We start from the raw sequence: 141,955 nt of genomic DNA, 5'->3' as shown, positions 1-141,955 counted from the left end.
TGAGAGCAAACCCTGTAGCCAGGGAAAGCGGCAGGCTGTGCTGGCTCTCTGCCTGACCCTCTTCATGGGATACAGAATTAGCTGAGGGCAAAAATACTTTGAAGTCAGGTACTTCAGTTAAGTGCCGACAAGCAGGAGGGATGCGTCTGGGATTCTGGGGTATGTAAAGCCTGGAAGAAGGGTTTTTTTTTTTTTTTTTTTTTTTTTTTAGGCTAAGATGATCCCTGAGGGATTCTCTGGAGAGATCACGAGGGCTATGCAGCTGCTGTCTCAGTCCAGAAGGTTTTATGAGGTTGGGGCAGCACCGTATGTTCATTGTTGCCTATTGTCTAAGCCAAGCTAGCCCCACACAAGGTTTTTTGGCTCATACTGGGTACACATTCCTTGCCCCAAATCACCCCTTCACTTTCCCCAGGTGAGACTCAAGGGCTGAGGATGTCAATAGTAATATTCCTTTTCCACACACCTGCCTCCTCCATGGTCACAAAGCACCCCTGAGAAGGCGAAGTAACTTGCTAGTCATTGGTTTAAGCCATCCCATGAGATCTTTCCTCATGCCACTGAGGAAATGGTGACAGCGTTTTGCTTGCAGGGATGCGGGAGGATGATGTGGGAGGGGAGAAAAGAGGCAAAGCACCAGGATCCATTTTTGGGGCAGGCAGGGAGTCATGGCTGATGTAGGTTATCTGCCGAGGAGAATGATGTGAACTTGGGGCCCATCACCAGAACAAAACCAGCAGTGTCTGAGTGCTCTGGGTGAGACCAGAGCCCCATAGCTATCCCTGTGGAGGGTCCCTTGAGCTCAAGGATGTCCATGTGCACAGAGGAGGAGACGAGTCCTGTTAAAACTCTTCAAACCACCATATAACAAACATTTTCTGTGGCCTTGTTGATATGGTCATCCACCAAAGGACTTACAGGCAAAGGAGAATTAGGCAGAGGAGGTCTTGCCTGGAGCTTACACAAAAGGGAGAAACGAATCCCCTTTTTATGCCTTGGGCTGGTGCTTTATTGCTTTAACAAGATTAGCGTATTTCTGCATTGCTGACTCAGAATTTCCAACACTCAAATTTGAAGGGCTGTAAGCCCTTGTTAAAAATAGCTCTACAAGTGGATGATGAAACGACTGTCAAAAGGGCCAAACTCAGCATGGTCGTTCCTGAGACTTATCAGTGGTCTTATGACATCACTGATTTATGAAAGCAGAAGAAGGGCTCCATCCTGGCCAGAGCCCTCCTTCCAATGGTGGCCCTGAGCATGCTCTTTCAATGGGAAAATTAAGGAGAGGATCAATGTGTGATACCTCTTTTAACAATCCCCTGGGCTCCAGCTGGTCTTAGCTCAGGGGATTTCCAGAGCTTGTTGTCACTTGTCTATTCAGTAACATTCCGTATATCTCTTTTCCAAGAATGTGCGTTCCAAGAATGTGTGCAGCCTCCTCTGGAAACCATTAACTGAATCCAGAGCATCCCCTGATAAGCAGTCCCACAGCTCTACGATATGATAAGTGAGGAACATCTGTCTTTTATTCAAGCATCAGCTCCTAGATTCTGTTTCTAGGTAAAATTTTAAAAACTATTATTATTTTAATATATTTAAATATTTTAAATATTCTAATGGTCTAGACCTAATGGTCTAATGGACCTAATTGTGAACAAACGCGTTAAAATACAGATCTTACAGACTCAAAGACGAGTAATCAACGAAAAAAAGAACTCAACATTTTTTCCGTTTGGAAAATGTTGTGATTTTTTAGGTAGATTCATGATTTGGAGGACTCATTCACTGATTTTGGGGGCTGTTGGTGGGGTTGTCAGGACTGCAGAAGGCTGCATGGAGATGCTCCAGCTTCATCCCAAACTGCCAGAGTTTACAGACACATCAAACTGGCTAAATGCAGAGGGAGACACGATGAACATCGTGGGATGGATTTCCGTCTTGGATGGCCTTATGTTCCTGTCTAAGGTATAGATGAGAATACAGAATGCTTCAAGGAAGCCTCTTGCCTTTGGTATAACATATTGCTTGTTTTTTTTCTTCTAACACAGCTTCTTGGGCTGGCATGAAATGTCTGTGCAAAACCTGAGCTTAAATAAGCTTGGCCCAAATCTCTGTGCAAACCTGAGCTTCAGTAACTTGCCCAGTATCAAAGAAAGGGTTTGTGGCAGAGGAGAAAAAAGACCCCAGCTGTCTGAATGTTGGTCTTTTGCAGACCAAGATCCTTCCCAAAGTGTCCTGCCTCCGTTTTTGTTTTGATTTGCTTTTTTTTTTTTTTTTACACAGTGAACAGTGGGTGGGGGCATTGCCCTGTGGAACTGGGCAGCCAAACTCCTGCTTTGTACAGGTATAAATAGCTGCGTGCATGGCAGCAGGAAATCGGGACTCCAAGGGAAGCGTGGAGACAGGCTGTCGTTCCACAGAGAGTTCAAAAGCACCTTGTTCTGGTAAAAAAAAATGCATAGTTTGTGCTTTCTCACTTTTCCAAGATAAATTTCAATTCTCTTCCCTCTGTTCAGGTGTTTTCTTATTGCCTAAGCTGGACCTAAGTCCCTTGGATCGACAGTACAAGTCTTATCAGATCTGGACAAACACAGCGCTGGAAGTTACAGAGGTGCAACAAATTATCAGACCTGGTTTGTTAGTATATTAGCTGCCTTAGTAAATCCACAAGCTTTCTCTCACAGCTTTCCCCCAGCATCTGTCAAGCTCACCCTCTGGACTGATGGCAATTCCGATGGCTTCTCCTGTTTGCTCTGCCCATCATAGAATCATAGAATGGTTAGAGTTGGAAGGGACCTCAAAGACCATCTAGTTCCAACCCTCCTGACATGGGCAGGGACACCCTTCACTACACCAGGTTGCCCAAAGCCTCATCCAACCTGGCCTGGAACACTTCCAGGGATGGGGCATCTACAACTTCTCTGGGCAATTTTCTCCCCCTTCATGTTGCTTGTCCTCCTCCCTTGCCTTTTAGCTGGTTCATTACCTCCAACAGGCCAGAGGGACATTCTGGGTGGTTTTTCGACAGCAGCAAAATTCCCAAGATACTGGTTATTCCCAAGTTCATCTCCTTGCGGGTAGACCATCAATTTCAGCAGCAGAGACTTCAGGGGCTCACACACCCACGTGCCCACACGAACACACGCTCGAACCTTCAAGCTGCTGCAATTAACAGGACAGCTTTTAATTGGCAATTACAATTCCATTAAGCTGGGTCTGGCAGATCATTTGCTCTGTCAGGAAAGCCCTGAGGCAGGGAAGATTAGTGGCTGGCAGGATCCGGGCTCCTGCACCAGAAAAGACGACAGGTAACAGCTGTGCTTTCTCAGCTGGGAAAGGTAGGAGGGAGAATTACACTTGCTTGAAACCCACTTGTCTGCCCCACCCAGAGGGGCTGTATCCCACCAGAGCCCTCAGGAGGAAAGCTCAGCACCACCAGGGATGGGGGAGGCAGTGATCAGACCAGGGTTCATGAAGCAGAATGAATTTCAACCTTGGTAGTGCCTGTGAAACAAAGCCTGGAGCTTCTGGTTGGAAGGGGAAAGCACGTGTGACTGGCTGCAGCACTGTGGCTCCAAGGGAACTCCATTACTTGAAGGTTTGTGAGGTCTAGATATAACATCTGGGCACTGCTGTACCATGGGCACCTTCAGGCCATGGAGAACTAATTGAAGAAGGTTGTTGGGGAGCTTCCCAAGGTCTGTTCCTGGCTCTTCAGTGGACCATGGGTATAGAGTTTAATCTCTCTATACAGACACCTACACTGATGGGAATTTCATCCTCAGCTTTGCAGAGTGTCCTGGGATCTCAGTGTGTCACGGTTCCCAAACCAGAGTTTGCACACCCATCTTTGGTTTGCAGGACTTTGACACCAATCCTGCCATGCTCCATAGATCTCTCTGAGCCCTTTGCCACGTGGACTTTTACCTTCTGGCACTCTCCTGGCTCTCCCTCACCAGCTGACCCAGCATGGTAGAACCATGCTAGCTGTGTCACTGGCAGAAGTCAACTCTTGTGTGAGGCATGATGGTCTCTGGGTTGACTTGGTATCTGGTTCAAAATCCTCTGGTATTTATCTTTAAAGAAAAATATTCTTACTCGTATATCTACGTACTGTCAAGATTTCCTTGGTTAAGAGATTTTTTTCCTACTGATTGCCTGTGAAAACCCAGCTCTGATGACTTTGTAGCAGACCAGATGGATACTGCCCTTGCAACCATCACCAGGGTCTGGGGGGAGGTCGGAGGACAATCCCAATCCAAACATACCTTCTCAGGCAGAGCCTTGATTTAAAAGAAAGGTCAGGAAGCTGAACGGTACTTAAAGCCAGGCGTCAGGGCTTTCAGGATAAAGGTCATCTTAGTGTGGTGACTCAAGAGGGTTCATGGCACTGCTGGAAGGTGGGAGCAGTTTTGGTCCCAGCAGAGGTTGTAGAATCAGAGAATGGTTTGGGTTGGAGGGACCTTAAAGATCATCTAGTTCCAACCCCCCTGCCATGGGCAGGGACACCCTCCACTACACCAGGTTGCTCAAAGCCTCATCCAGCCTGGCCTTGAACACTTGCAGCAACAGGGCAGCCACAACTTCTCTGGGCAACCTGTGCCAGTGCCTCACCACCCTCTGAGGGAAGAATTTCTTCCTTAGATCCCATTGAAATCTCCCTCTTTCAGTTTAAAGCCATTACCTTTTGTCGTCTCACTACATGCTCTTGTCAAAAGTCCCTCTCCAGCTTTCTTGGAGACCCTTTAAGTACTGGAAGGCTTCTAGAAGGTCTCCCCAGAACCTTCTCTTCTCCAGGCTGAATAGCCCCAACTCTCTCAGCCTATCTTCAGAGGAGAGGTGCTCCAGCTCTCAGGTCATCTTCATGGCCTCCTCTGAACTCACTCCAGCAGCTCCATATCCTTCTCCTGTTGGGGGCCCCAGAGCTGAAGGCAGCACTGCAGGGGGGTCTCACAAGAGCAGAGTAGAGGGGCAGAATCCCCTCCTTCAACCTGCTGCCCACACTGCTTTTGAAGCACTGCCAGTTTGTAAGAGGCAGACAGGAACCTGTCATTTGTGAGTGTTTGTCTGTCTGCTGGCTGTCCCCAGCCCCTGTAAGCTCTGAATTCCCAGGCCAACTTTGATCAGGTTTGACAGGAAAAGAGGGCTGTTAAATAATTCATTTCCTGAAAAATTTGTGAAAACATGTAGCTGAGTAAAAGAGTTCATGGTGCCTCCATGGAGGTGAAGGCTGCACAGACTCCACACAAAGAGGAGGTGGAAAGGATGGGACTGGAAAGCTGAGGGACACATGGCATGCATGGACATATGGATCTTTCAGACTCCAAAGAATCCCAGCAGAAGGCAAGAGACCAGAGGAAACATTGGCCACACTGTTGGGTGATCAACCATCAGCCAGTGACTGCTCCACAAAGGCAACTTAGTCCTGGAGCCTCTGGGCACAGTTTGCTAGTTTGTATGCAGTATTTCTTTGGCAGATTGGGGATCCATTTAGTGCATCAGCTACTTGTTTTCTCTGTCTGATTTCTCAGCAGTCTGTCTCCATCCTGCCTCTCATCTCTCATTCACAGCCAGAAGACCGGTTCATCTCCGATCAACCCAAGAGTGCAGATGCTATTGCTCCCTTAGCAGATTTTCATGCAGACAGATTGATGCTTTCCCTGACTTGGAAGAAACTTCCCATGAACTTTTGCAGAGTGACCCTTTCGTTTTCTTTAGTGGTAGGACAAGGAACAATGGATTTGCACTGAAGAGGGTTGATTTAGTTTAGATGTAAGGAAGAAATTCTTCCCTCTGAGAGTGGTAAGGCACTGGAACAGGTTGCCCAAAGAAGTTGTGAATACCCCATCCCTGGAAATGTTCAAGGTCAGGTTGGATGGGGCTTTGAGCAACACAATCTAGTGGAAGGTGTCTCTGCCCATGGCAGGGGATTTGGAACTATAGATGATCTTTAAGGTCCATTCCAACCCAAACCATTCTATGATTCCACGACTATTTTCAGTCCCAGCATAAAATTCTCCTTTGATGAGATATTTAGAGACTACTTTGATTACTTTTGAGATATATAATTTCCACGCTCTTCACTTTTATGCCTTTTCTTTGAACTGCTCTGCCCGTCCATACTCACTGGAAGCTTTTTAGGGCCAGGACCTACTATCCTCCTTTCTTATTTGTTCTCAGTATGAGTGTCTCTCTGTGATGCTCACATGCTTAAATACAAATAAATAACGTAATCAACGATTTTCTCTACTGCTGGCAGATCTAACTCTATGGATGGATGGGAAGGAGAGCTATTGAACAAGAATTCCATTTTAAAACCTCATTCAATAGTTCTGGGTGTCTCCCATGCTTCCTCACCTCTCAGACATACAATTGTATGTTACCAACCCTCTGACAATATAAGAATATGCAGATACTTGACTTCTGCTACGGTCAGTTTCAAGATTTATTGACCTGAGAAAGGAATATTGACCTGAGATGAAACTGAGGTCAATGTGTGGATCTCAGGGGAGTATAAATTTCAAAATTGACCCACCAAACAGTAGTCGATAAATGAATGGTTAATATAAACATTGTCTTACAAAAATTAATTCTCGGTGACATGGGTTCACATGCAATTTTTATTGTGAAATATGGAAGGCGATATTGGTTGCTGTGTCTGAAGAATGTGAGTCAGTGTCTGATTATGGAGAGTAATGAAACTGCTGGGAATGGGGGGAAAGGAATTGGATGTGATTATAATTTAATCTCCAGTCAGTAACGGAGCAATGTCTTGTTAGCTGGAGTGGGGTTATGAAGATAAATGTGATGGGCAGGATAACATTTAAACCTCAGGGGGAAAGTTTACAGAAGGTGGTAGCTCACAACACTGGTTCTTCAGTGTTGGGGCTCTTCACGAAGCTAATGGAGGATTCTTCATTTCTTTCAGTGAACTGAGACTGAGATCCTCATTTGCAATCTGGTGTTTGTCAATTTAAACAGTCTTCAGTCAAGGTGGGCTACAGGGAAAAAGTGTGTTTCAGGTCTTTTGATGCAATTTGTGATGTGTGGGGACACGTGGAATGAAGGTGCTGGGACTTGCAGGACTTTACAGCCTCATGCACACTCTTGCAGTCCTTTGTTTCTAACCATAACTCCCCTACACATACGAATACACCATGTTTTAATCTATTTCCACATGGGATTTCCATGTGAGCATTTCCCGTGGCTTTTTTTGTTGTTCACAAATGACTTGCAAATTTTGGAAGTCTTTAAAAACTTCTGTAGTGGGAGAACTACAGACTTTATTTCTTCATCTTCTTCTTCCACTTTATCGTGGCATGGTCTCATACCTTTGTCTGTGACTCTGCAGTTCTTCCGAGAACAAAATGCTATTTCAGTTTGGAAACTCATCACCTGTGTAACCACGTTTTTGAGTTCTTGAATGTTGATAGATAGATTTGATCACAAAGGACAACTTTCAGAGCATTTGAAAAAGACGTGAGAGATGGGACATTAGTTTTTTGTGGTCCTCTTTCTTTGTCTTTCATTAGGGTGATCACCTCATTGCTATTTATAGCCTGGTACCGTCTACAACAACAGATTTGATATTTCATTGTACTGGGGCTGTATTCTTCTCAGATCAAAAATAAGACTAGTAGGAACAAACAGTAATGTGTAGAAACTAGCAGAGATCAAAATCTGGGGCAATTTCTATGAAGGTTAGGTCTAGTGGGAGAGAAAGCAATGGTAATACTGATCTGCTCTGGTAGTGAGGATGGGGTTCATCTGACCAGTCTAGATACCTACAGCGTAGGTATCTCAGGCATTTCCCTCAAAACTAATTTGACTCATTTCTCTTTATAGTTAATGGAGAGAAAACTAGCACTTTGATTGGGTGGCTCATCCCACTTGAATGATCAATTAAATTATAACTGAGATGTGCCTGTTTCTGAACCACTGAAGCCATTCCGGTTTACAAAACCACAAGGTCATTTTTCATAGCAGAGAAAGCTGAGGGTTAGTCGGAGAACACTGCCATTTGAATCCGAATCTTGTTATCATCAGAGGTGTCTCTCCATGAACAGATTTTAGGTCAGACAGCAACTGAAACTATAGTAATCCTAGCACCTTCTAATTTCTCCTTCTCCTAATCTGGAGTCATCCTGGCAATCTCTTTGCATCCCACTCCACGCTTGGCCATCCACCTAATCACTGTTTCATACAGACCTCTCTGGAGACTCTCAGTGCAAAGTGATGTCAGGTCCGCGGCCTTCCAGGTCCTGTGCCAGTCTGCAGCGCACAGCCAAATTGAACTCATCTGTCTTGGCTTTAAATCACTGTCCAGATTGAACTTCTTTCAAATGTTTAAACCACTCCAAGGATTTGAATTGCAGGGCATATTTAAGAGTAAGTTAAATTATTAAAGCCCTTAATGTTTAGGGTTTTTTTTAAGATGCATTTTGGATCTGTCAAGCGAACAATCTTAAATGACAGATTGATGAATTCATTGTCCCTTACCACATCTCCAGGAGGAGAGAGGAATATGGCTCCCAGTGAAACCAGCTTTGCTAACAGAGATACAACTTGCTTCCTACTTCTCAGCCTTTTGGGTCATTAGCACCCTTCTGCTGCATGCATAGGCAACATCGCAGAGTCTATGTCAGTCGTTGACTCTCTAACTCAACCTGCTACTGCTGAGGATTGATTCTGGGTAAGGCTCATTTTCTGATAATAGGGACAGTGCTTCATAGATCAGGTCTTCGTTCAGACAGGGAATGCCTGTTCTGCCAGGCAAACAGCTCTGCTCCATCACTGTAAACCCAAGTTTGGATCCACACACAAACGTCATATCCTCATACCTTGTCTTGACCATCATGGACTGCTCCTCCTGCATGAAAGAAACTGGTTGTATACTAGAAGGATTGGTGCAAACAATCTGAAGGAGTGATGTGGGATCTGTAGATATAAAAATTGTTCCTCTGGCTTGCAGTTCAATTGCTGTTTGAGTTCAGCCTGTTCTTTGGGGTCTCACAGCTAGGGCAGGACATTTTCTCCCATGAGTGAATTGCAATATATTGGTAATATTCCTCATTCTTCTTTGCATGGATGGAAAGTAGGAGAGACAAAGTCACTGGGACCACTGTGATACTAGTAAACTTAAGAGTGCCAGAGAGTGTTTCCAGCATTGGGACCCAACTGTTAAAGTGGTTAGAACAGTTCTGGACAAATTAATGACTTAGGATAATTAGCCCTTTTCAAACGTTTCCCAGGAATCAGGAATCATGACCAGCCACCGACCATTATCACCATGCAGTTGTGGACATCTTGTTTGAAGGGTAAGGGATTTTAATAGTAGGGCTGTGGGCTGTGGATAGTTGCTGACTATCCTCAGGGTCAGGGGACAGTCCAGGCACATTTAATGTATAAGAATAGTCTTAAAGTCTGGGCAAGGCCCCTGTTTGTTTGGGTTTTTTTTGCAAATCTCAGCTCCCAGTCAAGAAGCCACTTCATGAGCAGAGCCGCCTTCTGCAGCCTTCTGGAAATAACGAACAGCAGAAAGATCAAAAATCCCGGAGGGATGGTGAAGCTTCAACGTTAATGTATATGGAAAGTTGTGCTCATTTCTGGGCTTCTTCTTACCAGACAGATATTGTCAAATTGCAGGGAGTTCATATAAGAACAACCGACAAATGACTGAGTTCTGGAAGGATTGATTTACAAGGGCAAGAGGAAAAGAGCTGAATCAGTACAGTAGTGATCAAGACGTGATGTGACATCTCCCTAAGTATCTGAAGGGCGTAAACACCGAGAAGCAGTGTCTTTGTGGGAAATGTCTTGTGTCTGCTTAACAGCCTGCTTCATTGAGATGTAGCAGGCTACTTACTGTCTATTAAAGAAGTGCCACTTGATCATTATCAGTGTATTTATGGAGGGTCTAATGGCTTTAATAAAGTGCGAATTGCAAAGGTAAAGAGCAAAAGAATCAAAGCCATGTCCCTCCCAGGTGAAAGAAACACAGCACCTTTTTTTTTTCCACAGATCTGTACTCTGGGATGAAGCCATATGCCTGCAAGCAAGTTAGTTAACAGAGAACTGAAGAGAAGCTGCCTCGTGTGTGGTATGCCCTGCATGAAGTTCTTCATTCTTCTAGTTATCTGTAATGTAAATGTCAAATTTTACTATTTGTACTCCAAATTCATGATAAAGCTGGGACTTGCTAGATCTCAGCTGAGATGTCTTTCCCTTCTAGCTGGGGTGAAGAGGGGAGTTGCAGGGATGGAGTTAACCTCTCCTAATTTTAGGTGCTCATCAATCCATTAACATGTCCTTGGTTTGGATTTCCAGTGGACATCAGGGTGTGACTTGTCTCATCCTAGAGCAGATGCCTACTTGGGTCAGAAGAGCCCTGACCGTATTTCACTGACTGTCTGGGAGTTCAGACAACTAGCTTGCACGTAGGCACTTATATCTCTTAAAAGTAGGAAAGGCTAACTCTACCCTCACCAACTGGTCCACACATGAAGAGAACAGATTTTTTCCAACAAACAAATTCCCTCCTTTATCTGGATCACATGGCTTTTGCTGGTGAAATCCTTGATTCAAACCTCTCTTTAGTGAGGAAGACCTCGGTCTTCCCCTGTGGTACGAGGAACTGGTTAAGACCAGCAACGGGAGCTGGCCGCTGTGAGAAGGGGTGGTGCTGGGGTTGTGCTGTCTGACGTGCCCACGGACTGCACTGGATCCTTTAATAGCATGAAGAGGGTGCTAATTCCCTCTGGAGGTGAAGCTCATCTCTTTATTTTTCCTCCTCTATCCTTAGCTCGCCCCTGGGCTTTAAAGAGAAACCACCTGGCTGTGCTCCTCTCTTGCACCTGCTTTCCCCTGGATTACATATCGGCCGGAGCCGAGACACGGGTAACTTAAGAATGTTCCCTGATGGAGACTGTGCTGCCCTTATCTCCTCGCGACAGAGGCAGGCGAGTGTGTGAAATGTAACCCCCTGCTCGCCGCCAGCACGGGCGGACCCTTCGTGCCTGGTGTCGGGGCGGCCAGAAGGAGACTGCTGACAGACACAAGAGCCAAGGGCATCCCGATTTGGAGCTGTCTCCAGCTTTTAAAGGACTAGAATGGACAGCAGCACCCTCAGGCTCGTATCGCAGAGAGATGAAGGCTCCTGTTACTTCTGCCCTGAGCCATGTTCCAACCTGCGAGCTCTCCTAGAGGACACCCAGCTCGTTGCTGAGATAATTCATTGCTGTTGCAGGGCCAGCTGGATGCAAACTCAGAGAACTTGTAGGCTCGGGATCTCATACACCCTGATCTACTTTGTGAGAAAGTCTAGAGAGTTTGCGGAGTAGCGACTTGTCTTGATTGTCCACCTTCCCAAATGCCAAAACACTTTGGAGCAAAAGTCTCTTCACTTAGTTCTGAGACAGTAGGAACTACTGTTCTGAAAGAAGAACAGGAGTCCAGAGACTTGAGTTTTCTGCGGTTGTACTCATATGTGTCCTCAGGCATATCATCTCTCTTGCCTATACCTCAATTTTTTGGTGATGTGGGGAATTGTCCCTTGAACGCTTGGATTACACCTATTCCCACAGAAACATAAAGAACAGTTCATTCCTCAACTATGACTTACTTTCAAAAAAACCTGTAGGTCCATTCACTGAAAAGCTGGTCTCAAGATCACTAAAAATGGCTGAACTGGGCTTTGAATCAAGCCTTGGGAAAGGCAACTTGGCCTTCTCCAAACCTATAACTGAAAAGCAGATGAACTGAACTCACTTGGTGAGATCCCTGCTCCCCAGCTCCCTGCTACCAAGCACACGATGAGATTGGAACTAGATGATCTTTAAAGCCCCTTCCAACCCAACCCATCTATGATTCCATGATTCTATTACTTCTGTTTACATTCCCACAGTGAAGCCCAGAGATTCTGGACTCTAGAGATGCAGTGAGAGCTCTGAAAATTCACATAGAAGAGTGGTCTGTTTGCAGCCTGACACTTTAGAGTCGACTTCTCTGCTGTTTTCTCAACCACTCTGTTGGACAGCTAAGCTAAACTTGACAGCTCCAGTGGCAGCTGCCTTTCCCTGAACAAACCATTGCCGTCTCCGACGCTGACCAGACCTCCTTCTTACCATGGCTTGGCGTAGAGACTGTCATCTGGAAGCTTAGGGAGATGAGATGTCTTCTCCTAAACCTGTACACACTGTAATGCTTTGATCCATTCGAACCCAGGGTCCAGATGTGGATCTAGAGAGATGGACCCCCCGAAGGGGGCTGGGGAGCAGAGCCTGTGGGGAGCACTCAGCACCACGGGCAGAGGCAGGAGCAGACCCGAGGGGCAAAGCCAAGCCTAGGGGTGGGGGTGGCAGCAGACACTGAACAACTTCTGAGTTGCAAAGGGTGCTAGCAAGAAGCACCTGAACCTTGAAATGCAGCCAGGGTGGGCAATCACCCTCCCTTCCTCATCGACAGTTTCCTCTGGGACTTTGAAGGAGTGAGTAAGTGGGAAGTCTGTGTGACCACCAAGAGAGAGGTTCAACTCAGAGCAGCTCGTATGTTTAAGAGAAAGGAGGAGGCTTCATGTTTAAACCTCACTGTGATTCTGCCTGTCCATCCTCCTCCCTCCATCCATCCCATCCATCCCATCCATCATCCATCCTGTAGATCACCTAAAGTTTCTCTATCCATTCCTTATTAACTCATGAGCTTGTCTTTGCAGAAGATGCTTTTAGGGCTGGACTCAGCCTCAGTAGAGTCTAGGACTATAACACAAACCGTACACAAAAGTCATATTCTTCCTGGACCCATCCCACTAGTCTCCTGCCTGTCTGATGCAGCGCAGAACCTTTCATGTTTCCACCTAATCAGTCCTGTTCTAGCCCGTTTCTGCCCACCCCTCAAGCTCAGTCAGTGGGACTGCAGAAAGAGACCTTGCTGCTGTGCTGAGGCCTGTGTCTTCTTCTACCAGTGCTGTTTCATTTCCCCCTCATCTTAGTCCAACCTTATAGTCCACCAAAACCTCCTTTCCCCCTTTTCTTCCTTCCATCACTCATCTCTCCCTTTCCCATGCTGTCCATAGGGGCAGCTGAGGGTGAGAAGCACAAGAGATGCTGAGGAAGAGCAGGAGAAGGCAGAAACGCTCAGTTTCTCCACACACCAAAGCTCCTTGGAATCACTTTGCTGACCTCGATAACCAGATTTCTCCCATCAATTTCGCCGCGAGCCGGGTGGCTGCAGCCCCTGTTCATGTGAGTGGAATTTGCATCGCCAGCACCTGTCGAACACCAGCCTAGCACTGGTATATAATTTAATGGTCAGTACGGGGAGAAAGGTACAGGCTCCCCCTCCCTGCCCCCTTTTTCCTTTAACGGAACATTATCTAAACAAACGCACTCCAAAACTGCTGAAGCGCAGGCAAATAATGACACGGGAGCAGGAGCCAGGCATTAAAAATTCATGTCGGCGAATATTAAAACTTTTTACTTCATCATGTCAAGGCACCAGGCAAATGCAAACAAATGAGACCCACTGAGCGCCGCCTGCATGGGCCAAGACAGAGACGAGCTGCTCGCGCTGCTGGGGAGGGACCTGCATTGCGGTCCCTGTCTCTCCCGAGATGTCAGGCTCAGAGGGGGACGGGGGAGCCGACGGGGTCGTTAATTGCTCGGTGTCTCTAAATGAGCTCTAAACTGACAGCTCCGAGGAAGGCAGCTCGTTGTGTGAGCTGTGGGGTGGGGACGTGGTGGCCGGGAGCAGCCCCATCCCTTCCCACACGCTGTGCTGTCAAGGCTCCTGAATAGGGAGAACGTCTGGCAGGGGGAAAGACTCCAACCCCCTTGTTTATTTGGTCCCGTCTTTGCTAATTAAGGCACCAGCCCCTGTCTGCTGCTTGCTGTGCTGTTGACAGCAGGCTTGTTCACCAGGGGTTGGGTTATGATGATACCCAGCAAAGTCAAATCACGGAGCTCTTCCCACCACCCTGGAGGAGATGACTCTGTGGGTTGGTGTTTGCAGGCAGGGTGGACCACCATGGGAACAGTTTGCATCCCCTCCTGGAGGGGATTCTGTTGAAGAGGGAGAGGTTCCTCAGGAGGGTGAGCACAAATGACCACTCCTCTCCTTAAAATTAGTCCCGAGGATCTGAGCTCTCAGGTGCCCGCTGCAGACGTCAGAGCCCCGTTCAGCCCTCCATCCTCTGCTATTTATGGCCCAGCACATTTCTGCAGAGCTGAAGATCTGTGCCTGGGTCCCTTGAGGAGCTGATGGAAGGACAGTCCAACTCCAAACTGCGGTTACCCCTGCATCATTTAGACAGAGAATGAACATGAAAGCAACCTTACTCAAGCCATACAGTGATTTCACATTTTCAAGTCAAGGCATGAATCAGACTGAGTAAAGTTGGTGGAAAGAGCTCTTCAATTAATCTGTTCCAGCACCATCTATCACTAATTAGGCAATTTTCCCTGTTATGCTGCACACACTTTTAATGCACCCTGTTTACTTAACGACTCCTGTGATCCCCTTAACACAATTACTGGTAATAAGCAACTGATGAAGAAAAGGATTAGACCAGTAATCTCTTGCTGGATGATGCTTTATTGGAAGTGCACCGAGCATCACGTTTTGATTTTTAATAGATAACTTCTCTAAGTAATTGATTAATCATAAACTCACAGACTGCAAGAGCCAGAGATAATTTTATGGCACCTAAAAAAGGGAAAGGATCTAGATGATGTAATAACTAGCAATCTAGAGGCAAATAAAGGAGGGGAATGTTTGATTAAACATTCAATATATTTTTATCGCTCTGTGTTATGGAACTGCCTTCATTGGTTTATTGTGTGGAAAGAAACATCATAATAACAGCCAAGGCAGGTGTTCACGGAGCCAGATGCACCCTTCTTTGAGGGGTGCAAGGCTAGTGAGGTGGTCAGAGGAGCGATTATGAGGATTATTTTAAATCACTCTGCCTCTGTAGCCTAGAGGAGCTGTGGAAAACGCAGCCTATAGCAGGATGTGATGCTGCGTCACACCACAGGTAACATTTCAATGCCTGGCTTCTAACGGTGGTGTCCCAAGCTCAGAGCTAGGCAGGTAGGTGCCCTGCAAACCATCCGAACCAAGGTTTCCTGAGTATTAGACAATGAGTATTCAATGGAGGTAAAGTGGCCATGTTTCAACAAGCAACATTAAATGGTGACAGATGTGACAGAAGTGTTTGGACCTCTTCAGCACAGGCTGGTCAAGGCTGAAGGACTCCTGGACCTGTCCAGAAGCATGTTGTGAACTGTTTGGAGAACATCAGTACTGGAAATCACGGAGTCTCCAGGAAATAGGTTTCTTCTAGGCCAGGCAGGTTTGCAGCTGGGCTTTGGAGACTACAGATGTAGTTTCTCCCATGGTCTAACTCAAACCTTTGAAGCAGTAGAGAATCTCCCATTGGCTTCAACAGGCCATAGGTGAACCCCTCTCCATAATTATATAAATGTCCCACAAAAACAACAACAACAACAAAGACATTACAGAGTTATTTGGTGAAGGGTAGTGCTAGAAATGAAAGAGGTTGCAACTATGAGCTCTGATACGAAACAACTTGCTGCACATCAGTCCTGGTAATTGGTCATGGACATACTGTTAGCTCATGTAAATAAGTTTTAATATTTTAAAACCAAGCTGCACAAGACATGGAAATGTGTTCTTTGGGCAAAGGCCCTGCCCCTCACCTCTGCCAGCTTCTGCTTTCTTGGACCACAGGTCCTCAGTGACCACAGCTGGAGAAAGAAAGGAGCAGCTTTGGTTAGGGTGATGATGATGGAAATGAGGAAGCCCTAAAGATACTATTTCACTCCTTCTTTTCAGTGTTGTCAAATCCCATGCACAGGACAGGGCAGTTCCAGTCTGAGCGGGCTTTCAACCCAAATCCCTTATCATGAGAGCAGAGGGGCAGAATCACCCTCAGCTTCTCTCCTGAACAGGCTCAGCTATTCCCCAAGACCAGCTGCCTCAAAAGGTCCCACCTCAGCTCTTTTTACAGAAATACAGCATAAACAGAAAATGAACAAATACCAGATAAAATACCTACTGCATCTTCTCACGCCATCAAAGGCGAGTGGTTTCAAGGTGATAGAAGTCATTAGTTCAGGCAAGAATTGGGGAAGTCCTCTCCTGGTTGTGCATGCAGGTAGGCATGAATCTGATTAGTACAGTGCAACTTCTGTAGTGGCACATGGACTTTTACTCTTTTTGTACCAAACTTTCCTCCAAACCTTTCTTGGAGACTGCTCCATACATGGAAAAGCACTTCAGAGCCAGGCTTGAGGACTGGACATAAAACAAGTCCCATGATCTGCAATCTCACTTCCCTAACCTTGCACTGGGGCTGACATGTGTCGTGGGTACCATCTGCTTTTCTTTAGCCTTGGGAGCCTAATTCAGCCCTAGACAAAAGCCAAGGCTGATAAAGAGTCCAAAAATCTACAAGGCTCTGAGGGATACAGGTAGGAAAACAACCTGAGGCAGAGGAAGAAGAGTTAATGATTAAGGTGCGGAGAGAGAAGAAGGTGCTTGGATTACAACACAAATAATAGATAAATCAAGCAGCAGGAGACAGTTTCTTCAGCGCCAGTTTATTTATCATTGTTTTCTCTGGGCACTGACAGGCTGAGGAAGATGAGGTGGGCAAACAACATCATCTGGCTTGATGGATGAGGCGTGGAGAGGGAAGGAGCCTCTGCCAGGCCTTGGAGAGAAGGGAAGCAGGAGGCAGCCTGGGAGGGGTGCAGTGATGCAGCGGGGAGTGCAGTGTGGTTGGCATTGGGTGGCCATTCTCCTTCCCAGCCTTGACCACCTCCTCAGAGAAGGGACCAGCTGGTACAACAGGCAACAAACCGAGACCAGGTATCAGATATTCATCATTTCTGGAGATCTCTTGCAGAGACAGGTCTGAGATGGACGCATCCCTAGTGCCAGGAACAGTATCCTCAATCCCTGCTGCCAGGGAGCTGGGCTTTACTTAACATCTTTGCTGGACCCTAGAACTCTTTAGCCACTACAATTTCTGTCTAATATATTATTTTGATATTCCCAGGAAAAAAAAATGTGCTGTATTCAGTCTTCTGGGTGTGTGTGCTCTGGGGCAAAACCAAGACCCCAGATCCTGAAAGTCCTTAAGACCCCTGTGCCCTTTGTGGATTCTTCCTATTCAGGCTTTTCCAGAGCAGATGCTCAGCTGCCATTTGGCCCCAGAAATGCTCCAATACCCAGACATCCAACATGTCCTTTTGCTTCTGAGCTGCTTAGAGCCCTGGCTCACCTAAAAACTTTGGAGATCCAAATCTGCATAGTCTAGGGATGGGGCACGGCATCATGTGAAGGGCTTAAAACTGGACCTGTTCTCCAGTGAAGAGACTCACCCAGAAAGGCAGACATGGGAGCAGGGACTGAATGAAGATAGGAGGAAGATGAAAAGGCACATGGCTATCGTTGCAAAGGTCCTGGCTACTTAATTGTTTGGCCCAGGAGAAAGGTTTGGGATGCATATAGGTCTGTCCAAAAGATTGTGGGGATTTCACCCATCACCTACTGATGCCTTGAGTGTGGAGTTAACGCTGATATAACAAACCCACAAGATTGTGGCTGTTACTTCAGCACAACTCTTACTTGGTCGATGTTACTGTTGGCTTTCTTCTCTGTCAGGCATTTGTATTTTCTCCTTTGACCCTTCTGCTTGGTGCTTGAGTGCTGGCTGGTTTAGCTGGCCACCTTCCAGAAGCCCCTCGCCAAGGATGAGCATCCTGAGCAGGAGGCATTTAATGGCTTCTCATTGCTGTGTCAAACAAAGCAAGAAGTCAATGTAGCTCTGTTGGCCATGCTCCAGTCCCCATGGATGAGATGTTTAAAACTTGCCTGTCTTGGTTTCAGCTGATGCTCAGGACTCTCAGACTCTGCTTGGGATATCTATTAAGAAGAGGCTGTGTTTTATCTATTTGTGCCTATGATCATCTCCCCAGACTTTCCTGGGGCAAATATATCCAAGCTCTTTTCCTCGAGCCATTGAGCTCTGGATCTTGGGGTTCTCTGATAAAGGGATTCCCTTGAGGGAAACATCTACGAGAAGGCCTTGCAAGTCAGGCAGGGTAGCTTCGTCCTCTACTGACAAACTGAGTCCCATCTAGGCTTCTCAAGGCAAGAAAAAAAACAATGTAAAGAAGATTCATCTGAGAATGCAACAGAAACGTGAGTCCTTGCAAAGGTGCTGCTCCCTTCTGAGAGAACCTGGGTTGCTCCCTCATCTACATTAAAGGAAAGCGAAATGGGTGTAGCAAGATGAGTATCTTGCTGAAATGTTAGCTAATGAACACCAAGTAGGGCCTCTTTCTGCTCACTGTGGACCAGGCTGGATCTACCCCCCTAAACACAGAGGTAACAAGCCACGGCTGTGGCCACAGTTCCCAATCTTCACGATAATTCCCAATGGGCTCGCAGATCCCTGCGTCAGCTTGGCTAAGCAATGACTCTGTCACCTTATAAACAAAAACAATTTTGGTTCAGTTTCTGGGATTTTGTCACTTTTGGCTGTTTCTGTTATCAGAACCTATAAAACAAAACTAATCCCTGTAAGGGATAAGGGGAAGGTGTGGGGTGGGGGTTGTAGCAGTCTTATTGTCAAGATTCCAGGCTCCTCCACGGCTGTGGGGGACTCTTTTTATTTAGAGAAATTCCCTTCCCCCATAGCAGCATTTTTCCAGTGCAGACCCCTGCTATGCATCGCTTGGCTGTATTCACCTTTCCCCATCACTGGGAACCAACAGAATTAATGCAGTCCTTTGGCAGAATTAAAAATAAAGGAGAACTTTCTTTTAACGTCCCATTAAAGACCAAGGCAACACTGCCTGGCTTGCTCCTTTTTTTTCTAATTTTTTTTTTTTTTTCTTTTTGGTCGGCTGCGGGAAGCTTTCGGAGCAAAGAGGGATTTCAATAATTACCTTCTGATTCTGCCTCCGATACGGTACCCTATCCCCAAAGCGCAAGCCCTGCACGCCTGCCCTTCATCTGAAACTCCAAGGGAAGCAGTTTAACATGAAGCCACATTGATATTCAAATAGATTATCATGCAGGCAAATGGAGGTAGCATTCCAGCCAGCAGCGTGTGAAAGAGCAACTAATGGATTAGTATTTATGGTCGAGTGTAATCCACGTTTTAGGATACTGCATCTGGAAGGGACATATAATGAACTTCATTTTTTCCACCCCCCGCTCCTCCATCCTCGCCTCACTCACCCTGTCTCTCCTCTTCTCCGCATCTCCTCCTCCTCTCCGGGCAGGATACAGCAGCCTCCTGGCACCGCTGAGCTTGGCAAAATTGATGACAGGACTTTAGGATCCATTAGAAAAACAAATTCTTAAACAGTGTCTTCTAAAATCAATCACTTTTACCTTTAGTGGGATTTATCGTTAGCCTGCCTGCCCCTTACTGCAAAGATTCATGTCTCCCAAGAAGAAAAAATGACCGAGTGGCTAAACTCAAGGGTGGAGGCACTGGCCTCTCCTCTTCTCCCAGTGGATGCATGCAAGGGGGATGTCTGGGCTTGCACGGGCTAGCAGTGGAGGCCAGTAGATCCGGCTTGTGTGGGGCCTGATCCAGCACAGACCTCCTAATGGAGACGTGGCACATCCCTCAGCTATGCTCTCCGGTCCAGAGCTGGTGACCAGCAGTGCTCAGGAACGGGGAGAAAGGTGCTGCAAAGGTAATCAAAATAGAGAGATGGGAACATAACTACTGAAAGCTATGGTGGGTTGATTAGGAGCATTTCTTCCAACCTAATGGGTTTCCTGAATTAATCCCTGCTGGTACCAGGGAATTTATTTTATATCAATCATCTCTTGATGCGAAATTTGTAAGGGATGCACAACACAGGCTGGAGAAGAGAAGGCTCTGGAGACACCTTATTGCAGCTTTTCAGTACTTAAGGAGGGCCTGTAAGAAAGAGGGGAACTAACTTTTTAGCAGGTCCTGTTGCGACAGGACAAGGGTAAAACAGGGTAGATTCAGACCAGATCTAAGGAAGAATTTTTTACAATGAGAGTGATGAAACACTGGACCAGGTTGCCCAGAGAGGTGGTAGATGCCTCATCCCTGGAAACAGTCAAAGTCAGGCTGGACGGGGCTCTGAGCAACCTGATCTAGTGGAAGGTGTCCCTGCCCATGGCAAGGGGGTTGGAACTGGATGACCTTTAAGGGTCCCTTCTAAGCCAAACCATTCTATGATTCTATGAACTCCATGAGGAAGAAAACCAACCAGTTAACCAGAGTAGGAAGGGTTATAGCAGCAAGAAGAGGCTTCATGGCACTGGGTGCCACATGGAGCTGTATGTGCACATAGTGGAACACTTTCCAAATACAGAGAGACAAACAGGAGGGGAATAATCTCCTCAGGGATGGACTTCAGCAGCACAGGAAACAGACCTAGGGAGATTTTAGGCTGCAACTGAAGAGCTGATCATGCCTTGTACCTCATGTGTGGGTAGATTTCTCTAGGTTTTGGCTCTTATTTCACATCTATGTGGGCTGTACTTGCAGTGGTGTGTCTGGAGATCTTCTGGAAGAAAGGGAACTGAGGCCACCTAACACCAAAGCAACCAAGTCAGCATGAAAAACATCTTTTGAATTCTCCTTCCAGCTAAATATTGCAAAAAGTTCAAGATTTCATATCCCTGGGGAGAGAGAAAATCTTGTTGGAGATATTATCATGGCTTTTCCCCCCAGACTGTTTCATTTAGTGATCAGGGAAGCACGGACAATGTCTCTTTCCAAGGACCTAATTTTATGAAAAATGGAAAATTTAGCAAAAGTATGACCTATTCTTGCAAATTTGAATGGAATCATCTGGCTCCAGGGGCCCAGGGTTTAGTTTTGCATTGGACTCACTGGCAAGAGAAATGATAGGGAAAACTCTCAGGCGCCTTTTTCCTAGGTAAGTCCTGCCTCCAGGCGTCTAACCCAAGATGCTATAGGTGAGAGGCAAAAACCAGCCCTTGTTTTTAACCTCATGATGCTTCTCAGGGGTCTTTTCTTCTCGGCTTCCTCTGGTCCAGCCCAACACAAGCAGGCTGGGCATGTTGGGTGACTTCAAAGTCAAGGAGGTAGAAGAGGTATAAACAGAAGAAGGAGGGTAGTGATATGAGAGGCAAGTCAGAGCTTCTTCAGCCCCGGGGCTCTGAGCATCTTCCCTGTCTTAGCTTCAGGGATGAGAGAGGATGATGCCAGAGCATTAGTAAATTCAGAGAGAAGCTCATAATTCCTATCGATTCTCAACCAGCCAGTGCGAGGTGTATAAAAATGCTTGTTCTATCATTTAGAAAATGGCGATGTTATGATAGAACTGATTGATTTTCCTCTTTAGGAATATTCATAAACACTGGTTCCAAGAACTGATAAATCTCCTTTCCCCTGCGCAGAGTAAATCACTCCCCAGTGCTTCCCTGAGCGCTGGGGGCAAGGGAGGTTGCTTTCTAATTCCTTTCAAAGGAGCTGTAAATGGGGAGAGTCGGGGGTACAGGGGCTTGGTTACCAGATCCCCCACAGCCTGTCAATGCCAGACCTTCTTTCTAAGGGGACTTCAAAAGCCCATCTCTGCCAAAGGGAGCCTACAAGAAAGCTGGAGAGGACTTTTGACAAGGACGTGTAGTTATAGGACAAGGGGCAATGGATTTAAACTGAAAGACGGGAGATTTTGATTAGATCTAAGGAAGAAATTTTTCACTCTGAGGGTGGTGAAGCACTGGCACAGGTTGCCCAGAGAAGTTGTGGCTGCCCCATCCCTGGAAGTGTTCAAGGCCAGGTTGGATGAGGCTTCGAGCAACCTGGTGTAGTGGAAGGTGTCCCTCCCCATGGCAGGGAGTTTGGAACTAGATGATCTTTAAAGTCCCTTCCAATCCAAACTGTTCAATGATTCTATGATTATGTCCCTGGCTTGGAAGGCTGGTGAAAGAGGTTGAAGAGCTTTTTCTCTGTCCTCCAGCTGGGAAGTACCTCTCGCTCACACTTAATTAGTTGCATGCAATTTTGTTCTGGCTGAAAATTTAAACTCCAGCTAGGATGTAAATCCTCCTTTCTCAAGGAGCCTGCCCCAGGGAGCATACCATCTCATTGTGGTCTTCATTCCTCCAGGCACAGGACGGTTAGCCATTCTCGGAGAGAGGACCATTGCCTGCATGCCTGGTTTGAGCCACCCTGGCAATCCCTATCTCCTGCTCACAAAGGGTAGATAATAATTCTCCTTTCCAGGAAGATCTCCTTGAGCCCATCAGAGGACCCTGAGCACACCGGTTTCCACCTCCCCACTCCCTGCTCGGGTTTAAGGTTGGGACACTTTTCTGCTCCATGGATCTACAGGCCACCTGCAGGCAGCTGCTTCCATCCAAGACCCAGCACAGGACCCCTGGGGTGGAAAAGACATGGTGGAACCACACTGCAGGTGCATTCCCAGCTGACTCTCCTCACCTTTTAAGGGAGTGTTGTCTAGGAGTCCACCAAGAAGAATTTATCCCATCCTAATCCTGTAAGTGCCTGGTCCCTGCTGGACAAAGTCTGGTGGGCTAAATAAAATGCCTCCAACCACGTTAGCCTGCTGCAGTTGAGGGAGAGCTTGTCCATCCTCTTCCCTGGACTTGTGGTGGCATTGACCAGGCTTGCTGATATTTTCGGCTTCTACTGGCTCAAGTGTCTCTGGAAGAGATGGCTGTGCACACAGGCAGCCCTTTCAGGCTGGCAGGAGATCACATGCCAACACAAGTCACCACCTCACTTTTCTGGTGGAGCACCTGTGGTTGTGAGTCACCAAGCAATGCTCCTTGCATGCCCTGGAGGTAACCCCACAGGACATGTTTCTTATGGGAAAAAAAAGAAAAAGACAATGGGGAAAATTAAAAATTCTTGCACCTCTTTCATCACGGTGAATATTTAGAGAGGTAATAGCTTTTATAGGGCTACTTGATATGATTAGAAAAAAATAGGAACATTTTCAGGTTCATGAAGTCTTTCCCTAGAAACCCAATCTTGCTTATAAGCTTTAGCTCATCTCGGCTGCAGTCACATCACTACATCGCCTGTATAAATTACTAAAACTGCAAAGAAGTAAAAGTAAATGCATTCCCACTTGTCCGGGTCACTACTAACATCTTGCCTAGAGAGTAATTCTGAAAATGTGGATTTTCAGCGGCAGGAAGGATATTTGATATCTAAAGAGGAGCTTTTTCCACTGAGGTACAGAGGGAAAAAAAAAAAAAAAAAAAGAAATACATGTGTGTCCCAGTAAAAAATATTGGCAATTTTTATTACCTTTTAGATTTTACTTCTGCAGTAATCTATTTTAATGAGGTCAGCCTGCCTGGCACCAGGTGCCCAGTCTAAGTGGAGTAGTTTAATGTCAGGATCAGGGAGGAGAGGAGCACCGAGGAGGGGGGGTCTGGCCGTCTGAGACACAAGGGCCCTATATCACACAAACTTACGGTGTAAAAATTGACTCGGTTTGCACATTTTTAACTGTATTTGAAATCGACAAAAAGTGTAATTATAAAAAGGAATATATCTGCTGGGATAGGTGAGGAATTTGATGAAGCCACTTTGAAAGCACTGGCTTTTCTGCAGGAAAAAGGTGCTTATTAGCACACGGCGAAGATTTATTAGATTATATGATTATTATTAGATTATATGTTGTGGAAAAGGGACCATATTATCTATACATTTCCTGTATTATAGCTATAGATAGTCAATATAATATTGCCTGCAACTTAAGATTAGATTTTAGAGAGCCACTTTTACCTATGTCCTTTAGGGAGTAGTAACATGAATTGCAGTCAAAGATGGGAACATAAGGACACTCTTCCTCTCCATCTGCGAAACTGTAAATTTACACCAAAAGAATCTCTCCTGCTGGAGACAAGGCTTGGGTCTGAGATGCAAAGGTGTTCACCGTGAGACCTCACCTGGAGTACTGCGTCCAGTTCTGGAGCCCCCACACTAAGAAGGACATGGACCAGTTGGAGAGGGTCCAGAGGAGGCCACGAAGATGATAAGAGGGCTGGAGCACCTTTCCTATGAGGACAGGCTGAAAGAATTGGGGCTGTTCAGCCTGGAGAAGAGGAGGCTCCGGGGTGACCTGATAGCGGTCTTCCAGTACCTCAAGTGGGCCTACAGGAAAGATGGGGAGAGGCTGTTCAGGAGGGCCTGTTGTGATAGGACAAGGGGTAATGGTTTTAAAATAGAGGGAGGTAGATTCAGGTTGGATATTAGGAAAAAATTTTTACCATGAGAGTTGTAGAACACTGGAACAGGTTGCCAGAGAGGTGGTGATGCTCCATCCCTGAAGACGTTCAAGGCCAGGTTTGACGAGGCCCTGAGCAACCTGATCTAGTTGGAGATATCCCTGTTCCTTGCAGGGGGTTTGGACTAGATGACCTTTGAAGGTCCCTTCCAGCCCTAACCATTCTATGATGATTCTATGAGATGTACAGGGTCCAGCTTTCTCCAACCTCTCTTCTGATCTTGGTCATGAAAAATGATTCATGCCTACAGTGTCTGGACACATCCTGCACCTCCCCTGTTGTAACCTTTCAAGTAGATGTGACGGACCTTGAACTTGCAATGTGGAAGGGGCAGGCAGATCCAGCTAGGACGCATTTGCCAGCATGCTGCCTTTCATGGTCAACTGAAAAGGGACAGCCCCTTGAGGGGTGTTTCTGCTACTCCTTCCTCCCCTTTTGCTCCCAGTTGTTGGCAATACAACTGCTAGATGCACGCTTGGCCCTGCTGTCTTGGGCTTTGGGATCTACCTGGGACTTTTCAAGCAGTGTGTGCAGACCACGTGGGGACAGAAAGAGGCTTTATTGCCATTATCATATGATATTGTATGATATTGGACTGTTCCTTACCATTGTATGTCTGTTGGTGTTGTGTGCCTCAGGGACAGGTAGAAGGGCGGGAGACTGACAGACATAAAATTTGATAGAGAAATTGATAGACATCTATAGTGGAGATGAGCAAATGGACCGGAGGGAGATTTGAGAATAGATAAATATGCTTGGAGATAGGTACGGATGGATGCTATCTGTCTCGGATAGAGATCGATATATCTATAGCTCTTTACACCCATCGGTTTGCTATCAGTGGCTACTCCAACTTATTTTATCTTTCTGGTTTTCAGGCTGAAGAATGTTTTATCTGAATCCACACACACGCAAAGGAAAGTGAAAGCATCAAGACATCCAAGAGACAGATGTTACAGACGTCCTAAGCTACGCATTCATCCTCTCTCCTGCTTGCTCTGCTTCCCGTCACTCTTTGCTGCCAACTTGGTCTTGAACATCCATGAAGTCCCATCGACAGAGAGGTGCCCAGATCCTGCGACATCAAGTTTGAGGAGGTGGGATCCGTCTGTGCAGCAGTATTTTATCCAGGACTCTCGCCCTGGCAGCACCAAGTCTTGCTGTTACTGTAAAGTCCCAAGTAATAAGCCCCTGGGAATCATGCAACAAATTGCTTAACTTGCTGTTTCCACTCCATCTTCTCCCCCCGCATTTCTCCCACCCCCAGCCCCATATACATGAACCTCCCCCTGGGCTTGGCTACTTATCGCTGGTGGAATCGATTACGGAGCAAACCCTTTGGGATGGTTTCCTCCCCCTTCCCTCCGTCCCCATCTCATGCCCTCTCTTCTCACTCTCATCATCTCTTCCAGCCCTCGTCAACACCCCCCCCTCCCGCCCTTCCTCCCTCCCCACCTTCCTCCAGCTCTGGTGAGCCCGGTCAATTCATCACCCTGTCAGACCTGTGTGACAGCCCTTCATAATGCACCACAATGAGCCGAAATAAGCGACGGAGCAGCCCTCAGCCCAGCCAATTTAGCAAAGCAGGCAACATCTGAGAAGCTGAGTCCCAGCGTGCCGGAGATTGAAATTGGGAAATTGGTTCTACTCCTCTTCTGCAGCGCATTTTTTTTTTTTTTTTAAGTATACCTATATATTCTCTCCCTATATAGATATATATTTAAGGTAATTCTCTCCCACTTAAATCTCCAGTGCTTATTACACGCAGACACGGCGGCCCAGTTGCTCTCTCTCCCTTCCCTGAACAGTGGTAGATTATGAGAGGGTTTTATTGGTAAACTTGCTTAGTCTGCAGAAACCTGCTGGCTTCAGCAGATTGAGTCTGTAAGCAGGGCTGGGCTCCTGGCTGCCATGCTGAGCTCCCCCCAGCCGTCTCAGGTGGCAGGGAGGCAGGTTGCTGGTCTCTGCTCCTGGATGCTTGCTATCATGCAAGGTTACATCTCCCAGTGCTGCTGAGCCTTGCAGGAAAGGCCCATGTGGGGTCTGAGCACTTATTCCCACCCAGAGGGTAGAGGATGGAGCTAATGCACATCCTCTAGCCATCTGCAATGGAGGCACGGATATCTGACCTCACTCTGGGACCACTTTGTAGTCAAAGGGCAGCGGCTCAGTGGAGATCATGTCGTCCTGAAGCATGACGTCTGCACCGCCCAGATGAATGATGACCTGAGCCCCATTGACTTGATCGCCATCAACCATAATGGGTTCAAAGATAACTGGCATGGATGGTCATACCCCTTCTGTAGGCACTTAGGGGAGATGAATCCCACATGCAGTTTGAGCTGAGAGCTTTTCAAAGCAGAGATGACCTTGTCAGAGTGTGTTTCTGCAGTGCTTGGCAGGAGGGGACTCTTGATGTTGCCTTCTGGTAGCTTGCTGATGGGTGAACTGAGGTGATGGGTTTCATAGTAGCTAGATCCATGCTGGTAAATGTACCTTGGACGAGATGCAGACATTTGTTCTGAGTTAGCAGAAAGATGAGATGGCAAAGGAGATCTCACATGTTCTGATGCCAGTTTTGGAGACTCAAGATTAACCATGGACAGCTGCCCATGGCCTCTTCCAGTGGACGGTCTGTGAGACATTGCATGAAATTAGGAGATGGCAGGGTTGAAACACAACAGAAAAGCAGTGGTTGTACTTCAGACAGCACACTGTTGAGCCGTGGAAGTACTTGTGACAGGATGTAGTGGGTGCTACACCTTCACAAGGGTTAAAAACATAGCAAAAAATAAAAACTGGATAGACTAAGCAGGAAAAATGTGTGAAGGGCTGTGAAATACGAGACCACCTCTGGCTCAGGAGTTGCAAGCTGTACATTTTTGACAGCTCAGATGTTATTCTGGGGAGTTTTCACTAGGATCAGCTTATGCTTATGCTCTCTGTGTGGTCGTACTGGGGAGATGAGCTTCTTAGTCTGAGCTGGTATGGCCTTTCTTATGAGATAGCTTGAATGCCATGAGACGCCTGCCACATTTAACGTGAGCTCACCTGAAAGGAGGCCACTATTATTAATTCCTTATGATGTGAATCCTGACAATGTCACCTCAAAGGTCATCTAGTTCCAACCCTCCTGCCATGTGCAGGGACACCCTCCATTACGCCAGGTTGGATGAGGCTTTGGGCAACCTGGTGTAGTGGAGAGTGTCCCAGCCCATGGCAGAGGGGCTGGAACTAGATGATCTTTGAGGTCCTTTCCAACCCAAACCATTCTATGATTCTATGATTCTACATCAGATGTGTGCAAATCTCCTCTTCGGCACTCAAATAATGCTAGGTGGCTACTTCCCAGCCAGACAGGGTGCAGGGCACCATTGACTTGTGTTCAAAACAGGAGTTCATGTGCATGGAAAAGGCTCCACCCAGCCAGCTCTCCTCCCAGGTGCCTGGCACCAACTAAAACCAAAACCATTGACTTGTAAGTCATCACGTGGTGCTGACCGCCCACCAGTGGGGAGCAAAAACTTGGATCTCACTAGGTCCTGGCTGACGCCTACATACAGATTTCCAGACTATGCATCTATATGTGACATGGGTGGTTTTCAAAGCATACAATGATCTGAGTCTGTTGCTACCAGAGCAGTGTCATGCAAGGAAGCTCCTCACCAAAACTGCAGAATGTGCTTCGTTCACCTCTTGCCATTGCATCCATTAGACTATCAGCTTCCCTAAGAGCCCAACGGCCTCTCCCTGGTGATCATTCATTCCCAGCAAATTGTTAAGAGGCAGATAATTAATTGTTGCGAGTCACTAAAAAAATGATCATTCTTTTCAGAAAATTACCATGATGTTCTGCAGAAATGTTAACGCTTGCAGCCATAAAATGAATGGTGAGCTACAGCACCAGCTGCCAGGAGAGCTGTGAGTTATAATCCCACAATTGAATGCAAAGAGGCAGAGCTTCCAGACGTTTCCGAAGAGAGGAAATGCATATTCACTGGATAGCAGTTTAGTTTTATGATTATTTTTTTCTGCCCCAGAGTCTGCAATAGACTATTAATGACTAAACCAGGGATAAGAACTGTTTTGCTGATACCAGGTTGGCATGAAGGTAGTCTTCCTATTATTTTCCATTTGACTATTGGGATTTTTCTCCAAACAGTTGGAAAAGAGGACTTGGAAAGTCATGGCAATGCTAGTCAGACTGTCAGGGCTGTATTACTCTGCCTTCTGGGGCTAACTAACTAAGAGTTTAAGAACATCAGGGAGAGAAATTTAGAATTAACAGGTCTAAGATTTAATTGCTGAGAGTTAACAACTCTTTGTATACCCTCTGACTAAAGTCTAGTTGAGGCGGGAAGGTGATCTGAACATAGTCCTTGTCCTCATATTCCAATAAATCCAACGCAGTGAGGCTGAGGAAGCGAACCTGGTAGGTCTCCAAGGATTTGGCTTTGGAGTCAGGATGACTCCTGAGTTTGCATCGAGCAGAGTTCTCGTCATTCAGAATGCTAATGCTGCTTACTCAAGAGCCCAGCTGAAGTAGGCAGGTGTAAAGAAGGACGCGGGGTGGTTTTGGAAGGCATTTCTCTCATCCCTCTGCTAGACAAGACCTGACATATTTATTGATTTCCATTTCTTATGGACTAGCATTTGCATCACTTAGTCTTACTCCACAAACAGAATAAGGAGATGACTCAGGTCACAGCTGTTTTCCCAGATATGGTTGGTTGTTTTTTTTTTTTAAGAAATGTGCCATTTCCGAATGTCTAGCTCTTGCCTTCTCTTCCATGCTTGTATTCCAGTGACTTCACCTGTGAGCAATGGAGTGGGTTTCAGGGTTTTGTTTCCCTTGTTTTCACACAGCTGGTTTTGAATCTACCTGTGGACAGCAGATCCAGGCTAGAAAGAAGTGAACTATCCAACCCCAGTCTTGCAGCAGGAGTCCAAGACCCAACATATGCCAAGGAAAGCCACTAATTGGGATATTGTTCAGCCTGGAGAAGAGAAGCCTCAAAGGAGACCTCCTTGCAGCCTTCCAGTACCTAGAGGGGACCTACAAGAAAGCTGAAGAGGGAATTTTGACAAGGGCGTGTAATGACAGAACATGGGGCAATGGCTTGAAACTGAAAGAGGGGAGATTTTGATGGGATCTAAGGAAGAAATTCTTCTCTCTGAGGGTGGTGAGGCACCGGGCCAGGTTGCCCAGAGAAGTTGTAGATGCCCCATCCCTGGAAGTGTTCAAGACCAGGTTGGATGAGGCTTTGAGCAACCTGATCTAGGGGAAGGTGTCCCTGGCGATGACAGGGGGATTGGAACTAGACGATCTTTCAGGTTCCTTCCAATCCAAACCATTCTACGATTTTATGATTCTACAACATGTTGGTTTGATGAAATTTGCTGAATGGAGGTTGAAATGGCCCATTTACGCCTGGGGTAAGAAAAGTACAAACAGCAGTAATGTTTCTGCTTTAGACGAACATTTCCACATGAGTTTAGCTCCCTCACACCAGCACCAGCCTCCCCATCTCCAGTATCAATGGACATCTTTCTGACAATATGGGTACACCTGTAGAAAATGCCCAGCTGCTGAGGATATTGGTGGAGCCTCCAGTTTGGGGCCAAGGTGGTGAGTTCAGAGGCAAGTGGCTGGGATGATCAGGGAGCTGCAGGGCAGGAACTACAGGAAAAGACTGAAAGAATCAGGGCTGTTTCTCATTAAGAGAAAGACTGCTTTCAAATCAAATAAACAAAGCAGCAAGAGGGAGGGAATAGAATCATAGAATGGTTTGGGTTGGAAAGGACCTCAAAGATCATCTAGTTCCAAGCCCCCTGCCATGGGGAAGGAAACCCTCCACTACACCAGGTTGCCCAAAGCCTCATCCAACCTGGCCTTGAACACTTCCAGGGATGGGGCAGCCACAGCTTCTCTGGGCAACTTGTGCCAGTGCCTCACCACCCTCTGAGTGAAAAATTTCTTCCTTATATCTAATCTAAATCTCCCCTCTTTCAGTTAAATCCATTGCCCCTTGTCCTATCACTACAAGCCCTTGTAAAAAGTCCCTCTCCAGCTTTCCTGTAGGCCCCCTTTAAGTACTGGAAGGTGCTATAAGATCTGCCCAGAGCCTTCTCTTCTCCAGGCTGAACAACCCTAACTCTCTCAGCCTGTCTCCATAGCAGAGGTGTTCCAGCCCTCACATCATCTCTGTGGCCTCCTCTGGACCCGCTCCAGCAGCTCCATGTCCTTCTTGTGTTGGGGACTCCAGAGCTGAACGCAGTATTCCAGGAATGGTTTATGTCCTTGGTGAGCAGGTTTAGAACATGATGCAGCAAGAAAGATTTAGGATAGACATTAGGCAAAGCTCCCTAAATGGAATGAGGGAAGCAATGTCTGGGGAGGAGGAGGATCTCAAAGACCAAAAAAGTTCAAGACCAGATCAGGTGAAACACTTCTCAAGAGCAATATGGGTCTTGCTGCTCCTACCCTGAGGAGAAGGAATGACTATGTGACCCTAGAGTGCCCATCCCAACCTCTACCCTGAGGAGAAGGAATGACTATGTGACCCTAGAGTGCCCATCCCAACCTTCTTTTCCAGGGATTACAGGCTATATTTCCAAGCAACTAGAAAACAACCTTCACGCAATCAGACCTTTGGTTTCTACTGATCAAAGTCAGCCTCAGAGGACTGATTGAGAGCTTACTGACACCAGGGCTGATCACTCTTCAATGCTTTCAGCTTTAATGAGCTGTCTGCAAGGAGGAAAGGGAGACATGAAGGTGCTCTGCCATATGGAGGTGACACAAACATGTCACTGATGCCTCCTTTGATGGCCTCTTACTTGGAGGATGTGCTGCAGGGAAGCCCAGCTTGTTTGGGGTTTTATTTTCTGTCCTTCATCGTTATCAGTCTTTGACATGTGACAGCAAGAGGTATCACCCTACAGAAACAGAAATCATGCAAAGCTGCACCAGCAAAGAAGCAAGGATACACGCAGAAGGAAGCCCACACAAGAAGGCCTTGTCTGCAACCCATCCACCTCCGTCCAGTGCAGGCAGGTGGCACTGAAGATGAATGGCAATGGCAGGGCTGGCAGAGCTTGCAGAAATGCTCAAAGACAGTGACATCAACCGTCACAGCCAATTATAGCAGAACTACCGAAAAGGAGCTTCTCTACTTACGCTGGTCTTCTCCAGATGGGGCAGCCTGCAGGTCTCAAGACTGTCTCCTCCACAAAGTGTCTAGATCTCTGATGTGGCGACAGTCTGTGCAGATGTCATATTCCTCTCTATGTGCACAGATCCATCAATATTTTCAGTCATTTCCAGTCCAGGACCCAGAATCCCTGCTCCATGCAGCCTAAGGAAGGGCAGGGATACATCTGGGAGTTGAGGTCATGTCTTCCATTAAGTCCAGAAGAGACATCACTCCCAGAAACCCACCCAGGCTATACCACATGAAACCCCACCTATACACCTAAAGCATATGGAGATCAACTACGCTCCAGCCAGAATCCTGGAAGAGCTGAAAATAGGAAGCAGCACAAACTGAGTAGCAGGATTGTGAGCCTGAGTGGAACCATTTGATTGGAGACTGGCAGATGTAGTTGCTGGCTTAAGAATACACTAAATTGGGCAATTAGAGGGCTGTTAGCCTGGTCTCAGGGGCATGCAAAGAGCCACTTATTGAAGACTTGAAGCAAACAATAAATGAAAGGAAATACATCTATTAAAGATAGGTAGTGTCCTTCTCTCTTGAGATCTTCCTTGGATAACAGATTTTCCAGGAAAAGTAAAATGCGGTAGGTCTCCTCTGTCTGGATTTAGCAAAGCAGGTGATGTGGCACCTCATGGATAATTAGAGATGAAGCTGGAGAAGATAGGATCTGTGTGAGAACCGTGACACGGGTAAAAAGACTTGCAGACAGTGAGAGAACAGTGGCTGAGAATGGAAATATCAGGCTGAAAAGAAGTGAACTAGTGAGTTCCTTAAAGATTTCTGTGGAACCACTTTGATTTTGTAATTTCAAGCATGACCACGTTTCAAAGAGGAGGAGTCCATTGATGAAATCTGCTGATGATACGAGTTTAGGAGGCAAAACCCATGTCCAGGAAAGTGCTGGATGACCTTGAGAAATTGTAAAAGGAGAAATGGGATGAAATGTAGTTATACAAACCACGAGATGATGCATATATGGACTTACAACCAGATTCTCTGTTATAACCTGGGGAAAAAAAAAATAAAAGAAGAAGAGAAAGATGAAGCTAGTCACTGACTTAATGCTATGAGGTGGCGCTATATGCGACCATGAAAAAAGGTGAATGTGACTGTAAAATATACTAAGGCAGGGATTTTTCTTAGAATTGGTCAAGAAAGTTTGTTTTTTGCATGAGGTCACTATGGCAGAGCTGATATTGAACTGGGACAGAAGGATGAGGTAGGGCTAGGGGAACGAACAACACAGCTTTAAAGAGTAAGCAAGAAGATTTTGGCTTGTTTAGCCAGCAAAGGGTGATCTGAGAGAAGTTATTGTTGATTTCTATAAATGTGCTGGAAATTATGGTTTGGACTGAACACTAAGTAACATAAGGAAATGAATATAAACTGTCCAGAGAGGTTGCAGAGAAGTTGGATTCAGATTCTTCTTGGAGATACACAGCGATAGAAGGAGAAGCAACAAATGGACATGACAGTAGAGGAAATTTTAACTTGATACTAAGCTAAAAATTTGCTCATGAAGGTGATCTGATGTTAGACTAGGGACTCAGAGAAGACATGGGATCTTCATCCTTGGAAATATCCACACTTCAGATGGAGAAGACCCCGAGCATTCTGCTCTAACTTTGAAATTGAATCTATCTTCAATGTTGATATGCTTTAAGCAGAGGTTTGGACAGGAGGTTACCAGAGGTCTCTTCCAGCTCCCACTGCCTTTGGATTCTGTGATTAAAAAAAAAAAAAGCCTGAAAACTCAAAGTTGGCTTTTAACTGTCAGGTTGTCAGATTAATGAAAATGTTGAGTACTGGGCCTTCATGGATATCCTGCCTACCCCAGGTTAAAACACGTTTCCAAAACGCCTGCCCACCAAAACGTGTGATTCTGCTAATCAGTTTGCATTTCCTCAGGATGCAATCACATCTTATTAATTTAAATTGCACGGATAGTCATTACCCTGGTAATTGTCTGCTTAGTAAATACACTGATCCCCAAGGGCTGATTGAGGCTTATCTATTCCTAGGTGACCTGCGTGGGTATCGATTATTTGCTCGTTAGTCTTCATTAACTATGGTTTTTAATAAACAATTGGAAGATAATCAAGAAGTGAACAAAAGCTTTTCTTGGGAAACATTGCACACCTACTTCAGATGGGCGATCTGAATAAACAATCACGTTCATTTGCAGTTCTTTGAGGGAGAAGAACTGAATCTTGGATTTTTATTTCCTGACTTGGGCTTATTTCTGCTTAATGGTGTCCTCCAACAATGTCCCCCAATCCATATAACATCCTCGGAAGTGGTACCTGAGTCACAGAGTTTGCAGCCTCTTAGAAAATTCAACTCACTTTCAGTGAGATCCGTGGCCTCACCAGGCTGGATGTGACCAAAAGTCCGTGACACTCTGTGTATAACAAGTTCTGCTCCAGGATTAAGGCAGTACTGGTGTTAATAAAGCCTTTTTTTTCCAAGGATGTTGTTGTAAGAATAGTGGATGTGGAAAAACCTCTGCCCTGGGAGAACAAGTGGACTCCTGTCCCTTGGTTTGGTCACCATATAATAGAATGATATTATGGTTTGGGTTGGAAGAGATTTCAAAGATCATCTAGTTCCAACCCCCCTGCCATGGGCAGGGACACCCTCCACTACACCAGGTGCTCAAAGCCTCATCCAGCCTGGCCTTGAACACTTCCAGAGATGGGGCATGTTCAAGATGTCCTCTTCTGTCCCTTGGCTTGGTCACCATATGATGGGACTGGACTAGCAATCTCTGAGTCTGCCGGACACAGAGGCAATGATGGTGCTGGATGTGACTTGGGAGAGGTGAACTCAGCTCCTGCCTCTGGCTTTCCTCCCCAGAGCACCTCTCTCTCCTTTTCTGCCCAGGTTTTTTGTGTCATGGGCTTAGTTTAGAAACATGGGGCATCATGTTCCATCTGAGTAGCCTCAAGGTATATGGGACATCCTCCTGAGGCTGGCAGATCTTTTAGAGGACTTACAAGGAACCCTCTTGACTCTGGATCAGAAGCTGGAGGTCAAGTTGGAGAATGGAAATGCCTAGACAATTGGGAGTCCCATCGCTCCTATCCCTTCTCCTCTTGCCTCTCTCCTTATGAAGTGCTCCTACAGGCCAGCCTGCCATAAATGCACCCCACCTCTCTGGGAGAGAGTTTGCATTTGGGGTGCACTTAGCTTGTGAAAGCGTGAGGGGTGCAGGATACGTGCACAAGCCTTTTGAAGACACATGGGTTGGGCAAAACAGGTGACAGGACTGGAAATGAGTGCGTGCACGTGGGTGAGGGCTGGCAGGGTGCACGTGGGCAGGAGTAGAGGTGTCTGGGCATCTGCTGATGGACCCACGTTGTGAAAGAGGCAGGAAAAGGACACAATACTGCTGCACGTGGAGCTGTGGCCTCTCATCAGAACGTTGCAAGGTTTCCTGCCTACAAGAGGCAAGGGGGGATTTCTGAAAGCAAGTTTTCCACCTCTTCCTTCTCAATGGCATTGGGAAAGCACTGTGTGGCCTTACTGTCCAGGGGTGCATTAAAAGACAGAATTATGAAGGGGTAGAGGAGGAAGAAAGATTTCACTTTTTTCTTTTTTTTTTTTGGGCCAAAATTAATGAAAAATCAATCCGGCCTCAAAAATCCATTAATGGTGATAATGCACTGGTTACGTCGCAGGAGCGGAGTTGCAGCGAAATCCAATAGCATGAGTTAAAGTGGGCCTCTCACACCTTCCTGCAGTTAGGGTAATTTGTGGGGGATCGTGGAAGGGGCAGCAGATTCAGAAGAAGACAGCAGCTGCTTCACCTCTTTCGAAGATGTCCTGGCTTACCGCTGTGGTCATGCACGAGCCTCCCGTGCCAGGTCCCTGCTTGCCCAGAGCATGATGCTGTTGTGCACGTGCATTTGGGGGAGAAGAGTCCACATGCGAGTCCATGTAATGTTGATGCAAGTGATGTCCCCGAGCAGAGGCAGGGCTAGGACTCCCGTCCCCAAATCAGCTGCAAAAATTCCCTCACTCTTTGCTCAGCAGAGATTATTTACTCAATCCTTACTTCCTCCTTACTCCTTCTCATGATGACTGTTTCTGGACAAGCAGAAACACTTTGATGACCAGTTAATGTTCACAAGCAGGTTAATCTCTGCCCCGTTGCCCTTTCTGATTGTGCAGAGAGGAGATCTTCGCTTAACTGAGTGAAGATCCCTCAGGGGTGTTTGCTCTGCAAGGCTTAGTTCCTCTAACCCAACAGCCAAGTGGTCCATGGGTCACTAAAGTGACGATGCGATTTTTACAAGGGCGTGTAGTGACAGGACACGGGGCAATGGCTTTAAACTCGAAGAGGGGAGATTTAGATTAGATCTAAGGAAGAAATTTTTTACAATGAGGCTGGTGAAACACTGGACCAGGTTGCCCAGAGCAGTTATGGATGCCCCATCCCTTGAGGTGTTCAAGGCCAGGTTGGATGAGGCTTTGAGCAATCTTATCTAGTGGAAGATGTCCCTGCCCATGGCAGGAGGGTTGGAACTAGATGATCTTTACTGTCCCTTCCAACTCAAACCATTCTATGATTCTATGATTCTGTGATTTTCTAGAGACTGCCTCTTCCTGGGTGTGCCAGGACAGAGATAAATTCATCCTACTGTCAGTTTGGAGCACCCTGGAATCTTCACAGGCTGGATCCAGGCTGTCCCAGAGTCCTAGGTTGTCCCAGACACCCTCAGGGAAACAGGTCGTGGTCAGCTGCTTCTTCTCTGCTTGGCTGACCTCCTCGGGGATAGGATACAACTTTTGGAAGGAATGAACCTTGGATGAGGGTCGCCATTCTGCAAAACATTTGAGACCTTACTGGGAAAAGTCATGAATCCTTGATCCTCAGCCATGTAGAGCCTTTAACCAGGATGCCCTGGGCTAAGCACAATGTAGTGCCATGAGCTTTCACTCCTGTGCGGAACCTTCCATAGGGTGCAAAGTTTTGGGACAATGTGGATCACACTCACCAGCTGAGGCACATGGGGTCCTTGAGTATGTCCTGGTGTATCACAGCACTGGTCTACATACAGACATACCAGATCAAAGCTTGGGGAGACAAGGTGGTCTCTGAAGCCCACGTTTAGATGATCACTAGCCCCCACAAACTTGCCTGTAAACACCTCCCCCCTCTCCATCCTCACTCCATTACTGATGGACCTTTCTGATTCCACATGTGATGAAAGCTGTCTGGCAGCTCCGTGCAGACCCACGGAGGTTCCCACTTTCCCCCCTCCTTCCCCCAGCCCAGTCTGCTCCCCCACACCCCACCTCACCAGATCGCTGAGATTTATGAGCCAGACTTGCATTATGAGGTGAGTGACTTATCGGTCTGTCAGGGGGAGCGTTTTAAGACAGAATTATATGGGAGAGGGAAAAGATTTTTACCAAATTAATGAAAAATCAATCCAGCCTCAAAAATCCATTAATGGTCATAATGCACTGGTTACAGATAGAGAGATACCGCAGAATCCAATAGTGCCTGTTAAATACCTCTCCTGGAATGGAGCGTCTGGGATATAACTCATTCATTAGGCTGCCTATGTTTACTTTTTAAAGTGACACCAATCTCTGTCCCTGCAGGACTCCATGCAGCATTTATAAGCCACGTTCCCTCAGTGCCCATCTCTGGGGCCTCTGTGCTGGAGGAATTGATCCTCCATTCCCTTTTCTCCCCCTCCCCAGGACAATCCCTGCTGAGGTAGTGCTGGGCTGACTCCCTTCCTACAGCTGATGGTTTCCTTTCTTCCCCAAGCTCTGGCTTTCACCCCAAAAAGCTCTCTTGAGGTCCGACCTGCAGCTGAGCGTGTCCCCTTTCCACTTTCCAGGTCTTAGCTTAGTGCTTGACTTTTAATGTCTCCCTCCAGCTTTGCAGCAGTAGCGATACTGCTCATCCTGGGGATTGGCCCAACATCATCCAGTTATGGAGAGTGGTGATGGCTCTGGGGATGTGCAGTTATCTCCTGTCTGTGAACTGTTGCTGGTCCTCCCCCACCCCTCATCTCTCTGAGATAGGTGCTTTGAGCCTCTCAGCTCTCAGCCAGACGAACAACTTGACATCTGGTTTGAAGGGTGAACATCAACCACCTCATCTCTTGCCCCTTCTGCCCTTCCTTCAGCATTTAGGAGCTGTTGTGTGCTCTTCGCTCTGCTCTTCCCCACACTTCAGACATCTATCTACCCTAGTTGTTCCAGCCCTTATGGGGCTGGTAGGCCTGGCTGCCCAACACTCCCTGAGCTGGGAGCCCAAACCTCACCACCAGGTGGATCTCAAGTGGCTTCTGGTGGGATTCACCCTCTCCATGTCTGTCCAGTTGCTGTCACTCACTGCCTGGTGGAAATTTGAGCAGAGGCAAAATACACAACAAGCCAGGGCCACCATCAAATTAGGAATTACAGATGTCTGGAGGACATTAAAACCTCTGTCATAAATTCCATCTGCAGTGGTGAAGCTATGCGTCTGAGAGACATGTCATGGTAGGTAGCTTCAGGATGTTGAACAGTCTCAGAGATGGAAGAGAAGATGTCTTCCTTCTGGAGAGTGTCTAATCTCCCAAGCAGACAACTTGTCTAAGAAGCTCATTGCTCAGCCTGAGGGCGGTTGGATGGAACACTCCCAGCATGTCCTGTCTACAGGCTGGAATAGGGTGTGAATTCTGCTCTTCCCATCGAAGCTGAACCACAGTGCAGCTCAGGATGGAAGTGTTAGGCCAACCGAAGTCAGACAAGGAGGACTATAGCCTCGAAATGAAGATTTTTATAGACCCTTGAGGGGGGTCTCAGTTGTATCTTGCCTTTTGCTCACGTTCTGAGGATCCTTAGATGTCACTGGATCAAACTCATCCAGCTCCAGTTGTGCGCTGACGTATCAGAGCGCAGCTCTGTGCCTCGGATGTCTACCAGATGCGCGTTGCTATTCTTTATCAGGCCTGGAAAGCATCTCTTCTTCTCATTGTCATGGAAAAGTGCAGAACATTGAATCTTGGCTTCTCTACGAGCCGGAGGTGAGTTGTATGTTCGGTGCTACTCTGATCTCACCTCCCTTTGCTTTGCAGCCCTGGGATTCCTGCACCTGCCACTGATCCACTCCTGATTTATGCCGGGCTGAGCAAGGGTGAGATCAGGACCCAGCATGTTTCGGTGCGATGCCTGGATAGAGTCAGATACACATATCGACCCTGCTAAATGTCATAATGCACCAGGGTTTTGTTTCCTTTAAATCTTTTAAAAAGCAATAAAAGGACCCAGAATACTCGCAGCACCAAGCATCTAGCAAAGTGACAGGCTGTCAAAGCTGCCTCACCGAGAAACCCTGGGCCCAGCAACTTTTAAGCAGGAAAATTTATTCCCGTGTCGCTCATCTCTCCGAGTGAAAAATGGCCAGGGCTCCTCTTTTGCATGAAGTCTTGAAACCACCACGGTGCTCAAACAAGCGGATCGGCCTGAAACAGAACCATTCATCATCTGGAACAGGCAGCCGCGACAAACGCCACCACCAAAAAGAGAAAAAAAAAAAAAAAAAAAATTAAGTTGTGGGTTTTATCCAAGCTTAAATGATCCTGCCCATTAATATGACACGACAGGCTGCAGAACATGCTTCCTTGGCTTGGCTGGTGAACAGCTTCACTGATAACTAACAGAGGTCTCCAGGAGAGTGGCTCTATTAGCTGGTCACCTTTGCTGCCATGTACCTCTGCATGGGGTTTCCCAGTTCCAGCCCCCCCCAACTAGGGAATTTTTCTAGGGGATTTGATGACAGATGTCTGCTGCCCAATTTCTAACCTGAGTTTGTGTTGTGTTGGTTTTCGGGCTCAGAGCATGAGGGCAGGACAAGGAGTGGAGAAAAAGAAGATGTGGAGGGAGCACTTTCTGAGCAGAGCTTTCTGCTCTTGGGAGATGGGTTGGGAATGTTTTTTGCTGGAGATGGTTTTGAGTAAGCACGTTGACTCCAGACTGGCTATAATTTCTTTGCACTGCCTGTGTCACACTTCCAGCTTGACTTTTGTTGGACTGCTTGCACTTTTGGATGGACTACTCTTGAGCTTGGAGGAGATGACCCTTGTAAAGCAGCTAGCTCTCCTGAATCCCTCTTCTTTCCAAGACTGTATCCCATGGGATTCTTCCAAACAGTCCTAGGTCTTCTCTCCAGATGTCCAGGGCTGTGATCCTGCTTTTTGTCTTGTTCTCTTCCCTCAAGATCCTGAACTTCTTTTCATGGTCACTGCAGCCAAAGGAAATGCACTCTCCAATTCCCTCAAGAGAAAACCCATTTACTCAGAGGCTGCTTGTGGCTTGTCCAACCACCAGATCCAAAGCTTAGTCTTAGTTCAGGAAGGTGGACACCAAACAAAACAGCTTTTGTTTCATGTTCAGACTCCAGATGTCCTCTCAAGGCACAGAAGAAAGCCATATCATTTGCATGCTCTTGGTCTATGGCCACAGCATCGCTGGTGGCAATGCCTGAGCTAAGCACACCGTTCCCTGGATACCAGTCAGTGACACCAGCCTGATTAATGAAGCCTTAGCTGCCAACTGAAATGCTGAACTGGTGATACAGTACCTTGTCCATCTAATCTCCACCCCTAAGCCCAGCTGAAGGTTGCAAAGCAGTGTCTGAGGTGGGGACACCAGACTTGGGACTTGCACAAGGTTCCTGTCTATTCTATCTTCTTCATTCTGAGGGTGGTGAGGCACTGGAACAGGTTGCCCAGAGAAGTTGTGGATTACCCGTCCCTGGAAGTGTTCAAGGCCAGGCTGGATGAGGCTTTGAGCAACCTGGTCTACTGGAAGGTGTTCCTGTCCATGGCAGGGGGGTTGGAACTAGATGATCTTGAAGGTCCCTTCCAACCCAAACCATTCTATGATTCTATGATTCCCTGTGTGTCTCTGCCAGAGATCAAGAGTAAGCTCAATAGAGACGGGCCAGGAGGTGAAACCAGTTTGTTCTTGCTGATGTTACAGGATAGTGGTGACAGAGTTTGGTAAGATGAAAACAGAGGTGGAGTTTTCCAGGAGGTGACAATGATGCAACCAGATGGTCCCAGCTGCAGCCTGAATGTCTGACCTTAGTTATGGTCAGGGAGGTGTAATGATCTCTCCTCCTGCCCTGCTGGGACTTTGCCAGGTCTTCACACTCAGATCTGTCACGTCAACACAACCGTGGCCACTTGCAGGGCAGTTCCACAGGTTACAGATGGATGTGGATCAGGTTTTAATTTAGAAATACTGACAGGTAAGGAGCTTAGATTCAGTATCATGGGCAGGTATATCTTGTGCATCTTAATTCCACTGGCAGTTTTGAATGCAAAAGGAAAACAGAAGAGAAAAAAGGTTGGATTGAAAACTGTCTTTGAAAAACAGACTCCCCAAAGTATGCTATTGGTCCACCCAGTGTCAGTCACGCAAGATGAAGGGATTGCCATTTTTCTCTCCGTTGCCTTCTCCATCTTCATTTGTGTAAGAAGCATGAAGGATCTGAGTAGATGGGTATTTCTGATCACCACATGCCATCCTCTCCCAGCTGATGCTGTACAGAAGTTCAGCTGAGACCTCAGCGTATCCTTCTGGCCTCGAAATCTATTACCCCATCAGCGTTATTATCAAGTCCCCTGCTAAAATCAGACCCCAGCTGTGCCTGATGTTGCACAAAATCCAGGTCCCAGCCTCACAAGCCATCCTGTGCCTGGTCACGGAGACCCGAGGGAGTTGGTGGGGGATTTGTCTCCTGCAGAGATACGTGTGGCAGATCTGAGGTGACGTGGAGCTTCCTACAGCAGATCCGTGGTGATGCTTTGTCCCCCAGCCAGCTGGGGCTATCTCACATTCACAGCCTCGTGCCGTGGCCTTCCCCCCTTCCACAACCCCACGTGTGTGTAAGCTGCTCTCAGGAACTCGTTCAATGATAGGAAACCCCAACAAGAGCCTGACAACAGGTTTCCCTGCTGTTATGTGACCCATAGGGGCAGACATATTCCCATCACCCCATCCATTCTGCTTTGGTACTTTCTCAAGCATGGGGAGACCCTGGCAAGGTACAGATGCTGCAGCCCAAACCCAGACATGCCACAAAACCCCATCACTCACAAGAGTAGAAACATCACACAGAATCACAGAATCACAGAACCAGAGAATGTCAGGGATTGGAAGGGACCTCAAAGGATCATCTAGTCCAATCCCCCTGCTGGAGCAGGACCACCTGGATCAGATCACATGAGAACGCGTCCAGGCGGGTTTTGAACACCTCCAGAGAAGGAGACTCCACGGCCTCTCTGGGCAGCGTGTTCCAGTGAAACACCACAGACTTCAACATCTGCAGAGCAGATCTCTCCCTCCTCTTCCCCCAGAACTTTGCAGCTCAAATAGATCATGGAATCATAGAATGGTTTGGGTTGGAAGAGACCTTCAAGATCATCTAGTTCCAACCCCCCTGCCATGGGCAGGGACACCTTCCACTAGATCACCTTACTCAAAGATGTAGGATCCTCTTCAGTTTATGGTCTTTGCCTTCTCTGTCCTGGTTTTTGTGGACCCATGGATTCACTGATGGAATGTTTTCAGCAGAGTCCGGCATCTCGCCCTTGGCTGAACTGCGTGGGGTAGAAGTCCTGCTGGGAGAGGTGGACTGGGAGCGTCAGCACTGGGAACAGCATCGGTGATGGGATTGCTTTTACAGAGCTCTTCTGCCGTGTTAAAGCACATAACAAAAAAACCCCGAGTCCAACCTTTTATTTTAAAACAAAATCTATACGTTGGGCTTAGCCAGACCTGAGAGCACCTCTTAATTTTTCTTTAAATAACAAGTTGAGCGCTTGCCAAGATAAGAGGAGGAGAAAAGGGAAAAAATCAAAAGCATCTTCTTAACGTGTTTGGGAAGCCAAGAAGTCCCCTATTACACAGTCACAGTATCAAACAGCCTTTTTCCCCATGTAGATAAAATAATTCCCTAGATCTAATTTTAGACGATTTGCCGTTTTGTGTGGAAGCTTAAAAAAAAAAAAAAATTTAACTGGTGTCTCATGAAAGTCAAATTGAGTTGGGTCTTCTTCTTTTTTTTTTTTTCCCCCCTTAAAGATGATTTCCCCCTTCAGATTTTAATACATTTTGGTGTTCTCAGTAAGCGAAGCCATGAACAAAGTCCTTCAGTGAAAACTGAGCTCCTCCTTGGCTGCTTCCACGCTGTGCTCAAATACGAGAAGGAAACAGATATACGTACGAATATATATGTGCATGTGTGTAAGAGATACTTAAAAGAGTGGTTTTCTTTTTTCAAACGTTGCTACTTAACTTGACCCACCTCTGCTGTCCACCTCATTATCCATTTTATCCACTTTAGTGACGGGGAAACTGAGGCACACCGACTGTGCCCACGTTATGAGGGATCCTGCTTGCTCAGCTCATGACCTTGCACCTTGGCTCTGCGTTTTGGGCTGGATCCTGATCTCAAAGCACCCTTGACAGGACGAGCGTCCTCCAACAACAATGTACATGCCTGGACAGCTGGGGAGCGTCACGAGGTAGAACCGCTCGATGACACTGGCCCCACACAGGGAGGTCCCCGTGGCTCCTGAAGTAATTTGTAAGCAATTTCTGACCGGTCAAGCATTTAAATACTTTGCAGACTCAATTAAAAGGTTTGGGGGAGTTGCTGGTTTTGGGTTGTTTTTTCCTAAAAGCCTGTTAAATACCAATAACAAAGTCTTTATTCATTTCCGCTGGTGTGATTGGCAGAGCAAGGATGCAGAAAGCCTGGGGTCATTTGGTGAGCCATTAATCCTGCTGGACAGAAGCTTTGTTAGCAATATTTTCTTCTCCAGCTGGGTGAGATCCGACTGCCACCGAGAGCCTGGTGGAGTCAGATGCATCTTTGGTCTCAAGCTGGGGCAGCAAGCGTAAAGGTCATCAGCACAACACCAAGCTGGTCACATTTTTGTCTCTCCTTATGAGAAGCAACACAGAGCTAAGACACAAGGGTGTCGTGATGGCAGTTTCTCCTTGCTGGGCATTTGCTTCTCTCTTCAAGCACTGTTGTCCTCTCTATTTGGTGAAACACAAAGATCTGGGCAAGCCTTGGCTGCTGGTTGATACCAGAGGACTGGTGCTTTGAAGATCCCTGAAGATGAGCAGGGCCCTTCCAGTTGCTGGTTTAGCTGATCCCACGAATTTGGGTCTTTCAAATCATAGAATCATAGAAGGGTTTGGGTTGGAAGGGATCTTAAAGATTACCTAGTTCCAACACCCATGAAAAGGGACATCTTCCACTAGATCAGGTTGCTCAAAGCCTCATCCAACCTGGTCTTGACCACTTCCAGGGATGGGGCATCCACAACTTCTCAGGACAATCTGGTCCAGTGCCTCACCACCCTCATACCGAAAAATTTCTTCCTTCAATCTAATCGAAATCTCCCCTCTCTCAGTTTAAAGCCATTGCCCCGTGTCCTATCGCTACACGCACTTGTAAAAAGTCCCTCTTCAGCTTTCTTGGAGACCCCCTTTAGGTACTGGAAGGCTGCTAGAAGGTGTCTCCAGAGCCTTCTCTTCTCCAGGCTGAACAGCCCCAACTCTCTTAACCTGTCTTCATAGGACAGGTACTCCATCTTTCTGGCCCTCCTCTGGACTCACTTTAAAACAGCTCCATGTTCTTCTTCCAGACTGTCAAATCCACAGGGGATATTTCATCTGCAGCATCATGTGTGTTTCACTGTGTTGAACCCCCTGGCTTCATGGAAACCAAAAAATGAAGTGCCGCAGCTCTCAGCGGCTGTCTGTCAATCACAGGCAGAAGGCAAGACATGCTGTGTGATGGCTCATGCTGCTGAAGTCCTCCAAGCTGTTCTTGGCGGGCCAATCATCTCCAGGGCTGGTGAAGAAGGCAAAGTCTCCACAGATTCCTGCCGATCTGCCCTGGTGAGTGAGGTTGCTTTTCCATCCCTCTCCTGGGATTGGTCAGTCTCTGAACACCGGCCAAGCGGTGGGAGGATACCCTGAGTTCTCTTTTGCTTCCTCTCCATGACGTCATATTTCCCACTCGGGCTTCTTTCTTGCACTTCTGGCAGTTTTGGAGCACCTTTAGGAAAAGCAAAGCTTGCTCTTTCCCCTCCACCACCCTTCACCACTGCCATCCTCCCAATCAGTCCAGGATGCTGTCCATAGCGATGCTCATCACTGTCCATATTGTCTTTGATGGCTGGGTTCATCAGGGTCAATATGGTCCGAATCCACCCCAGAATATTTTACAGCGGTTGTTACAGATAAAATCAATCAATCCGTGAATGACTCATTACCAACAAGCATGAGTTGGACCTTCTGCATCCCATTGCGGTTTGAGATTGTGGGATAAATTAATTTTGTCTTTTTCCTGCTTCACCTCTGGCCCACTCCAATTCAAACATTCATATTTCCCATCCCAAGCCTTGGAAGGTGCCTCTAACAAGCCAGCTGGGCTCCATAAGCTCTTAAGCAGCTCTGGACATGTCCACGTCATGGAAGCCACTGCTGTGATAGCAGAGGTGAGCAGGACAGATTTTCAGAGGAGCTCATCTTCCTCCAAGATGCTCCGAGGCTTGGGCAGACGTTGGATTAGGTGCTTATTATCCTCCCCCAGTTATAGCAACACATAATCCAGGGATGATGCTTTTGACAGGTGGAGATGAGTGAGTGGACCCATCCCTCCTGCCACTAAGGCGCTTCCAGCAGCTCTGCTGCCGGCCAGACCCCCCATCCTCCATCAGGGATGCTATCCCAACTCTGCCCTGGGTTTAGCCTGCTTCTGGTGAGGTCCTCAAGGGTCTGCACCCTTGCTGCTGCTGGACCATCTCCCTAGCCCCTTTGACCCCCACATCAGCTTTGTGAAAAGGTTTCCCGTGGGACCAGAGGCTTTCCAACAGAGACAAAGAGGTGGGACCATATCTGGGCACCCTTATCTCCCATCCCCGGGGATGGTGGCTTTGGGACACAGCAGCAGGCCTGCAGCTCCTTGGATTTTTCCTCTAGTGCAGCAACTGACTTGGCACTTTTGCATCTGTGTACTAACGAAGCAGTGATTAATTTCACCGGGCCACGCTGGGATCTTATTAAAGAGAGAAGCAAGCACAGCCCCAACCTGTCCCCGTTCCCCTGGAGCGGGGCTGGGCTCTCCTCTCCCCCCTCCTTGCTTTTCCACTCTGCCTTCTCTCTCCTACTAAATTAATCTCCATTGCTCCAAAGGTCTCCCTCGCACACACCGCTGACCCAAGCGCAAATTGATTTTTTTCCCTTACCCCTCACCCCCTACTGTTTTCTGCCAGCAAAGCAGAGAGAGGATTTTTTATTTTTTTTTAACAAGTATTATTTTTATTTTTTATTTTCGGACGTACTAACTTTGACCTTCTGGGCTTTGGGAAAAAAAAAAATAATTTTAGAAGTGAAAACTAATTACTTCAATGCAGGAACGTGGGGAAAGAGCCTGAAGGGTGGGACCCTTTTTTACTGAATGCTTAAGGGGTGAATTTATCAAGCCAGCTGCTGGGGTTTCATTCTTTCTTGGTTGCTCCCTGCCTGCCCCAATTCAGCTGCGAGTTGGGGCCATTTATTTCTTCTGTTTCAGACAGATCGGGGCAGCAGCGTCCTGTCCTGTGGCTCTGAGATGTCGTGATGGTCCTGGTTTTGGTAAGCCCTTCACCTTCACCCTCTTTGGTGAGTACGGGGTGATTTCGAGCAGAGGAGCCAGGCACGATGGTCTGAATTATAACGATGGTGATCGTGGCACCTTGGGAAGGAGCCTGCCTCTCTGCCCAGTTCTCCACCTCTCGTTAGCAAAGAGGGCCCTTGCGATTAGGTCATCAGCCTGGGAGCTGGGGATCTGCTGCGTGCTAGTTTCGAAGCTACCTGGGAGAAGTTGGTGTCAAACCAGCACCAACTGCAATCCCAGTGCTGGTCGGTTTATCGGCTCAGTGGAGCCGATCTCTTACCACATCCCTCCTTAGCACCCCACTTCACTGGGAGCTTCTTGACACTGCGAAGAGAGAAATCAATGCTGCTGCAAAGCTCTCTTCAAGCTCGGAAATCGCCGTTCAAATCCTCTGTCTAACAAAAAAAAGGAGGCTACCTTGGCAAAGACCTGCTTTTGATGAAGTTTTTCAGGTCTCCAGAAAGAACTAGAAGTGGAAATGTTTCTTGCAAGAGGAAACGAAAGTTCTCGTGTCTTTGTGACAAAGGCATTTAAAGTTTTCTATAAAAGAAGAAATTCTTCATGACAGCATGAGGCAGGATGGTGGAGACGAGAGCTGGTCAGTCTCCACTTTCAATCCTCTGCAGAGAGGAGAATTCACTGACAGAGGCAGCAAACATCTGCATGAAGGAGAATAAAATATGATTAGTAGCCCTGTTCAACAAGTTATGGCTGAATTAAGGAAAAAGGCAGGTTCATGGTGTTTAAAAAAATCCACAAGACAGAGAGGAGAAGGACTGAGAATGGGAATGAGTGCAGTGGTTGAGTGGTTATGTTGGTCAGCGTGTGTCTGAAGATCTAACATCACCACCACCAGCCTGGAGGGTATGGCTTTGCTGATGGGGGCAAGCTGTTGGTGGTACACAAGTTGGAGGAAGCCCTGCAAGGGCCTTGTCCTGGTGCATTGGGGCAACTGAAATGTAAGATGTCCCTACAGCATGGGCCAACAAGTCCTTTGCTGTCCTTGGGTGCGTGCTGTCTGCTAAGGGCAGGTGCAGACTGGTGGGTATAGGGAGGAAGAGGAAGGAGGAAAATCAAGTGTTGGCTCTGATCCACTGGTCTCCACCTTGGGGTTGAGGCACCAGGAAGTTTTGTCTCCTGGTAATTCAGAGAGAGATGGAAGGATGGATGGGGAGCTCATGTCACTCGGCTCAGCTTTTCCTGGCTTGGCCTGTCTTGTAGGAGGACACCAGGAGAGGCAGCATGGCTGCACCTGCCCTGCAAGCATCCTCCCATGAATTTTCCATCTCTTGTGGGGTCAGGGGTAGCACAGCGGGTGCTGGATCCTCTTCTCTCCTCCTCCTCCCACTCCTGAGCCTAGAGATGCTGCAGGAACATGTCTCATGGGAGAGCACATGGGAGCTTCACTTTTCCTTCTTCATTGGGTAAAACATACCACTCACCATGGCACAGCTTCTTCCCTCCATGCACGGCATCCCCATAAGGATTCCACAGGCTCCTCCTGGGCATGTGGACAGAATGTTCTGGAGTATGTAACATGAAATGAAAGGACCGTTCTCAGCACTATGCATGAAACAGTTGACTCATCTTGGCCAAAGCACAGAGGAAAATATGCGTCCATCTCTACTGGTCCTACGGGTCTTTTTTTTTGTTCCAGTGCTTGAACAGGGAGATAGTTGTAATTTTGGCAGATGCACTGAGGGTACTGCTAATTAAACCCCATCAGGGTCCAAGGGGTTTTGTGCAGATGAGGATCATTCTGTTCTTGCTTGGTAATGGGCCTGAAAAACGTGCGGGGACGTTTGAAAGCTTGGCCTGATCACGCCGCAGACAGGCGCTCTGGGAGCAGCAACCCGGCTCTCTGCAGCAAAACTCGTCCCTGGCAGGGACAGGACGGTCAGCCTCCTTCCAAGGGTCAACCTGGTGTTGGATTTCAGCTCCAGGGCCCAGGTGGGGATGCTGGCCCCAAAATGCCTCCGTGCTTGAGTACAGCCAATGCACCAAGTCAGCAGCTGGGGAACTGGCTCCTCAGCAGCTTCTGGAGGACGTCTCAAGGATGATGCTCCTGCAGAGGCCACATGGGGCTGGGATGTCACACAGAGCGTGGTGTGACCAGTGCATGGCAGGGATGGAGTGGAAGGAAGAGAACAAGCAAGAAGTGCAAGAAGTTTAGGATGGATTCGTCCCTGAATCTGGTCCCTGAGCAAATCTGGAATAGGTGAGTACTGCATGAATATCTCCTCTGCAAGTGTCTCAGGTCCATCTGTTCATCAGACCTTTTGTCTTCCTGCAAGGACCATCTTGTTCAGCGAATGAGAGGTTCAGGACACCCCTTACCATGTCTCTAAAGCAGGACTTCTGGGGACAGCCCTGCATGGGTCCAGCCCCTGCTTCAGGGACTCCCAGTGCTCTTACAAAGGTGGAGAGAGATGTGGCCTTCAGGAGGGAGACAGGAGTGACTGACCCATCACGCAGGGACTCTGAGGCACCAGGGAGCATCACATGGATCACCAAAGTCCCAGCCTGGTGCATGAACAGATGGGGAAGAAAAAGTCACCGAGTTGAACCCAGGCAATGCTGCTGTCCTCAACAGGAAGATTTGCCCTTCTTTACTGAGCAATAAAGCTCTGGTGCCATGTTGTTGTCAAAGACAGTCCAAGAGGAGAATGAGACTGGACTTTCTAAATATTGGAAACAGCCCAAATTCCAGACCTCTTTCTAGACTCCAGTGCAGCCAAAAGAGAACTTTCTTGTTTTTTTTTTCTCCCCACTGAAAAATTGTGGAAGAATATTTCCTTGTCTCCTTGGACACCAGAGGTGATATTCACAGCTTCTTTATCCTTCTTCCCCTAAAGAGGACTCATATGGTCTGGAGGGGCTTTGCTCCTTGCACCCCAGCAGAATCACCTCCCAGCCACCTCCCTCTTGCGGCAGCCCACGAGCGAGTCTAGGAAGCCAGGGATAAGAAAAAGGAAGACATGGGGAGCAGGAGGGATGGGGTCAGCTATTCCCTGACCTAGGTGAAGGTCCTTACTTGGTGCTGGAAGAAACAACCTCCTTCTCCTATGGTTCTTTACCATTGACCCTTCACAACCTGGAGGTCGGTGGTGTCAGAAAAGGGTTGAAGCATTCAGAAAGGAAATGTTTGGGGGGCTCATTTCCAGGGTGAAACAGATCCAGGTGGTTATGTTGTGTCCTCAGAGGCTGTTCGGGTTTCTTCTGCTTTGCTGTGCAAAACAGCCTGGCATTGGATGGCAGGGGAAGGGAGAAGCTGTAGCTGGGGAAGATGCTTTCCAGCAGAGCTGCTGGAGGACATGTCCAGCTTCTGAGCAATATGAGGATGCAAATGGCTATGTACTGCTGGCCTACAGATTGGGGGATCCAGCACCCAGCAGAGGAGTCTACAGGGCAGGATGGAGGCCATGAACCTCCCACGGGGCATGATAGAGCTGCAGGAGTGGCTGTCACGGTCAGTGGCTGAGTTGCATCAGGTCCTTTGGGATGCATCCACATCACAGTCAAGTGTATCAGCATAAGCTGTGTCCAGTTACCCTGGACGGGTGCAAAAATAGACACAGCCCTGTTGCCAGAGCCTTCAGAGAGGCTGGGTGATGGCAGGGAGGCAGTCGGTTGTGCAAGGTTAGAGCCAGCCCGGGCACACCAGAGTGATGCCGCAATGCTGGCAGATGCATCGGTGTAGGCATGCCCTTCACCTGCCCATTTGCCCACCTCTGTGCTGCGCGTGGCAGCCAGGGCTGCAGGGTCAGCACGCGCAGCTGATTGCCCCCGCAGCATGTGAAGAGCAGTGGGATTTTGGAGTGGGGGTCCCTAGGTGTTGAGGCAAGACTCCTCCATTCCTTAGCAGAGCATCTCAGTTCAAGTCGATGGGATCCACTCAGATGCCTGCAGCATGCACAAAAAGGAGAAACAAAAGAAAAAAAAAAGAAAAAAAGAAAACAACCAGCCAACACACCCAACAACACGTTTACCCAGATGAAACATTTATATGCCCATTTGATCTTGGAAATGTAATTACTGCCGCTTGCCCATTGATCGCAGCGAGGCGTATTGACCAGCCCTGGTGCTCGTGGAGTCCTTATCCGACTCCACTAAGCAATATATTGCTGAGGCCATGCCCAGAGCCAACTCTCCCCATGGCTCCAGCCCCTTACGGTAACCTCACCTTGATAGTCATCACCCTCACCACAGCAAATGCCTTTTTGCTCTCAAAAAGGGCTCTTTTAGGATGTAGCGTTGTTTTTCTTCCATCACCACCTTAACTCCCTAGAGGCCCAGATGGATTGAATCTGCATCTCTTTGGGAAAGGAGGATCTGGGATGAGCCTTGCTGTGATGCTGCTCAGTCAGAACCAGGTCAGGAGCTGGTGACGGTGAACAGCTGGTAAACAGCATGAGGTGCCAAGAGGAGAAGCTGGGACCTCTGGGCATCTGGGCTTTCCGTCTGAGAAGATGCCTATTCCTCTGGTCATAGAGTCATAGAGTTATAGAATGGCTTGGGTTGGAAGGGACCTTCAAGACCATCTAGTTCCAATGCCCCTGACATGGGCAGGGACGCCCTTCTCTGCACCAGGTTGCTCAAAGCCCCATCCAACCCGGCCTTGAACACTTCCAGGGATTGAGCAGCCACAACATCTCTGGGTAACCTGGTCCAGTGCCTCACCACCCTCAGAGGGAAGAATTTCTTTCTTAGATCTAATCAAAATCTCCCCTCTTTCAGTTTAAATCCATTGCCCCGTGTCCTATCACTACACACCCTTGTAAAAAGTCCCTCTCCAGCTTTCGTGTAGCCCCTTTAGGCACTGGAAGGCTGCTAGAAGGTGTCCCCAGAGCCTTCTCTTCTCCAGGCTGAATAACCATAACTCTCTCAACCTGTCTTCATAACAGAGGTGCTCCAGCCCTCTGACCATCTTTCTGGCCCTCCTCTGGACCTGCTCCAACAGCTCCATGTCCTTCTTATGTTGGGAGTCCTGGAGCTGAAGGCGGCACTGCAGGGGGGTCTCACAGAGCAGAGCAGAGGGGCAGAATCCCCTCCCTCTTCCTGCTGCCCACGCTGCTCTGGGTGCAGCCCAGGACACGGTTGGCTTTCTGGGCTGCCAGCGCACGGTGCCGGCTCATGTTGAGTTTCTCATCACCCAACACCCCCAAGTCCTTCTCCTCAGGGCTGCTCGCCATCCATTCTCTATCCAGCCTGTACTTGTGCTTGGGATTGCCCTGACCCACGTGCAGGACCTTGCACTTGACTTTGTTAAACTCCCTGGGGTTTGCATGGGCCCAGCCCTCCAGCCTGTCAAGGTCCCTCTGGATGGCATCCCTTCCCTCTAGCTTGATGACCACACCACACAGCTTGGCACTGTCAGAAAACTTTCTAGAGGTGCACTGGATCCCACAGATCCCACAAGTCCACAGGTCCCAAGGAAGCAGGAAACACCAACCTTCCTGAGAGCTGCCCATGCACGCATGTCATCTGCAGATGCCCTGTATTTTTGGGGCAAATGGAGACATCACACCCCAATGTTCGTCCACCTCCTGCCCTCCACCAGCAGCCCTGTGGGAATTGTGCCCATTCTGCTGAGCTGTTTGCACTTGCAGCAAGGAGAGCAGCCAGCTTACATGAGCTCTCTCTTCTCTGGACATACAGGTGCATCACTTCCCTTGGGTTTTGGATGGAAAAATCCAGAGTGAATTCAGAAAACTCCCCTGCCCCAAGGCAGCCATTGCTCCTGCACTGACATGTATAAACCCTCAGCTCGACAAGAATGGACGTGCATGTGCACGCACACATCCAAGGTTTCCCCAACCTCCATGCAAATTCACAGTGCAATCATAAACAGGGGAAACCCACTGATTTCAGCCCCAAAACCCAGAGGAGACCAGACCAGCCACTTTTTGTGCTTCATCTACACTACTGAAGTAGTTTGTGAACTCAGTATTCAGGGCATGAAGATCTAAGTTTTTACTGCAAGTGGTGTCTTCATTCATTGGTGTTTATTTTTGTTGAAATTCTCCAGGTTGAGCAACCTGATCTAAGGGAAGGTGTCCCTGCCCATGGCAGGGGGGTTGGAATTAAATGATCTTTAAGGTCTCTTCCAACCCAAATCATTCTATGATTCTGTGTTTTCTACGAGAAAACGAAAAGGCAAAGACTCAACTTCCAAGTTTTTTATAAATGAGATCACTTTCTAAAAAGCAACCAGAGGAAACCAGTTGGTTAGTTTTTTAACAAACACACATAAATAATACCTTAATGGGGTCAGTGGAATTTGAGCTTCTAAAGAAAATCATCCAAACACCACTTTTTCCAGAAATCTTTCTTAAGTAACAAATTCCATTTCCCAACTCCTTCTTCTTCAGGTGGAGGTTTATGCTGGCTCGGAGGATTTTCATCTTTTTTTCCCTTTCCCTTTTTTGTTTCTTTAAAAAAATACAATTCTCTTTTCATTTAATATTTCTGAAGGAAACCTACCGTTAATCTGTCCAAATGCCACGAGTAAGGGCCACCCGGTGAGCAGTAACAGTCGTCTACCTTACAGCAATAATGCCACGAATGGATCCCCGAGGGGAGGTGAAAATCCTGATATACTGTCGGCCACGGATCTCTTTCAGCAGAGACGTAACCACTTTACAACCAGGTAGGATCATGGAGAAAGAAGGGGATCAAATTGGAAAGGGATGAGCGCGGGATGGACGCATTGCTACTCCATAAGTATAGGATTGGGGCAGGTGCCCGGGATTTCTCTGGCTGCGTTTTTTTGGGGGGTTACAGGAATATGAGTGGTGGTACATGAACAGTGATGTTGGGGGGACACTGTCAGGTCTCTTCAAGCTTAAATCTATGTAAATTTGGTCATGCTACAAAAATCTCTCCTCCTTTCCACCAGTGAGCCCTGCATGAAGCAGAGATGGACACAAGGCAAAGACCCCATGTTGAGGGGTCAGATGGGGCATAACATGAGTGAGGCTTTTAATGGGAAGAGGGCAGGATGCTGAGATTCATTTCCCAGTAGGGCTGCACCTGAAATAGACCCTCTTCTGCTGCTGGATGATCTGGGAAATGGGGTTCACCTCTACCCTGCATCTCGACTGCAGAAAGGGGTTCAGGTAGCTGGGACTTGGTGGCAATGCTGAAGGACACAGGGCTATGTTGAACGTGCTCTGGAGATGCCTCTGATCTCTGAAATCCTGAATTTTCCCCCTGTGAAGCTGCTCCCAAAGCAAGACAGCCTCATGGAGGGCCACGCGGAGAGGTTTGAGGGTGTATAGGTCTCTAGGACTATTCCTGGTCATCACCACCCTGTTGAACTGGACCTCTCTGGTCTTGCATTCTCTGGTTTGTCTTGTAAAGGCACTTTATGCTTTCAGGAGGCAGAGGGATGAGGAAATGGTTAAAGAGGATTGAGGGCTGCTCAGGCCTCCCTGCTGTAGGACTGGCAGCCCCCCACCATGGTCTCAGGGTGAAGAGGAGGGCTGTGGGTTAAGGACACCCTGGGGAAGGCTGCCTTGCACGCAGCCCATTTCTAGAGGCTTTTTTCCAAGCCGTGCTTTATTTACCTGTTCAATATCAGAGAGCAATTCCCACTGCAGCCTTAACATTACACGCTACAAAGTGCTAACTCTGCGAAACACGGCTTCCTCTTAAAGGAGCACATGTCGTAAGACCCTGCACCCCACCGGCGCGGGGGGCACCCGTGCACCCCCAAAAAATGTCCCACAAGAAGCCCACGGGCTGCACGAGAGCATCTGCGCATGGATTTGCACACACAGCATCTTCCCGCGTGCACGCAAATGGAGTGCATTTGCACGCTCGGAGATGGATGGCAGCCCCACGTGCACGCCTGCAGCAAAGCTCTGTTGGTGGCATGTTGCAAGCATGCACCGTGCACACACACACACACACACACACAGAGCTGGAGGGGAATTTGCTCAGATGCTGCCTGGATGGGGGCTCCAACGTGCTCGTCCTGTGCCCATCTGGCTCCAAACCTGTTCCTTGGAGGCTATCCAGGGAGATATGGAAACAGGAGCCCACTGCAGCAACAGAGAGCAATGGAACAGTAGAGGACAACGTATGAAGGGACAAAGAGATGTGTCTTGGAGCTCTGTGTGTTGCTATTTTATTTTTTTTCAGTGGAGTCGGGGTGAGCTCCAAGGAGAAAAGGAGCTGAGAAACCACTGCCAGGACAAGAAGATGCTGCAGGGTGGAAAGTCCTGTGCCACCAGCAACTTGCCTGTGACCCACGAGGGAGAAACGAGTCTCAAAAGACCTTACTCAGCCTTGGGTCCCTCCTCAGGTACACCAACCCCAAAGCCCGTGGGCAGCCCAGGAGCCCTTGAGCCACCAGTGGGTCTCGTTTGCCGTGTGACACCCCTGTCCCTCCCCAGCTGGCTCATTTGCACGCTCTTGACTGCATCTGCTGTGGTAGTGAAAGTGAAATCCCATCTCCATCCCTATCATCAGCCTCAGTTGTATCCCGAGGTAGGGAGGAGGATGAAGGCTCACGGGCATCTCAAGCTGCGATCCCCTGTTGCAGCCCCATCCCACAAACAGGTACCTCTCCCTGGGAACCAGGATATTGCTCAGGGTTTTCTGGTACAGGGGAGGCCCTGGAGTCCCTCCTGTGTGCCAGTGACAGATGTGCTCATCTGCTGGCGGCTTGTGCTGCTGGTGCCTCCCCTCCTCATGCCGGGGTGATAAATGGATTTACCCTGCATGAAATTGCTGGCAGCAGCTCGGCCAATCCATCAGCTGCTCCTTGCTCACCACTTTTCAGTTCCCTAGGTGAGCTTGGTATCCACAGCCCTTCTTCAAGGCTCGGAAAGCCTAGAGACAGGGACAGGGACAGGAGGAGGTGGGGTCCAGGGGAGCAGGGACATTCTGGTGGGGTTCACCTCATGGGCACCCCAGGGCTTGGCATGTGGTTTCAGTGCTTGCAAACCAGCCAGAAAGCGTCTTCACCTCCATATTTTTAATTCCAGTTTTTTGATTTGAAACTCTACCATGTGTCACTCCAGTTGTGTGATGGATCTTGTCCCCTTGGAAAGACGAACCCGCAGAAGGGGTGTCAGCTCTGACCTCCATCCCTGAGGCTGGCAGAGGGGTGGGGAGACAGACTGTGGGGTGGTGGAGAGAGCCGGTGGGGCTGGTGGGAGCCGATGGGGGGGGGGATCGTGCTGGGGAGCTGCTCCTTGCCTTGAGCTCATGCCCATGCTTGGCAGAGCTGGAGTCCGTGGAGCTTTAGGATTAATGCTTGTCCTTGCATTTCTGATGGAAACCTATCTTCTCCAGAGATGCTGGCTTGCCTGGAACTTTTCCTGCTGAAGCCTGGATTCTGGCACAGGAAAAATCCTCCCCGACAGGATGCTGCAAGGTGATGAGGAAGGTGGTGGAGCTCCAGCTGAACTGGGTCTTCGGTTGTCCTCATGACATGTATGGCTGGCAGGAGAGTGTGGATGTTGACCTGGGTATGGATGGAGACATTCATGCAAAGGAATGGGGAGTGTTAACAGCAGGGCTGAAACCTGCAGCCATAGCCAGGAGAAAGGTGAAATAAGTCAGGTCCTGCTAAATCACGGATGCCCAAACCCCCATCCAGAGCTTGATGATGTTACAAACATCTCCACTAAAGGGATGTGCTGATTGGCTTCCATTGGTTTCAGCTGAGCTGAGCCCTTTTCCAGTCTCCTCTCACCCTAGATGTGCATTAAGAAGCTGCCTACAAGGGCTGGGAATTGTTTCTTTCTTGCTTGCAGCAGCAGAGGGGAAGGGAGAGCAATGACAGAACAAGAAGGTTACAGCTCATGGACCAGGATTGCACAAAGTCCCAGACGAGCTGTGAACAGGGCTCTCCTGTTCCCTAAAGGTGACGTTAAAGAGACCAACTGGGCTGCTCTGACACCAGGAGCATCCTGGTGCCTCAGTGAGGGTGTCCCTGGTGAGGGGACCCTCAGGGTGCTGCACCCATGCACGCATTGCTCTTTGCCACCATAGCAGGGTGTTGGGGCTCAATCAATAGCTCTGGATATAAAGAGCCACGGCAGCAGCACCGGCGTGGGCTTGGGCAGGGTAATGGATGGGAAAAGCCAGTTCATCGAGAGAGGGGAAAAAAAAAAAAAAGAAGAAAAATCAATGGGCAGGATTGAGATGACATCATATTGCCATTATTATATCATCAGCCTCACGCTGCTGATTTATCTCTTGGGCAATCACTCTTCTTGCTCATCTGCTGGCCTTGGCTCAGCGTCTCCTGCCCTATTTACCCCAGAGCTCTCAAAAAGCAGCTCTTGGGTTAAAAAACAGAGACCGAGGCCATTAGGAGCCTCGTGATACCCCTCTGGACTCTTCATCCTCTGCACATTTCCCTAGAAGGGTTTGAGGAAAAAAGTGACATTGTTTCTTCATTATCTGCCTTTTCACCAGGGCACGTTGGTACATCATTTGGGGATGAGTCTTTGCCTGTACCAATCCCTTCGCTTAAATCATATTTTCATCATTGGCCTTTCCTGCTGTCGAGGGAAATAGGGAAAGGGGAGCCCAGTCCCTTTCAAATGGCCAGATCCTCAACGGGGACATCAAAAACCTTATTTCAAATCTCCCTCTGACGCATCACCTGTTATATCTGTCCTAGTACCAGGATATAAATTCAGTTTGTTGACTCTCTCTCTTTCCCAACCTCCTTTCCCATCTCTTTCTGTTGGATTTTGGAGGAGATAACATCAGCACAGCACAACACCCGCAGCCCTGTGAATATGGAAGGGGAATGGCCACGGTGAAGACGCCGCTTTCAGCGACAATTTTCTGTTAAACCACAGAAATAATCATGTTGGCCTCAGTCTGATTTGAAAAAAAAAAAAAAAAAAAAGACTAAAATAAGTCAGGAGAAAGTAAACACGCCCCAAATTGGGTAATTAAGAAGTTCAAGTCTCTGTGGAAACATTAGCTTGGTAGCATTACACATGTATGGCAATTTTTAATGGCTGTTCAAGCAATTTAATATGCACTTTAATATATCTGCGTTCTCCACAACACGGGGCCCGGGCAGGGAGGCTGATTTCGGCTCAGCAAGGATTAAATGATTTGGTTATATCTCATAAGCAGCTGAGGAAATGCCACCTCCCACCCCTAAACCTGGCAACTAGAGAAGATATGGGGCAGCAGCCGAGCCAGCTGACCCCACGTGCCTCAGTTTCCCCTCTCCCTTGACCAGACAGTTCCAAGGAAGCATGAGAGATTTGGGGGGGCATCATCTTGAGAGCCAGGACAATTAGACATGGGAAAAGCCGACTTTTCATACAAGGTTAAAATCAGTCCAAGCAGAGCATCCCTCCAGGGTCCTTGCAAGCCACGTAACCTTCCTCCCTGTTTTTCACAGAGCCCAGACGCACCCTCCCAGTCTAACCAGAGATTCCCACTGCAGGGACAGGCACTGAACCCCCAAACCCTCCCAGTCTCACCACCTGCTATTACTTTTTGAGCTTTGCCAGGCAGTGACTCACTGGTTTCGCTCATGTCCCACTGCAGCCCGCCGCAGCCATCGCTTTCCCTCTGCTGCTGATTTTGTTGCCTTGTTCACAGTAAAAAACCCCAAAACTGTGGCAATCACATGCTTTTGGCAGGACTGATTCCTTGAGCAGCCCCTCGGCCTTTTTTATTGCTGTGCTCCCGCCGCGGCAGCAGCCCCCCTGCCTCACCGTTAAGCCTGGGTTCGTTATCTCATCCCCAAACTCAGCACTTCAAGGCTGCCGCGGTGCTGAGGCCAAACAAGCTCATTGCACCTGACTCCCTGCCAGGGCGTGCAGCATCCAGATGTGCAGGACTCAGCGTCCAGCTGTGCTAGATTTGGTATCCAGCTGTGCCAGGCTCTGGATCCCTATGCAGAGCTCAGTATCCAGCTGTGCTGGAATTGGGATCCAGCTGTGTCGGATTTGGGATCCAGCTGTGTCAGGCTCTGGATCCCTATGCAGAGCTCAATATCCAGCTGTGCTGGATTTGGGATCCAGCTGTGTCAGGCTCTGGATCCCTATGCAGAGCTCAATATCCAGCTGTGCAGGATTCAGGATCCAGCTGTGTCAGGCTCCTGATCCCTGTATAGGACTCAGTAGCAGCTCATGCAGAGCTCAGCACCAGGCTGAGCAGCATCCAGATGTGCTAGATTCACTATCCAGCTGAGCAAGGCTCCTCATCCCTGTGTAGGACACACCACCAGCCTAGCACGGCTCAACGTCCAGCTGTGCAGCATCCAGATGTGTAGAGCATCAGGGCACAGCATGTAGCTTGCAGGATCCAGCATCCAGCTGTGCAGAGCTCAGCACTGGGCTGCCCTGGGGCATCCTGGGTGGAAAGGACTTGGAATTACAGTGGACATCCACACCAAGGCAGGAGTCCAGGGAGAGGCAGAGACGATTCACAGCCGGTGGCCGACAGCGGGGACTCACTCCGGGGAAAGGGCAGGGAAAGTTTTGGCAGAATGGAAATGTTTCATCACCGAGGTATCATCAGGCTGAGCTCTTGCCTCAGGGAAATTTTTTTCAACAAAACGTTTCCAACGAGTATTTCCTTGTCTCTAGGAGTTATCTGTGTGTTATGGGGAATTGTAGTTTAGTATTCTTTCAAGAAGTTGAGGACCTTATATCCCTGGATATTATGGCATGTGAGGTGCTGAGTGTCAACGACCCTGGTTGCAGCATCCACGTGTCTCCTCTAGGCACCTGCAGCATCAAGGGGTTAAGGTAGGGATGCAGTAGAGGCAGAAGGGACCTTTGAGAACCCTCCAACTCACTGCCTGCGTGCCCACAGCCCAGACCATGCTCCCCAGCTGAGCTGGTGGCCAGAGGTGACAGATGCCACCACCCTACCCCTCCGCATGGCTCTGGAGGCAACAATTTCCAGGGGCTTGGCAGCGCAAGGTTACGGACTCTCTGATTTTTAATTAATGCGATTGACTTGGTGCGTGTTGGGAAAAGGGAGGGCCGGGGACGGGAAATTGTCCCTTCGAGGGACAAACCCTGACAACCTTGTCATCCCCAATTAGTGGGTAATTACCTCAATGACGTACATCTTTATTAATCCAATTAATAGAGCGAGTGGCATGACCTCCGCAGATCTGCTGACTCAGGGTGATGCTCGCCAGGAGGGGACGCAGGAAGGGAGTGGAGGAAGGAGTGAATTCCTCCTCTCTCCACCCGTCTTCATCACTAATTAGAACCACACGCTGGCACGCTTTGAGCAGACAGGGATGTCTCCCAGCCTGATCCCAACTCTTTCCTCTTTCCTTCCTCCTTTCTCTGTCTGCTGTCCATCTGCCTTCTTGTCTGTCTCCTTATTCATCCATCTTCCACTAGACACTTCTCCAGGGAGAAATAACACCATCTCAGAATGTCTAGCCCCAAACGGTGGTGATCCAGGATACGGGGATGTCTCCCAGCTTGGAGTGTTGGGCTTATCCCCAGCGACTTCTTTAAAGAGCTGCAAAGTTCTCAGTGCACAAAGCTTCTCTGGATGGAGAAAAGCTCAGTGCTGGGTGACAGGATAGATGGAGAGTGAGATGGATGGACAGATGGATCAAAGGAAGGATAGAGGTGGATAGAAATATGGATAGGTAGACTAATAGTAGATAGATGGACAGATGGATGGGTAGCTAGCTGGATAGATGGGCTGGTAGATAGATGAATGAATAGCAGATGGAGAGAGAGGTGGATAAGCTGACTGATGGATAGGTAGATGGATGGATAAACAGAGAGGTGGATAGATAAACTGATAGAGGTGAATAAATAGAAGAGTGGCTGGATGAATGGATATTGATGGGGCTGGGGCAAACAGATTGCTGATGCCGATGTGCATGTGTATGTATATATGTATTTGGGACCATATGGTGTCTAGGAACCCGTGGAGATAGCTGGACAGACTGATGGGTGACTGGAGGGCCATGTGCAGGTCAGATGAGTGGGGACATAGTCAGATCAACCACCCAAGCCATACCTCTGGTGAGGCCATCATGGGGCATGGGCAGTTGATGCTACCCAGTATGGATGGCAGTGCTGCCTGCACGTGCTGATGAGCTTTGTGGACCATAGCTGCTTGTCCTGGCCGATTGTAAAGTGGACACCCTTGCAAAGCCCAAGGGGATGCATCACAAACAAGGGTGCCCCTTCCCTCTGCAACAAAAGGCCTCGAAGTGCTGGTGGTCTCGCCTAGGTAGGAAACACTCTGAAGGTCCCCCATTCTGAGGGCCACCAGCTGGGGTGGGATTTGCTGCTGGCCACTAACCAGGCAGGGCAGGAGTGGGGGAAGGTGGAGAGGTATCTTCTTTTTTTTTTTCATAGCTCTCTTGTGGAGCGACCTCTCCTCTGTCTTTCCCCACAGATGGAGCCTCAATTAAATTCGGAAATACATTTTTTAATAGGACTTTCACCTCAGCTCCCTCCCGGGCTATTAAAGCCATTATGGCAGAGTTAAGTAAAGAACTAGCGGCCAGGCAATAAGCTTGAGAGCCTCTGTTGCTGTCATCATATGTTTATGGCCCAGGCAATGTTTGCTTTATTAAAGATTCAGGAGCCATTTCCGAACGGCTCAGTTCTGTCCTTCCCATTAAAGACCGGGCCCTGGCGAAGGAGGCCCTTCGTGAGTGCAGGGAAAAAGAGGAGGACTGCTCCGGAGATGGGAAAAAAAACAGGATGAGTTTGTTGGGAGTGTCTAGGGACATGGCAAGAGTCATTCCATGGTGGGAGAGAAAAAGGAAAGAGGCAGAGCAGGGAGAGGCACCCCATGGCACTGTGTTGTAGTTATTGCCCATGGGTGCTGCGGAGAAGGGCCCCTCCGTATGCTGCACAGTTTGTTTGCCCCTGGTGCCCAGGAGCTGAGCAGGACCCGCAGTTCCCAGAGGATCATGCAGGCTGCTGGCTTGGTTCACAGCAGCTGGGCTTGCTCCAAGCCATGAGGGATCCCACTGAGTACCAGGACCCTGAAAGCCCTCTTTCCCCTCAGCATGACCTCCTTGCTCTATAGCATGACCTCCATTGCCCCATAGCACAACCCTCTTGCCCTGTAGCACGTCTACCTTGTTCTATAGCACGACCCTCTTGCTCCATAACATGACCTTCATTGCCCCATAGCACGACCCTCTTGCCCTGTAGCATGTCTACCTTGTTCTGTAGAACAACCCTCTTGCTCCATAGTGCAACACCCTTGACCCACAGCATCTCTCATTCAATAGCATGACCCCGTTGTGCTATAGCATGATGTCCTTGACCAATAGTTTGCTCCATAGCATGACATTCTTACCTCCTAGCCTGATCCTCTTGCTCCACAGCACAATCCTTCTTCATCACAGTATGACCTCCTTGCCTTGTAGCACATCTGCCTTGCTCCATAACGTGACCTTCCTTCATCACAGCATGATCTCCTTGCCCCATAGCATGGCCATCTTGACCTCATTGCTTGGTGTAGACCCAGGCTGGTCTCCCAGTGCATCCTGCAGCCTCCAAAAGTCCTACAGCCCTGGTGTGACCTCAGTCTCCTATGCCCCTGGAGTTTGTGCTGCAGTAGAAACTTGCCCATCTCTTGGTTTTGCTATTGCAAAGAGTCAGTCAGAGGCAGATCCTCATAAGGGGATGCAAATCCTGAAGTGGGGCAGCCTTGTACTCTGTCTAAGGTAAAAATTTTGCAGATTAAAATAAGGAAGGGGGGTTGTGTGAAAGCTACCAGCTTAGAAAAGGTGACCCATAATGCCTCAGGACAAGTTGTAGATAAATCTAGTAGAGGACCAGCATCTTCACCCATACTCCTTTGAACTGCAGAATGCAGAACCTTCAGAAACACTCATATCCCACAGAAAATAGGGCACAGGGATTGAAGGAGGTCCTCTCGCCACCCCTGCCCTGCTGCCAGACTAGGTCCACCCTGGGCCAGGTCTAACCTGCTCCCATGCAGGAGATGTTTGCTCCCATGCGTGGGAAGGTGGCTGAGCACTCCCCAGGGAACACACGTGTATAGAGATGTCCCCAGCCACCACTTTTGTCCCCAGCAGGAAGCAGCTGGGGATGACTGACCGTGGGGACAAGCAGGTGCCTGGCAGGTCCCTGCTGGTGGCAGCTCACCTTCCCTCTTCTCCCAGCAGCACTTAGCCCACTGGTCAGATGCAAGAAGACTTGCTGTCGGGCAAAATCGAAGCAATTGCTAGAGCAAGAGTTGACCTGGGCGTGAGCATGTAGATCGGTTTGCACAGTCATGTGCATGGAGCTACATGCGTGGGAGCATATGAGAATCCAAGGCTCGAGCACCATCCCACCCTGGGCTGGTGTGTCTTGGGGTGCCGAAGGGCTGGCCGGGCTGTGGGGAGCAAGATTCAACGTGTACCAACTCTGCCCTCTAGTGCAATGCGGCCAGTTTACGTCTCCACCAGCTCCTGAACCTCCTGGTCTCTCTCACCTGCAGCCCTCAGTGCCTTGACCTGAAGCTCAGCCTTGACCCACCTGGCTCTGCTGTCCTGGTGGCTTCACACCCCTCTGGCACAGCCCCTCTCTTGTGGTCTCATGTCTGATGAACCTCCTGGCGCCATTTGCTGCCATGCAAGGCCACGCAGGAGGGCTTCAGCACTTCTAAGGTGTTGGGGAACCATGGCCAAGAGGGGACCTTGCATATCCCACAGAGCACCTTGGCAAAGCGTTTAGGATCTGCCCAGGGGAGCAAGCCCCACCGCTGCGGCCCCAGTAGGGCTTGAAGGCCAGCTTGTAGGAGCAGGATGGGTGCTCCCAGTGCTCCCAGCAAAATCTCACTCCTTCCTTTATGGGGTGGATGAAGCTTGCTACGAGTTCAGGGTGCTCTACTTCAGAGGATGCAGCACAGTGACACTTGGCTTTATTTCTTGCACGCTTCCCCTACAAGGACCTCGCAAGATGCATGGTTTAAACCAGCTTTTTATGCCATGCTTTGCAATGCACTGGTCTCCAGAGCATGCCAGGGACACCTCTACTCACCCTTGGGTGGGAGTGCGGGTCAAGGGGTGCCAGTCTCACCGGGCAGATGTGGGGTGCCGGTGCTGCGAGGACCGGGTGCATCATCGCACAGGGTGCTGCTGCCCTCCAGTGGGCTCAGGCTGGAAAGGAGGGTGGCTGTGGGCACCCCACACTGCACGGAGCACATGGGTGCTTGGGAGGGCCAAGATGGGATGCGGGGCTGAGGATGGCACCTTTCATGGGATGAAGTGAGCAGTGGACAAAGGACCAAGAGGGCACAGCATCGCTCCCTTTCCTGGGAACAGGAGAAAGCCTGCTCAGCCCCATCCTTCTCCTGACACAACCCTACTGATGTGCTCCTGGCCCAAGATTGTCTGAAAGCAGCACCAGGTGCTGCTGAAGGGCCTAATCCTGTTAACAAATTGCAAATTCAGTGGAGTCAGCACCTTGCACGGGTGCAGCGTCCCAGAACCAAACCACGCCGGGGCTGGGGGCCATCAGCCCCGTAGCTGATTTCCTGCTGTTGTCCCCAGGGACAAGCAGGAGCATTAATTTGTAGACAGTGACAGCTCCAGAGGAGTCATTACGGGTTACGGTGCCAATGAGCTGTGAAGCAAGGAGACAGGCCCACGGCCGCAGCTCTCGACACCGACACTGCAGGTACCTTCTCCTCTTCTATTAAGAGAGCCGTTGTGTGCTTAACGGAGGGGAAAATCAAAACACCTTCTCACCACGCTGGAAGGGTTGATATATGGGCTGGGTGATTTTTATTACTGAGCATGAAGCTCCGAGAAGAGGAAAATTCAACCTTAAAGGCAGGAAACTGGGCTGAACCCCCCGCGGGTTTGCTGGGTTCTCCATCACGGGCTTTTCTAGGATGGTGGCTACCAATGTTTTCTGTCTCAAGGGCCCTAGAAATCAACAAGAGATAAAAATAAACCCTCTTTGCACCTTCTCTCTAGTCACAAGATGTCCCTGAGAGCTGCATTAACTGGTTCCAGCCCAGGATGCCCAGACCAAGGAGTGTTGCACATGGCCTCATCTCCTGAGTCCAACTGGAGTTCCTCTCCACAGGGATAGAGGTTGGAAAGACCTCAAGTTCTTAGTTATTGCAAAGCTATTTTTGCAATGGTTCTTGTGCTTTCTACCCATGTTGTCCCTCACCACCAGGATCTGACAGGACCCCTTCACCTCCAGGTCCAGCTGGAGAAGACAAGCATGGAAAGATCCAGCTCCGTAGTCTCTCAGCTAGGAGGGAGGAAGCACCAGGCTCTTGCTGATGGAGCACACATCTCATATGAAAACACGCCATCAGAGGGGAAAGCAATCCTGGCTACGGAGTCACGAGTTTGCCACATCCACCGAACGTAGGTGGGAAAAGGATCTACTGCAGCAGAACAACTTACCGTGGGTGGCTTAAAAAAATTTGGCAAGGCTTTGAGTTTGGTGCTGAGTACAGGAGGTCTGATGAAAGGGGGAACACTTTAAACTACAAAAATACATCAAAAAAAGTCAAGATGCCGTTTTAACCCTGGCTTAGTAGATGGGAGAAGAGGCTCCCCACCATCCTTTTATAAATTAACTCAATGTTGAAAGCACTGACCCTGGTTCATTCCCATCTAAGGGGGTTTAAACCCACCTCTGTCTCTCCGAAGAGGAGTTACTCTGTCCTTTAACCTCCTGTGGCGTGTGAGGGACTCGTCTGGCTGCCAGGACCCACGGCCCAGCCCCACAGCCATGGGCTTGGTCACCCTCCCGAGATGGTGGGGAGGTGGGGTCCGGTGAAACACAGATGCCCGAAGGAAAATAGAGAGGGAAGGGGGTACCATGTCAAGGCTTTGCTCTTTACCAGCTACCAATGAGCTCCTACAGCACAAGTGATGCCTTTGTTCTCGTTGATGTCGTCTTCCAAAAACAAGGGATTTGAAAACCCTTGCTGGAAACCCCCTTGGTAACCCAAAACAGCAGATCAAAACATGTGGTGTCAAGCAATGATGATCTTCTTGAACGGTTTCCTTTTTTTTACAGGAGAAAAGCCCCCAAGGGATCCAACCTGAGCCCCACTCCCCACCTCCTGCATTACTGCCATGAAATAATTCACGTGACAAAGCCACCAGCTCCCATTACACCATGCTGGAGATGGAGACAATGGTTCACCAAGAGCTGTTGGAACAATCCAGATGCTTAGGAGCTTGGTTTGCCTTGGATCAGGCAAATGATCTCTCTGAATCTCAACAGCTCCATATTTATGTAAAAATGACCCAAAACTGACTCATTCAGAAGCCCAAGCAGGACTTGTTCCCCTCTATGGCTGGTGCACCCAGTCCCACCTGTAGCTCGCAACAGAGATGCGCACTACGAAGCGTTTTTGAATCAGTGCTTTTTAATCCATAAAAGGTGAGAGTCCATGTACAAATTAAAAAAAAAAAAAAACAAAACCAAAATTAGGGAAATTATCCAACTCGCACAAAACTCAACCCCTCCACCAACACCAACGGAGGAGTTGGGTGAGGTGGGTGGCAACGCGATGCGCAGGCTCGCCGCTTGTGCACGCTTCTTCTAAATAAATACATCTCCAGCTTGGAGATGTCCATGTCGGCACCACATTTAGGATCGGGGGAAGATGTTGCCGGAACGCTTTAACGGCAAGGTGGCCTTTTCTGTGAACCTACCCCCTTCCTTACCACCGCCGCGCCAAGCAGCTGGCAAGATTATGTAGAAAAGCTGACGGCACCATATGGCCTCGTGGTGGCAGCCGGATCCATAATCCGGTCTGATGATGTCTCGGTCTATGGAGAGGCGTCTTGGTCAAAAATGTGGAGTTAGAAGCTCTCTTTTAGTTCTTAAATAAAACCGAGGCTGAAAGCTTGGCACGAGGGCACTGAGTCACTTAGAAGAAGTCATGGTACAACCCTGGGGGGATGCTCTCGCGACGACATCCCGCTGCCAGCGCGCGTTCGCTTCCTTCATCTACTGCTACAAACTCGTCACGACTTCAAAAGTACAAAAATACAATTGCATCTCTGAAGGGTATTTTATACCTACCAAGATCATCCAAGCACTGAAGACCAGACAGCTCTTTAGCCTTCAGAAAAATAATGCACAAGGCAGAAATGGGATTGAGAAAATTTTGCCAATATATCTAAGCGCGTATTCGGAGTCTCCCAGCGTTTCCAGTACAATTACCAAGATGTATGTATCCATCAGCCCAGCTCTGGTACGAATGCTGACAGCACAGTGTTAGGGTATTAGCAACATGTGCAAGATCCAATACTAGCACAAATTTAGTAGTTTAATAATCTGGAGGAGCTATCTTCCTGGAATTTTAATCTCATACCAAGAAAAAAAAAAACCACAAGGCTCTTAGCTATTAATCTACTCACATATTTAGGGCAATCCACCTCTACTGATTAAAAAAAGCGAGACAACAAATGCACGTTCAATCTTTCCCTTTTCTTCCAAAGAAGCAGGCTGTGCAGCTGGGCTGTATTTGTGGGGCCAATCCGGGGGTCCGTTAAAAAAAAAAATAACCAAACCAAAAAGCACTAAAAAATAGTCAAATCCATCCTAACTTCAACCCATTTGGCTGAGACATCCCTACCTGGTACTGCAGCAGAGACGCACAGCCCAGAGGTGCCTGGGCAGGTCTGCGCTGGACCCCACGATGGGGTCACCACAAGTCATCGATGCCCACGCTATCCCCTCTCCCGAAAAAGGGGAGTCGAAGGTGACCTCCAGCTGGAGCTGCTGAATGATTCGGCTCTACCAGCAACTCTCGGTGAGCGGTGGCAGAGGTGCCATCTTCTACCTTGCAGAGAAAGCCTGGGAGACGCGAAAGAAGGTTACAGCTTTTGCTTTAATGGCTGGGGCTTGGTTTGGGTGCTCCTCACACCGAGCAGAAGACACAAACCAGTCCCTGCTTTATACCAAAGCACAGCTCCCCTCGATCCCTTAAGAGCAAACAAACAAACAAAAGTTTAAAAATAAGAAGAAATCAGTGTTTCCCCCCCATTGTTTAGCCAAGGATTATTTAACGCAGGAGTTGGGAGGTGGAGGAGTCCAGCACTGCGCATCGCTCGTCTCTTCGGAGAAGATCCAACCAGTGGCACGTCCCCGGGGTCGGGGGGGGTCCTTCGCAGCACTGACACCAGCGCAGCCCGGACAGGCCACCGGTGCTTGCCAGGGTTCACGGGCAGCCAGCCCCGGATCTCGCTGCTTCAGTACATGGCCTCGTTGTCTCCCACCGCGGTGAAGGGGATGCCATAGGTGCTCTTCTTGCTCCGCTTGCTCTTCTTGCTCCAGACCAGCAGCGTGCTGGGGCTTTTACTGTTCATCAGGCTCTTCCGGCTGTTCTCCTTGTTGCTCTTCAACAACCCGCTGCCCGAGGACATCGCCGTTGTCTTCTTGTCCGCCTGTTCGGGAAGGGGAGAAGAGAGGGGTGTGAAGCCAGGGCAGCACCCAGGCTGCAGACGTGATGCCTGGCTTCAGCCCCGCACCTCCAGCCTGGGAGCAAGACACTGGGGAACCTCTTCTGCAGTTTCCCACCTAAGGCTTGAGATGTGACTTACAGCTTTCGGTCCCTCGGAGCCCTGCAGGGTTATCACCCTGATCTCCACTCCCTCCTCCCCAGTGCTCTTCAGCAGCTGCACCACCTCGGCGTGCTTGGACCACTTGCAGTCCTTGCCGTTCACCGAGATGATGTAGTCTCCCTCCTTCAGCCCAGCTTCCTGCGGGGGAAGAGAGAAGATGCACATGTTTGAGCTCATGAATGCTGCTGCACAAAATCTGCTTGGTTTCCACCCTACAGGTCCCAATACTGTGGAGACACAGGCCACAGGGATGGTTCGGGTCCACCCTCCACCTACAACACAAGACAGCCGATGCCTTCATCATCCTAAAGATTCTACCTCTGCTTTGCAGCGTGCACATGAAAGTGGGACGCTCTACAGACTAAGGATCTCTTTTGCAGCTGCTGGCAATGGCCACACTTGACATCCAGCACGCCATAAACTCCCAGCCCCTTGACTTTTTGCAGCCTTGCAAAAAGTGCATCCAGCTCTGACTCTTGGATAAAGGTTAAACGCTGCAGGTCTTCAGAAGAAAAAAAAAAGAAATTAAAAATTATTGCCTGCAGGCCTCGATCCTTGAGAAAATAGAGTGGACTCAGCAAGGTCCTACACACGTCCTTCATTCATCAAGACATCAACAAGGCTCTTGATATGCTTTAAGGAAAGCACAAGCCAGCCTGGGGCTGTGGAGACAGCATCAGAGCTAGAAGAACCCAGCCAGGACCTTCCAGGCCATCTGCAACAGAGGTTTAGATACCTGCCTACAAAGACATCCCCACATTTTGGTGTCTATCTGGAGACCAATCCCACTCCAGCTGTGAACAATGAACGTTAGTAGACTAGGTGACACAACTGTGGTCCAGATATGGACCGTCCGTGGTCTTTAAGAAGATTTTAGTCTCCCCAAAAGGGATGTGAACCTGCTGCTGAGGAGCGTGTTGTTACAGTGGTGTTGGGCTCTGGATTGCAGGGTTGATGCTGAGCGGTGCTGAGGGAGGGGGCAGACCTTTCGGACATGCCACCATGATGCTCCAGCAAGCTTCTGCTGGAAAACAAAGTTGCCCCTGATACATCAGAAAGCCCATACAGTGAGTTTTCACTGAAATAACTCACGTTTCAGACTTGCCATTTTGTTCCATCCACTGTCACATCCCAAAACGGGGAAGAAAGGAGCTGGGCACTTGCCAAAAAGCGGGTGCCACCACTTAAAAACTGAGCTAACCTCCATATTTTTCCCTTAGCTGTCTCCTAAAAAAAAAAAAAATCCCAATTCTTTCATGACACCCATCTGCAAGCCCCGGGCTGAGATCCGGCAGGGATGAATCTCCACCTGAGCACGCCAGTGCAGTTACAAAGTCATATAAATGAGCGTTAAGACCTAAAACCACCCAGTCCCCCTCGAGGCCACCCTCGACACCCCACTTCCAGCATCCTCATGGGGCTGGCGGTCCTGGGGTACTCACGGCAGCGCAGCCCCCCGGGATGACGCCGGCGATGAGGACGGGGGAGTCTCCTCGCAGCGTGAACCCAAAGCCGTTCTCTCCTCTCATCAGGTGGACTCTCCGCGCTGGGTACCACTTGTTTTTGGCTGAGAAAACTGAGAGAGGCCCCTGGGGTAAAGGTAGAAACACGGGAAGTACCTTTTGGTGCAAGAACAACTTCCTGGGAATGTGCAACCTTGCAAAACACCCACCGACCGGGAGGAGGTAGAGCAAGAAAGACTTTTTTGCATTGCTTTAAGGATGTGATTTTGAGTCTGCCTGGTGTTTTACCCTGCCTGCGTGCCTAAAAATGCAGATTTATGCACTATAAAGCTAGAGGCACGTAAAAACCCTTGTCAGACATCAGCTCTGTGAGCAGTAGCATGGCTTGTAAAGGCTGGGAAGGACCTGGTCTTTGGTCCAACCCTCTGCCCAGAGCTTAGGTCTGGACGTCCTCCCAGCACTGCCCTGCTCTGGCAAGGCAAGAGGAGGAGGTCTTGGCACGGTCAGCAAGCTGGCACCAGTTTAGAAACTACAATCCCGGAGCAAATGAAACAGAGAGATTTGGTGGACAGAGCTGGCTCCTTAATTCCTGCCTTCAGGAGATGAAACCCATCACCCAAGGAGGGACGATGGAGGTTGATGTTTTTCACCACAGCCTGGCTTGAGGGGGGATGCATCCTGGCTGGGGTGGTCCAGCAGCAGGGTGCTAGGTGGTGGAACAGGTCACCTCTTCAGGGTCAGATCCTCACCCCCAATCTCTTCTATTTTCCTGACTTTTTCCTACTTTCCTATTCCCACAGGAGCAGGATATACCTGCCTGCCCTGGGGCTGTTCAAAAGCAGAGATGCCCAACCTCTCCCTGGGGTGCTACACAGTTCTTGGGGTGCCTGAGGGACAGGGACAGCACAATCACGTCTCACAGCGACCCCAAAGCTCAGCCCTGCTCCCCAAGATCCTGTAAACCTAAAGAAGGTAGGGATAAAGGTCCAGTGGGATTTTCCTAGTACTTCCAAGCTGACATCTTCCTGCTCTGCTCCCCAAAAAAGCTTCCTCTAAAGGGTCCCTTCAGTCCTTCTCGGGTAAAGTCCACCCAAAATGCCTGTGCCTGCCCCCTCATGCACCAGAGGATCTTTGTGACCCATTTAGGTCTCGCAGAGGTAGATCTGTGCCCTCCTACCCCGTGTCCTGCACCGGTCCCTGCCTGCAAGGAGGTGACTTGTCCTCCTTGGAAAGTCACCTGTGAGCACAACGGCTGCACCAGGAGAGGGAGAAGAGGCTGCAGGGAAGAAGGAAACTAGGCAAGCAGAGCATGCAAGGGAGGAAGAGGAGATGTCTGCTCCCTCGGGGCAACCTCCATCCCTTAGCCGTACGTACCAGCCTGTGGAAGAGGTCGGTCACCTTCACCTGGGAGAAGTTGGGGGATTTTATCTCTGGTTTCTGGTGCGTTTTGGCTAGTGGTAGGAAGAGAAAAGCACATACACCAGCGGTCAGGTAGTTGCAGCAGCTGCTGCCTCTACATCGTGCTCCCCAAGGAGGGATGGTGTGACCCATAAGAGCTGGGACCTGCTCAGCCAGCTGCTGGTCACGCAGCCCAGAGCCTCCACTCCCACCCGTGATGCTCTACCGCTGTGCAGGGAGCTCTGGTCCACAGCGAGATTGCCACAAACTCACCGTGGAGTTCGCCCACCCCATGCAACCTGCCACAAATCCCCTCCCCAGCTGCACCCCACAAAAAAAACCTTACGGTGAATGTCCGGGGCATCTCCTGTTTCGAAGAAGTCCTCCTCGTGGTCGATCTCCGAGTATTTGCTCAGCGAGCGCTTGTGGGCGAAGGAGAGGACCTCCTGAAGGATATCCATCTTCCGCAGGATCTTGCACAAGCCGTGGATCCTCATGGCTTCCTCGTGCTTCATGATGGCTTTCTTCAGATGAGCTTTGCCTGCAAGGGAGCGGAGAGATGGCAGCCCGAGCAGAGCAGCCCCGCCGCCGCCGCCGTTCCCTCTCCGCTCGCTCGGCTGCCCACGGATGACAGCAGCCTCCGCGGCTGTGTCACCCGACGTGACTCAGGGACAGCCCAGTCACGTTCCCAGCCTGCCAGGCGTTCAACGTGCGCTAAATGGAGTAGGTCCCAGCCGTCAGCTCGAGCCCCCGATGTAGGGCTGGGAAGGGACCTTGAAGGGTGACCTACTTCACTCCCCCGGCGCCGGCAGCAGAGCTGGCAGATGTTCCCAAAAACCGCCGGCGAAGGAGCTGCCACCACGTTACGCCACCCTCGAAGTCCCTCCTAACGCTTAACCTCAATCTCCTCTGCAAATTATCTTCTCTCCATCGCCTTGCATCCCCCCGGGGAGGGGGAGCGTAGAGGACAATCAAGCCCGGTCCTCCTGGTAACAGCCTTTTAGCTTCAGGAAGATGCAACACGTCTCCCTCTTTTCTAGGCTAAGCAAAGCCTTCTCCTTGCCCTGCAGGTCCTGCTTTCCACCCTCTTCAGCATCTGCTTTTGCTCTGCTCCTCTCAACTTGCCTTCAACGTGCTGCCACCCTCGCGAAAGCGGAGCGGCTGACAAACGACCAGAAGAGATGAAATCACGATGACCCACGGATATCAATGCAAACATCTTTGCGAGAGACTGCAACCAAGATACCGGCACCCAATGCTTAACTACCAAAAAATATATATAAATATATATATTTTTACACACACGTGTCATAGGAACACGTGTGCCTGTAGCATTTCCAGTTTTAGGACACACGGTGGCAACATAAGCCAGGGAGATGGTTGGAGTTTGCTCCAGACTTACAAGGACCACAGCCAGTGGCCTCAAGACCTCCACTTTTCCCCATGAGAAGTCGCAATCAAGGAAATATTTTGAGGCTGGATGGAAAACAGAGAGGAAGAGACTCTCCAAAATAATTGTACCAAATACAATCAATCATGTTTTTTATCAAAGCAAGCCACAGCCAGCCCCGGACATGGACAAGAAAGCAACTATGTTTTATTGAATATCATCAACCTCTGCGATTTTCAAGAGATCACCAGGAATAGAGGTCAGGCATGGAAGTTGTGCAAGCTTTCGGCTCCACCGTATCAAAGATGGTGGAACATATGATGTCTGACAAGACATAATGTTATAAGACTAGGAGGCATGGGAAGAGGGTAAAAAATGTCCTTCCAGGGAGATGATTTTAATGCTGCAAGCTTCTTCCCTTCCTGTAAACCAAAACTAGAGCTGAGGTTGACATCTGCACGTTCATTTTTCACCAGCAAATGCTGAACAGAGTCCATTTCCCCCAAGAAGAGCAGGCAGAGCTGGAAGCTGGGCTGATGCAAATCAGGAAAACAGATGACAGTAGTTGAGGGTGTCGGGATGGTGTTACCATAAAACTCTGGTTTTGGGGTTCATTTAAGGAGTCTTCCCCATGCACATCCTCCCCCTCCCATCCCCAGCAGTGAAACCTGGCCAAGCAGCTAGCAGGACTTTGCTGGGGCCAGCAACGTGAAAAATTCATTTGTGGTGGCATCTGCTTCCTTTCACATGTGTGCAATGAGGGGAAAGAGCACCAAGAGGCAGCTCGTGGGGGAGGCAAAGAGGACGCGACACCCCAAAATCAGGGTGCTGAGCTTGCCCTTGGGGAAGGGCTGCCAAAACATGACTTCAGCTGAATAAGCAACGCTCTGTTTTAACGCTGAAGCTGAAAATCCGCATGGGAGGAAGCTCTCGTCTCCCAAGCCTTTTGACGCAGCTAAAAAAGCCACCTCCTGGCATCTGCTGTGTCTTCCTGTCATCAAGCCAAGTCAGCGGCAAGCCCAAGTCAAGGAGCTTTCAGGATCTCTGTGTCCCCACGGATTTCTCCATGCTGCGTTGGGTAATGTTACCTGGCTCAGGACACCTTGGTGTTTGAGGTTTTACTGTCAAACTCAGCTGGACACGTTGGTGCAAGCACCATGAGCTGGTACTCAGCACCCTAACAGGGAACTTTGACATCTTCCTGACTTCTCAGGAGAGGTTCTTTTTAAAGAAAACCAAAAAAAAAAAGGTGGCTTTGCATGGAGACATCCTCCAACATTCATCACATTCCTTCATGGAGACCACACCCACACAGTAGGGTTATGATGGGGCTTACTGCCCATGCATCGAGGTTTCATCACAAGAACTAGGGGCTTTGCCCCCATGGATGCACCTACCCAGCTTTCTCCTCTCCTCAGGGTCCTGCAGCAGGATGCGGAGTGACGGTCCCTCCGGCATGGTGACATGGAACTGGATAAAAGCCTTCTCATGCTCCGGCAGTTCAGCGTCGGATGCCACTGTGCGAAAAAATTGGGTGAGGATGGGGTTAGAGAGAAGTCAGGGTGCTGCTCAGCCACCCAGACCCTCATGGTGGTAGGGACAAGAGGACCAGGAAGCCACATCCATGCTCATGAGGTCCTGATAACTTCAGCAGCAGCTTCCTCTCACTCAGCCACAGCCTGCAACGACCACCAAGACATCACTGATGGAGAAGGATGAGTTATTACATTCAAAGGCTTTGAAGCCAATTGCAGGATTTGTCCTGTGCAGAACACAAGTATCCAGCTCTTTTACCTCCTTCCCTCCTTTGCTCCAGTCTAGAAGCAGGATTGGAAATTGAGAGCCCTGGGCTTTCCCCACCTGGAGGTTAATGACACGGAGCCAAGTCAGACGACAACTAAAGCACAAGAGCTGGACAGATTAAAGCATCATTTGGGAGCTGGGCTCTCCTTGCTGTGCGTGAGACCCCTAGATGGGCAGAGAGCTTGCAGTGCAAACAAGGGGGTCCTTCAGTGGAGAAAATGAGATGAATACAGCTTGCACAGGCACTCCAAGCACCACGCTGAGCTCTGTGCATGTGATTGTTACACCCTTATTTCGCGGAATCATAGAAGTGTTTAGGATGGAAGAGAATTTGAAGATCGAGTCCAACCGTTAACCTAACGCTGCCAAGTCCGCCACTAAACTGTGTCACTAAATGAGACATCTACACATCTTTTCAACACCTCCAGGGATGGTGACTCAACCACTTCCCTGGGCAGCCTCTTCCAATGCTCCATAACCCTTTCCGTGAAGAAATTTGTCCTCATATCCAATCTAAACCTCCTCTGGCACAACTTGAGGCCGTTTCCTCTTGTCCTATTGCTTGTTACTTGGGAGAAGAGACCAACACCCACCTCGCTACAACCTCCTTTCAGGTATTTGTAGAGAGCGAGAAGGTCTCCCCTCAGCCTTCTTTTCTCCAGGTTAAACAACCCCACTTCCCTCAGTTGCTCCTCCTAAGACTTATGCTCCAGACCCTTCATCAGTTCCGTTGCCCTTTCCAGCCAAAGCTGTTCCTAATCCCTTTGGGCTCCCGGGGAGCTCAGGGTTGCATGGCAACCTCCTCTCCTGGGCACAGGGTACAACAGGAAGCAACCCAGGGGGCTCCAGGGAGTTTCCTGGACTTGCTGGTCCAAATGGAAGGAGATCTCAAAGCCTGGTGAGCACTCCCAGCACGGGCACCCAGTGGACTAGGAACCAGCAGCTCCAGGGCTGGCTCTCCCTGTGCCAACCCTCTCCCTGCCAGCATCCCCAGGGGATTAAACTGCAGCATAAGGAGTCTATTGCCAGCTGGTTATGGAAGCGAGAGATTTGTTATTCTGAACAAGAGGGTCAGGGTACGCTTGGAGAGGCAGCGAGCAGGCGCGTGAGATCTCAACAGCATGCTCTAGATTGAGCAAAAAACCCCACATCCCAAAATCGGGGATCTCCTGCCGATTTGTGCTTCCCCCAGCAAGGAATGTTACTAGGCCAGGCAAACAGCCTCAAAATTTTAAGGGAGAGGTTTGCCCTGTCCCTTGTAACCCCATGCAAACCCAGCCCCATCACCATCCTCTACCATTTCTGTCTTTAAGCAGCTCCAGCCCCACAGCACCCTACTCTCTCCTGTCTCTGCCCCAGCAGCTCTCCTTGCTCAATCCTGCTTCTGCAACGCCCACGCGACACAAGCCCGGCAGCAAGATTTTAGGCAGGCTCCGGAGCGGGGGAGGATGCTAGGACAGTCTGGCAGCCATCGTCATCACCGGCACGGCACTGCTTTCGGCAACCATCTCCCAAGAAGTCCCTCAGCCGCTCCACCAAGTGATGGTTCAGCACCACAGGTCACAGCGTGCATCAGCTGTCCGCCCCCACATCCTCTGCCTGACCCCAAAATCACTTGCTCGGGTGTTGGTGATGGCACAGATGGAGATCACGGGTCGCATCCTACGTCCATGCTCCAGCTGGCTCCACGGGGCCACGTCAGCCCGGCTTCGACACAGCCACGCATACCCTGCTGCCAACACCCCACCACTCTGAAATTCCCAGGACAGCCGGCCTTGAGGTTGGCAATTAAATTCGAGGTGGTTTGAGGTTTATTTTTATTTTTTGAAGCCTTCAGCTGGCCCATCACATGGGCTGGATGTCTCTGGAGGATATCCAGCCAAGGGCGCTAGAAGGCGTCAAGGTCAACAGGCAGCTGACCCCCCGCCATTTACCCACTCAGCTCCAAAGGGGAGAGCAAGTGGCATCCCTACGGCAACTTTTAGCTCACCTTCTTGGAATGACTTTGCAAGGACTGTGCAAGCCAGAAATATGGGGGAAATCTGCCCCGTGCATGAATCACTGGGTCAACAAGTAAGATTGACAGCTCAGAGCATCCCAAAAACTTTAGGCTTTGTATTCATCTACCCTGTGGATATCTCCCTTCACCCCTTTTTTTCCAATCCCTCCCAAACACCAGGCTACCATGTGGAGCCAGCACTTGGCTGGGCAGGCAGCTGTCTCCAAGCTGTTACACTCACCAGGGCAATCGCAGAGAGCAATGGCAGCGAAGTAGTGGGAGAGGGCTTTGAAATGCTCCGACTTGACGTGGACCATGGTGGTCCAAGAGAAAGGAACATAATCCTTCACGTGGGCCTGGGTCATCGTCTGGTGCACCAGCGAGTAGACGTCTTCCACCTGTGGGGTATGAAGAGACAAGCAGCTAAGCCATGGGCTGGGATGTTGGACATCTATCAGAAGACAGCGACAGCAGGCTGTCCTCTCCTGGAGGGGTTCTGCCAACCACAGAAGGAGCCTCTCAAGCGGTGATTGCCCCACCAAGTCCTCTCCTCCCCCAGGTACTCACCCTTGCTGCCTCCTGGGCAAGCTGCAGTCGGGCAAGGAAGTCGTGCTGGGCACACAGCAAGGTCATCTTCTCAAAGACACACTCCTGGACCTGGGCGACCATCAGCCGCACCAGCATGTTCAAGGAGGCTGCGCTCATATCCAGGCTGGGAGCATTGGAGAAGTTTTCCTTCAAGTAGTTAAAGGCACCTGCATGAGGGAGAAGCTCCTGGTAGTAGCCAGGCTTGCAACCAGGAGGGTCAAGCTTTTGGAGAACGAACGTTTCCCCACTAGTAGTGCAGAAGAGCCTCCAAACTCCAACCCAGCTCACACCTCAAACATCTCACCATAACCAGCAATGATATCCCGGGAAAAAAGGGCCAGGGGTCCCTCCCTTGCTACCTAACAGTTCCTCCTTCTTAAAAGCCATGGGTGACCACAGTCTCAGGGTCTCTTTTTTCCCCCCAGCTCACAGACAGAGCAGCGCCTCTCCTCTCCCCAGCTGGCCCATCCTTACTGCCATGCAGCAAGGGAGAGCCCTTTGGGTGGCCATTGGGTCATCCCAGCTCCTCTTCATAACTCACAGAAGCAGCATGGTCCCAACTCGTCCTTGGTTTGTGGTCCCGTGGAGATGCCCCTGCCCCATCCCTCTTTGCATGCCTGCTTCCCTCTCTTCTTGCACTCATGAGGATTATTCCCACCCCACGGAAATGCTGCCTGCATGCTCTTGGGGAGCTGGAGAAGGAGGGAAACCCACATACCGGCTGCCTTCTGAAAGGCATCGATGGCCTGGTTGAGCCCCGGCAGGGATGTGCGGTCCTGCCGCGCTCCGATCTGGGTGTGCAGGGCTCCGATGTTGAAGAGCACGCTGCCCTTCTCAAAGGCCAACGCTCGCTGGTGGGACGGGACCCCCGTCAAGGAGTCGTACCTGGGGAAGGGAAGAGTCAATGGCTGCCCATTCCCAGGTCCTCATCCATGGATGCAGGAGGAACCTGGAAGTTTTTCAGCACTCTGTGTGGGCTCGAAGCCACAGTTCCCGTTGCGGCTCATCCCTGCAGGGCACATGCTTTTCCCTGCCTCCTCTAATTAACCCACCCAAGGGAACAGCAAGCCCAGAGGAAGAAGAAAACCCATCTCCCTGCTTCTGCTGGCTCCGGGTTTGCTGCCGAGACAGCAATCCCATCATGGAGGCTTGGCCCCAACTCCCTCCCGCCTCACGATGCCCCAGGTGGGACGGGGAAAACTGCACGAACCAGTGGAAGAAGACACCGAGGCTTTTGGTGGGAGGGAAGAAGCGGCTGTCGAGGAAGTAGAGCTGGTTGTAATACTCCATCAAGAGCTCGAGCCCAGCTTCATTGCGGCTTGGGGTGCGCATCGCCTGCGGGGACGGGAGAGGAGACACGTGGGTGGGAAGAGAGGGGGAAAACGGGAAGGGAAATGACAGATTTATGGAGCTGCACATGCTGGCCAGCCCAGGGAAGAGAAACTCCATCTGAGTTATTAGGTCAATAGGATCAGATCAATAGCGGATGAGAGGCAACTCCTTAGGGCACAGGTTCAGCTGCAGGAAAGATCGGGGAGGCACCAGTTTGGTGCTGGGGCACCCAAATCTGGAGCCAGCAGCCTGGGAACAGTGCTGGAGGCAATGCTCATCTAAACCAAATCAGGATTTTTAATTTTTTTTTGAGACAAATTCATGCAAAGTCTGCTGAAATTAATGCCAAGGAAGAAATAGGATTTTTTTTTTTCTCTTATTAAAAAAGCCCTTGAGCTTTTGACCCGACACAGGGAGGAGGGTCAGAGCTCTCCTAATGCTTAGTTTTAACCACAGAGCTTTTTGCAGCTTCTGGCTTTGCAGGGCTCTCCTCCCACAGCCTGAAGAGCAGGATTGGGCCCTTCACAAGGGCTTGAGCAAGCCTCTTTCTTTTCACTCTCCGGGATCAAAGCTTCGCAGCAAGGCAAAACTTGAAGTTACTTATGAGAGCTGTTTCACAGGAGAGGAGAAAATTCACCTTTACTGGATTGCTTTATACTTCCTCTTCTCCAAGCCCTAGGTGGAGAGAGAGTAGTTGTTTAGCTTGTGGGAGTAGACCTAATGTTCATAAACCAGTAACAGATTGCAGTATAACTTTTATTGCTGTTCAGGGCTAGGTTAGTAGGTCGTTAAAGGACGGGGAAAGAAAACAACTACTGAATGGTCTGTAATATTTTGTAACCTATGGACCAAAGCTGGGGTGCTCCAGCGTGAGAATCCTGCACTTGGAGACATGAGGATAAGGGTGCAGGTTGGAGGGAGGATGAAGGGACCTCTGGAGCAAAACACGGCACCTCCAACGAGCGTTTCTGGACAAGCCAAAGCAAGACTTTGCAACTCAAGGGACACGGACCTGCCGTAGCTCCATGAACTCTTTGATCTCCTTTTCAAACAAGATGCCCTCCTCGCCATAGTGTTCGCTGATGAGATCCTGGATGGGGAAACAAGAGAAAAGAAAACCTCAATTCACTCTTGGAAATAGATATTCAAGATTTAAAGAGCGATTTTGAGTCATTCTGTGTAGGCAATTTGCAAGCTCTCTTTGCAAGCAAACCTGTGCCAGGGAAAGCAGTCTTCCTCCCTGCCCAGCTCTTGCTCTCCAACATCTCCAGATCCTCATCTCCCACCTTCTCATGTTTTAAGTTCAGCTTCTCTTCATAAATCTACTTTTTTGCAACGGTTCCAAAACAGAAAACCTTTTGCAGCTGCTACAGCATCTCCTCTACAGCACCCAACTGTACCCCAAAGTGCATGGTCGCTCCCCTCCATCACCTTAGATCATGCAAAACCCTGATGCTTACCTTCAGTGGTACCAACAAATCCAGCTCCTTCGTCTCCTTCAGGCCCAAAGGGATCATGGGGACGCTGATGGACTCACTGGAAGAAGACAGCAACCTATTTGGTGGTTGGTTTAAAAGCCTTGGAGAGACTCTGTGTGTCAGAGGCTAATCATAGAATGGTTTGGGTTGGAAGGGACCTCAAAGATCATCCAGTTCCAACCCCCCTGCCATGGGCAGGGACACCCTCCACTACACCAGGTTGCCCAAAGCCCCATCCAACCTGGCCTGGAACACTTCCAGGGATGGGGCACCCACAACTTCTCTGGGCAACCTGTTCCAGTCCCTCACCACCCTAACATGAAGCAGCTCTTGGCCGTGGGCTTGTGCTGCTCCTATTAAAAGGAAAAACTAGAAGAGGACCTGACTCTGCACAGCAGAAGGATGCCCAACATGATGTCAGGAACGGCAGCGTGAGAGGAGGCGTGTGCAGAAAATAACCTCAAACCATCACCCTCATTCCTCCAGCTTCTGCTTTTCTCTCCATAACAAGGACAATAGTGCCCAAATCAGCTCCAGCAACGACGCTGCTCTAATTACCAGCCCTTGGGAACGGGGCGTGATGTAAGCACAGGTCATGGATTCACCCACTCCCACACGCTAATCTGGGCTCCATCACCGACTAGGACTTGCTGGGGCTGCAGCGCTGCGCCCGATATTGAAATTTTCTCCCTCTATTAAAAGCAGGTGTCTAATAATAGCTCTTATCGCAGAGCCTGTTCGGTATCGTAAAGCGCTGAGGATGACGATGATGACTCTGGGAACGCTCAGTTGGGGAGTGGTTCGTGTTTCAACATTTAAACAGGGCAGTTGCGCAGCACCGAGGAAGAAGCACGACAAGATGACAGCCAGGAAGGACCATCTTTGATGATCTACTTGAGGATATGGTTTAATGGGGATTAGGGACAGTTGGACTCGATGATCTCTAAGGTCTTTTCCAACCTAGAAATCTATGAATCTATGAATCTATGAATCTTTTGGGTGAGTTAGCAGCTATTTTGAGTTTCTGCTCCCAAGAAGTAAAGAAATGGTCTGTATAAGCAGCAGAACCTGGAGCATGCAGAAAATTCCAGCTTTGCAAAGAGCTCCAAAGCTGGATCCATCATTCAACTCCTGAATACAGAGATGGGGAACAGGAACTCACCATGGTATCTGCAGCTCACCTCGGTCCACAAATGCTTTCCCCAATACCATGTATCATAGAATGGTTTGCGTTCAAGGGACATTGAAGATCATCTAGTTCCAACCCCCCTGCCATGGGCAGGGACACCCTCCACTACACCAGGTTGCCCAAAGCCCCATCCAACCTGGCCTTGAACACTTCCAGGGATGGGGCAGCCACAACTTCTCTGCGCAACCCGGTCCAGTGTCTCACCACCCTCACAGTGAAGAATTTCTTCCTTAGATCTAATCTAAATCTCCCCTCTTTCAGTTTAAATCCATCACCCCTTGTCCTATCACTACATACTCTTGCAGAAAGTCCCTCTCCAGCTTCCTTGTAGGGCCCCTTTACGTACTGGAAGGCTTCTAGAAGATCTCCCCAAAGCCTTCTCTTCTCCAGGCTGAACAACCCCAATCCTCTCAGCCTGTCTTCATAGGAGAGGTGCTCCGGCCCTCAGATCATCTCAGGATATGTATATACCTCGGGAACATTTCAACCCCAGCACTGAGCCATGCTACCACACCCCCAGACACTTGGCCTCCCAGGGGACTGGTTTAAAGAGACAAGAAAGTTTGGCAGAGAATGAGATGGGAGGTGGGTCAGGCAGGATCAAGCCCTCTTCAACCCCTGTTTGCACGACAGGCTCCCCTCGTTACCTCCAGAATCTGCTGATAACTTGTTAGCACACCATTCATTAGTCCAGGGAGGAAAAGAGGCAAAGAAAGTTGCAAAGACTTGGGGAGCAGGGCAGGGAGGTTGCAGGCACATTTTGATCTGTTCATCCTGAATAAGCAGCTTCAAGAGCTACAATTAGTGCAGAAAAGTCATTATTGCTCGTTCCCTAACAAGATTTCTGCTTGAATCCAATGCCTGGAGCAAACAAAGGGGCTTTTGTTTGGCCTGGGGAGGGTTTTGGGGTTGCTGCTGCTGCTGTTTTCTTTTTAAACCAGGGCAAACGAGCAGCAAGTTGGAAAAGCTGAACATCCCTGATAGGGAAGAAGTTGGTGAGGATGCCAGCAACACAGATGTTGCATGCACCCCTTCTTCTAGCAGAGAAAAAGAAGGACCAACATCCAGGATTACATTCAGAGACTGCAACAGACCTTCTGAGTGCAGCAAACACCCAAGGGTGGTGGAAATATGGGGTCCCTTGGCTTTCTCCCCATAGGAGACCCTAACACAATCCTGCACTCAGATCATCCTGAACCTACATTTGATATCATTGCAGCAACCTGCAGGATGGAGTCATTGATGCTCTCCTGGTCTCTGCACCTCTCTCTGGCCCCAGCAGCCCAGCAATCCTTCCCCAAGAAAGACCATGCGCTAGGAAAAGCAAGTGGATGGATACAGAATTGCAGAATACGTTTGTGTTGGAAAGGACCTTTGAAAACCATCTAGTTCAACCTCCCTGCAATGAGCAGGGACATCTTCAACTAGATCAGGTGGCTCAGAGCCCCATCCAACCTGACCTTGAATGTTTCCAGGGATGGGGCATCTACCACCTCTCTGGCCAACCTGGTCCAGTGTTTCACCATCCTCATCATAACAAATTTTTTCCTTATATCTAGTCCGAATCTCCCCTCTTTCAGTTTAAAACCAATACCCCTCGTTCTATCACAACAGGCCCTACTGGAAAGCCTCTCCCCATCTTTCCAATAAGCCCTCTTTAAGTATTGAAAGGCTGCAAGAAGGTGTCCCCAGAGCCTTCTCTTCTCCTGGCTGAACAATCCCAACCCTCTCAGCCTTTCTCCATAGGACAGGTGCTCCAGCCCTCTGATCATCTTCATGGTCCACCTTTGAACCTGCTCCAACAGGTCCACGTCTGTCTTGTGCTGGAGGCCTCAGAGCTGAACTCAGTACTGCAGGTGGGGTCTCACCACAGCAGCAGAGGGGCAGAATCTCCTCCCTCGCCCTGCTGCCCACGCTGCTTTGGATGCAGCCCAGGACACGGTTGGCTTTCTGGGCTGCAAACACACATTGCCAGCTCATGTCCAGCTTTTCGTCCACCACTATCCCCAAGTGCTTCTCCTCAGGGCTCCTCTCAATCCCTTCATGCCCCAGCCTGCACTGATACCGGAGGTTGCCCCAACCCAGGGTGCAGGACCTTACACTTGGCCTTGTTGAACTTCACGAGGTTCACATAGACCCATTCCTCGAGCTTGTCCAGGTCCCTCTGGATGGCATCCCTTCCCTCCAGCGTGTCAACCACACCGCTCAGCTTGGTGTCACATCAAACACCATGCACCCATCCATCTCAGGAAGGGAAGAAGCAGCAGTGGCTCCCACGTTGCTGCAGCATCCCAAGTCTGTTCTGCCTCAGGGATTTCTGGTTTTCTCACCCAGCGAAACGGTGCTGTCGAGCCACCCCAGCACACTGGTTTGCTGCTGGTGAACCACTGTGGTGAGCCAAGCCCAAGGTGGCTGGGTAAGCATTTCAAAGCAACAGTGCATTTACAATTAACAAAAAGTCTAACCTCGGAAAGAGAGAAAAGAAACCTAACACTCTCTAACAGTAAATAAACCCACTCTGGGAACAGCCAGAACTGGAGGTCGGGCACCTGAGTAGCTACACTTTTAATTTCTTCTCCTAAATACCCTATTTCAGCTGCTGGAAATAACTCATGCTCTAGTGGGATGCTCAGGAAATGGGAGCGATGCAAGTGAAGATGCTTGTTTCTCACTTATTTCTCCTGCTTTGGGACATCGGTGTTCAGAGGATGCACCATCCATCCCCAAATGGAACCCTAAACAGGTTGCCCAGAGAAGTTGTGGCTGCCCCATCCCTGGAAGTGTTCAAGGCCAGGTTGGATGAGGCTTTGGGCAACCTGGTGTAGTGGAGGGTGTCCCTGCCCATGGCAGGGGGTTGGAACTAAATGATCTTTGAGGTCCCTTCCAACCCAAACCATTCCATGATTCTAAATGCTTCCTGAGTATCTGCTAGGAAAAGCTGTTGAGTTTGCTCTCCTTGCGGCTCTATAGATGAAACGTGAATGTTCCCAAGCTGAAAAACTGTTTCCAGCAAATCTGGCCCATGCCCAAGCCCTCCCCTATTCTCCAACCTCCACCTCATGGTCCCTGCCAGAGGGTTGATCCCTGTGCAGAGCAGGGAGGTAGAGCAACGGGTACAAGGCGAGAGGCTGCCTTGCTCACAGAAAAAGCAAAAATAAAATAATAATAATAATAATAATAATAATAATAATAATAATAAAATCCTGAGCAAGCTGCTCTTCCTACGCTGCAGTCAGCCGCCTGCCCAGCGTACCTGTCGTTCTGGTACACGTCCACGCTGCTGTTCAGCTCCTCCAGCTCCTCCTTCAGCAGCTGCAGGTTGGAGTTCACATAGCTCAGCTCCAGGGCGACTGTCTCTTTGACCTTGTGGTTACTGGTGGCCCTGCAAGACAACACGGTGCTGATCAAGCCTCCCTGTTTCATCAGCACCTTTATTTATCAACTCTTGACTTGTCATGCCTCTTGCTCTGCACGTGCCAGGGGCTGGGAAAGCCAGAGCATCCAGACCACTGTGCCATGGAGGCTGAGGCCAGGCAAAACTCATTGCAGCATTGCATCCTGCTCAGATGAAGCTGCTCTTTCTCCCCCAGAGCCACCTTCCCCTTGACAAGCCATGCTCCCAACTCCAGGGAGCAGCTTCAGACTTGGCTATGAGCACTCAAGGTGCTCACCCACACTAAATAAAAGCGCTTCGTAGTTTGGTTTGAGGACAAAAAACTTATTTTTGGGTGAAAACAACCCTTCTGCAAAAGAAGAGGCTGGCGGTGCTCACCCATTAGCAGAGCTGGACCCTGCCCTTCCCCTTCCCTGCTCATGCATGTCAGGAGATGTAAACACCAAGGATTGATTTCAGCTGCCCCCTCCCAGCAAGACAAGCTCCCAGGCTGATTATAACTTTCTTATCTGTTCCAAAGGAAAGCGAGGAGAGATAACCCAGAGCTGACAGCACGCAGTTGTCAGCTGAAAGGGGCTCTGGCTGCTCGTGCTAAATCACGCCGGGCTCCAGGAAAAACAACATGTGCACAAGCTCTGCTCAGCCAGGGCATCGCATTCCCCCAGATTTTGCAGAGCACGTTGCCTTCAACTTGTATTTTTTTTCGTGGATAGCATCCTTCAGGGACCTTGCCCTGACCTGGCTCAGGGCAGAAGGAGCTATGCTGCTTCTCTTTTAAGATGCTGGTCCTTTCGTGTCTCCTCCCCTGACTCCCCTTTGCTGGGATTTCCCAAGACCAATGCATTTTTATTTTTTTTTATTTTAAACAAACAAAGCAAAACCACCAAACTCAAAGATCTCCGCGGCCGCTTCCGTTTAAACGTCCTTTGGCATTTCTGCAATTCCCCACACAGTATCACGAGAGCAATCACCCTCTTTCCATATAAACCATTCCTTTCTAGACCTCCACGCATCACAACACCTCCAGGACACAAAGGTGCATTGTTGCTGTTGCTACAATTTTTCTTCCAATGTGAATTAAAGAGAGTTTTCCCTTCTTGCTCTCAGCTGGCATCAATTTTGGGGTTTATTTTTGTTTGTTTGTTTCCTTATGTTACCAATAGCTGATTTGTAACCCAGCAACACCAGGGCAAAAACAGGGCAACACCGAGCAACCTCCTTGGTGAAATTAGCTGTTTGCTTAACTAACACCAAACCAAGATCTCTGATTTTTTTTTTAATTTCTTTTTAAGAAACTGCTTTATTGGTGACAACTTTATCTCCCTGATTGCTTCGCTCAGCCCCAGTATTTGAACAAGAAAGGAAAAGGCTTCCCCTGCCTCTGCCCACTTATTTATCCAGCACACAAACCCTCTTAACATCACTGAGCAAACACCACGTGCATTTTTTTCCAACACACCATTCATGGCAACATCTCCAGGAAAGGAGACCGATATGCTGAACAGAACAGTTCAGGAGATTTTTTTTTTTTTTTTTTTTTTTAAAGCATTGAGGGTTGGTTGGGTTTTTTTTTGTGGTTGGTGGTGGGTTTTTGTTTGGTTTTGGTTTTTTTTTTTGCAGAGGCAAAGAAACCAGCAAGTTCAGCTGCAAACTGCTCCAGGCTGGACAACCCATAGCTTTTCCTACTTGCATTTAGCACTAGCCTAGAGAGATGCAAAGGAAGTTTCTCCGTGCAAGTCTATAATTTTTAAGCAATAACATTTAGATTTACTACATAATACCCCCACTTCAGCCTTTCATTTCAGGTAGAAGCTTGATTTTTTCTTCCCCCCCGCTCCAAATTTCCCCTATTTCCGAAGCTCTGAGCACCGTAGCCCCCAGAAACCCACATTATCACTCAGCTGCAAAGTGGACTTGTGGGAGGGAGGAAAAGTGGCTGCTACCAAAAGACATCCAAACTGCTGATTTAGCAAAAAAAAAAAAAAAAAATAAAGAGCCCCATCAGTGCAATTCCCTGGCCGAGTAATTAAGATGTGTTTTGCATGACATTTTTTGCTCACTCCCCTGCACGCCGCTTTGATTCCCGCTGTTTGCGCCACAACCGCAGCCAGGCACGTTTCTGCTGAGCCAGCAGATTTTCCCCTATTTTTTTTTTTTTTTTTTAAATAATAAAGGGGAGTCACGTGGAGCGGCACACGTTGGGATTTCATGGCCTTTTTTTTAATTAGATAAGGCCCAGCAGCCTGGTTGAAGCAGCAGGGTAAGGAGACTGGTACATCACCTCCCCCTGGGAAGCCCCACTATCCTCATCCACCAGTAAAATACCATTTTTTCCTACAGTTTGGTGGGGCAACTATTACTCTCTTCTTCCAGGTGCAGCAGGTACACGCCACTGATGTTAAATCATTCAAGTTCAGAAGTGAAAAGTCAATCTTATTTTATCAGGGAGGGGGGGAAATCAACAAACTTGGTAAAATACACCCTCAAAAAAAGCTATTTTAGGGCAGCTTTATGATATTTTCTTATATTGGCAGACCTGCACACCCTGCACATGTGCTCCAATATCTTACAGGAACACGAGATGTACGTAAGAGCTACAAAAAAAGGAGATCCTCGGGTTAAAAAAAAGATAAAATAGCTGCAAAGATCATGTGATTGCATCACGATTGCATCATGATTGCATCACGAACGCTCTACAGGGGAAGGCATTAATGTGCTAGGCCAGCTGCAATCTGAAAGCCATGCAAAGGGGTCAACTTTTGACACATCCCATAAATGCATCTTCCAATAGGGTGAAGAGCCACCAGACTGTGCCTATGTGCAAAGATATACCTGAATTTTCAGATTCTGCTCCGGTGGAAGCACTGGGATGGGGATTTTTTGGAATTTAAGCTGGATTTGACCTACTTGCTGGGAGCATCAGGCAGGAGACACTGCACTCCAAGCTCAATCCCAGTTCAATATTTATTCCCATCATTCTATTTGCTCACACCCTGCTTTGTATCAGGCTTCCTGGACATTAAAATGATAATTTTTCATTAAAATGCATAGCATCAGCGTTCCACCAAACAGAAGGCAGGCATTTCCAGGATGAATCATAGAATGGTTTGAGTTGGAAGGGACCTTCAAAATCATCTAGTTCCAACCCCCCTGCCATGGGCAGGGACGCCCTCCACTACACCAGGTTGCCCAAAGCCTCATCCAATCTGGCCTTGAACACTTCCAGGGATGGGGCAGCCACAACTTCTTTGGGCAACCTGGTCCAGTGTTTCACCACCTTCAGATGAACGCTGCAAAGTCAAGGGAAGACTGAGCAAACCCCAACCACAGCCATGGGATTGCCAGCATCAGTTGCCTCCTAGACATCAAGACCGTATTTCCACCCCCAGCCAAATCCCTGGGCCAGAGGGATGCCCTGGGGACCAGGACTCACCTGAAGAGGTTTTCTGCCCCAGCTCGCATCCTCATCTCCTTGTTGATCTGCTGGTTAATCCGCGCCCGGCGATGCTGCAGTTTGCTGCGCTGGGTCTGGGCGAAGGGGTCGCAGCCCTGCTGAGAGTGAGGGACAGGGTCTCACCAAAAAACTCCACCATTTGGGGATTAAAAAGGGCAATTTCAGAGCCCGCCATTACAATTGAAATACAAATTTTATTATCTAATACCACGTGTTGCTTACAGCAATTTATTTTCTAAGCCATTCAGATAAGGTTTCCCAAATGCAACCAGGAAGGGATACAGGAATTAAGCATCCCCTTTCCAGGGTCTCGCCATCCGGACACAAGATGAGACCCAGGGGTCTGCAGATGAGCTCAATATAACCCTCGAGCTGGAGAACAGATGTGACCATATGTCTATAAGTGCTCCCACCTCCTGCTGGCTATAGGGGATCCAGTGCAGGCAGGAAGTCAAGAGTTCATGGGGGTGGAGAAATGAGTTGCACAAAGCAGTAAATCAATTCCATCCCTGCCTCCTTCCTCGGCTTCAGCTTGGACTTTCTGCAGACAGGGAAACATGTTTAATCTCTGACTTCAGGAAATAACAGACAGCAATATCCCTCTGTCTCGCAGGGCCAAGAGGTTATTACGGGATGCCCCAGGCAGAGGGTCTCTGAATCCGGGGCCACAAAAGCTCTGCCCAAGCAGAGATGATTTCCATTGTGCAAGAAGCAGTTCAGATGGATGAAATTGGTCCCTAAGACATCCCTGGATGGAAAAAAAAAAAAAAAACCACAAAACCAAACTTGTTTGGGAGGGCACAAGGCTGGGCAGTTTAAGAGGATGAAGACCTCCAAGGCTGCTTTTCTTACACCAGTGCAAAGCATGGGCAGATCCCTCCAAGACCATATTAAGATCCACCACAGCACTAAAAGAAACTACTCAAAGCCACTATTTCACCCTCTTGCTCCCCTTAGAAAACCTCTGTTTGCTATGCACATTGATCTTACCCTGCTCCCCACTGCTTTACCTCCACTACTGCTGGTGGACCACTTGCCTCCACATCAAGAAGGGTTTTTTCCACTCAGGAGACTCTACAGAGCTCCAGCAGTGCCTGCTCTCACCCTGTCGAAAACACTTCCTCAGCTAATTTCTTCCATGTAGAGACCAGGTTTCACCTCATCCTCCAGGATAGGTTACAACATTCTTAAATCCAACAAGCCAGGGCAACCCTTGGTTACCTCTCCAGAAGACGCTGAATGTCCCAGTGTTACTCTGGGAAAACTTACTTCTAACAAATTATTTGATTTTCCTAGGGAAGTAAGAAAGGAAAAAAAGAAATCCTTGCTCAAAAAGTATGAGATCAGCTTTGATTAGTAAGTAGGGAATGGAAAAGCCTGCATTTTCGTGGACTTCAGCTTTCTGAAAATCAGTTTCTCATATTTCAAGTCCACTAGGTGGTGCTTCCTTTGACAGGGGTCCGGGATTAACATTGGCATTTTCATTTAAGTGAAAGATTTGAGCTCCTAATTGGTACGTCGGAAACCACAGAACCAGAGTCACTCCATCTGGTCCATAAATCTGCAGGTGAAACGCTTTAGTAATCCATGAATTTGTTGAAATTACTGAAGGAACAAGCTGGAAGCATGAGACCCTGATTATTCTGGAGAAGCAATTAAGTGGGACGTTAAAGAATACACCCCAACAGCTGCACAAATCTTGAGTCAGGAGCAAATACAGGAAAGGTTGATCCAAAAGTGCCACTTCTGGATTTGCCCTGGGAGAACTCATCCATCCTACATACATCGTTGGCTCCTCAGGGAAAAATCCAGTCATTGGAAGAAAAAGGAAAAGGGTGAGGAATCCCACACCATGGACATCCCAACAAGGGATCATGCCAGCTTTTCTCCAGCAAGTAGGAGCTGGGTCATAGCTCAACACGGACCTTGGGAAAAAAAAACAAAAAACAAAAAAAAATCTCAACCCAACCATTCAGGCGCTACTCAAGTAGGAGCACCCAGAGGTTCCCAAAGCAAAGGAGAGGGCATCAGACTCTTGTCTAGAAAGTAGCTGCTCATGCAGATGTAGCCCAAGATATTGCACAAGTATTTCTTTTATTAATTAAAGGCTGATTACGAACATTGTGTCTTCAGTGATGTTTCTTCCCAGACTGCGAGACATTAACCTATGTATGGAAATTAAAGCTTAAGAAGGGGAAAAGAAGCCGTAAAGAGAAGGTGGCACTTATTAAAATTTCAACAGCCCCTCAGACTTACAGATGAGGTGTTCAAGGCCAGGTTGGATGAGGCTTTGGGCAACCTGGTGTAGTGGAAGATTTCCCTGCCCATGGCAGGGGGGTTGGAACTAGATGATCTTTGAGGTCCCTTCCAACCCAAACCATTCCATGATTCTATGAGAGCTATGTGTGCTTGTCAGCTCCACAGACACATAAGCCAAACGTGCAGGCAAATATATCCAAATGCATGCAAACGAGCAGGATTCAGGCTCCCTCTTTCTGCCTCTGGAGCTGTAAAAATCCACCCAAAACTCAACAGCCCTGGCAAGCAACTGTCGGAGGTGGAAAGCACATCTTCTCTGCCTTCAGTGCTTCCTGCAGGAGCTTTCACCACCTTTCATAGAATCATGGAATGGTTTGGGTTGGAAGGGACCTCAAAGATCATCTACTTCCAACCCCCCTGCCATGGGCAGGGAAACCCTTCACTACACCAGGTTGCCCAAAGCCTCATCCAACCTGGCCTTGAAACTTCTTCTTGCAAAGGTTTGCTTGAAAGCAGTTAGAGGATTTTAAGATTTTTTTAGAGGGAAAAAAAGAGCAAAGAATACATGGGCAGGAGGCTAGAGGAACTGCAGGTGAGAGATGATGGAAGAGGCACAAGTGGAAGGACTATCCAAAACCACAGAGAAGGTCCATGAATGCCTCCTCGTCTGGAGGCAAGACACAAAGAAACTAAGTAAAAAAAGAAGCAAGATGCAGAGTGGCATGAGGAGACACTAGGATGGCTCTACGAGATATTCAAAGACAGCGTTAAAACTTCTTCACTGCAAAAGCAATTAAGGGGTTTATCTAATTGACTTGGCAGCTCTCCACTTCTCCCAGGCCTAGCTTGAGGCAACACCAAGGGGCAAAATTTGAGTTGCTGCTGAGTCAAAGCTGATGAAGAAAACCCCTCTCAAGGATGCAAACAGAGCAGCACTGATCATCATTAATCACTTTGGCTTTTCATAAGGACACAAAGGAGCTGCCTTCCAGCAACGTTCGCAAGCCCTGATGCAGCTGAGGAGCAAACATGCTCTGCCAACATCCAGGGCATCCCAGCATTTGGATTTGCTTAGGCTTCTCCCTCTGAGAGACACTAAGATCAATGAGCCGAGGCCAATTGTATGAGGTTCAACAAGGCTGAGTGCTGGGTTCTCCACTTGGGTCACAACACCACCATGCAACACTCCAGGCTTGGGGAAGAGTGGCTGGAAAGCTGCTTGGTGGAAAAGGATCTGGGGGAGTGTTGGTCAACAGCTGACTGAATACAAGCCAGCAGTGTGCCCAGGTGGCCAAGAGCATCCTGGCTTGTATCAGAAATAGCATGGCCAGCAGCACCAGGGAAGCAATCGTCCCCCTGTACTCAGCACTGGTGAGGCCACGTCTCAAATACTGTGTTCAGTTTTGGGCCCCTCACTACAAGAAAGACATTGAGGTGCTGGAGCATGTCCAAAGAAGGGCAATGAAGCTGGTGAAGGGTCTAGGAGCTGATGAAGTCTTATGAGGAGCAGCTGAAGGAAGTGAGGTTGTTCAGCCCAGAGAAAAGGAGGCTGAGGAGAGACCTCATCACTGTTTACAAATACCTGAAAGGAGGTTGTAGTGAGATGGGGGTTGGTCTTTCCTCCCAAGTAGTAAGTGACACCACAAGAGAAAACAGTCTGAAGTTGTGCCAGGGGAGGTTTAGATTGAATATTAGGAACAATTTCTTCACAGAAAGGGTTGTCAAACATTGAACAGGCTGCCCAAGGAAGCGGTTGAGTCACCATCCCTGGAGGTGTTTAAAAGGTGCATAGATGTGGCAGTTAGTGACATGATTTACTGGTGGACTTGGCAGTGTTAGTTTAACACTTGGACTCAATCTTCAAGGTCTTTTCCACCCTAAACCCTTCTATGATTCTAAGCCATTTGTAGAACTGCAAGGTTTTTTGCCCCCAGTCTGAACATTGGGTGTCTTCTCAATCAGATTTAATGAGATAGTTATCAATTCCCATCCAGGCTCCTAAGGCAACAGCAAAAAGGTACCGGAAAGTCAGGTATCGGAGCAGCTGATGTAACACCAAAGCCTTGTGAGGATGTCGAGTCAGCATCTTGAGACTTGCTGCCCTTAAGAACTTCATGTGATCTCCCCACACCTTGCTTTGCCCTTAAGAACTTCATGTGATCTCCCCACACCTTGCTTTCCTCTTCACCCCTTTGGGAAGCTGGGTAACTGCAGTAACCCACAGGATTGCAGCACATCTTGCTTCAAGAGGTTCTGCTGTCAGCCCCAAAGCATCATTCTTGGCTGGCATGGACCAATGTAAGTATTATGCCAAGGCCACCATGGGGAACCACCAAGCCTAGTCTGCATCTGCTCTTGGAGCATTGCAGAAATTACGTTATTTCACAAATATTGGAGCAAGAAGGAAATTCAGCTCCAGAATAAAATGTTTAGCCCAGGCTAACTTACATATGAAAGGAAACACCATCACAAGCCAGAAAAAAAAAAAAAAAAGCCACGTTTGAATCACAAAGTACATAGGGGAGATAGAGAGTCAAGAGAAGACCATGCCCATCCTCCAACAGCGGTGTCCAAAAGAACCCAATGCTTTGCCTATGCCTGTAGTCTTCGAGTTGCAACCAAAAGCTAAAAACCACAGCACAGAGCTGCTTAAGTGGTGAGAGATTTAAGCACACCTTACATAATGGGAGACACAAGGGAAAAAAGCCACCAAACCCCACTGTTAGGTTATAAAAGGGATTTTCCTGGCTTAATTCTTCTTTGTACAAGCTCTTGAGGTCACCTCTTTAAGGTCAGAAGAAAGACGTGTTATTTCAACTAGTCTCTTGGGGTTTGGGGTGCACCTACAGACATCAACAGAAGAGTCAAGTTGGGTGCTGAAGAAGTGGCCAGGTTGAACATGAGATTTCTTAGACTTTCTAGTTTAAAGTTTTTACAAAGGAGAAGTGAGCACACAACTCTTCCAGTAAGAGGCCATAAATCACGTAGCAGCCAGGGAATATCACGGCTTGTACGTACCCAGAGGACAGCATACGTTAGGAAAGCCATGAAAATGAACGAGGTGTGGGTCATTAAGTTATACGAGTTGTGTCCAGCTCTAAAGTTCATTGCTTCTGACAAAGCAGGATTAGAGCCAGTATTATTGTAGCAAGACCACTTTATGCTCAGAAGACACCTGCCAAATAACATTGCGTTCAACCCTCGGCGTGGAAAGATGACGGCATTACAGAAAGCACTCGGCCAATGCCTCCACATAAGGGAGAACAGGGAAGAGGCCAGAAGACCCCTTCCAGAGGAGGCCAAGGCAAACACATCCCCTCTGAGGGATTGTCAAGGTTTCTGCCAACTCAAACCCTATCTTTGAAGGGAACATATACAATGATGCAATGGTGTTGGTAACCCCCCCATCACCTCTTCCAGTTCAAGAGCACCCATCTGGGGTGTTAAACAGGTCAATTACGTCGTTAGGTTTCCTTCTGTAATCAAGTCCCTAAGAAATGTTTGTTTAGAGATGATCACCAAGTGTACTTTGCACTTCACGTCTCCAGTAAACACAAGGAGATGATGCCTGGATATGTCTTGGGTGACAAGGCACACCTAGAGCAGTATTTGTGACCCCAGTGCCAAAACAAGGCCACCACGTGCCAGCTGCCCCAGCACTAATGACAGACAAACCTAACCACCTGTAGGAAAAGCTGGATGCCACCAGTCCAAAGGGCACAGCCACACACAAAGGGACTAATTTCTGCTCTTTCATTTCCGCTAGAAGAACAGGAGCTCGGTTGTTGGAAGCCACTGAGCAAAAGCAAAACTCAAGTGTATGAAGTGATCAAAGGACAACTGTGAGTTGTCAGCATGTGCAGCTGTGAGTTGAGTTAGAGCCCCAATGTGTATTGAAGTAAAAGGTCCTAGCTACCTGCAGAGCTTGGCTGGATCATGGTGCTCCACAGCCCACCTGTTGAAACACAGACCGAGCCATGTCATCTCCAAGACCAGCTTTAGCCACAAAACAGACACCACCAGGATTATTGCCAATTAGAGCAGCTGGAGAGGACCCACAGAACAGCAGGAGAAACTAAAGCAGCTTAATTTGCACCTAGACCACAGACATCCATAATATGGCAGCGGCGAGATGAGTCGTCACTTGGTGCTGACCTAGGCTCTACAGCCAGCCCCACCACTAAGCAGACAACCTTCACATGCCTGAGGACAAGGAAGTTCAAGGAGAAAGCTGCAAGTGGAGCAGGGCACCAGCCAGCCCTTTATCACTGCCATGTGGGCATACAAACATGTGGAGATCCTTGGTGTCAGGCGGTGCAATATCGAAGGGATAAGCTGCTGCTTATACCTGGTTTGATGGAAATCAAATGATCTGCCCTAAGATTTGTCCTTAAGGTCATGCACTGCACATGGGCAGCAGCACATCTGCACTGTGGTGCTGGCACCGCGTCGGACAACACAGGCTCGTATCTGGTCTCACAACGCAAAGCAACGTGCTTGATATGGGACAACCAGAGCTCAGGTGCAGAGCTGAGGACCAACAGCAGGATTAGGCCCATCTCACCAGGCTCAGACCAATTCAGGTGATGGTGGAGAACACAAATATGTTAAGTGTAGCTCAGCTGCATTTAGCAAAGGGACCAACGATGCTCATCCGCCACATCCCCTGAAGGCTCAACTGCCTTCAGCGTTTCCATTATCCCAGACTGCTGCATACGTTCCTTAAAGCCTTAAGGATTGTTTTGTTTTAATTTTATAAGTTATCCCTCCCAGGGAACAGACAGCTCTTTTAAAAGGAGGGAGTCAAAATGCATCAGGAGTGTTACTATTCAACCCGTCTCCAAGGAAGGAAGAGGACATGGTTCAACTCTTCTGTTGGACAACCCCTTGGGATTTCACTCACTCGACCTCTGCAGTGCTGCTTTGTTCCCTCCTCACTCCAACTAGTCACTGAGGTTGGTTGCTCAGGGCATAAATACACCCCTCAAATGAAACGGCAGGAGTTCTGCTGGAACCTGGCTCCCCGTGACTCACCTCCTACCCCAGCAGTTCCCACAAAAGCCACCTCAGGTGCTATTTCTACATGAAGAGAGAGAACTGGCAGTCAGAATAAAATAAATAATAAAAAAAACCCAACACTTTGGGAGCCAAAGGCAAAGCCAAGCAAGGCTACAAAACGAGCCTGAGATATCTCTGTTTGACACCTGATAACCATGAAGGCCACGCTCCAGATAGAGCCACAGCAACCTTTGGACATCATGAGCGATCCCATCTGAAAACTGTCCTCTCGTCCAGAGGAGTAATTACTTTAGGTAGTACCAGGATTCATAGGCAATGCCAAAGCTATGCCAGTAATGGACTGGGTTTGTTGCTAACCCTAAAGGTCTCCAGTCTTCAGAGCTGTCTGCTTAGTGAGTCCTACGTGGTGAGCTCCTACAGTGCTCACCATCAAGGGAGCAACCAACCAACCTTTCCAGCACTATCAGCCTACACTCTCAATACAATTAAAAAAAAAAAATGGCATATGAAGCACAAGGAAACTAGGCAGCTGGTGCCCAAGAAGCCTTCAACCCCAGCAGGGATGGTGGACGAAGAGCCAAAGATCAGTGCTCGGGAAGGTCAAGCACCAACCACCAAGTGTAATTCAGGCAGAGGTGGTCAACTCCATGAGAGTTGACCAAGTCCAAGGTGAGTTTGGTGTCCACTAATATGTCCAGCTTGCATCAAGGTACACTCTGGAATATCAACATTCGCTCTGCAGTAAAAGTTAGAGCAAAACATCTGCACAGAGACCAGGAACAGCCAAAGAGGACAATTCCTAGGAAGTGCTGACACACAAGGTACCACTGTTATTAACAGAGGCACCCTTGATCCGTGGCCCCAACCCTGTGCTGAGCACATGATCTCTAGGTACAACCTCAACTCTGCAGGTTTCACCCAGTAAATGCTTACAACATCTCCCACTCAAAGGAAAAAAATAAAACAGGCAGGTACTTATTTTCATCCACTCTCAGAAGCAATAATATTCCCTAACACCAAAAAGGGATGTTTCCAAGTGCACAGATGATCCAGCAGCTGGAAAACTTGCTGTAGAAATAGGGCAATTAGAGCACCAGGCTCTCAGAACCTGTTTTATTTCCAAAACCACACTGATCTAAAAGCGACTGGAAACAGAGTCAGAGCTGTCAACTGAGATTATTATTCCTCTTTGCAACCCACGAGTTGTGGGGTGGTTTGGGGGGTTTTTTTGGTGCTTTTTTTTTTTTTATGAGTCAGGCCAGCACAGGACAAGTGGCCGAGTGACCCTGGTTTAACTGCGTTAACCCATGGGACAGAGAGCAAAATAAAAGCCAGAGAACCACTCCACGCACAAAAGTGGGCTTTAAAATTCTCGTTTTTAACAGATTATTGAGGAATTTCCTTCTCTTCCCCTACAAGGGCGTTTCAGAAAGTAACATGGGTTGTTACTACGAGACGACCAGTAGGTCACAACAAGTGGTTTTGCTCCGTGAACATCTATTATACATAAAAAGTCCCTATCATGCAACTAATCTCATGGAGCACTCCGGCTGCAAGCTGTTTTTTCTGTGGGAGACATTACCAGCTAAAACCTCTAAAACCTTTTATTGAGAATATGGTTACATCACACAGCCTTTTAACAAATGAGTGGAGGATTAAGGTTTTAAATTTCCCAACAAAGTGCCCTCACTGTTGGCTAACGCACTCAGCGAGGGGAAGGGAAAAAAAAATAAAACAGGGTGGAAGAAAAATAAAAATATGGGGGATTGGAGTTTCCAAACAGAAAAACCTGCATCCAGAGCTTGAATTTTAGGAGCGTGAAACTGCTCTGGGGAGCTGGGGGAGGCACAGGGCATCAGGAGAGCCAGGGCAGGGCGCCAGCAGGAAACAGATGTATTAAATCTTCAGCCCCAGTACGTGAACCCTGGCTAAAAAAAAAAAAATAAATATAAAATAAACAAAACCAAAACACCATCGCAGCAGCGTTCAGGATCCCCTGCAAGGGAGCAAACATGCAGTGACCCCATCCACAGCCCCTGATGCTGTCAGGGTGAAAACAAACAACTGGAAGAGGTTATATGGATAGTTTCTTTTAAATAATAAAAAAATGATATCATTAATAGGAAATCTAATCAGGTGTTTTGGGTATTTTTAATCTGAAAAAGTAATCCTGTTATGACAGGTGCTGCGTATCCCCTGCCAGCTCCCCCCTACAAAGCTTTGCAACATTTTCCTATGTTATTCTCCTCTGTGCTACCATCCAACAGATCCACACGGGGTAAATCGATTGCTCATACAATGGAAACGGTGTGTCTGTACGCAGAATAAATTGGGGAAAAAAACCCAAAACAAAACAGCTCCTGCTAATCTTCCCTCACAAGTGGCACCTGCTATTTAGACAAGGCCTTGAGTAAACTCCAACCTGGTTTAAGGTTGCAAACTCCTTAGCTGCAGTCGGAGAGGCCAGGCTCAAGTGACTCAAGATCAGATTGATCCTTGTTCCGCCAAGGTTGTAATCTCAACCCTCACTTAGGAGAAAAAAAAAAAAAATAAAACACCTCTAAAGCCTGACCGAGTTCTGCTTTTTTGGTTGATGGGGTTTTTAGGGGTTTGGGATTGTTGTTGTTGGGTTTTTTTTTTTCTTTTTGCCAAAGGGCTGCAGAAACACGGCGCTCTGCTGAAGAACAAGTTTTGGAAATTATATACTTGCAAGAAGAGATCGGATTACAGGGCAAACTCAACGGCAGGTTTATCAAGCCAGCTCCCAGGGGACAGACCTAACAGGAGATGCACTTGAACACCCCAAAATCTAACGTTCACCCATCTTTTCTTGCAACAAGCAGTGCTCTTTAAAGCCTCCTCGATCCCAGGAGCGTGCACTGATGCCCAAGGGATGGTGGGGAAAGCCAAGCAGCGGGGTCGGTGGCAGCCCGAGGACAATCCCCGTTGGTTTCACCCCGTTGTTACTAATTAAACGGGTGACGCCAGCGGAGCTATCGGCCCCATCTCGCACGCACAGCCAGGCTGCCGTTGCATGGACTTTCCTTGCGGGAAGCTCCTGGGGGAGAAGCGTGCCAGCGAGCAAAACTCTGCCCGGTACCTCCAACGGTGAGGTGAGGGGCAGGCAGCACTTGGCTGGACCATCTTCCTACGGGCAGGAAGGAGAAAAAGCCAAAATACGGGAGAATTTGGTTAAAAGGTGTCACTCAGAAACTTGCAGATGGAGAAAGTTTGAGATGAACTACGAGACAGTTGCGTAGGGCTGCCCATGGATGCTACTGGACCCATTTCTACCCCACGTCACACACCGAGTCCTTCCCCACCCAGCCCCCTGCCATGCCCTGACACCCCCAGTATGGTCTGATGGCCAGGATGGACCTGCACCTCCACGGGGACAACCATTTCCATGAACCAAACAGGGATACCCAGCCCCATAGTTGGGTGCTTCGCGCATCCCGCACCCCACCCAAAGCACCCCACCGCTGCACCTCACCTTTCGGGTGCTGCCACTCTTCAGGGCTTGCAGGAGGACGAGGCCACTGTCCCCATCCCCTTCGCCGCTGCCGGCCGGGCTCTCCTCCTCGGGGGGCATCATCTCCGGGGGCACAGCATCCACAGGCTGAGGGCTCCCGCTTGACCCCACGGAGTGGCTTTGGGGCTCAGGGTCCCCTCCTTGGGCTGCTCTGGCTCTCCTAGCCTAACCCCCCACCCTGCTAGCCCCTAGGGGGGGCTCAGAGCCCAGCCCTTTCCTGGGTGGGGGCTTAAACCCCTACTAGCCCCTGGCTTCCGACCCTGCAGACCCCCGTGCACCGAACATCTGGCTAGATGCCCCCGCAGCCTGCTTCTCCTCTGCTAAAGGTACCCCAGATGTGCGGGGGGGGGGGGGGGGGGGGGTCAAACCCCCACAGACTCTCCCCCCCCTTTGCAAGAACTACCCCAGATGGGGGGAGGGGAGGGGGGACAAACCCGCCTTACAGAGCCACCCCAGCAGGGGGGGGATAACCCCCCAAAATCCCTTACGGAGATGCCCCAAGCGAGGGCGAACCCCCCAGCCCCACGAAGCGGCTGCCGGCCGCGGGCGAACGCGGGGCATAAGCAGGGCGGCGGGGCGGGGCGGAGCGAGGCTGCAGCCAATGGGAGAAGGGGACTGCGCGGATGGGCGGCGGCGCCGGCCAATGGGAGCGCGGGGCAGGAAGAGGCGGGGGGGGGTGAGGAACGGAGCGGGGAGGGGAGGGGAGGGGCGGAGGGGCCGTCGCCCGTGGCAACGGTGGGAATTAGAACGCCGATGACGTCACGGGCGGGGCGGGGCCTCCCGGGGCACCGCCCCCCTCCCTCAGCCACAGCTCGGCGCGCCTCCCTCCCCCCCCAAAACAGCTGGGTGCGCGTCCGCCCCGCCCCAGCCACATCTGGACGATCCCACCTTCAACCAGACGCCCCCCCCTCCCCAATCTGGACTGTCCCCCCCGGCCACATCTGGGCGCCTCCTCCTCCTAAAATCCCCGCATCCCCCTCCCGTGCAACACCACACCCCCTCCCCCCGCGCAACATCTGGGCTGCTGTGGCGGGGGGGGTGCAATATGGCAGCATCCTACCGCGAACCCCCCCCAACTCAGCCAGCTCCAGCTGTTCTGCCCCGGTGCTGCGCCCCAGGTGCTCCCCTCTGTGGAACCCCTTGGCCACAATATCCCCCCCCCCTTAAAAAAAACCCAACAACCCAACATCTGGATGGTGACACTGCAGCTCGCGCAGCTGTCGGAAGAATTCTGCAACATCTGGAATTGTCCGTGCCCTTGTCCTGCTACAGCCATTAGACATTGCTCCCGTACAAAACCCAACGTAACGCAAAATACGATATCAAAACGAATTAAGAAATCAAATAAAATCCATTTTCTTACTTTTTCCAGCCAGGTACAGGCAGTTCCTACCCCATTTTTCCCTCTTTTTAAGCCGTGTTGAACCATGGATGGGTTTTACTCTCAATCACGCTCGTAAAATAAGAGTCGGACTGGACAACAAAGGTAAAGCTGGTGAAATTTTACGGAAAAGTGGCCAGATGTTGGAAAAATCCGATTCCCAAGATGTATGTGGTGCCCTAATGTGTGCAGCTCCCAGTGCAGGGATGCTGAGCTGGGTCGTTACCGGCATGTGTCACCACGAGAAGGTCCTTTAGTCTTTCCCAAGGCCTGGCTTCGTTTCCCTAATGAATTTAATGAGACCGTGTGCTTGTGCATGATGAATCCTACTCATGGCAACAGGTCACGGGGAGCACCGTGCAGATTCAGCTGTTTAACGAAGGGAAGAAGAAAATTAGCCCGGCATACATTAAACCTTTCATATTGCGTGGATGTATTTTATAACTGCCCGAATATATTAAAACATTTCCACCTTTCCCAGTCGATTTTTCCTTCTTGGGGCTTTGGGGATTGAATGTGATCGCAGGGAAGGGGGTATGTTAGGATGAGCTTTTCTCTCCCTCATGGATTTCCTGATCCAAAAGGAGCGGCTGGACTAGAAAAGTAAAATTACTATTTAATCCACGATGTCATCAAACTGTCCAGGGACCTCATTTGTGGTCTGGTTTTCCCCAAGGATGAGCCAGACCTCCTCTGAGGTCCACGTTTCCCCACTGCAGAGCCCTGGATGGAGCCATCCTGCTCCCATCTCCCCCATCGCGAACAGCATCGGCAAAGAAAAAATATCCAAAAATATATAAACTTTATTTTATTATTAAGAGGTTGTGCTTGACTAGGATGTATAAGCAAAGCGGAGCTGGTCTAGACTATGACAGATTTCTCCTAGTTCACCCATCCTGCACACCCCATCATGGGGGTTTTCCTGCCTATGGCAGGGGGGTTGGAACTAGATGATCTTTGAGGTCCCTTCCAACTCAAACCATTCTATGATTCTATGATGCTATGAACAACCCAACCAGCATGGAGAGCTTGGGAGAAACCTTCACCAAACATCAGGGATGAATAAATCTCTATGGGATCTGGGATAAAAATGGAAGAAACTCAAATATACATCGGTCCCCAGCTTAGCAGAAGGCGGCCGAGAGCAAACAAGCCCCGGCACGAAGTCGTCCTCTCCTGCTCCCTGCCCCGGGGCCAGCTCCCATCCCTTGACAACTTTTACTCATCCAGCAAGAAAGGTAGCTTGGATGCTTTTTCCCCAGGTGACGCAACGGGGATCAAAGAGGCTTTCCCAGAGCCAGCCCTGTCTCCAGGGGTTTTCACTCCCGGCCACGAACCGGGTGGCACCTTCCCAGGGGAATGCCTGGCCCCGCTACTCACCATGGCTGGAGATCCCAGCATGGGGCAATGCCTTTTTTTTTTTTTCTCCCCCAAACGCAGCATTTTTGAGGAAAGGTTGTGTTTCTTTGTGTTGTGTAAAGCCTCAGCAGCCCCTTTGCACCAGCCCCTTCCCTTGCACCTGGATGAGACCGTTTTGAGGCTCAGCTGCGATGAGGTTCGTGATGGTGATGTGGGCAGGTGAAAGCAATGGATTCACCTGCATGAAAAGGGCTGGAGGGGAGTGGGATGGGTGAGGGCTTCAGGATGAAGGTTATAGGCAACAGCATGCAGAACCTTCTGGCATTTGGCCTCTGCACCCACTGCCTGGGCTCAAAGATCTTTCCAGCTCCAACCATGGGGCTCTGATGGGTAAGAGGCCAAGAAAGCCTGAATTTTTTGGTCTCATTTAATCATCTAATTGCAGAGGAGATATCTCCTGGCAAGGAGATTTCCTTAAGCTGTTTTTCTAGCAAGGTGTTTGACCCCATCCTCCAGCTGAGCTGTGCAAAATGGTTTTCCTCCTAGCAGGTGTCCTTGCCAAGGAGATGCTGGCTATGGGTTTTCCTCAAGTTTAGCTTTTGGGCTAAAACTTCATTTCCCAGAATGCATCTTGGGCTGGGAGTCTCCAATCAGGGCTGAGGGAGTCTTTAAATAAGCTGCCTGCAGAGGGGTATTGCCCTTAGGGAGGTAGTTGGAGCAAGGGGTGAGGTCCTCTCCAGTCTGGGTGGCTTTGAGGGATCGTGTCATGCTGTGCTGAGTGAGTGCGGTCCTACCAGCAGCTGTGAGTGCTCATGGCTCAGCAAAGGCTGGTAAAATATGGAGATTTTCAATGTGTTTTCCACTCCTTGAAAAGTTTGCATGTTTTGTTGTGCTCTGTAGCTTGTCCTTCTCTCCTTGAGAAGTCCCTTTTTTTTTCTTCAATGGTAAAGGTCTTTTATGGGTGGGGGCCACCTTGGCATTGTTTGAATATGATCTTTGTTTCTACCGTTCTCTCAGACCTTGAGGTTTCTAGGGGGAGCAGTGATTTGGGGGGGAGGTGGGTCTGGCTGCTCCAGCCATGAGAAGGAGAGGTGGAAGGTGGGTGATGGCCACCCAGCTGCCTGCTTTGGTGGGGAAAGTCAATATCTTAATTTTGCTCTTTTTTCTTTGTTGTGTGGGGTTTTTTTTTTTATGATTACTTTCCATTGTTGTGGCTTTCTGGATGTAATTAGGACCTGGGTAATACTTGCTACATACCCTGGGCTGTTCTGAGGGTGCAAATTGACCCCAGCACGCAACCCTGATCTACCCACCTGGAGCTGTGAATTCCTATACTATGGGAATGGGGGTGGCTTTCCTTTTATTTTAGCAGCAATTTTATTTCTACCATCTCCAACAGCAGCTCAGGGACTGAGCTAAAGTCTCTTCTGTTTGATGTTCTGCTTGGGTCTTTGTTAAAGTTGAGCTTGGCCCTGTGGGCACCTGCAAACTTCAGGGTTGAGCTGTGGAGCAAGCATCTGTTGAGGTTTCCTCTGAGAGCAAAACTGGGGTGCTACCAGCCCTGTGTTGTTGTTTCCATCTTGTTGCAGTGACCACCCTCGAGGACGCTGCCTTAGCCTTGTACCACATCTCAAAGAGCTGGTGGATGACAGAGCCATGGGGGTCTCAAGAGCCAGTGGAGCAAAGAACAGCAGTAGGTGGGTACCATGGGGTATGGCGGGGGATTTTAAGGGGTTTACAGCATGATGTTATCGCATTTGCTGCAGGTGATTCTGTTGGGCAGCTCAGCCCTAAAGTGGTCAACAGGGAAATCTCTCCCGATTTCCCTTTGGGAGCCTTTTTTCTGATGCTGCTGGACATAAGAGTTAGGCAGTGTGACATCATGCTGTGGCTTATTTCCATCACCAAGGGTTTGCTGCAGGCATCGCTTCCTTGGCCTTGATAAGGTGAACTTGCTCTTGTCCCCAGGAAGAGAAAGAGCAAGTCAGAGGAAGGTCAGGAGATACCAAAGGTGCCCAGGGGAAAGGCTGTGAAGAAAGAGCCAGAGGAAATACCATGCATGGTGCAGGTACCAGGCAGCTCTCACCATGCCCAGGTGTTGGGGTGACCCTCGTGACTGTCCCCAGTGTTTTGTGGGCATCAAACCCACTGCATGAGCTTCTTTCTTTCTTACACGGTTCTATCCCAACGTGCAGCCCCCTTTGGTAAAAGGGAAGAAGAAGAAGAGATTGCCTGAGGTCAAGGAGAAGCCGCTGCAGGAAAACATCATCAGCAGGTAACTCCTTGGCTGGGTGGGGAAGGGCTGATGGTGGCAGCTGGGGAGGAGATGGGAGCTGCAGGGCTTTGCGCCCCACTGGGGTTCCACGTGTGGGTTCACCCCAGAGTCATGCATGGGAGTGCCGCATCCAAGTCTGCTCCCCTTGGGCTGCTTTGATTATCAAAAAAAGGTTTTTTAATTGGGGGGGAAAAAACTTGTGTTCCTTCTCTGTCTTCTTTTTTGGCCAAGAAGCTCCCTAAAGCAAGAGGCTGTGAAAGGGAAAAGTCTGCGGGATGGGATCCAAGAGGAGGAGGGAGCTGCATCCGGGTCGGTATGTGGTGGCCTCTGCACTGAAAGATTAAGGAGCACTTGTGTGGTTTGCTCTCAAGGGAGCTGTGAGGATGCTGTCCTACAGCTTGTGGTTGTGTGCAAGCCCCTAAAAGATCCTTTGAGCATCTTGAATTAAATTAAAGAGTAAATTGCCTGAAGCTCATGTGCCCTGCTAGCAGATGCACGTGGCATTGGGGCTGAATTGGTCACGTTTTGGTGTTGGACCAAGAGGATGAGCTGGCACTAGTGGGGAGCACCAGGACACAGGTGACGCAGTTGCTTCCCAAACAGGAGGTTGGGATTGGTGTCATCCTGACTGCATCCTTTTCTGAAGGGTTTGGTCCTTCCTACTGTTCTTGTGATGATGATGGTGAGCACAGACCCTGACTGGTTCCCCCCTATGTTTTGCTTTGCCCACATTAAGGTATTGCAATTGTCCTCTTGGTGTGTAAAACCATTGAATCATAGAATGGTTTGGGTTGGAAGGGACCTTAAAGATCATCTAGTTCCAACCCCCCTGCTACAGGCAGGGATACCTTCCAGTAGATCAGGTGGCTCAAAGCCTCATCCAACCTGACCTTGAATGCTTCCAGGGATGGGGCATCCACAGCTGCCCTGGACAACCTCTTCCAGTGCCTCGTGACCCTCAAATGGAAGAATTTCTTCCTTAAATCTAACCCAAATCTCCCCTTTTTCAGTTTAAAGCCATTGCCCCTTGTCCTGTCACTACATGCCCTTGCAAAAAGTCCCCCTCCAGCTTTCAAAAACCAGCAAAGGTGCTTTTTTCCCCTTCCCCGTGATGAGTCTCCATCCCTTTTGCAAACAACATCTGAAACGTCAGCAAACTCTCCTGGATGGATGTGATCAGAGCTGCAACCTTGAAACTCCCCAAGGGTGCCTGCGGTCGGTGTCCTGGTGTTGCTGGGTGTTCCCGGTGCAAGCACCAGGCATTTGCATGCAGGATTTTTCTGAAGATCGTGGCTGTCTCCTCTTGAATTTACCACCCTGATTTCTGACAGCAACTGAAGGATTGTGAATTCGAGGGCAGGCGTATTCCCAGGGAGCGAAAGCGTACATTGCCATAACCAACCTATAATTAACTCCGTTGTGTGTTGTGTGTTTTTTTTTTTTTTCCCCTTAATGAGTTAACCCAGCAGCTTCTCAGCAGAAGCTTTCAAGAAAAATCTCTGTGTGGTTTTGGCCTCTCTTGAAAGCCTTCGGAAGAGAAACTTGGGGAAGCCGGAATTTATAACGAGAGCCTTGATGCTTGGCAAGCATTGGGTGAAGCTGGGATGGGTTTCAGGGCACTGCGAGGTTAGACGTAGCCTTGCTTGGCCAAGAGCAGAAGAACCTGGCTTCAGCTTTCAAAATGAGCGTGCCAAAGTGTGATGATATTTCCGGTGGCCACCATGGGTCAGCTCTTAGGGCTCTGTTTGAGTCCCCTCTGAGCTCACTTTCTTTTAGGTCCTGTCCCTGTTTTCCCTATGCTTTGCTTTTTCTTTCTTCTTGTCCTCTGTTCACCCTTGTTGTACTTCCCACCCCGTGGCTTTGCCCCCCACCTCCCTTTCCCCCTTGCCATCTGCTACAAGGGTCATTTAATCTTCTAAGGACCAAGCTGGCGTGGATGCACACAATCTGTCATTTGATGCATCTTTGTTTTGGAGCCCTCCCATCCCGTCTGCTGTTCTGGACTGGTGTCCCTGATAACACCAACACATCTAATGAACACGATGGTTAAGGAAGGGTGACAGTTTTCATGTATTTCCTCTATAAAATACCTTTTCAGTGTTGTTGGAAGGAAGACAGGGATTTCTGAACCTCATGAAACCTCAAAGCTCTCCTTGTGGTTGGGGGTGTTAGTTGATGAGAAGCTCACCATGAGCCAGCACCGTGCACTGGCAGCCCAGAAAGCCAACCGTGTCCTGGGCTGCATCCAGAGCAGCGTGGGCAGCAGGTCAGGGAGGGGATTCTGCCCCTCTGCTCTTCTCTGTGAGACACCCCTGCAGTGCTGCCTTCAGCTCTGGGGCCCACAACTTAAGAAGGACATGGAGCTGCTGGAGTGCATCCAGAGGAGGCCACGAAGATTATGAGAGGGCTGAAGCATTTCTCCTCTGAAGACAGGCTGAGAGAGCTAGAGTTCTTCATCTGGACTAGCAGCCTTTCAGTACCTAAAGGGCCTACAAGAAAGCAGGAGAAGGACTTTGGACAAGGATGTGTAGTGATAGGACATGGGGCAATGGCTTTAAACCAAAAGATGGCATGTTTCAATGGGATCTAAGGAAGAAATTCTTCCCTCTGAGGGTGGTGAGGTACCGGACCAGTTTGCCCAGAGGAGTTGCGGATGCCCCATCCCTGGAACTGTTCAAGGCCAGATTGGATGGGGTTTTGAGCAACCTGGTGTAGAGGAAAGTGTCCCTGCCCATGGTGAGAGGGTTGGAACTAAATGGTCTTTAAGGTCCCTTCCAACACAAAGTGTTCTGTGATTCTATGAAAAGCCTGCTGTTTTAGGCTCCTGGTTTCTAGCCAAGGTGGCTGAGGAAGGGCAAGGTGATGTCAGTGGGATGTGGGTGCTGTGTCCTTGCTGGCTGCCATCACAGGGGATGGGTAATGGCTTGGGGGTGATGCTGCTATTGGGGTACTCATGCCAGGTAACCTTTCCCAGATCAACACTGTTAATATCTTTCAGGAGAAGGTCAAATCAACCCTCCACCAAGGACCATCAGTGGGGCTGAAAGACTCTTCAAGGTAAGTTGGGCTACTTTCTGAATGCTTTTTTCCTGGACAACTGGAAATTTGCCCATTCTCTTCTTGCCATGAGGTTGCACAGCCCTGTTTTTTCCTCCTGTATCACTGAGACCACCCTGCTGCTGCTGCCTTCATTGGCAGCTTGGCCACGTCCTGGTGCCTTCTGTGACCTTGGAGCTTGACGAAAACATCCCAAGTGGAATTTGCGGCCCCATCCTGGGATTTGAGGGTGGAGAGGGAGGCTCTTGGCCCTGTCCAACCTCTCCAAGATGCTCGAGTCAGCAGGGCGCGATCGCTCAGATGCACATACCTACATAAACACAGAGGTAGGCGGTGGGGAAACGCTACTGGGGACAACCAGCCTCGCAAAGCCTGGGAAAAGGGTGTTTCTTCCTCTTGCCCCATGCTAGATCTGGGCAGAGATAGGAACCCGGATTCATAAAGCTGTCCCTTAGCAGGCTAATCCTCTCTGCGTCTTAGAGGCAGGGGCTTTCATGTCTGTCGAGAGGCCTCTAATAAGACCTTCTGGGGAAGGAGCCGATCCCAAAAGGCGGCAGGACTTTGCCTTCTGAGTCATGAATCTGCTGGTGCTCAGCTGCTAATGAGATTGGAGGGGCTGAGCGTGTTTTGCCGAGCTGTTTACTCTAATGAGTTTAGTGGAGATTGTGTAATATGTGCTCCAGCTGTACCAAAAAAGCATCTGGCCCCTGGTTTGGTCTTTTTTTTTGGGGGGGGGGAGGGGGTATCTTGCTGTTTCCACCCCAAATGGACTAAAATGTCTAAATGAACTTTTAGAAATGGGCCAAAAATCTTCCTTTCCCTTGCGGAAACTACGACTGCAGGATGTTTTGGCCAAAAGCAGAAATCGTGGCTCTGCTTTCTTTGTGCTCTCCTGGATGTGTAGGAGAGACATCACCACCCTCCTTGGATGGAGAAACCTGGCTTCCCAGCTCCTACCTGGGTGGCATCAGGGCAGCTGGTTGTGCTTCCAAACTGGCCCTGCCGAGGGGTGCCAGGAGTGGGGAGGGAAAAAGGCAGGCGATGGGTTTGACCCATGGACTGGTGCAAGGGCCTGAGCTCAGCTCCAAGCTTCCCTAGCATGGGCTGGAGAAGTGTGGCTCTGATTGCTTTTTTACCTACTGACCTGGAGAAAATGTAGGTGTTTTGGAGGCTTCTGGTTATTTTACAGTGGTGCAGGTCACAAGCTGGGGATATGATGCTCTGTAGCCTGACAGGCATCTCAGCTGGGAGGTGACAATGACCCAGCAGTGACAACCCCAAGCTTCTCTGTGGGCAAGGGGACACCAGGACTTCAATCTTGTCAAGATGTAGGCTCAGTCTACAAGATGTAGGCTTGGCTTAGGCAGTGCTTGCTAATCATAGAATGGTTTGGGTTGGAAGGAACCTTAAAGATCATCTAGTTTCAACCCCCCTGCCATGGGCAGGGACACATTCCACTAGATAAGGTTGCTTAATTTCCTCATTCATCTCTTGCTTTGCTTTTTTGGAATATGAGTGACTTAAAGATGAGATTCTCAACTCCTTGCCTGGCTTGGAGAAGCCTTAGGAGAAAGTATTTTATAGGGGCAGGTTGATGCTTTATAATGTTTACAAGTCCCACTGAAATCCCCAAAATTCACCTGACCTCTCTGCTGACCAGGGAAATGTTCCTGCATTCCCCACCCATACTGGTGATGGTGGAGCTCATGGATCCGGACACTCCTTGTCCTGCAGCTTGTTGTGTTGTTCAAGTTGTGTCCTTCCCTGTTGTACCAATGCTCAGGCTGCCTTCTTGGGTAGGGAGTGAGAGAGCCTGTTCCCATAGAGTCAGGAGATGTGTCCCATCACAAGATCTCCTCCTCCAGCGTGTCCACAAGGCTCAGCCTGTTGCCACCTCTGTCCTGCTTTCTGTTGGTGCTGCCAAACCTTGCAAACCTGTCCCCTTCTCTAGGAAGAGGTGTCTCTGGGGACATTTCCTTGAGGCCTCCCCCTACTTGGTCTAGAGACCTCTCTGATCCTGCTCACTTGAGCTTCCTCATCCCATAAACTGCAACCTGGGGCCATTTCCCACAGGGATCAGACAGTGCTTCTTTGGGATATCTCCATCTGCTGCAGCACCTGTGGTGTTGCCATGCTTAAAGGGAAACAAGGATGTATTTTTTTTTTTTGAGAAATCCCCTGATTTTGCATGTAAGAGGTGGAGGCTGATGGTCACCAACGCGGTGAGAAGTGGCTGTGCTTTTGCTGTAGGTCACAGCGCAAACCTCGGAGAGCGGGACCCACGGCAGGACAGCAGCTCTCAGCGACCAAGGCTGGAGTTGGGGTAGGAAACCCAGGGGACTGTCACCTGGACCCAATCCTGCATGGGACGTGTCCCTTACCACCTCCTTTGTACTCCTGGGCTTTGGGATAATCTCTCTCCTTTCCCAACTTCAACACTTCTCTGCTTCTCGCTGCTTCCCACAGGTTTTGAAGCCAAGTGATGGTGTTGCTGGTGGGGCTGCAACCCTCTCTGGAGAACCTGGGGCTTCAGAGATGGCTTTGGGGGTCACCACTATGAAGGAGGGTGAGGAGGAGGAGCTGGACCCTCCTGTCCCACAGCAGCAAGGGAATGCTCAAGACTCGAAAAAGAAAAGAGAGAAGAAGCAAGAACAAAGGAAGCAGCAGGAAAATGGATTGCTGGGAAAAGGAAGGAGGAAGAAGGATGAATTTGAGGAAAACCTTGGGGATGTGATGGAGGACATGGAGGAGGAGGAGGGTGCTGGTGAGGAGAGGAATCGAGCAGTGGGACGGAGCAGAGCCAAGCGAGGGAGCAGCAGCACTCGGGGTCGGGGTGATGGGAGGCAAAAGCAGAAGGGGAAAGCAGAGAAGCGCAAGAAGATGAAAACGGAGGAGGAGGAGAAGATGGGGAGGAAGAAAATAAAGAAGGAAAAAATGTTGGAAGAGGAGCAAGAGCTGGAGAAGGCAGATGAGGAGGAGGGAGGGAAAGGAGCGAGAGATGAACTGGAGGAGAGAAATGGGATGGGAAAGGAAAGCATAAAGAAGGAAGAAGAGGAGATGGAGGAAAAGGAAGTGGAGGAAAAAGGGGATGAAGGATGGGGAGAAACACGGAGCACAGAGATTGGGCAGGAGGAGGAGGATGAGGCAGGGAAGGCAGATGTGCCAGGGAAAGAGAAAAAGCGGAAAATCAGGGAGAAAAAGCCAGAGGGAGAAATGAAGAAAGAGAAGGGGAAGAAGAGCAAAGAGAAGAATAAAGAGGAAGAGACCCCAGGGAAAACCCGGAAAAGGAAATCTAAGGAAGAAGGAGAAGAAAAAGACAACAAAAAAGCTAAAAAGGAGGAGAAAGAGGAAGAAAAGAAAGCAGAGGCAGAAAACAAGTGGAAGTGGTAAGTGTCCTGCATGCCTTTGGCCTGTGGGCAGGTCCAACACTAATGCACTTGGGGCTTTAGTTTCATTTTTTAAGGTAAGACTGTGAAAAATCTAGTTTATTACTATTTTTTTAACTGCTCTGCTGTGTTTTCTTAAGCCTTGAGCTCAGCACCCTTGCCAGGAGGAAAGGGTTGAGAGGTCCTGAATACACAATAATGTTTGTACAATAGGTTTTTTCACTCTTATAACAGTATATAATCTATATTCCTCCTGAGATGGCTTTACTGGTGCCCAGCTAGAGAAGGGAGATGCTTATGACTGGTGAACAGAGATGATTTGCCCAACCTGCTGTAAAAAAAACAACTTCCAAAACGGTGGGACTCCTATCAGATAGTTGTAGAGGATACAAAGAAGATGTGTGGGGGTTTTTTTGTGTTAGTTTGGGTTTTTTTTTCCCCTTTTGCAGCAGTTTTTGGATGATCCAGGCAAGTTTTTTGGCAGGAGAGCATTGGGAAAGGATGTATGAGTGGGCCTGATGGATACTGCGTTTTTATTATTTTTCTTTTTCCGAGGTGGCAAGGAGCAGTGGCCACTTGGTGTCACTCTCTCTCAAAGCATCCTAATATCTGGGGACAGAAAAGGAACATTTAGGGGTACTGGGTGCTTTGGAGCCTGTTGCAAACCTGGATTGTGGGGAGCTGCTAGGATGTTATCCCAGACAGGGATGCCCGTAGGTGCCTGGACCTTTGGGACAGCTCTTGTGGGGCACAGGGTGGCATGAAAAGTGGGACTATGTGGCTTTTTTTTTTTGCTAAGTAATGCCTTGTTTGGGGGGGGGCTAGAGCCTGGTACAGAGGTGAGAGGCTGATACGTAGCATCAGCTCGATTTGCTGTGGTTTTACCCCGAAACACGTGCCAGGACTACATTTCCCAGAAGGCTTCACTGCCTTTGCATGTGGGGAGTGCCACAAACTGGACTGCTTGGACATAGTGGTGGCTTCTCATGGTGATGCCTTGGGTACCACCATTGTGCCCCGGTGGGTAACGGGGTACCAGGGTAGGATGCTTGGGGTGACCCAGCCATCCATCAACCTCGTCGTCTCCGTGGGTGGCCGGTGGCATGTACCGACGTCTGGCCTCCTCGCTGCTTGGCCGTGGGGTCCAACACCCCCAGCTCGCCCCCGTTTGCCTCCGGCTGAGTTCGGGGGGCTGCAGAAGGTGAGTGCAGGTGATCCTTTCCCGAGGAAGGGAATCATGTGGGTTTGGGAGGAGAGACAGAGCCCTGGCTGCAGATCACCCTTGCAGCTGCCTGCTGAGATGCTTTCAGCCACGTTTTCTGTCGCTCGTTCATTTTTCTTTAATATCTTTTATTTTATTCCTATGTTCTCCTGGCACAATGTGCCTTTCGACGCGATTCATTTATTCCACTCCGCTTCCCGTAGGGAGGAGGAAGGTCAGAAATACTTCCGGGGCACTGCTGAGCAAGAAACGCTGGGGTTTTGGTTTTGATTATTTTTTTTTTTCTTCTTCCCCACGGTGAAATCTTGCTGTGTTTTCCCAGCAATCCTTGTTTTCCCAGTGATCCTGGGGTGAATGGGCAGGTGCCTGGCTGGCGCTCAGCTGCAGGGTGCAGATCTCCTGCCTGTCCCATGCACTGCCATCAGCAAACTTCTCTGGCAGGCATCGTGTTCCCCTGATACTGGGTTATTTTAATTTTGTTTTAATCTTCAGGGCGAGTGTGTTCATTATTTTTTTTATTATAAAATTTTTAAAGTCATCGTTTCTCACCTAAGGCTTGTGGTGACTTCAAAGTCCTAATTGCTCTACGGGGAGGAGAGATGCTTTAAGATTTTATTTGCACTAAGATCATAAATATAAATAGTATGGGGTGGCGGTCTCCTAGCCACGAACGTGGTGTGGTGTGAGCTCCTCCTCTGGGATAAGCACATGAGCTTTTTTGTGTGCTTTTTAAAAAAAAAAAAAAAAAAAAATGCGGTGAGGTCCAATGAGGAAAGGAGAGAATTTTTTAACCCTTGCAGCCTCTTTTTCGTGTGAGCTGAGAAACCATCATGGCTCAGCAGTGGGGTCTCGATGCCTGTCCCCATGGATTTGACTGCCCCATCCATCCTTTTGCTCTCCTGCTGTGTTCTTCTGTGTCACTGCACTGAGCATGTCTCCTTCAAGACGCCTTTCCCTGGGTCACATTGCAGTCTTCCTTGTTTGAAAGAATGGGGAAACTGAGGCAGTAGCAGAGACGGCTGGATTTCACCTGAGTTTTGTGGCAACCCTTGCTGCTCACAGACAATCTTCCTGGTGTGACCATGGGAGAAGGTCCCAGATCCCAGAATGGGGATGTTCTCATGAGTCCCTGTGCGTCTGTCTCAGGTGGGAAGAGGAGAAGAAGGAAGATGGGGTAAAGTGGACGCAGCTGGAGCATCGAGGACCCTACTTCGCCCCTCTGTATGAGCCGCTGCCTGATGATGTGCAGTTTTATTACGATGGTATGTCTGCCTTGTGGTGGGACCTGGGGCATGTGGAGTTGTCTTCTGCCTGGCTGAAGAGCCGGTATCATCTTTTACATGGTGAGGGGAGACTTGCAGACCACAAATTATTAAAGGGCCTGAATATCCCATTGGATAAAGCCTGAACCGCCGGTTAAAGCCGGAGGGTTTTCCACATGGTAGGAATTACGGGGTTATTGGGGAACTAATGAGCCCCTGATGGTTGTAGGGTGCTTCATGTGTCCCTTCCATGCAGAGAGCCCTGGGCAGGATGAGGTGTCCTGTGCTACTGCCTGCAGCTGGTTTTAGTGTGGACCTGAGACTTGTACTTCTTCTCACAGCCTCTGCTGGCTGCAGGACATGCAGTGGTGGGGCTGGACTCTAAGTTTCTTGAGGGGAAGCAATGCATCTTGGTGCTGTTGCCTGAAGTCCTTGTGTATCTCTTGCAAAGATGAACTGGGGGTGGGAAGAAACATTTTTTTTTTCTTCATTAAGATGATGCTTTGGGGTTTGAGCTTTAAGTCCAGCTCATGCACGTCTTTATTTTCCCAGCTTGCAGTGTAGTTTTACTTTTGATAAGAGATGCAGTTTGCCTGTCCCATGGCCTCAGGGACTGACACATCACTTGCCCTCCAAGGCATTTGCAGGATTTGACTGGATTGCTCCAAGCTCTCAGTCACAGCTCCCTGTGTTGTCCCCAGGGCCACCACGCATCACCTTATAGCAGCTCAGTGCATGAGTGAGGGGCTGAGGGATCGGTAGGACAGATTCAGGTCTCTGCTGTTCTCCTTGGTTTCTCACTATGGCTGCTGGGCTATCTTCTCCTCTCTGCTCTCAGCTTCATTCCTGAACTGTTTTCTGGTAGACCAAGGGAAGGAGGCAACTAGGACCTTAAGGCTTGGGCCAAGAGATGCTGGAGATGGAACAGGACTGCAGTCTCATGGGGTCTTAGAATCACAGAATGGTTTGTGTTGAAAGGGACCTTAAAGATTATCTAGTTCCAAACCCCTGCGATGGGCAAGGACACCTTCCCCTAGATGAGGTTGCTCAAAGCCTCATCCAACCTGGCCCTGAACACTTTCAGGGATGGAGCAGCCACAGCTTCTCTGGGCAACCTGTTCCAGTGCCTCACCATCCTCAGAGGAAGAAATTCTTCCTTGGATCTAATTGAAATCTCTCCTCTTTCAGTTTAAAGCCATTGTCCTATCACTACACGGCCTTGTAAAAAGTTCGTCTCCAGCTTTCTTGATGGCTCCCTTTAAGTACTGGAAAGCTGCTAGAAGGTGTCCCTGGAGCCTTCTCTTCTCCAGGCTGAACAGCCCCACTCTCTGTCTTTATAGCAGAGGATCATCTTTGTGGCCTCCTCTGTCTTTATAGCAGAGGATCATCTTTGTGGCCTCCTCTGGACTTGCTCCAACAGGTCCATGTCCTTCTTGGAGTGGGTCCAGAGGAGGACCACGAAGATCACTGAGGCTTCCTATACCTTGTGGTTCTCTTACTGTTTAAAAAAATAAAACAAAATTTGGGGAAATGAGGTGTCTGACAATGCTGTCACTAGAGGGCACTGCTGGGACATCGATGGGGCTGTCGGGGACACTTTTTGGCTCTACGAGGAATAGCCCTGGCAGCTATCTGTAGTCCTGCATAGACTTTGGACCTTCTCTGCGGCCTGTGAGCTGTTGGAGACCCATCTGTGTGTTGTGTACATCTAGGCTGGTGGCTTTGCCGTGGGATCGTGGCTGATGCTGGCTTGTTTGTGAAAAGGTGTCACCATCCCTGGATGAAAAAAGTGTTTGTGGAGAGGCAACAGCACCAAGTAGGAAGGGACCATGGCTGAGCTGGTGTGTGTATGTTGTCATGGGACTACAATAAGGCTGTGACCCGCCATCCTCTGCAGTTCAGATGGAGGTCAGGAACCCCAAAAAACAGTGTCTGGTGCAGGTAGGATTGAACCATCCTCTGGAGCTCTGCAGGATGCTTTTCCTCCAGCTTGCCTAGAAAAAATTATTTTGAAGTATTAGTTTCCTAAGAAGAGCCAAGATGTTCCTTGGATCCACTAGATCTCTTTGCTCTAGCCAAAGAGCTCAGGAGAGGATGGTGGCTTTGCCGCATTCAAGAAGTTATCCAAGATCCACTGGACAACCATGAGAGGTTCTTGCATCTGTTATCTGTTGCACAAATCTCAGCTTTGAGCTTCCCATGATTGTTCTGTCTGCATGGGAAAGTATTTGAGATGAAACCTCTGCAAGTAGGATCCTGGCTATTCAGCATGGTCCTGAAAGTGATCATGGTCAGAAAGCAAACCTTTCCATGTTGTCCTGTGGAATTATTAGTTTGGGACTCATCATGGTGACTGCTGAAAGCCCTGTGGCTCAGTGACCTGAACATAAATCAGGATTTCCACTCTCCCAGAAAAGAAAATGAGGTGTGTGATTGCAAGATGAGCTACGTCAGCATCCTGCTGTGCCAAGTGCTCTGGGTATTGATCTGCAGATGAGGCTGTGCCCAAGTCTTGCCAGTGTCTGTTCTCACCCCTTATCCCTGTTTTGGCACCATGTTGAGCATGGGGACACACTGAACAACTGCCTGGGGCTGCAGGGTTGGGCTGTCCCCATAACTGATGCTAAAAGTCCTCTCCCTTCTTAGGCAAACCCCTGAAGTTGAGCCTGACCACGGAGGAAATTGCCACCTTCTATGCCAAAATGCTCGATCACGAGTACACGACCAAGGAGATCTTCCAGAACAACTTCTTCAATGACTGGAGGAAGGTACTTTCCCTGCAGAGGCTTCCTTGCTGTCCATACTCCACATTAAACACTTAGCATTAAACTTGTCATCTCCAGGCAGACCCTTGGCTGCAGTGGAATGGAGGAGATCAGGGTTTGTTTTGTGGCTTAATTCCTTACAATTATGAGGTCCTAAACTTTATGATTGATTTCCTTGCTGCCTGTGGATTTGGGCTGGGACTTGTTGTCTGTAGCATCTTTAAGTGCTTCATGTTGTGCCCTCTGAGTTGTAGTGGTGCTACCTAAGAAAGCAAATGCTGGGCCTTGCAAACAGCTTTGATACCTGTTTGGGGCATATGTCCCTCTGAAGGATTGACCTCGTGGTCCTGCAGCACCATGGCTTAGACCACAAGTGAAAGAGACCTCTACTAGGGCAAGTTCACATACCCCAAAAACTGTTTGTTACAATCTATTTGGTCTCTGCGAGGTGCTTGTGGACTGCTTGTTTCCACAGTAGAGGTTAGAGGTTGCTCCACCCCAGAGCTGGCTGCATTTTAGGATCATAGAACGGTCTGAGTTGTGAAGGGACCTTCAAGATCATCTAGTTTCAAACTCCCTGCCACAAACAGGGACACCTTCCCCTAGATCAGGTTGCTCAAAGCCTCATCCAACCTGGCCTTCAACACTTTGAGGGATGGGGCAGCCACAACTTATCTGGGCAACCTGGTCCAGTGCCTCACCACCCTCAATGTAAGAAATTCTTCCTTATCTCTAATCAAAATTTCCCCTCTTTCAGTTTAAAGCCATTGCCCCTTGTCCTATCACTACATGCCCTTGGAAAAAGTCCCTCTCCAGCTTTTTTGGAGGCCCCCTTTAAGTATCCGAGGGCTGCTATAAGATCACCCTGGAGCCTTCCCTTCTCCGTGCTGAACAGCCCCAACTCTCAGCCTGTCTTCATAGCAGAGGTGCTCCAGCCCTCGGATCATCTTCATGGCCTCCTCTAGACTCACTCCAGCAGCTCCATGTCCTTGCGTTGGGGACTCCGGAGCTGAATGCAGTATTTCAGGTCTCATGAGAGCAGAGTAGAGGGGCAGAATCTCCTCCCTTGACCTGTTGCCAACGCTGCTTTTCCTTTGCTGTGGGTGCAGACTCAGATGTCCAGACGGAGCCTGGCCACCTGCCATGGCAGCTTTGTCCATGAGTGGATGTGTCTAGGATAGCTGGGGTGTCTACTTCCTTCTGATTTTTCTGAAGAACTGGCATGTCAGTCTGTCCTTCCTTTTCTGTCAAGGAGAGGCATAGGCAGCAGCTCTGTGCAGAGTCGTTTTTGCCTCCTGGCTTTACCCAGCCCCTCTCATATCTTGCTCAGGAGATGACCTCAGAGGAGCAAGAGATAATCCAAGACCTGGACAAGTGTGACTTCAGGGAGATCCACAAGTACTTTGTGGACAAAAATGAGGCACGGAAAGCACTCTCCAAAGAAGAGAAGCAGGTGAGAACTGTTTGCTGTGACATCTGGGACTGGCTGATATGTTTTGACACCAGCTTGGGTATTTCAGTTCCTGCTTGTCTCTTTTCCTGGTGTTATGCCCTGACCAGGGACCTGTTTAGCTTCTGGACCAGCTCCATCTCTCCATGACCATCACACCCTTCTTCATTAAGTTTATCTGCAGAGGCTGCATGTTTCATGGGTTTGCAGGGTACCAGTCATCCTCAGACCACGATTTGAGGTCCTGCCCTGTCCAGAGGATGGTGGCCCTTGCTAAGGGGCTGGTGGCACACAGGCTTTGCTCCATCAGTGTCTCATATGAGGACAGCATCGCCATGAGGGTTTGCAAAGTGGGTGGAGATGAGGCGTTTGTTGGGACTGGACTTGATCCCATGCTCACGTCTTCCTCCAATCCTTTGAACTCTGCCGTTCCAGCCTTGCTTTCTCCAGGCAAAGGAGGGTAGCAATAGGTAGGCATGAGTCATGGGGTTTTGTTTTCATCCTGTGGGGTGATGGTGGGGTTGTTGTTCTTTTCAGAAACTGAAGGAGGAGGCGGATAAGATCCAGGAGGAATATGGGTACTGCATGCTTGACGGGCACCGGGAGAAGATAGGCAACTTCAAAACCGAGCCACCAGGGTTGTTCCGTGGACGTGGTGACCACCCCAAAATGGGCATGCTGAAGAAGAGGATCATGCCAGAAGATGTTGTCATCAACTGCAGCAAGTGAGTCGCCATGGAAAGAGCTGAGCTCCCTAAAGCTGAGCTGTTTTTGGGACTGGGATAAACAACACACCTCCTCTGCCTTGAGTTGCTGTGGGTTTTTGTTGTCTCCTACAATCACTGCTTGGCACACCCTGGGGCTTGAACTCACTGGAGACCTTCTGTCACCTCCTGCTCACCTCCAAGTATCTACTTTGCAGTTAGGTCTGGCCTCTACTTTCTCTGTGGATGTGCAGTGACCAGGGAAGCTGTTCAGCAGCTGCCACCTCTCACTGTTGCCTGCAATGTTCACCCAACATTCACTGCAAACACTGCAGTGGTCCTACAGCCTCTCTGAAGAAGCAACAACTTTTTTTTTCCATTCCCTGTGCTCCTCTTACAAACAAAGCCATCCCTTCTCATTTGATGGGTCCCCCATGCTGGCTGGAGGGAGAAAAAGCAGTGGTTGGCATAAGAGTGTTTGCCCTCTAAGTTACATGAGTTGTGTTGGTCTTAACTACCCATATGAAGACCTTGCAGCCGTGATTCTGAACACTCCCAACCAGCCCAGCAAGTTCTCCTGTTGTCCCCAGCATCCAAAGGATAAAGACCTGATCATGTTGTGGAGCAATTTGGGTGGGCTGTATGTTTTCAGCAAGTAATGCTGCAATGTGTTGACCATCCTTGGCTCACTGTAAAGAAGCATTTGAGCTGACGACCTGTTTCTTCTTCATGGTCCAAAGGCTGTAACCCTGCTCTGCCCGCAGGGACTCCAGGATCCCCAAGCCACCAGAAGGGCACAAGTGGAAGGAGATACGCTTTGACAACACCGTTACCTGGCTGGCCTCATGGACGGAAAACATCCAGAACACTTTGAAGTACATCATGCTGAACCCCAGCTCCAAGCTGAAGGTTGGAGTGATGCTGCTGTTCGGGCAGAGCTGTTGCCTGTTGGGCCACCAGCTTTTTGCCCGATGAAATGGTCAGGGGAAAGCGCAGATGTAGCATGTCAACAAAAATGTACTTCCCTGCCTAAAACATGGTAAACCAAATTAATTGGGATGCCATTGGGTGGTGAGAGGAAAAGGACAGAGATTACTGTTAAGCATCCATCTGTTCTAGGGGATGGGCTGCTGCTGGCAGAGCCGTCCCTGTGCCATGCTGCTCATGTGTATCCAGGGAAGGCTGTTGAAAGCCAAGCAGGGGCTGAGAAGGTCCACGGAGATCTGATCTGTGGGATTGAATTCATTTTTGCCAGGAAATGGAGGGTAGGGGAAGGTGAGACCACCATCTGTAGTGCCACAGGAGAGAGGGAGTGAATGCTGTGGGGAGAGAAAGGTGATTTAAAGCTATTTCCAGTCCTCAAAGCAAATAAGGAGACTGCGTTCAAGTTGGACACAACCGAGCAAGTGCATTGTGTCTGTCCGCATTGGTGGTGTCCAAGCAGCAGCCGTGACCATGTGGTGCTTGACATTTGGCTCCTCACTTGCTGTGTGCTGGCTGCTAGCTGATGGAGGACACCCCCAGACTATGAGTAGCTCAGACTTGGCTAAGATCCCAGGTCCATCACAGCCAGCAGAGAGCACAGAAACCCTAGACGAGGTGTTTTCTGCTCTGATTTTTCCACTTTATGGATTTTTCTCAAGAAAACAATGAGGTTTGAGCAGTGTTTAGGTGCTGATGGTGTTCCCAGAGTAGCGTTTGACTGGTAGGGGTGGAAGGAAGATGGGTCACTGGGTGAAAATGTCTTGGCCTCTCTTTCCAGGGGGAGAAGGACTGGCAGAAATATGAGGTAGCCCGGCGCTTAAAGGATGTTGTCCACAAAATCCGTGCTCAGTATCGAGCCGACTGGAAGTCCAAGGAGATGAAGAAGCGGCAAAGAGCAGTGGCCCTCTATTTCATTGATAAGGTATCCACAGCCTCACCCTGGCCCCAAGGTCCCCTATCCCTGTTGAGGTTTGAGCTTAGCTTACCTGATCTACTTCACCCCGTAGATTTTTGGTGTCTGGTGGCTGTACTAGCCAGGTTTGCTCCTCATGAGGCCTCTGGCAATGATCATGGAGGATGGTGGCTCCTACTATCTGCTGATGCTTTTGTGTGACAGTGTGGGAGCTGTACTGTCCTTCTTGGACGTTACTTGCACGTGTGTCTCTGCATGATGGCAAAGGCCTCACTGGAGAGCTGGATAACTCTGTTCTGGGGGGTTATTTTGTTTTTTTTTTTTTAGAGCAGTGAAATAATCTCCTGTTGGAGGCAGTCACTGCTTGGTTTCCACCAGGGTCCCAGCAGTCATTCAGTGAGGCACTGTCCTGAGAAATCTTTCTTTCCACCTCACACTTCCCTTAGCATCCATATCCCCTTTAATAACCTTGGAAAAGAGGAATAAAGGTGGGTTGGGATAGATGACTTGCTGTCTACTTCCAGCTGGCACTGCGAGCCGGCAATGAGAAGGAGGAAGGTGAGACTGCGGACACGGTTGGCTGCTGCTCCTTGCGAGTGGAGCACATCAAGCTACACCCCGAGCTGGATGGGCAGGAGCACGTGGTGGAGTTCGACTTCCTTGGGAAAGACTCGATCCGTTACTACAACAAAGTGTCGGTGGAGAAGCTGGTGAGTGAGGCAGAAACGGAAGCAGCGGCCAGCATGGCAATTCAGTGCACGGTTAGCTGGGTGGCTCAGTTGACTCAGCGGTCATTGGTCCCAAATCGGCATCTGAAATCAGTTGCAAAGGTGCCTCCTGTGCTTTAACACCATGGTGACAACATGTGTGTGAGATGTAACAGTTCTGGGTGATGAGGACGCACACGTGCTTACCCTGACCTCGAGAATGAGAAGAAAATTTGGTGTGTACAGCTTTCAAGGTTGTTTTAACCTATGGACCATGAGAGAGAAGTCCTGCCTTCTGCTGGAGCATTGTCAGTTGACTGGTGGGCATTAAGACTTGAACTGTCATCACGGATGTTTTAATTTTTGCTTTTAATGGTGTTTGTGGGGAAACTGGAGTGCTAGGGATAGCAGAGTTGGGAGTGGGAAACAGCCTATGGCACCAGTGGCTTTGAGGTCCCAGTAGAAGCCCTTGAAGTTGAGCAGGTTGGTGGTGTAGTAGGATGTGTATTCCACGAGTCGGAATCTGGGTCTATCTGAATGAGGAGACAAATGGAGATGAGGGAGATACTTGGGATTGATTTGCTCCTTGTCCCTGGCCGGGGCCATCCTTTCTGCCTCTTTAGGTGTTCAAGAACCTGCAGCTGTTCATGAAGAACAAGGACCCAGGAGATGACCTCTTTGACAGGCTTAACGTGAGTTGTCACCTTTGTGCTCTTGAAATGGCATTGATGGCCCAGAGGGAGTAGAAGCAAATCCATGACACCCTTGTCCAGCCTGCAAGCTCACAGGCTCTACTGCTACATCAGTGTCATCCTTTACCCTCGTTCTAACTCTTTCCTCTCCAGGGACACCACTGTTACTGTTTGAGCACCGTGTTGGAATGCTGTGATATAGTTTTTTTCCCATCCTCTTTCTGCACTGGTAGCATCTCTGTTTCCCCAAATGCAGGCTTGGTTGCCTGCTTGCACCCATAAGTAACCCATGTCACCACTAAGGAGGTGACTTTCTGCTCCTTCCCTCCTTTAACTCATCTGCTTGGGCTTTTTTTAGCCTGGGAAGGCCTGCCCACACACATGTTGCTCAGGGTGTTGCTCAACACCATTGCTGGAGATGTCAAACCTCAACAGTTTGAGGCTTTCACACCTTGCTGGGGCTCAGCGGAAGTGTGAGAGGCTGCAGGAGTACAGGGATGCTGGAATGTTGTGCTGCAGCCTTCCCTTCTGAGCTACTCCCCTGCAAAAACCTCTCCTCCCTCCTCTTCCTCGGTATAGGATATGGGGTGCTGCCACCCATGCTCCTCTTCTGCCTGCATCCCCTAAAAAGCCACTTGCCCATCTTTCCTCTGAAGAGGCTGCTCCTCTCTGGTTATATAGGATTTATCTGTGATAGATTTTTGGTACAAGTAAGGCTTCCTCCAAACTCCAGATGATTACTCCTAGCATCTTCTGTTTCCAGTCCAACTGCAGCCCCATGTGCTCCATAGAACAGAGATCAGATGTGATATGTGAGATGTGATGCGAGATATCTCCTCTTGGACGTAGATGGGTAGAAATTGTTGACTTCCAGATAAATTCTGTGTGGATTTAGGTGGAGTTTGTGCCAGTTTTTGGTAGATGAGGGCCTGACCCAACAAGTATATCTGCAAACTGCAGGAGATTTTTTTTTTTAAGGCCTAATTTGGTTGCTTAGGCAGAAAATGGTCTGCAAAGCAAGTGCTTTATTGTCCTGACTTCTCCTTGTTCTCTTCCTTCTTTTCTCCTTTACTTTGTCCTATTTTGCTTCCTCCAGACATGCATTTTGAACAGGCACCTTCAGAGTCTGATGGATGGTTTGACTGCCAAAGTGTTCAGGACCTACAATGCCTCCATCACCCTGCAGGAGCAGCTCAAGGCACTCACTAACTGTGAGTTACTAGCAGTGTTCATGGTCTCACCAGCTGTGTTGTATGACTGATGGGCTCAGCGATGTCCATCTGTTGCCTTGGGACCCCCAGAACAGCTGCCCATCCTTCCTTGGCAGCTGATGCAGCACATTGTAGGGTGCTATGTAACTTCTGGAAGTGTGCAGCAGGTAAGGAACCATGCTGAGAAACAGTTACCTGCTCAGCGATAGTCTGGCTAACAGATAGCCAAGGTGGGAGTATTTCTTTTTCCCCTTTTATGTTACTGGTTGGTTACATCATTGCAAAGGAAGAAATTCTTCACCATGAGGGTGATGAGGCACTGGACCAGGTTGCCCAGAGAAGTTGTGGATGCCCCATCCCTGGAAGTGTTCAAGGCCAGGTTGGATGAGGCTTTGAGCAACCTGGTGTAGTGAAGGGTGTCCCTGGCCATGGCAGGGGAGTTGGAACTAGATGATCTTGAAGGTCCCTTCCAACCCTAAACCATTCTATGATTATTTTTGCCTGCCTTGGATGCATGAGTGATGAGACAGTGTCAGACTTAGTGATGCTCAAGTGTCCTTCACCAATTTCCACAGCCAGTATTGCTCTCCCTTAGAAATAGGATGGGAAAGGCAAACAACTTGCTGTTGTTCTGGTCTCTTCCTTGCCTTCCCCAGCTACCAGAAAGGAGACATAGTGATGCTTCCATTTATTTTCCAGCTGAAGACAACGTTGCGGGAAAGCTCCTCTCCTACAACCGAGCTAACCGAGCTGTGGCCATCCTGTGCAACCATCAGAGGTCTACACCAAAAACCTTTGAGAAATCAATGCAAAACCTCCAGACCAAGGTGAGACATACAAAATTGAGAACCCCTAGATCTGATCTCACTTCTGACTTTTTTTTGGGGGGGGTGCTGGGACAGGAAACAAGGAGAGTGAATGACCTGATGTCTAAAGAGATCACATTGATCAAGTGTGGCAGGGAATGAACCAGGAATAGTGGCTTTTTTATTCATTGCAGAGACATCAGCAACCCAAGGGTGGAGAGGGATGGGGCAAGCTCAAATGCTGGATGAAGCACATTGAGCATAGAGTTTGTGTTGGTTGGATTTTTTTTATCACTTGGTGTCTTCAAACCAAGCTGGGTGCCTTTTGTGATGGCACAGCTTGGACACAGTTAGCGTGGGACCAGAGAAACTGATTTTCCTGTCTGGCTGTTTGCAGGAGGATCAGCTGAAGCTTAATGGATCTGCTATAGAAATATCTCAAACTACCACTTTTAATTGTCCTCAGCTTTTGTTCATGCTCTACTGGTGAGCTTGGGACTTTGCAGAGGGCTCCAGCACTGTCACGAGCCAGTCGGTCTCTGGCAGTTGCTCAAGAAGAACAGATAAGATCTGCGAGTGTTTTTGACATCTGTGCTGTGAGAATCTTTTGCAAGATGCTAAGAAATATTTGAGCTCCAGCAAGTGCTGCAGGGGCAAGTTTTTGAGGCTGGAAAGAAACTGAGGAGCAGTGTGGCAAAAGAAATGGAAAGAGGGAGGCAGCTGAAATTTCCAGGGAGGACAGGGGCATGGGTTGACTTTGCAGTTACCTTCACAGATTGATGCCAAGAAGCAACAGGTAGAAGAAGCCCAGCAGGAGCTGAAAAAAGCTGAAGATGAGTTTGAAGACACAAAAGATGCCAAAGCAGAAGCGTGAGTGACTCTTCCTGCTGACTTGGAGTTATCCTATAAATGTCATCGTGCAAAGGATGCTTAGCTTGAGGTTGGAGCTGAGGATACACACACTGGCCCTGATGCATGTTCTTGTGGGATGCTTGAGTGGTGGATTGCAGCCTGTCTGATCTCTGCAGTAGTCAGTGCATGGGGTCTGTCCAAATTTGTGCCCCCTCTCAGAGCCCAGATAGAACTTGCTGCCCAAAGATAGGAGAAGGCTGCAGGAGAGAAGCAAGAGTTGTATTTTATGTTTTACTCTGGGGTTTCTTGTTTTCTGCTCCTGCCTGGTGTTGCTGAGATGCAGAGCAGGTTGTCAGAGATGGTCGTTGCTCATGGAGCCTGGATTTGAGGGGGTGGTCTTTGCTGAGTGGTGGCTTTTGTGCTTGTCCCACTTTGGTAATAATAATTCTATTTTTAGAAGTGTCTTATGAGGTTGGTGTACTTGGGAAATGGGTTGGTGCTGAATGGCATGTTCCACTTTGCCATTCTGGAGTATTTCTAGGCTCAAGCCTTACAGGTCTTAATGTGAGTGTAGAGCCTGCTCTGAGGTGAAGCTTGTTGACTTCCTGTTGTGCTCTCAGGCAGCAGCAGACCAAGAGAACTTCTCTGTATTTCACCTCTGGTGCTTTTCCCCTTTAACATTCCATCTGTGTTGCTTTTCCTCTGCCCTCAGCAATGTGGAGAAGAAAAAGAAGCTGTTGAAGCGGCTGGAAGAGCAGTTGGCCAAGTTGAACGTCCAGGCCACAGATAAGGAGGAGAACAAGCAGATAGCTCTGGGCACGTCCAAGCTGAACTACCTGGACCCCAGGATTAGCATAGCTTGGTAAATCTTGGGCATGCTATGGGGCCCATGTTCCCTTAGAGACATGCAGATCACCTAGCACTGCTTAGGGAGGGGGACAAACACACGCCTAAGCCTTTGGGGGAAAGCAATAAACTTAGGTTCTGCCCAGAGAAACCTGCCCAAGCCCTGGAGATTTCATAGATTTCATAGATTTCTAGGTTGGAAAAGACAGATCATCCAGTCCAACTGTCCCTAATCTCCCATTAAACCATATCCCTAAGTAGTTCATCCACCCTTTTCTTAAACACATCCAGGGATGGGGACTCAACCACCTCCCTGGGCAGCCTAAATGATGAGATGAGATGTTGGGAAGGCCAGCTAAACCCAAAGCTAAGGCTTCCATTGCTGCAAATAGCTGTTTGCAGGATGTTCCTTCTGGGTTTAGGGCAAGAAGGAGTCATTTTGTATGTCTTTATTGGCAGTGGCACATAGTTTCTTCAGGAGCTTTGGGGCTAATGGGTTTGCAGGGGTGAAAGGTGCTGCACCCTGAGCAGAGAGGACCGCTGTGGTGGGAGCAGAGAGGGATGGGTTGCACATCCCCTCTGTTGTCTCGTGGTCTCTACAGGTGCAAGAAGTTCGGTGTGCCCATTGAGAAGATCTACAACAAGACACAGAGGGAGAAGTTTGCCTGGGCGATCGACATGGCTGACGAGGACTTTGAATTCTGAGACAGTGCCTTTTGTGTGAAGTTGTGCTCGTTTGGTGCTGTTGGAAAGCTTTCTTTTTTTTACTGGTGCTGTTGGAAAGCTTTTTTTTTACATGCTGCTGTGTTTGCTGCAAGGGTGAGGCTGGGGGCTTGTCTAATGAAAGAGCAGTTGGCCAAGTTGAACATCCAGGCCACGGATAAGGAGGTGGATAATAATACCCTTTGATACGGGTATTTTGTGCCTTTTTTGAATATGAAAGAAAACACCCAGTTTCTTGTTGAAACAGGTATTTCTGACTTGCAACACTCATCCTGACCACAGTGACTCTGACGTGAACTTTTAATTCCTCTTCAGAGTTGCCAAGTTCTTCAGATCTTATGTTTCCTCCTTCAGAGTCTTAATTGTGTTGATGAACAAGATTAGATCTAATCCTGCTTGATGGTATTGGAGCTGTGCTGCCCTTTTCAGACTCTCTGAATTGGCTTGATGGGGAAACACAAGGCAATGACAGCACCAAAACAGGCAGCTGCAGTATAAGACCTGGGCTTGGGTCAGAGATGCACTGGAAGGAGGGAGAAAATCCCAGAGTTTTACATGTCAGGGTATTTTGTGCCCTCCAGGAGAGGAGAAAAACTGTGCAATTGCGCAAGCATAATCAAAATGGGAAAATCTTGTGGGAGGGAGAGAATGTCATGGCAGGAGGAGGGAGGGGAAGATGCTGGATTAAAATAGCAGGTTTCACACTGAAGGGATGAAATTCACCTTGGCATGAGCAAAATGTGCTTTAATAGACCCTGTGTGGTTAAACCTTGGTCTGGTAGAGGACATCTCATTTGGGGCCATACTTTATTTCCCCAACTTGCTGCAGCTGGCTCTGAACTGGTAGACCAGTTATCAGCTCACTGTATCCACAGCAGAAAATAAACTGTCCAGCCCCAGATTTAGCCTTGGGGGGAAAGGATGATGCTGGCCGTGGGGCTGGACCCAGGCTATGGTGGGACGTGAGCATGCTGGGGAGTGATACCAATCTTGCAGGAGCTGTGCCTGCGTGGGATGATGGCTTCGCCATCAGGCTGCATTCTCCCCACTCTGCTCCCGCTGGGCATGGAGCAGGCAGAGACAGATAGCATAAACTGCTGGTGCTTGCTGCCTAATTGGCTGCTTTTCAGAAGAAAAAAAAAAGTGATATCAACATGTACTTGGCAACAGTTAGCCTGCATACCAGTGAATCCCAGGTGTGAGCAAGCCGTTGCACTGGCAGCAAAGCCTTCTGGCACCTCAGGGCTTGATGTTCAGGTTGCTATAGTCCAAAGCTCTCGGTGCTTCCCATGAGTTCGTTTACAGCCACTTGTTCTTGTGTTTAAACTATCTCTATTTTGGTTGGAAGTCAGATACTTGAAATGCATTTCATTAAACATGGACATGATTTTTTTTTTTTCTGAGTATCGGGGACCGGAGGCTTTTTGCAACTCATGCAGGATGCAGTTCTGCTGGGAGCTGATGTGCAGAGGTCTGACCCAGGGCTCAGTCTCCATAACGGGGTCTGTGCATGCTCAGTTGTCTGCTGGGGATTAGGCTTGATAGGAAATCCTTTGTCTTCAAGCGAAGAACCTGCCTGTAGACCAAAACAAAACAAAAAAGCCACAAACCCCACGTTTATTCTTGGTCTGTAAGGGTCTTTATTCAAAAGTGAGCCACAAAAATGGAATTGTTGCATGATCGCAGAGTCGTGACAAATATAAGAGGAAAACACCTGGGTGAAGCCAATGCTGTTTTATCTCACGTCTGCACTGGGGTGTGCTCCACAACTTGGCTGAGATGTGGCAGCTTATGAAACTCTAATTGGACTGTTTCTGCCAGCCCTGAGAGCTCATGTTGGTTTTAATAAGGCAACAGGCTCCTAAAACAGGAATCTAAATCAATCTGAATGGTGGCAGGGTTCATTCTTCTGGCAAAGGTAGACCAGTTATCAGCTGTGCAAGCAACAGGCAGGAGCTGCCAAGCATGCCTTGACCCCTGTGTTGGATTTTTATCTGTGAAACAGGTAACCAGTTTGGTCCCAGTGGATGGAGATGTTTTTCTACCCACCCTGCTAAAAGCTTTCTGGCTTTCAAAAGACATTAAAGTTGAATATTTGCCACTAACCGTGTTGGAAATCTTGTTCCATCCCAAATAAAGGAACAATTCTAGCCAAGCCCCTAGTGAGACAGTGCTCCAGTTTTCTAGTAGCAGAAAAAAGGAGCGAGATGCAATTGGATGGGCAGTGATTCCATTGAACCAATAGATTTTATTTTTTTTAAGTATTTCCTGGAGGAAAAAGTCTCTTGAGCACCCTGGGAAAGAAAGGAGCTGCATTAGTGAGAGCAGCTGCAGCAGTTTGAACAGCTGCTGGAGGAGCAAAGGAAAAACCACCCCAGAAAGCAAATCCTGCTGCAGCTTTAAGGGAAAATGAGTAACTTTGGTCCTTGACCTCTTCTCCAGCAGGTTCCCATCAGTGCTGTGATCATCTGCTGGGTTAATGGGGTGGAAAGAGTGGGTGATTGCTGTTTCATATTGTCCTGTCCAAAGGCTGGGGTGGTGGATCCACAAAATGAGTGCTGGCAATATTTTATGCTTGCAAGGCTGTGCTTTCCTCTACAGCTTCCCTGTTTCTATCAAAGCATCATGCTTCTCTCCAAAAGGCCATGCTTGGACCAAAATTGAGGTGGTTCAACTCCCAGTGAGAGCTCAGCTCATGAAGCTGGAGGCCTTGTCTTTGCCTCTTCTGCTGCAGCAAACGAGGAAGGCCAGGCTGGCAGATAAGTTCTGTGCAATACTGAAGGACTTGTTGGCCATGTTTAGATGTCCTGGATGTCAGGGCTGCCAAGACCTGTCAGTGTCAGCTAAATAGTAATTATTGGCTATTCTGTAGGAGCTTAAATGAAGCATCTTTCCCCCAAAGGGTGTTGCCCTATAAACCAGTGCTATGGGGCTTGACTGTTTCTGTCAAAAAGCTTAGTGAGACCAAGGTTGCAAATCCAAGTGCATGGGAGGTGTGAAGCAAAAGCAAGGTGGAGAATTCATGTGTCTCTTTCAGGTATCAAATAACTCATACTGGGGTGAGGAACACAATGTGTGTTTGAATCAGCTAAGCATTAAAGAGAGGCTGATAAGTCTGGGGAGTGTCCTCCTGGCCCTTGGCCATAAGCAAGGGAGTTACAGGCTGGAGAAGTTGAGCTGGTCACCATTGACAAAAGTCACAGTGGCATGAGCTGGCAATGTGCATTCACAGGCAAGAAAGCCAACCGTATCCCGGGCTGCATCCAAAGAATTGTGGCCAGCAGGTCAAGGGAGGGGATTCTGCCCCTCTACTCTGCTCTTGTGAGACACCCCCCCGCCCCCGCAGTGCTGCGTGCAGCTCTGAGGCCCTCAACATAAGAAGGACATGGCTGTTGGAGCAAGTCCAGAGGAAGGCCATGAAGATGATCTGAGGGCTGGAGCACCTCTCCTGTGAAGATAGGCTGAGAGAATTGGGACTGTTCAGCCTGGAGAAGAGAAGGCTCTGAGGAGACCTTCTAGCAGCCTTCCAGTACCTAAAGAGGCTACAAGAAAGCTGGAGAGGGAATTTTTGCAAGAGTGTGTAGTGATAAGACAAGGGACAATGGCTGTAAACTGAAAGAGGGGAGATTTAGATTAGATATTAGGAAGAATTTCTTTCCGCTGAGGGTGGTGAGGTACTGGAACAGGTTGCCCATAGAAGTTGTTGCTGCCCCATCCCTGGAAGTGTTCAAGGCCAGGCTGGATGAGGCTATGAGCAACCTGTTGTAGTGGAAGGTGCCCCTGCCAACAGCAGAGGGTTTGGAACTAGATGATCTTTAAGGTCCCTTTCAACCCAAACCATTCTATGATTCTGTAGGCACCTAAAGGCCTGTGCTTTGATGCCTAAGATGCTTTGGACTACCAAGCCAAGATATTAGCATTTTGCCAGTCTTTGACTAGTGAAATTCAAAGTCAGAAGTTTAGCATTTTTCCTTCACAATTGCTTCCTTCTTTTCTTTAAAATATTAAAAGCAAAAAAAAAAAAGTCAAAAAGGGAAGATCTGGTTTCAGACAAAACCAGAAGTGGTACCTTCCCCTGTAACTTCTCAGGTTACTAATGTGCTTTTTGGAAAAGCCGGTTGTTCATATTCTGTTGGGAGGAGACCTCGAGGCAAATTCACCAGGAACAAAGCTAACTGCTCATGCTGATACTGGGATGGGCTTAGGGCTGCTCTAGTTACATAATAATACTAAAAAAAAAACCCAAAAACAAAACACAAAACCAAACAACAAAACATTCTAGGAGCTGGAGAGTTTGTCTCCCTGCCTGCAGGCTAGAGATGTCCCGCACTGTAATGGCACGAGGACAACACTGATATTGTGGCTGTTTGATAAGATAAACCTCTGGGTGGTAGGAGATAGTGGGAAGTTTCTCTTGTTTTGTTTTGGCATCTGCTGCTGCTGCCCAGCCTCTTCCCAGAAATGCTGAGGTTGGGAGGGTCTTTGGAGGGCTCAAGTCCAACCTCCTGCTCAAAGGAGGGACAACTTTGATGTAGTTGCTCAGGGCCTTCTCCAGCCAAATTTCAATATCTCCAGGGAGGGAGATTCCTCCACCATATATATCTCAGGGTCTTTGTTTTGGTAGTTAATCACTGTCCTGGAAATTTTTTCTTTCTTCCTCGTATCTGGTTGGAATTCCCTTTGTTGCATCTTGTAACCAGCTGCTTGTCCTTTGTCTGTGCGTTTCCAAGGAGAGTCTTTCTCTGGCCTCTCTGTAGCCACCCCCTGTTAAACAGCTGAAGGCAGCAACTTGATTCACCTGAAGCCTGCTGTGTTGCATGAGGTCATCCATCCCCACATCTGGGACTTCACCGAGTCCTTCTCTGAACTCTACCTTCACCAAGAGCTTCTCTGAACTCTACCTTCCACTGAACACTAGCCTGCTGAACCTCAGAGGGAGATGTGGTAGGAGCTTGTGGCTGAAGAAGGTGGGACCATCTCTATATATAGCTTGGGAGTTGTGTATGAGCTGTACATCTCCCCACATAGGAAGATTTTTTGAGCAGCTGGAGGCTCTGATGGAGTTCCATCTCTACTTGTTGCTACTGCATCAGCATCCTGGAGTGATGGGAACATAAAGCCTGCACATTGGCACCTTATGCAGGCGTTTGGACTGAGCCGTGTTCATCAGAAACCTTCCCACGTTGTGCTTTTTCCTGGGGATGAGTCAAGCTTTTGATTCATGGCCAACAGATTATTGATCCTTGTTGATGGAAAAAAAAAAAAGTGCATCGGTCTCCCATTTCCCAGAGCTGCTTTCCATCGGGGTTGGCAGTACTGTTCCCCTGTCCATCAGGGCTGAGTGGGGTGGAGAAGGGGTCCTGGAGGGTGATCTGAGGAAGGGCAGCCATCAAAGCGGCTTAGCTGCTCTTTCATCCGCTTAATGACAGGGCCTTCGCTCATCCGTAGGTGGTTCAGAGAGACGGGCTTTTGGCTGATTCATCTTAATTGGTGCAGAGAGGGAAGTGGGTGTGATGAAAACTTCTCAGCAAGGAGTGTTTGCTGTTGAACTGCTGCTTAAGCTCTGCATCTGCTCCCCAGTGAGCCATCAGATTAAGGGGAAAACAAAACAGCTGTAGTCTGGCAGACACGTGAGAGGTGGGAACCCCCTGTGGGAATGTGAGAAAGAGACATGTGAAGGGTTTCCAGAAGGGTTTTTCCTCCTCTTCCTTCTTCCCTTGAGATCTGATGTCGCAAAAATGAGAAAAAAAATAATAACAATAATAATTGGGAAAAATAGAAGCTTTGGAGGGGAATGCTCTTGCTGATATGAGAGGAAAGGAACAGCATTTAAGCTGAGACTATTGCTGCTGTGCTTCAGACCCTCTGTCTCTGACCACAACAAACGGAGGCATTTCTCTTTCCGATATGGTTTAGCAGGATTGAAGATCACTTCTGTGGTTTGGCATAAATAAAACATGTGCTTAAGGAGCTCCCTGGGTTTACGCAGTTGTGCTCTGTGTCCATCAATGCCCAGCCAAGTGATGGCAGCTGCAAAATAAGCTCAGGTTGGACAGACGTTAGCCTTTGCCACGTGCTTGTAAACGCCGCGCTGCTGGTGCCAAGGAGAGTGGCCGCGAAGGAAAGCGAGCGATTAACCTATGAGAAATTGGATCCCTGTGGTTAAAATGAAGGATGGTCTAATGAGAGGTGGAGGAAGGGCTTCCAAGGCGAGGATAAAACTCCAGGATATCAGGTTTGTGCCCTGCGAAGGAGAACTCCTGGCACTTGCTCCGTGCAGCTGTGGAAAGGGGACGGCTGCCTGTTGTGGGTATCCCGCAGGGAAGGAGTAGATGACACACAGGCTGGTTCTTCCTACGGCTTCTTTTTAGCCACAGTAGTGATATCTTTGGCCAGTCGAGCACACGCGTTATTCAAAAGAAAATAAAGAATCAGCAAGAGCCGAGCTCATCCCAAGCTCTGAGAATGGCTTCTCAAGACCTTCATTCTGAGCCACTGCCAGCTGGGGCACGAGGAATTCTGATAAATTGCTTAATTAATATTCTTAATCCAAGTCTGGATTAAGATGCAATTATGAGTGATTGGTTTGACTCAGAAATAAGCCTTTGAATAACTGCTTTCATAGCTGCAGGGGGGCTCGTAAATGCCTTCTGCTGCCATGAGCCCGAGAAGAGCGTGATGCAAAGTCTCTGCAAACGGAGGTGGCTTCCAGTGGTTCCCTGGGGTTGCCCTATATTGCCAGAGGGATGGTGAGGCAGACAGATGATGTCTTTTCAAAAAAAAATGCTGTGTTTCTAGCTTAGTGGGTTGCATCCAGACTGCCTCTTCTCTTGTAAACAGGGCAGATTATTTTTCTGCCAAGGTGGGTCAGACAAGGAAATCTTTAATCCCTTCTCACAGGTCACCTATACACAAATGAGCTCTTTGGTTGTTTGTGGTTGTGTTTTGTTTTTGTTTTTTTAAAGCTGTTCTGTGCAATCTCTTCCATCTATTTCTTAAGCTGTAGCTGAACTCTTCAACTCCTCGAAGGCTTCATTTGCCAAAGTGGAAGAGAATGGAGTGGCAATTAGTCTCAACCAGCTTTAATTAAGGCTCACATTTCCTTCTTGGTAGTTCCCCAGGCAGAAACAGTTCCTGACTTTCCATAGTTCGCTCCTGGTGCTGCAAACCCCGCTTCTGTCCAAAACAGGACCTGAGGGGCTTAAATCTCCACCATCCCCTCTCCTGTGCATCCTCAGGCCTAGCACTGTCTCCATTTCTGCATGTACAAGGATTCCCCACAACAACAGGCAAGGGATGACTGTGGGATGAATTCTGCTGGCTGCCTTTCCAGGGATGAGATTTCAAGGCAGCAAGGGGAGGTGAAGAACAGGACCCAGCAGCTCTAGCTGCTCTTCCTAGCCTGGGTATGTGGTATGATCCCACTTCTTATTTTTTATTGAGCTTCTCTTCCTTCTCACTTGGGACCTTGTATGGGATGGCTACAGCCTCGCATCTCATCCAGCTTTCTACTTCATCCCCATGTCTTTCATGGGTGGCCATCGACCCCAGCTTTGTCCTGATGTAGTGACGTGTGCCGCGTGAGCGTGCAATGGGGTCCTGGCAATGCTGGCAGAGAGCCGAGCACCTTTGCAATTTGGCGTGCAGTCTCTGGTGTAACAGGCTGTGGTTCAGTTGTGACTCCTTCCATGATGTCCTCCTTCATTGCTCTTAGCTATGCTTGGTTCATGACACTTTCCCTAAAGCCAGTTGGGCAGGCTTTGTGGCGTAGCCCCTTTAGCAAGCAACGTGCCTGGACTGTGGCTGCGCAACCCTTGATTCTCTTACCATGCAAATAAGTTCTTTTTCATATTGTCACCTTTGAAAGAGCTTTCCCAGAAGGCCAACCGCATCCTGGGCTGCATCAAGAGGAGCATGGCCAGCAGGTCGAGAGAGGTGATTCTTCCCCTCTACTCTGCCCTCGAGAGACCTCACCTGGAGTACTGCGTCCAGTTCTGGAGCCCCCAACATAAGAAGGACATGGACCAGTTGGAGAGGGTCCAGAGGAGGGCCACGAAGATGATAAGAGGGCTGGAGCACCTTTCCTATGAGGACAGGCTGAAAGAGTTGGGGCTGTTCAGCCTGGAGAAGAGGAGGCTCCGGGTGACCTTATAGCGGTCTTCCAGTACCTCAAGGGGGCCTACAAGAAAGATGGGGAGAGGCTGTTCAGGAGGGCCTGTTGTGATAGGACAAGGGGTAATGGTTTTAAAATAGAGGGAGGTAGATTCAGGTTGGATATTAGGAAAAAATTTTTTACCATGAGAGTTGTAGAACACTGGAACAGGTTGCCCAGAGAGGTGGTGGATGCTCCATCCCTGGAGACGTTCAAGGCCAGGTTGGACGAGGCCCTGAGCAACCTGATCTAGTTGGAGATATCCCTGTTCCTTGCAGGGGGGTTGGACTAGATGACCTTTGAAGGTCCCTTCCAGCCCTAACCATTCTATGATTCCATGATTCAACATGAAGTTGTGCTGAGTTGTCCTCCTAGTGCCTTCCTGTGTGCTGGGGAAAAAAACCCCAACCAACCAACCAAAAACCTACAAAACAACAACCCCCCAAAAAACTAAACCCAAACTCAGGAGATATTCTCTGTTTTATCTATAGAATTATAACTCAATGCAGTTTTTCGGCTTTGAAAGTCTAAGACAAGATGGTTTGGTATTCCTGAAATTAAATTTGGTATTGCCAGCACTAGTAACAGTCTGTAAGCTTCATACTAAGTTTGCAAGACCTCAGGATTGAGACTTGCTAGGCTTGCTCTGACTGAGCTTGTCTTGACTTGCCTGAGGCTTTTTTATTTAAGTTGACTGAGTAATAAGAACAATTTTTCTAATTGACCAAGTGGCTATGGCTAATTTGTTTTGCTTTTGAGTATCTTTATGTAATAGAGCTGTGAGTTTATATGGATGGCAGTAACAAACTGTTATTCTGTGTAGAATGAGATATTTATGACTCTGACCCAAGGACACAGCATAGAGAAAAGTTAAGATTTCAATTGTATTCGTAATATATATATACACACATATATAGAGTGCTTTTTCTTTGCCAGCAAGATGAGATTTTTGAAGTTGTAGCAGCAATGTGGCATCTTTCTTCCGGTCTCTCCCTGTTCTTGTAGGCTTCTCTGATCTTGCTGGTACCAGGCCAAGATTAGAGTTGTGGTAACAGAGCTGGTAGAGCAGCACTTGGGGCCAAGTCATGGAAGGGAAATATGCTATGGCAGCACCATAGCTGCAGGGGGAACAAGCCTTCCCAGTGCTAACCCAAGGCGCTAGGCTTGACTCCAACTGAGCAACCAAAGATGGGGGTCCCAGTCCTCAAAGAGTGGCTCCTCCTTGCTGGAATATCTCCTTTTCTCTAGGACCAACGCATAACACACAAGTCCAAGAGTCCCCATCCCCCTTCTTGATGGCCTTGCTTCCTCCTAGGCTAGTCACCACTTCCTACCTATCTTTTATCTCCTGCCTTCTTTCAAAGAGGAACCACTGCTATCAGTAGCAACTGCTTTCCCTTTGGCTTATTTTGAGGTATTGGGTAATGCGTGCTCGGGCAAAGGCAGCGCACAAAACTCGGACAGCAGATGTGGGCACTGGGCTCCTGCAAGGCTCTACGAGTACGTGTCAGCTTTCCAGTCTGGGCTGTGCACCACTCGAGCTGACCTGTGTCAGCCTTTGCATCAGCCACTCTCCCAGCTAGGACTCCACAGAAGGTTGGGAATTGCTTCCCCTGAAGACCGTGCGGGCAGAGAAGAGCAAACAGAGATGAGGGCTCTCCTGATAGCATGTGTGGCTGCTGTATTCTGCGTGGATGTTGGTGAGTTGTTCAGGATTCCAGCAAAGCTTGGGCTGGGATGCAGAGCTGATATTTTTGGGGGAGAAGCCACATCTGAAACTTCTAAGTCCAGCAGTCTTTAAGAAGTCAGTAGATAGCGGTAGATAAAGAGCTAGTCTGCATGGTCAGCTTTGCCTCTCCTTCGCGCCACCACAGTTGCCAAAGGACTTCTGCTGCAGACACCCTGCAGCCTTGGGCTGCCTGCAGAGCAAGCCAAAATCTATCACCTTCCCCTGTTCTCACAAAGTGCCACCAGGAAGAGACCTTTGGGTTTACTCTGCAATCCTGTTGCCTCTTGCCATCTGCAGCTAATGCTACCCTCTTGGATGGGAGTGCAATTTAAGCTTTGAGCCAAAAATTGTGACCTGTGCTGCTCTTCTGGCCCCATGACCATTTTCTAAATGCTGTAATGGGGTAGTTGAATATCAAGGTCCACAAAAAGCCTCTGCTGCCCACTTACCTAGAAAGACTGTTTTTCTACAGGGAAGCGTGTGTTTAGAAATTTTGGGCGTGGGATAGTATAATGGGTAGAACCAGCTCAACCAAATCTTCTATATCTTACTCTGTCCTGTGGCTTGCATGGAAGTGGGAACAGGTCCATCTCAGAAGGGGTTTCTTGCTTTGACCTCACGTAAATCATTTATGTTTCCCTCCTGTAGCCATCTTGCTGACATGCTACACCTGCACCAACCAGACCAGCAATGATCAGTGCCTGCTGACTTCCCAATGTGCTAAAAATGAGACAGCCTGCGTGACTATAGTTGAGAAGACAAGTGCCGGTGAGTCTTACTGCCATGAAGTGCCTGGGTTGTTACCTCCCAACCCTGCTGCCCAACGCTGCTGCCCAACGCTCCTATGTGTCCCAGTCCTGCTCTCGGTGGATCTGTGTCATAGAATCATAGAATGGTTTGGGTTGGAAGGGACCTTAAAAATCATCTAGTTCCAACTCCTTTTGGTCTTTCTTTGGTCCTTCCCTGCTTTCTGCTCCAGTGCACTTGTGTCTAAAAAAGTGCACTTTCCATGGGGCTTCGGGACAACTTGAACAGTGCTGGGTTACAGCCCAATTGTTTCTTCGCTTGAATAGTGAGGAGAGGGTGGTTATGAACACCATAACCCACATAGACTTGAGCGATGCGTAGATTTAGATTAGATATAAGGAAGAAGTTTTTCACTCAGAGGGTGGTGAGGCACTGGCACAGGTTGCCCAGAGAAGCTGTGGCTGCTCCATCCCTGGAAGTGTTCCAGGCCAGGTTGGATGGGGCTTTGAGCAACCTGGTGTAGTGGAGGGTGTCCCTGCCCATGGCAGGGCGGTTGGAACTGGATGATCTTTGAGGTCCCTTCCAACCCTAACCATTCTATGAGTGATCTCTCATGCTGCTTACACAGTAAAGTCAGGATTTGCCCTTGGAAGAAAGATTCATGGATTGGTTTTCTTTGACTTTTTATCCAGGCACTCACCAACAGAAGTTGATCAGAAAAAGCTGCGTTTCAAATTGTGGTGTGTTTCAAGGCTCTTACGAATGCTGCAGTCAGGACAACTGCAATCGCAACGAGGCACCTAGGATGAGGCTTTCTGAAGCAGTGCTGGGAACTGCAGTTGTGGTCAGTGTTACCAGGTCCCTTCTCTGGGCTGGATTGTGATGAGGTCCCTGTTGAACAACCCGTGCAAGCTTCTTAACCCATCCTGGTCCCCCAGCACCTGCAGTCATTTTGCCCATCTGTCTCCAGAATGCCTTCTGAACACCTGATGTTCAGGCATGGAAAGGCCAGTTTGAGCTTGATGGAGAAGGGATCCATCAGTTATTCTTTTATAGCTTCTCATGCAATAGGACTCTACAGCCAACATTAAAAAAAAATAATAATAATTCCAAGATGTTTGCTATTTCTTCTCTTTTTTTGAGTGCTGACTCACAGCAGGGCTGGGGGTTTTGTAAGCAGCATGGTCAGGTTGTTCATTCAAGTACACAGGGAGCTAAACAAATGGAGATGAGCTGGGAGGAGGATACAATCCTGATCAGCACAGCCCCAGGTCAGAGTGTGTCTCTTACTGTTTCAGCCAGGCAGAAATTTCTGAAGGCTTATAGAAAAAGGTCTGGAAAAATAATGGATTTGCATCTCTGATGGTATTGTTCTAGTGTGCTGTCAAGACTCTGGTCTTGACGAGGTCTGGGAGAGCATGGGGAAGGCATGTGTCAGTTCCTGACCCTGGAGTCAACTAGTGCCCATCTGTATAGCCGAGCTCTCTCCCTCCAAAATAAGGTGGCTGAATCCAAAATAGCAATTGGAAAGTAGATCTGGAATTGTCAGGGATGGTCTTAGTTGGTCAGGCTAAAACTGTGCTGAGGAGCATGCTAACAATTAAAGAGTGCAGACAACTGTGCGTGGGCTCTCCATGTATTACTGGTATAGGCATAGCTGCCTCCGTGACAGCTCTTCTGCAGTGTGGTTCCAGCCCCAGGGCAACTGGAAGGGTGGTGACCTCCTCTGGAGCTTGTGACACCTGGGCATTACTGCTGGGATACCCCTATTAATACCTTCAAGTACAGGTATGATCCTGTATGTAACTTAATCCAGACTCAGCTGGGATTTGGCAATACAGCAGTCCCAGAGACACCGTGAAATCAGATGATACCAGTAAACAGAGACTCAGGATGCCTCTGGGGCATGGTTTTCCTGCCCTGCTTTAAAAAGAGGAAGCCAAAGGGCAGATTCTCAGAAAGATTTCAACACCTTGGTGTCACCTGGCCCCAGGCTGCCTGTGTTCTTGAACCTGAGTATCTCTGCACCACAGCAGGACTCACAGTGAAGTACCTGGACACCTTCACAGCACCCAGGAATAGGCAGTGCATGGGAGGTGGGGTAGGTGCAACCAGACAGTCCGAGTCCTTCAATGATTTGGCATGCAAAGGCTTTAAGCCCATGTCAGTTTGTAGTAAACCCATGGAGGGGATTAGCTCCAAAGCTCCCTTTGGCTTCCCTGGGAGTTAAGCACTGAAACATCTGTGAGGGTTTGAGATGAGGACAGATCTGTCTCATGGGGATGGCAGTAACAACCCATCTTGCTGTTCAGATTTTGAGGAGGTCACAACCAGGCAGGATACAAAGAATGAGCCTTGCAGGACCAAACACAAGTAAATCCTGGGGAGGAGAAGAAAGACGGAGAGAAAGAGCCAGCAGGAAAAATCACTATTCTGCCTCTGTTGTTGGACTCAAGAATGGGAAGAGCTGGAGCTTGCCCTCACCCCAGGGGTGCTCAACACACACAGCTGCCTCTTCTCCTAGGGCAACATGTGCTTCAAACTGTTGTCTTCTCGGTTGAAAACAAGTGGTACTGTGTTGACCTAGCCTCTTCCTCCCCTGTAGCACCACCCAAAACGAAGGATGGGGAATATGTGAGGGTTAGATTCTGCAATTGCTTCAATGGGTATTGTTTAGAGCTGGAAAATTCCTGGTGGCGCAATCACAGAATCAATTAGGTTCAAAAAGACCTTGAAGACCATTGAGTCCAACTGTTAACCTAACACTCCCAACTCCACCAAAAAAACATGTCACTAACTACTACGTCTATGCATCTTTTTAAACACCTCCAGGGAGGGTGATTCCACCACTTCCCTGGGCAGCCCGTTCCAATGCTTGACAACTCTTTCAGTGAAAAATTTTTCCTAATATCCCATCTAAACCTCTCCTGGTGCAACTTGAAGCTGTTTCATAGAGTCATAGAATGGTTTGGGTTGGAAGGGACCTTCAAGATCGTCTAGTTCCAAACCCCATGACATGGGCAGGGACACCCTCCACTACACCAGGTTGCTCAAAGCCTCATCCAACCTGGCCTTGAACACTTCCAGGGATGGGGCATCCACAATTTCTATGGGCAACCTGGCTCAGTGCCTCACCACCCTCAGAGGGAAAAATTTCTTCCTCAGATCTCATGGAAATCTTCCCTCTTCCAGTTTAAAGCCATTGCCCCATGTCCTGTCACTACATGCCCTTGTCCAAAGCCCCTCTCCAGCTTTCTTGTAGCCCCTTTAGGTACTGGAAGGCTGCTGGAAGGTCTCCCCAGAGCTTTCTCTTCTCCAGATTGAACAACCCAAACTCTTTCAGCCTGTCTTCATAGCAGAGGTGCTCCAGCCCTCGGGTCGTCTTCATGGGCCTCTTCTGGACCTGCTCCAACAGGTCTATGTCTTTCCTGTGCTGAGGCCCCCTGAACTGGACACAGCACCGCAGGTGGAGTCTCAGCAGAGCAGAGCAGAGGGGCAGAATCCCCTCCCTTGACCTGCTGCCCACGCTTCTTTGGATGCAGCCCAGGACACGGTTGGCTTTCTGGGCTGTAAGTGGACATTGCCGGCTCATGTTGAACCAAGTCCTTCTCCTCAGGGCTGCTCTCAATCCATTCTTTACCCAGCCTTTATTTGTGCTGTCTCATCCTATCAATTGTTACTTGGCAAAAGACTGATATCATAACTGGTGATGAGAACCTCTTCCATCCCGCAACCCCTGGCACCCTCTGGTGTACTAGCAACTGGCTGGGAAATGGCAACACGTAGAGACTGGGATGATGCTGGGATAGATGGAAATATTTGGGAACCTTCTGAGGTGCCACTAGAAGTGATGAGGCAGATGTCATACTCTGGCAGCCTGGAAGCTGAATAGTTAAAAACATCAGGGCAAGTAAAAGGAAGAAATCCCATACGACCAAGCCATGATGTTTCTGTCCATCTTCGTCACTGTGGACACTTGTTCTAAGACCTTTCAAGAGAAGGGCCCAGTATGAAGGTCCCAGATGAGCAGATCCCTGGCTGACTTCTGTTGATTGACTTCTGATCTCTGTTCTCCATCTGGGAAGACCCAAAGGCTAGAACATTGTAGAGGGCAGCCAAATAAAGCTGTGTTTGCTGGCCCGCTCAAACACAATTGTGTGGTGCAGTGTGGCACAGCCAAGACTAAAATCAGGGACCAAGTTCTTGTCCTGAAGGATGTGATTCACATGCTTGAGAGGGTCTGATCTCCAGGGCTGAACCTAAGCTGGGGAAATAAACAGTTCTTGGGAATGTTCCCTGATCTGTAATGCCATCCTCCATGTGATAAATGAGTGAGTCCCAAACAGAACTCCAATTAAAGTTTAAAATTTATTAGGCGAATAAAAGCAAGCAAACAGCGCTGGGTGCGCCGGGAGTCTCCGCTCCACCAAGACGCACACCATATAGTTCTCATTTTGTTTATATTCCTTTTACTAATACATATTCTTAATTATTTCCTAGAAAAGGTGGTCTTATTACAATGGGCTCAGAGAAGTCATCTCCATAGTCTCCACCCCTAACCTCCTCCAGTTGCGTGTGCGCAGTGTCTCCTGGTGGTCATGAGTAGGGGTCTCAGGGATGAAGGCTGTATGTCTTCCTCGTGATGACTTTTTCACCTCCCCAGAAAACTAGCGAAGTCATCATGACTCTGCTCTGCGAACTCATCAGGACCATCCTTGTCCTCCATCTTGGCTCCTGCTTATCTTACACAAGGGTTATGCAACTTACAGATATATGGCTTGAGCAAGCTAACTTAAAAGTGGTTAAGCCAGATTAGAGATTAAGCGCGTCCAGGCCCCCAGGCCCCTCTTGTCTAACACCTTGCAACTGGCAGTGAAGCAAAAGAAGAGAAGAAAAAACCCAAAATGTTAGGTGGCTTTTGCAAGAAGCGAGAACTATATCCATACCATTCTGCTTTCTCTAGGACTACGGTTATACAAAAACAAACAGAATGGTTAAAGGTTACATATAAAAAAAAAGGTCATATTTCACTATGCGACCCTAACATTGTTTTATATTGCCATGTATCAGGTGAACACATTTCACAATTAGGGCTCCTGGTTAGTAGCATCATGAGGCATTTCGCAGGTTTGCGTTTTTGCGTTTCACAGAGGTCTTAAACTAAGACAGTCACTTACCTTGAATAAGCACACCCTACTCCTCGCCACCTATTTGCACATATTTCACATCCACAACGTTTAATTAATCATTTTAATTGCTAGCACGTTCCCTGGCAAGGTTTTAACATGGACCAACCACCATTGTCCCATGTCATGTCTGGAAAAAACTAGAGGAGAGCGCAAAAGGGAAGGACTATTCACAAGAGGCCCTGTTGATGCCCACCTCTTGGCTGGAGATGGTCCTGGATACATTCAATTTACTGCTATAGCTGTAGCCTCATTTCTGCTCTGCGATGCTGGGTTCTGGGACACCTTTTATGCAGCTCTCTGTCCTGACCCAGCCAAGCACTGCCTTGCATGCTGCAGTCATGCTGCTTCCATGTGTTGGCCGTCAGGGTGACACCACCATCCTCGGTCTCCCATGTGTCTCTGAGGAAATGCCAGCCATGGCAGTCCCATATCTCACACATGTGCATCAGACATACCTGAGGCCAGGATGGTAACTTCCCAACAATCTGGCTCAATGGGCCACCGGCAACCCTCAAAACACCAAGCGGCCTGTCGTACACCTTTGTCCATCATTACATTTGTCCATCAAACCACTCCTGCCAGCAGACCAGCAGTGGGCCACTTCCTGTGGCTTTGCAGATCATCCTCCTGCTGTCAGCGAGGAGCAGATTTGAATCCCTGGAGCAGCTGACTCCTCTCTGTCAGAGAAGAGACATTCACGCCGTCAGTCCTTAAAAGTAAGGAAATAAACTGAGTCAGAGACACTTCTTTGTTTAAAAAAAAAAAAAAAATCAAGACTGCAGCTTGTTAATCATACTGAAGAGTAACACAGAATCATAGAATCATAGAATGGTTTGAGTTGGAAGGGACCTCAAAGATCATCTAGTTCCAACCCCCTGCCATGGGCAGGGACACTCTCCACTAGGTTGCATCGTTATTCTTCCCTTCCGCCAAAAAAAAAAAGAATCAAAGCTGGTTAAAGCAAACTTCTCTATCAGGGCAGACCTCTGCCAGGACACTGAACCTTGGCTTCCCAGGATGATTTCCAGACTCCTCCAAAGAGTCATCCCTGTAGGAGAACACCACGCAGTGAATCACGCTGGGCAATCCTTATTCCCTGCAATAGTTCCAGCTCTTCGGTTGATGCCTTGTGACATCTGGGAGGACTGACACACCTTCTCCGGCATCCACGGAGGTATGCAGTCCTTGGGTCTGGCAGAATTTCATCTGTTGGGCAAGAGATGTGGCTTATCCTCTCCACGCCCAGAAGGCGTATGTCCAGTGGAGAGGAATGGTTAGTGCTCATGGGGTTATCAGGGCTGACTTCACCATCCTGTTGATTCTGCTTTGTGTCAGCTGAATTGGCAGTCAGACTGGTTTAATGCAGGTGTCAGAAACCTCAAGAATATCTGCAAATCAACCTGGCAACCTGGTGTAGTGGAGGATTTCCCTGCCCATGGCAGGGGGGTTTGAACTAGATGAT

General features: G+C 48.9%; 2 protein-coding genes and 1 long non-coding RNA gene across 5 annotated transcripts; 2 read left to right on the top strand and 1 right to left on the bottom strand.

The window, feature by feature from the left end:
• Positions 1–67,411: 67,411 nt before the first annotated feature.
• RHPN1 (rhophilin Rho GTPase binding protein 1) lies at positions 67,412–98,144 on the bottom strand. 2 transcript variants are annotated; one of them, XM_086609601.1, is made up of 16 exons: positions 98,043–98,144; positions 97,506–97,697; positions 87,251–87,369; positions 83,677–83,805; positions 79,217–79,292; positions 78,769–78,846; positions 77,635–77,759; positions 77,143–77,309; positions 76,404–76,591; positions 76,078–76,234; positions 73,432–73,551; positions 70,991–71,185; positions 70,621–70,697; positions 69,226–69,372; positions 67,763–67,921; positions 67,412–67,606 (listed from the first exon to the last, which is right to left on the bottom strand). In XM_086609601.1, the coding sequence occupies exons 1-16, from the start codon at positions 98,142–98,144 to the stop codon at positions 67,412–67,414; spliced, it is 2,226 nt and encodes a 741-aa protein (XP_086465727.1). The 2 variants fall into 2 exon arrangements, with proteins under 2 accessions (XP_086465727.1, XP_086465728.1); XM_086609602.1 differs by lacking the exon at positions 97,506–97,697.
• A 10,544-nt stretch (positions 98,145–108,688) lies between these two features.
• LOC104375832 (DNA topoisomerase I mitochondrial) lies at positions 108,689–124,658 on the top strand. Of its 2 annotated transcripts, XM_009982288.2 has the most exons (14): positions 110,643–110,740; positions 111,908–112,023; positions 114,670–114,791; positions 116,119–116,241; positions 116,776–116,963; positions 117,707–117,851; positions 118,705–118,848; positions 119,364–119,549; positions 120,170–120,238; positions 121,335–121,449; positions 122,149–122,276; positions 123,031–123,125; positions 123,820–123,969; positions 124,556–124,658. In XM_009982288.2, the coding sequence occupies exons 1-14, from the start codon at positions 110,643–110,645 to the stop codon at positions 124,656–124,658; spliced, it is 1,782 nt and encodes a 593-aa protein (XP_009980590.2). The 2 variants fall into 2 exon arrangements, with proteins under 2 accessions (XP_009980598.2, XP_009980590.2); XM_009982296.2 differs by lacking the exons at positions 110,643–110,740; positions 124,556–124,658 and adding an exon at positions 108,689–109,539 and having other exon boundaries at positions 123,820–123,973.
• A 9,624-nt stretch (positions 124,659–134,282) lies between these two features.
• LOC147529077 (uncharacterized) lies at positions 134,283–136,363 on the top strand. Its single transcript, XR_015222091.1, has 3 exons — positions 134,283–134,528; positions 135,206–135,325; positions 135,997–136,363. It is a non-coding gene; the product is annotated as an uncharacterized LOC147529077 (long non-coding RNA).
• Positions 136,364–141,955: the final 5,592 nt, after the last annotated feature.

This window comes from Tauraco erythrolophus, chromosome 3, assembly GCF_009769465.1.
Source record: "Tauraco erythrolophus isolate bTauEry1 chromosome 3, bTauEry1.pri, whole genome shotgun sequence".
In the NCBI taxonomy this organism is placed as follows: domain Eukaryota; kingdom Metazoa; phylum Chordata; class Aves; order Musophagiformes; family Musophagidae; genus Tauraco; species Tauraco erythrolophus.
This window is presented reverse-complemented; position numbering and strand designations above follow the sequence as displayed.

Coding starts and splice junctions, on each gene's coding strand:
- RHPN1 (XM_086609601.1), bottom strand. CDS start 98,144: ATGATGCCCCCCGAGGAGGAGAGCCCGGCCGGCAGCGGCGAAGGGGAT. Junction 79,293..83,676: donor GACGTGTACCAGAACGACAG/GTACGCTGGGCA, acceptor GTCTTCTTCCAG/TGAGTCCATCAGCGTCCCCA. Junction 77,310..77,634: donor CTCGGTGTCTTCTTCCACTG/GTTCGTGCAGTT, acceptor TCCCTTCCCCAG/GTACGACTCCTTGACGGGGG.
- LOC104375832 (XM_009982296.2), top strand. CDS start 108,689: ATGGCTTTGGGGGTCACCACTATGAAGGAGGGTGAGGAGGAGGAGCTG. Junction 116,964..117,706: donor GTTGTCATCAACTGCAGCAA/GTGAGTCGCCAT, acceptor CTCTGCCCGCAG/GGACTCCAGGATCCCCAAGC. Junction 120,239..121,334: donor ACCTCTTTGACAGGCTTAAC/GTGAGTTGTCAC, acceptor TGCTTCCTCCAG/ACATGCATTTTGAACAGGCA.